This window comes from Bubalus kerabau, chromosome 7 (assembly GCF_029407905.1).
Source record: "Bubalus kerabau isolate K-KA32 ecotype Philippines breed swamp buffalo chromosome 7, PCC_UOA_SB_1v2, whole genome shotgun sequence".
In the NCBI taxonomy this organism is placed as follows: Eukaryota; Metazoa; Chordata; class Mammalia; order Artiodactyla; family Bovidae; genus Bubalus; species Bubalus kerabau.
This window is the reverse complement of record NC_073630.1, coordinates 13742592-13856120: the sequence shown is the minus strand read 5'-3', so window position 1 is coordinate 13856120 and position 113529 is coordinate 13742592. Positions and strand designations below refer to the sequence as shown.

Here is a 113529-nt window from a genome sequence, read left to right as displayed (position 1 = left end):
GGTGGGTTCTTTACCACTAGTGCCACCTGGTTTAGTGTTTAAAGGACTTTAAATTGTGGTACAGTTATTTTAGGGAGGCTGTTTCAGGTTACACAGATGGCGATGCCTCTTCCAATGAGGTGATATTCCTAAGATCAAATGTGATGGAGCCTGTGAAAATATGCTCTGAAGCAGCCACTGTAGATGGTCTTGCTCCCTACAACTGAAAATCTTTGTCCACTGGAACTTATACAACTTTATTTTGTTTCTGGGAGTAGGGGATTCAGAATGCAAAAAGGATCAGATCTATATCAGCCAGTATTTATTAATGACCTAATGTATCCAGGTGTTGGAGAAGACTCTTCAGAGTCCCATGGACGGCAATCCATTCTAAAGGAGATCAGTCCTGGGTATTCTTTGGAAGGAATGATGCTAAAGCTGAAACTCCAGTACTTTGACCACCTCATGAGAAGAGTTGACTCACTGGAAAAGACTCTGATGCTGGGAGGGATTGGGGGCAGGAGGAGAAGGGGACGACAGAGGATGAGATGGTTGGATGACATCACTGACTCAATGGACGTGAGTCTGAGTGAACTCCGGGAGTTGGTGATGGACAGGGAGGCCTGGCGTGCTGCAATTCATGGGGTCTCAAAGAGTCAGACACAACTGAGTGACTGAACTGAACTGAACTGAACTGAATATATCCAGGGCATAAGGGCTTCCCTGGTGGCTCAGATGGTAAAGAGTCCGCCTGCAATGTGGGAGACCTCGGTTCAATCCCTGGGTTGGGAAGATCCCCTGGATGAGGGTGTGGCAACCCACTCCAGTATTCTTGCCTGGAGAATTTCATGGACAGAGGAGGCTGGGAGGCTGCAGTCTATAGTGTTGCAAAGAGTCAGACACAACTAAGGGATTAACTTTCACTCTCATATGCAGGGCATGATGTTAGGCCCTGGGTGAAAAGTAGTAAATAATAAGTGTCTTTCCTCAATTACTCTGTGTACATTTTTTGAAAAGCAGTGATCATGGAAAAAATGGGAATGAGTAGGAAGAGTGATATAAAAAATGACTTCCAATGTTTATAAGGAAATAAAGAAATACAGGTTCCAATGAGTCATCACACTGAAGAGCTCCAAACATCTAGGGGGTGTTCTGATTCTCTGAATTTGAGAGGAAGTGCCCAGGGACACAGGGAGAATAGACAGAGGGGTAGTGCATTTAGAATTCACTTATTTATAATTATATCTATAGCTTGTTCTTATTAGCAATCTCTCTCTTCTCCTTCCTGTAGGAATGCTCATTTCAAAACATACTTTGCTAAAACATTTGACTTAATTTTCGCTTTTTAGCCCAATCTTCAGGACAGATTGTGAATGATCAGAAACCTAAAAAGGTAACAATGATACACAAACACTTGCATTCCACCTAGAACTGTAGCTAGGGAAATAGGAAGACATGTGCAACTGTAATCTCTTTTTATTGAATTCCATGAGAAACCTAGAGTCCCACAGTGGTTTTAATCCATCAGAATAAAAACCTACTGCTATATTATAAATAAGGCCTTTATTTAAAATAAAAAAAAACCCACAAACTTTTAAACAAGATAAAGTATTTTCAAGCAATAACTTGGGGAAGGAATGAAGAACTTAAGAAAGGAAGGAAACATATGGGAAAGAAATAATATTAAATATTCAGAATCATGCCTTCATTTGAGTAGCTGTGGCTGCAAGGAGAAAGATAAAAAACTATGGGAAGCAGACACTCTGTGGCTCTCTTCTTCTGATTTTAAGTGACCCCAGGTCCTGACATGGCTTTGTATGACTGCAAAGAGGGATCTGTGTGAGGTTTTGTGTAGAGAAGAACATGACCAGGATAAATCAGAATCTATTTTTTGTGGAAGAGAATTTTAAAACTTGTAAAAAACAAACATTAAAAAACAAAACCCTCCAGAATTCACTGGTGGTCCAGTGGGTAGGACTTGGTCCTTTCACTGCCAGGATCCCAGTTCAATCCCTGGTGTCAGAAAATTAAGATCCTGCAAGCCACACTGAATGGCCAAAAAATAAAGGTAAAACAGATCGCCAGTTTTTCTTCCGTATAAAGTCTATTTCTTTCTATAGCCGTTCTTGTTCTGCTCAATGTTCACTTTAAGAGGACTGAGCAGGTGAGGATGATGTTCTCATTCCTTGGATCAGTCTCCTTCTGCAGCAACTGAATTCCCAGGTGGTGCAGTGGTAAAGAAACTCCCTGCCAAGCAGGAGACATGGGTTCTATCCCTGGGTCAGAAAGATCCCTTGGAGGTGGAAATGGCAACCTGCTCCAGTATTTGTCCCTGGAAAATTCCTTGGACAGAGGAGCCTGGGGTACTATAGTCCAGGCGAGCTACAGTCCATAGGGATGCAAAGAGTGGGACACAACTGATATACACATGCCTACCGCAGCAGGTAACAGTGGGCAGGCAGGGAGAAGCGGAAGGAGGCTTAAGGATACTTGCATGTCATAGGTATACTTTTTTGAAAGCAATGTTTATAATTTAAAAATCACTCATAATTATTCCTAAAATCTGTGAAAAGTATTTTTAAAATATAGAAAATTATTTGTGCCTATATTTTTAAAATATATAAAGTATTAAAATATATAAACTTTTCAGAAGAGAAAAGATAAATGAATGCAATTTGCTTCATAGTCTTTAAAACCTGAAGTTGGGAGATTCTGATCCCTGGGAACTGACACACACTGAAAAAATTCATTAATAACAAAGCCCTCATCACCCACTCCACCCATTGTATCCTCAGCAGCTTGAAGGGAAGTGTGTTTATTCTTATACCCTAGGACTTAGCACAATGCCTGGAACAGAAGTCATATTCCCTATTTTATTTTTCTAGAATTAGAATTGAAATGAATTAAATTACTTGCAAGTTTTCTTGTTATGTTTACTACATTAGGATTCAGGAATCTAAACAATTTGTTTTCACTAAATGCTTAACTTTTATGTCAGATACTTGCTACCCACACATTTCTCCTCTTTGGGTCAGTGTTAGTCAGCTTTTGCTGCGTAGCAAGCCATCACAAAACCTAGTGATGTAAAATAGTAAATACTATGTTTCACCTGGTTCTGTGCATTGTCTGGGTAGTTCTTTTGGCTAGGATATTTCAAGAGGAAACTGCAGTGGGCAGGTGGCTTGATCTGGTGGCCTCAGCTGGGTCTCTTTGCTCTAAGTGATCCCTTAACTTTTAGTAGCCTAGCTGGACTTCTCCACATAGTGTCTCTGATTTCCAAAAATGGGAAGAGAAATTAAGCTCTGATGTGCAAGAACTTTTAAAGTCTTTGATTACATCACATTTACTTGGATAAAGTAAACTGTATGACCAAGATCAGATTCATTGTTAGCGAAAAATGCTTAAGAGTGTAGATACAAGAGGCTATGAACCAAGTAGTTGTAAATAACTTCCTCTCATACTTGAACATAGTCATGCTTCAAAAGGTTCTCACTTGGCACCTTGAAAAACAGACATCTGATCCACACACAATTCTTTAATTTTAGGCCTACTTTATATTGTAATTAATGACCCATCATTGAGAAATTAGAGTTTGCCTTCTATGGTATTTTATATTTTTAGAAAACACTTCTATAGTGTTTTATATTCTTAATCACATTTTAAGATTCATTTCCTAAGCTCATTCCTGTTGAAAGCTCTCCTTCTGCTCCTGGCTCTTTCTCATTTTTCACTATGGCATCTTTATTATATAATATCTTCATATTAATTGCTAAATATTTAGGAACATATGAGTACATATGCTTGAGTGCTGACTTTCATTTAAGTCACACAATGTACTTTCTGGTCACATTCCCAAGAATATTCTTCCCAATATTTTCCAGTACACATTGCTTCTCATGGTCCAGATTTCAGTTCAAGTGTCACCAACTGAGAGCCTCAAACTTAAAGTAGTTCTTGATCAGTCTCCCTTATGGCATTTTTGATGTTTTATTTTTGTTAAAGCAGCATGTTATTTATTCTGTATTCTGTATTACGTTTCTTCAACTGGTACACAATAGTAGGAGCAAATCAGTTCATAAAATAGTGAAATAATTTCATATAGTTTGGTAAATAGCCATTGCTCTGAAATCCTAAAGCCCCCCAGTTCACCCAGCTAATCCTCTGTGGCACCCACTGTGCATCCCCTCCATCCAGAATCAAAAGGGTTAATTCTGACTTAGCGGGGGACTCTAAGCCTGCTCCTGAACTATGGCCAATGCCTCCTCTGAATGACCTGAGCCTGTGTTGTAACAGCTGTTGAATATCTATAATGATTGCTGCTTATAGGATAGTTCCTAACTTGCCTCCAGCAATGAGCAGTGAACTTCCTTGATTTATTTTTAGAGGCAAATGATTTATTTTTCTAGAACTCTGTGAACCAGATCATTTGGGCTTGGGCTTTGGTAAGCTAAAAAAAATAGGGTGGTTACGCATTACTTTCTCAAGATAATATTCTATTTTGTGCTTTAAGATCTTACTTTCATATGCCAGAAGTAGAATATTACCTCATCTTTTTCTGTGTGTTAGTTCTGGTACAAATTCTAATCTCCCCTCTGACAGATGATTATGTCAGAGCACTTATAAAAAGGTCAAATCCTTAGCTGGAAAAAAAAAAGACAGAGGGAGGGAGGGAAGGTGGGTAGAGAGAATCACAGATTCCTCCCCCCCGCCAATATTGCGGCTTTAAAAATGTTGAATAAATTGGATCTTAACATTAAAATGGTATCAAAATCATACTTTTAGTTGTAGAATTACAACTAAATTGTGACTAAGACACCTAACTTATCACCGTAAAAACCTTTTATGAGCACAAGATGTATGATATGTATGCTACTATTGTATTAAGGCTTATTAAAATTTATAATGCGTTTTCATCAATAAAATAGATTTATGGAACTTGATGTCAGGCTAAATGGAAATGGTATCCACATCAGTGGATACCTATAAGCATCAAATGAGATATCACACTTAAAAATGATTTGCAAGTATCTGTGCAGGGTGCAAAAATAGTACTTATTATATCAAGGAAAGGAAGCCTTATCCATTCTGGTAGCCCTCATGCCTGGTGCATTTTAGGTACATAGTAAATTGGTTGTTCCTGAATTGAAGAAATGAAGATTGAAACTAATTTAATCTTCCCATAATCTTGGTTCCCTTTCTTTACTTAGATGATTCAAACATCCCCATATATGCTGTCCACTTAGTTTTTCATTTCTTCATAAGGGGATTTGCCTTCTATAATACCCAAAAGAGCAAATATCAATCTGGATAACTTTTAGTGAGTTGAAAAAATTATTGGACTTAAAGTATCAGGCATTAACTATTTTTATTAAAAATAAACATTGACCTTAAGTATTAGCTGAAATACTCACACATTCAAAAACATTATAAAGAAAAGAATAACTCTCAAAGCATTATGGAAAGGTTTTTGGATCATTGTACTTGTGAATAGCCCATGTGGGCAGTTCTTGATCAGGCTAGTCAGGACTACCTGCCTTTGGATCTCCTATTCCAGTTCTTAACTCAGATTTCCGTGAACTTTTTATTTAAGTAGTTACCTTCACCATAATTTAAGAGAAGAATCCAAAGTGTTAAAGTCTCCAAGATATTCAGATTATTATTGAACTACATAGTTCAATAGTAGTTCTCACAGTAAGAAGTTTACAAAGGCTGGTACACATTTTAAGTTCCCACACATTATTAAGGGTTTTCAAAAGAAATCTGATACTGATCTCCACTGTACTGAAGATTAACAACATGGCTATTTTGCTTTTAATAATTCTGTACTTATTGTATTTACCTCTAAAACTCAAGGGAATTACCAGATCTAGAAATAGCATATGTCTCTGTTGTTAATATAAGCTTCTTAACAATAATATTATACTTTACTTCTGTAAAAATTCTAGAGGAGTAAAAAGTTGTGTGGGAATTAAGCTTACAAAAAATCAGTTTTGAGGATATGGATGACATAAGAGACTAGGTTTATCTTTTGGGATTTAATCTAGGAGGAAAAGGGCAAGCAGGGCCACTTGATCCCTGAATTGTTTTGGGTTAGCATTAAATTAGATATTGCCTTTGTAATTATAGAGGAATAGAAATAGTGTACTCAAGATAATTTTGCTTACTGCATAATTTTGGATTTGCCAAAACATCAAGGATGGTGTTTTCAAAGAATATTACAGAATTCTCTTCAGTTCTGTACAATGTTTATCCTTTACCTTTGGTGCATCATATATCAATTCAGAAAAATGTAACCACCTCCACTCTAAAGTAGTTGCGTATTATGACAGTGAGAAAACAATTCACTGTGCATTTAGAAGATCTGTTTGACATTGCTGTGATCATTCTCCCCTTTCACCTTGTGTACTTCCGCTTCTCCCTTCAAACTAACAGCTGTGGCCACATACTTGGCAGCTGGTAGCCTAACCCCTCCAGAAGCCAAGCTCTTAAACAGACTTTCTAGGAGCAGGCTTGGGCTCTATAGTGTCTGTCTGCACACTCCCTCCTTGCTAGCTGGTTCCTTGGCAAGTTCTTTGATTCATTTGAATTTTGGCAGAGGAACTCCCCTGCTGACTATGAAGTCTCTGATTCTGTCAAATGCTTTAGTCAAGCTGATTGTTTATTTGACTGCCCCTTCCTATCACTACTAAAGATTTAAGTTTTCTAAGATCTATGTTTAATGTCATACAGCGCTAAATAAAAGAGGGTTCTGCATAGTTGAGTTGTATTGATATGAAGGATGAGAGCAATTCTTCACCCTGGGGCCAAACCCTCATTGATTCTAGCCTCTTTCCAACAAGAGGCTTATAACATAACACTGTGACCATTTCTTGGCAGAGATTACTTTTCCCACCTTATGGAGTGGCAAGTTACCAAGAGTCTTGAAGCAAATGCTTGGCCCAGATACAGGGCACTCTCTTTCTTCCTCTCAATGGTGAAAATCTGGTCCATTATTTCCCTTTGATTTCTCTCTTTTATGGGTAAGGTTGCTGAAAGGATTCTGGAAAAGTTTGCTCTAGGTACTAATTGGAATTGGCCTTCTATCATTCAAAGACCTGAGTTCTGATATGATTAAAATTTTTAGCAGCATCTAATCTGATTAATTCTCTGTTATTCCACATGCATTTGAAAAATAACACAGGCAGAGATCTGTATGTAGCAGGAATTTTACAGAAGAAATTGAGAAGATTTTTTATTTCTTTCATAAAGTGTCTTCTTTAAAATCAATGCTTATCAGCATGCTATGCATGATATAATTCACCAAGACCAAAAGAAGAGAATATACATCTCAGATAATAGCTATTAAATAATGACTTTATAAGTCAAGAGGATATGGACTTATTTCCTGCTTTGAGAGATGAATTGAAGCAAAGAGCTGCAACCCCTTTTCATCCTTGTATGAAATACATATACCAGTGCTACTCAAAATCTATTCTTTAAATACAGCTTGTTTTTATGGCATATTCAGCTAATTGTTTTAACCTTCCTATTTAGTTTTATTATTGAATGGTCTATTATGAAGAAAAACATAATTTTGTCATAAATACAGTCTGAGCTTGAAATATGTATTCACTGCTTATTATGTGTGATACATACCAATGGACACTTGAGGTGTTTTCATATCATGGCTATTGGAAATAATACTGCAATGAATATTTAGGTGCATACATCTTTCGGAGTTAGTGTTTTCATTTTCTTCAAATAAATACCTAGAAGTAGAACTGCTAGATCCTATGGCAGTTCTATTTTTAAATTTTTTTGTGGAAATTCATACTGTTTTCCACAGTGACTGCATTAAGTTGCATTCTCACCAATAGTGCACAAGGGTTTCCTTTTCTCTACATCCTCGCCAACACTTGTTATTTCTTGTCTTTTAATTGTATCCATTCTAACAGGTGAGAGGTGATATTTCATTGTGGGTTTGATTTACATTTCCCTGATGATTAGTGACATTACGTACCTTTTCATGAACCTGTTAGCTATGAGTATGTCTTCTTTGGAGAAGGGAATGGCAATCCACTCCAGTATTCTTGCCTGGAGAATCCCATGGATAGAGGAGCCTAGTGAGCCACAGTCCATGGGGTTGCAAAGAGTCGGACACGACTGGGTGACTAACGATGTCTTCTTTGGAAAAATGTCTATTCAGATCTGCCCATTTTTGAATTGGATTATTTTTTTCCCTTGATCTATATGAGTTTTGTATGTATCTTGCTTATCAACCCCTTATAAGATATATAATTTGCAAATATTTCTCCCTTCAGTAGGTTGCCTTTTCATTTTGTAGATCATTTCTTTTGTTTTGCAGAAGTTTTTAAGTTTGATGTAGTCCCACTTGTTTAGTTTTGCATTTTTTGCTTTTGGTGCCAGGTTCAAAAAATCATCACTAAGATGTATGTCTAGGAGCTAACTGCCTGTGTTTTCTTCTAGGAGTGTTATGGTTTCAGGTCTTATGTTCAAATATTTAATCCATTTTGGTTTGATTTTTGTGTGTGGTGTAAGATAGTCATCCAGTTTCATTCTTTTGCATGTGGCTGACCAGTTTTCCCAAAACCATTTCTTAAAGAAACTGTCCTTTTCCCATGATATATTCTTGGTTCCTTTGTTATAATTATTTGGCCATATGGGCCTTCTTTGGTGGTCCAGTAGTTAAGACTCTGTACTTCCACTGCAGGGGCATGGGTTTGATTTTTGGTTGGGGAACTCAGATACTGCATGTCCCATGGTACGGTCAAAAATGAGAGAAAAAAAAAAAAATCCCTCACTGGAGTGGTAACAGAGGTGGGTGAGTTGAAAGCTGAAATAAAAATTGACCATATATACACGAGCTTATCTCTGGGCTTCTAATCTGTTCCAAAAATCCGTGTGTCTGTTTTTCTGCCATTACCAAACTGTTTTAAATACTATAAATTGTAAAGTAGTTTGAAACTAGGTAGCATAGTTGTTCCAGCTTTGCTTTTCTTTCTCAAATTATTTTGACTATTCAAGATCTTTTGTGGTTCCACATAAATTTTAGTATTTTTTTCTATTTCTATCAAAAAAATTGGAATTTTGATAGAGACACATTAATTTAAATTGAATCCTCCACTATACTTACAATTTTTAACTCCCAGTATGAACTATATTGAACTCACACACTGAACTGTAGTTTTGCAATTTGAAGTTCTATAGTAGATTTTGGTCTAAAATGGTATACCTATTTGTATTTTTAAAAGGGAATTTCAAATTTGACAATAAAATATCCAGGTGCAAGTGTGTGTGTGATTGAACACACACACACTCATCACCCTTAAGTAGAAGACACTAGTTTTCTTATAGCAAATATACTTTTTCTTAACATTTATAGGTATTTAAACATAAGAGAGGTCAAACTTTTCACAAAGCACATTTTTAAAGAATAGTGATTTTCCCTTCTTTATAGGACATTACTTTATTAAATAATCTACTATTTAATAAGGTATAACATATAGTATTATCATCTCTTGTTGCTACATATAGGAAGGTATTACTGAATTCTGTCATTAGAATGATTAGGATAAGCTAACTATGAATAAACTGTCCATGTGTTTCCTACTCTTATATACACAGAGCTGTCATATGTAAGATCTAACTAATTAAAATCACACCTACAAATTGGCAGTACTTTAGTTTCTAAAAAGTATGTATATGCATAATTTGTAAAATAGGATATATCCAGGGACTGTGATTCAATATATGGCATTTTTAAGATACGTACAAATTGCTTTGGGGTAAATATAAAGCAATGATCCATTGTTAGGAGATGGTGGTAAAATGGACTGAAAAAATAACTCATCGATAGAAAAAGGAAAGGCTAAGTAATAAGGATAGAATTTTTAGATATTTTTGAGAAAATTAAAATAGTAGAAATTTATCAGTTATTGTGTACATTTTATAAAGTCTTGCAAAGCTTTTCATCTCAAGAGATCCAAAACTGCTAAATAAAAAGCTGGCTAGAATTAGATGAGAAGATGAGATAGAGTTTATTTTTTTAATATTTTAAATTTAAAAGAGACAGATGGAATGATAGACTGATAACTCTGAGCTTGCTGTATAAAGCATACATTGCTGCAATTGTAAGTAACTAGGATCTGATAGAGCAGATTTATAATTAGTTCATTTGAATCCAAAACAGAGTCTATATATTCTAAGCAAACATACCCGAGCCAAGTGATACCACTACGATGTCTAGTACATTAAAGTGCCCTCATGAAGAACATTGATTGCTTAAGGTCAGTAACTCAGAATCACTGTATATTTTTGCCAGAGTATTCATTTAAAAAATGAATTCAGCTTGAAGCCAAACTAAATAGAAGGATGTCAAACTATCATTATGTATGGAGATATTTATTACTAGACATTTAATAGAAAACTGAACATTTGGTGACTTTATTGGCCATGTTGCCATTACAGAAATGTAAATTTACATTTTCTTTTGGTGCAGTGAGGTCTCTTGATTAAGAGAACAAAAGCAGAGGGGGGATGGCATTTCTGAATCTTCTGTCCAACATTTAGCACTTACTGCTTCCAATTCAGCAGCCAAGTCAGTTAACAGCCAAAGTGATTCCTCCATTCACACTCCATAGCCCTAAGAAGCAGTGACCTTTGGGGAAATCTGCCATACTCTACTTCCTTTTCTATGCCCATCCATCAAGCAGATGAGCAGTTTATTTCTGCCATGGTACACTGCCACCTCAATGAATTCCTGAAAGACAACCACCAATGTCAATTTCAATATCAGCAGACAAAACCACAAACAGGTCCAATTTGTTCAATTTTATAAGAGATTTTAAAGTAGTGTCGGATATACTTGTTCAGTTGATTGTGGGAAAGGGACTGAGTTCTGGAAGAGCTTTAGAATAGTATTGGGTACTTAGGGTACCCTCAAAGGATTTATGAAATACTTTAGGACAATTCTAACTGGGCACACATAACCATACATTCTGGATTGTTGTAATTCAGTTAGGAAAAAATGATTGTTATAAGCAATGGGCAAGTAATTGCATTTAATATGAAGCTTAACTTATTTATGTAGTAGCCAATGGAAATGTCTCACAAATAAAAATGTATATCATAGAAGGAAAAACATGACCCTTAGCTTTATGAGGTATACTTATACATCATACTTTATAGAATAATTTGATATATTAGCTAGTACAAGCAATTCAAATAGATAAAAATTGAAAATAAGTAATTAAGTTTAAAAAATCACCTTATTTATCTTAACCTTGGAATTTTAAGGACATATTTAATAAAGTTATTCAATTGATTTTTAAATTTAAACAACAGGTAGCTCAGCTGGTAAAGAAGCCACCTGCAATGCAGGAGATCCCGGTTGGATTCCTGGGTCAGGAAGATCTGCTGGAGAAGAGATAGGCTACCCACTCCAGTATTCTTGGGCTTTCCTGGTGGCTCAGCTGGTAAAGAATATGCCTGTAATGCGGGAAACCTGGGTTCAATCCCTGGGTTGGGAAGATCCCCTGGAGAAGGGAAAAGCTAGCCATTCCAGTATTCTGGCCTGGAGAATTCCATGACTGCATAGTCCATGGGATTGCAAATAGTCAGACACGACTGAGCAACTTTCATTTCACTTCACTTCAAGTATATTTCAACAAATATGCCTAGTTTGAGCTTTGTTTATAAACATAAAATCATTTCTAAAAGGCAGAATTTCTTGGTGGAGAGGTAGCATTACAATAAAGGTACGCTCATATATGTAAGAAGAGGTTTCCAAAGCTCTATAATTTTAATATTTCACTATGATTCCTGCAATGACCAATGTAGTTACAATTATGCCATGATAGAAGCATGTTATATATAATATTTTAAATTTAAAATCTAAAGTATTATTTAATACAGAAGTACTAAAATAGCAGAATTTAAGCAAAAGCTATCTGTAGTCATAAAAGATTTTAATTTTTATTTTGTCAACTGCATCAAAGAAATTGCTCTATCATGATGTGATGTAGAGGAAATTTGTAGTGCATTTGAGAAAAAAAAAGATGAAAGAAAGTAAAAATGAATAAGCTCCACATCACAATGGAAACTTAGCTTGTACTTTTCTACCTGTGTAACAATTTCTACAGGCAATATCTTTGGTATTAAAAATTATTAGAGTACCTCCTGAGGCTAACTGTAGACAGCTTTTACAAAGAAAGTCTTTTCCATGATACAGAAAAAGGGGAGGAGTATACCTGGAATCATAAATATATTGAAACAAGAAAGCAATCATATCACCAATTCTAACCTTATATAAAAAAATTTTGTATGCTGTGCTTCTTTACAGCAGTTACCTGTTAAGTTGGGAACTGTCTGTCTATAAGCAAAAAGAATTTGATAAATACAATGTTAAAAAAAAATATGGTTCTCATCTATAGCACATGGGAAACAGTTGGAAGAATTCTGAAGAGTCAAAAGAGTCTGTGGTAAAATTTAGTTGAATTTGAATGAATTTACATCAGGTGGACTTATCATACAAAAAGGGGCCTATAAGAACTGTGAATACTAATGACCTATTCCTTCTTAGAGATGAGGACTAGACTTAGTGTTATAGAAAACCAATGTTTTACAGAAAATGTTATCTACTTATTACTTCCTTTTTTACTCCACTTGTAAGAGAAAAACTTCCACTTACATATTCTTAAAAATAAATAATGGAAGACATACTCTACTCAGTAAGGACACCCAAGTATAAACATATACTTCTTTCCCTTAGGATTTCAATTAAGGAAGAATAGAAGCAAATGAAGAAATGAAAGAAAAAGAATGTGAGTGAGAGTGAGAAAGTAGAGACATAAACAAAAAATAGAAAAATATATAGTGAGTTAGAAAAGATTATTTATAACAGAACAGTGAGGTTTATAATGCTAGTATCTCTTTAAAAGCACTTTTAACAGTTAGTCAATTAGCTACTATCCATAACTTTCCAATTACTCAAGATATTAAATCACAAAATCATAAAAATATTAAATCCAGTAATATTGAGTAATTTAAAGTGGTTTATTAAAACCACCAACAGGAAAACTGCTATTTAAGAAAAATAGAAGTATTTTTGAAGAATTGTTAAAATTAATCCAAAGGCTGAACTCTTCACTCTTGGATTTATAATTTTAGATTTATATGGATTTATAGTATTTAAAAAACCAAGGTGAAAAATAAATACTGAAATTAGTCAGCCCACAATATCAATATTGTTTTTTTCAGGGTAAGATTCTCTATTAAAATTTTCTAGTTCCACATTTGAAAAAGATAAAATATAAAATTAGCAGCTACTACATATTTTTGTCTTTTTTATGAGCCACAACTTTTATTGCTAGACTATGGATGATTATAAATATCGTATTTAAAAGCATGGAACTAGTGCACATGACTACTCATGATACTTAATTTTATTCCACTATACTACCTTTTGATATTAAATTATATTTTTATTACATGTACGATTATAGAATATGTTGTCAGACATGCCTGGGATAATATCTTATACTTTTTAATTACTAATTTCTATAAGTTGTGGTTACTCCCCTTGTGAAATAATGATTATATAATATGGGTTTCAGAGTGTTGTTAGGAAAAATATATGTACTGATTAGAAAAGTCTGTGATAAAATTTCAAGGCATAGAACCTACAGCTGTTTACTATTTTTATGTTTTTCGCTAATATGAAGAGCTCATAGGTTTATTTGCCATGTGATGGAGAGTAGTTCAGTTTGTAATGATCATTTCCTGCCACTTAAAGCAGGTAAGATTAGGTTAAAAATGGTGAAACTTCCTTCAGAGGAAGAAGACATAAAGATAAGGAAGTTTATTAGAATTGTCCTATTGTTCTAGTCTCAAATTCAAAGGATTCTCAGAAAGATGACAGATGAACTAGGTTTCAGAACACAATTTTAAATTTAATGTTATAGCTCAATACATTTTCAAAAATTGATGCTATAGGCAAAATCTGATAAGTAACCAATAAAATCTGACATGACAAGTGATTTTTTTAAATGATAAAATTAAAAAGTTATGATTCTATATATCTCTTTGTACAGAAAGAAAATTAAAATGGAAATTAAAAGTAAACCCTGAAATTCCAGTTTATTTATGATAATTCTATTGAGAATTCTTCATATCTAAACATATGAATTGCCCAAATAATTGTATTTTGAAAAATAAAAATCAGAGCTTTAAATGTGTAAAAAGTAATTATAATGATAAACTGGGGAAAAAATGATACACTGTAAACCCAAAGAAAATACTAAAATGGTATAAAAAATAAACATCTAAAAATAAGTGTATTATTCATATATTATAAATTTATATGTATATATGATCTTTACATGTAGCATGCATATATAATTATATATATAGCATTGGTGTTATTGTTCAGTCACTGAATCATGTCTGACTCTTTGTGACCCCATGGACTGCAACATGCCAGGCTCCACTATCCTTCACTATGTAATGGAGTTTGCTCCAATTCATATGCATTGAAAAGGTGATGCTGTCTAACCATTTTATCTTTGGCTGTCCCCTTCTCCTTTTGCCTTCAATCTTTCCCAACATCAGGGTTTTTTCCAATGAGTCGGCTTTTACATCAGGTGGCTTCAGCTTCATATCAGTCCCTCCAATGAATATCCAGGGTTGATTTCCTTTAGGATCAACTGGCTTGATCTCCTTGCTGTCCAATGGACTCTCAAAAGTCTTCACCACAGTTAGACGACATCAATTCTTTGGTGCTCAGCCTTCTTTATGGTCTAACTCTCACATCCATATATGACTACTGGAAAAACCATAGCTTTGACTATACAGACCTTTGTCAGCAAAGGGATGTCTATGCTTTTTAATATTCTTAAATATAAATATAAAATCATAGAGTTCCCTAAAGAGCACGTGTCTTTTATGGCTGCAGTCACCATCTATAGTGACTGTGGAGCCCAAGAAAATAAAATTTGTCACTGCTTCTACTTTTTGCCCTTCTTTTTGCCAAGAAGGGATGGGACCTGATGCCATAATTTTAGTTTTTCTGAATGTTCAGTTTTAAGCCAGCTTTTCCACTCTCCTCTTATGGCATATAGAATATATTTTATTTAAAAGCCAATAGAGTATGGCTATGATATCAGCCATTACGTTGATTTGTGATCTTTATCATCTGGACATATTGATGAGCATCTTACCAAAGCTGCCTCAAAATTTAGTTTCAGAGATGTTTAGTGTTGTTTGTGGTAGCAGATAGAAAAAAAAATATATATATTTAACAAGATTGTCTTAATTATATGACACATCTTACATATATAGCCATTAAGAACATTAGAGAAGAATATTTTACAGCCCTTACAAATCCTTAACATATTGTTCCATGAAAAAAAAAAAAATGTTTAAAACAGTAGCTACAACTTGAATCCTATAGAAGGGACTAGGAAAAAGACGAAATATGTTTCCAGTGTAGTCAGGGAAATCCGTAGAACATAAGAACAATGAAATGAGAGATGGACCAGGAAGCCTGGGTGTTAAATGACTCAAAACATTTGAGTAAATAAAGGATGAGCATCAAAAGAGTGCCCTATTCAGAGTGAATCCAGGACACAGACAAACACTGAATATGAGCAAAATTCATACTGCTGCTGCTGCTAAGTTGCTTCAAGTCGTGTCCGACTCTATGCGACCCCATAGACGGCAGCCCACCAGGCTCCCCCATCCCTGGGATTCTCCAGGCAAGAACACTGGAGTGGGTTGCCATTTCTTTCTCCAGTGCATGAAAGGGAAAAGTGAAAGTGAAGTTGCTCAGTCGTGTCCGACTCTTCGCAACCCCATGGGCTGCAGCCTACCAGGCTCCTCCTCCGCCCATGGGATTTTCCAGGCATGAGTACTGGAGTGGGATGCCATTGCCTTCTCCTACAAGGCAGCAAATGGAATGTGGAAAGTGCAAAAAATTTTTTTAAAAAGGAAATATATTGAATGTAGACCACAGAAGCACAGTAGCAGCAGTTCAGGAGAACATGTAGAAATGTCTTTGATAGTAAAGTTGAAATAGAATGAACATCCTCTGGCTCTTCTTGAGTTTTTATAAAAATATAATGAGTAGATAGTGAGAAAATCTATAAATCTCTGCAATGTAATCATAAAAGGAAAATAAGTGAATAAAATAGACAAGAGCAGAGTTCAGGAATGGACTGCAACTAATATTTGAGTGTTTACTCTTTGCATAGAATTTTAAGAATAACTTTTTTTTTATACCTCAGAAATTTCATTCCATATGGAATATTAAGTATTTAATAATTAAAGATGAGGGAACTAAGACTCAGAGAAAACAATCTCAGAAAATCTCAGTGACTTACTAGGAGTACACAACAGTAAAGGAAGGAGTTGAGTTTGAAATCCAAGTCTATCTGACTAAAAATTCTAGGTTCTTTCCTCCACACACCTGTGCACCCTGAACAGTGCCTTGGCCAGTGGTGCTTAATAAATATTAGCTGTGTCGCTGTTGTCATGATACCAATAAATAGCTTCCTAATCAGGGATGACAACACAATTTCCATACTAACTAAGGCTGCATTAAAATGGATGTCATTATTTGGCATCTATATTTATAGTTTTTTTAGGCAGAATATTTAAGAGAATGGTGGATTTAGGCAGGAATAGCTGGGATAGAGTTATATTTACTGTAATACCATAAAAACAAGATGAAATTTGTAACCATTTTTGCTCATGAGATCATGAGCGTCCAGAATTCAATCGTGATTTATACACTGAAAATCCAAAATAAGGTTTTGAAGGTGACACCTTTCCTCTTTTGAGGCTTATAAACAACTTTTTTACTCTTCACTTAATAATCTGTTTTATTTTAAAATATAAGTCATCTAAAATCCATTTTTAAGATGTTTGTCAAACGAATGTCAAACATTGCTTTATTTTCATGCTTCATTGGAACCCAAATCATACACGTTACTCATTTTGCGCATCTTAATTGATTCTATTTACACTCTTAAAAAAAATTGTACCTCACTGAGAGTTACTTATTAGGCTACTAAAAATGAGAAATTTATTTTCTAAAGTGCTCTTCCAAAGTATGTGCTTAGAAAATCTGGAGACTTTTACAGAATGAAGTGATTATTAAATAAGTGTTGCAAGTATTCATACCTAGATTGCAAATATCTCTATTAATATCAAATGCTAATTACCTATCTTAATGACTTAAGAACCCTTGAAAATTATATTACTGGAAGAAATGTTAATTGCTGTTACAGTAGTTTTAAAGCACATGTCAGCCAAACTGTTGATATAAATTCATTTTTTATGGTGAAATATTCTGGCTTTCTTCATAGTGCTAAGTGCCAAAGTATAAAAGGTAGTTTTACCATCAACTAATCATGTTCTCACTCTTTTTTCTTCCTTCCATCCTTCCTTCTTTTTTGATTAGGAATTTGTCTAAATGCTTTCTAAAGCAAGTATTTTGGCATGTATATTGAGCGTAATTTTATGGTCCAAATTTCTAGGTTATTGAATGAGGAACATATGTGTTGTTGTAATTGGAGAATTATTTTTGAGTTTGTTACATAGGAAACCACTGGTAATATTATTATTACCATGCAGAATATGAACTCTCTCTTCTTAGGTAGCTATTAAGGACAATCAACTATTTTGGATTTTCATGCAGTAGTAAAAGAATTGGAGTAAAAAATTTTTTCTCCCAGCATAATGCCACAGGAGACTTGTATAAAACTCAGGACATTCAGAAAATTTTGTTTGTGGTCAGTGAATACTGCAAAGCTTTTCAGCTGTGTTTCATTGTGAGCTGACAGATTTTGGCAAGACTATGGGATGCCTATAAATGTTCACATGTAACCCGTGAGAAAGAATATCATGATGAAATAAAATGCATTGACCTTAGTGAAATGTTTACTGGGAAATGTATTCTCAATCATGTCGTTCATGCATATGCTTGAATTCTTATGTGAACTACTTATAAAAGTCATGTGTATAGCCTTGATTACTTTAACAACTCTTCTATAAAGGCTAAGCTAAATCTTTTAGCCATTATAGGGATTTGAGCAGTGCCTCCCTGAATTCTCTACAGGAGAATTAAAGCAGAAATTCCAGAGTTTGTAAGTTCTTTTATACCAAGGGGTTGGCAACAGAGCTATGGAAGCACTCTATAGAGGTATAGCAAAAGATAAATGAGTTCTTTTGAGTTCAAGTTCTCTTTATATTTTGACTAATTTAAAAAATGAGAGGGTATTTTGTTTCTTAAATCTAGTACATGCAGTGAATGGAGCATTCCATTATAATGAGGGATTCCAAGAAATGTGAAGAAATCTCAAGGACAATCTTAAGAATATTTCAACACCTGCTTTTACAAGCAAAGTGAAGCTATATTCAATTCAGTTAGGCAGAATCATAGTGACTTAGAGGCTTAGTATAAGTTCTTTATTATGCAGCCTTTTTCTTAATTAATATTCATTATAATGATCACATCCATCAAAAACTTTCATTTAGAAAGTGCCTAAGGTATATTTATTTTTGAGTGCAGATAAGACTATTACACAGATGCCTTGAAATCTATTTTTCTCAGATCAGTTAGAAGTTATATTTTTAAAGGTTACATTTTCAGAAAGGTAGGCAATTATACTTTATTAAAATATATTAAACACCTTTTCAATCATTCTGGTTTAGAGACTGCTAAAGACATATGGTCCATAATCTTGCGAAGTATCATTCTTGTAGGATTGAAAACATATTACAAGAACCTTTTTTTCCTCTAGAAGCAAATTGAAATCTTGTTTTTAATTGGTACAGTTGATGCATTCTTTTATGAAAGGGGTGTGAGGATGGGGATTATCCCCTTTACATTCGTATCTTTGGAATTTTATCCTCATTGATAGGATGACCATATAAATTATTATCTAGTTCAGATTATTTTGAGAGGGAGAGAAAATGCAACTGATAATTTTTTTTATGAGACAATAGCATCAATTGATGTCGTTCTAGGGAGACCAGAAAGTATGTTTACCCAAATCGTGTCAGATAATAACCACAGTATCCTGTGCAATGCACCAGAGTACCATTGTATAAAGAATGGCAGAGATTCCTTTCTACTCAAAAGAATCTATATTATTCTTTTCTTCTTGTCTACACAACTAGACCATATTTTCCTTGTTTCTTTATCCTTCTAGCCAGTGGACTATGTGTGTGTGTGTGTGTGTGTGCTCACTTGCTTCAGTTGTGTCTGACTGTTTGTGACCCATGGACTGTAGCCTGCCAGGTTCCTCCATTCATCAAATTCTCCAGGCAAGAATACTACAGTGGGTAGCCATTCCCCTCTCCATGGGATTTTCCTGATACAGTGATCAAACCTGGGTCTCCTGCACTGCAGGTGGATTCTTTACCATCTGAGACATCAGGGAAGTGGATCTAAATCCAATATGACTTCTACCTTTAGAAAAGGTGGGACATTTTTAGGTGAAACTATCACAACATTGTTAATTGGCTATACCCCAATACAAAGTATTTTGGTGTTAAAAATTAAAAATAAAATAAAAAAATATTCACACATGAAAAAAGAAAAAGTGGGAAATTTGGACACAGACACACTCAGAGAGGACCTCATGTAAAGACACAGACAAACACAGAGGGGAGATGGTTATGTGAATATGGAAGCAGAGACTGAAATTAAGCTGCTACCAACTAAGGAGTACCTGTGGCTACTGGTAGCTGGAAGAGTCAAGGAAGGATCCCCCATCTAGAAACTATGGAAGAAGCATTGTCCAGTCAACATCTTGATTTTTAAATTTTATCCTTTAGGACTCTGTGGATCACAACAAACCGTGGAAAATTCTTAGAGATAGGAATACCAGACCACCATACCTGCCTCCTGAGAAACCTTTGTGCAGGCCAAAAAGCAACAGTTAGAACCAGACATAGAACAATGGACTGGTTCAAAATTGGGAAAGGAGTATGTTAATGTTGTACATTGTTACCCTGTTTATTTAATTTATATGCAGAGTACATCATGTGAAATGCCAGGCTGGATGAAGCACAAGCTGGAATCAAGATTGCTGGAGAAAATATCAATAGTCTCAGATATGTGGATGACACCACCCTTCTGGCAGGCAGAAAGCAAAGAGGAACTAAAGAGCCTCTTGATGAAAGTGAAATAAGAAATTGAAAAAGCTGGCTTAAAAATCAACATTCAGAAAACTAAGATTATGGCATCTAGTCCCATCACTTCATGGGAAATAGATAGGGAAACAATGAAAACATTGACAGACTTTATTTTATTGGGCTCCAAAATCACTGTGGATGGTGTCTGCAACCATGAAATTAAAAGACTCTTGCTTCTTGGGAAAAAAAGCTATGACAAACCTAGACAGTGTATTAAAAAGCAGAGATATTACTTTGCTGACAAAGGTCTGTGTAGTCAAAGCCATGGTTTTTCCAACAGTCATGTATGGATTTGAGAGTTGGCCCATAAAGAATGCTGAGCACTGAAGAATTGGTGCCTTCTAATTGGAAAAGGAAATGTCAGCCCACTCCAGTATTCTTGCCTAGAGAATCCCGTGGACAGAGGAGCCTGGTGGGCTGCTGTCCATGGGGTTGCACAGAGTCGGACACGACTGAAGCAAATGTGCAGTGGGTGTTGGAGAAGACTCTTGAGAGTACCTTGGACCGCAAGAATATCAAACCAGTCAATCCTAAAGGAAATCAGTCCTGAATATTCATTGAAAGGATGCTGAAGCTGAAGCTTCAATACTTTGGTCACCTGATGCAAAGAGCAGACTCACTGGAAAAGACATTGATGCTGGGAAAGATTGAAGGCCGTAGAAGGGGACAACAGAGCATGAGATGGTTGGATGGCATTACTGACTCAATGGACATTAGTCTGAGTAAGCTCTGAGAGATGGAGAAGGACAGGGAAGCCTGGCGTGTTGCAGTCCATGGGGTCATAAAGAGTCAGACATGACTAAGTAACTGAAAAACAGGATTTGAGAGAATAAATTTATTTGTGCAGTTCACTCAGTTTGTGGCCCTTTGCTACAGCAGCCCTAGGAAACAGATAAAATATTGAAGTCATTGTGGACTTTTATGGTTAGCATCACCTAATACAGAAAAAATGACCATGGTTCTGACACAGTAGGGTTTTTAAAATATGACAGGATGGGTAAGCCTTGAAATTGGAACAGGGGTCACAATAGGATTATATAAATTCCCCAATGTCAAAGTTGAAAAATTTTTACTTCCCTTTAGTTCAGTTCAGTCGCTCAGTCATGTCTGACTCTTTGCGACCCCATGGACTGCAAAACGCCAGGCCTCCCTGTCCATCACCAACTTCCGGAGTTTACTCAAACTCATGTCCATTGAGTCGGTGAAGCCATCCAGCCGTCTCATCCTCTGTCATCCCCTTCTTCTCCCACCTTCAATATTTCCCAGCATCAGGGTCTTTTCAAAGGAGTCAGTTCTTCTCATCAGGTGGCCAAAGTATTGGAGTTTCAGCTTCAACATAAGTCCTTCCTATGAATACTCAGGCCTGATTTCCTTTAGGATGGACTAATTTGATCTGTTTGCAGCCCAAGGGACTCTTAAGAGTTTTCTCCAACATCACAGTTCAAAAGCATCAATTCTTTGGCACTCAGCTTTCTTTATAGTCCAACTCTTGCATCCGTGCATGACTACCGGAAAAACCATAGCCTTGACTAAATGGACCTTTGTTGGCAGAGTAATGTCTCTGCATTTTTGTATGCTTCCTAGAGTTGTAGTTTTAGGTATTTCCAAGGAATAGATAATTTGTGACTAGGTATTTTATTTCAGAACCAAATAGCTTTGCCAGGAAAGAGTTTTATTTGTTAAATAATCCACACAAATGGATAGCAAATCTTCATCCATGTATGTAAATGGTCTGCTTAGCAACCATCTATGCTTAAATACAAAAATTAAATTTAGCTAATTTGAAATCTCTTTGCCTTCCCAAACATAAGAAATGTAAAATTTAAGCAAACTCCAAAATTGGTCAATAACTTTTCCCTGTGCAAACTTTTATGGCATGTATAAGCTTATTTCCCCTGCTGTTACTTATTGTTGTTTAGTCGCTAAGTCATGTCTGACTCTTTTTGTGACCACATGGACTGTAGCTGCCAGGCTCCAGTTTCCATGGAATTTCCCAGGCAAGAATACTGGAGTGGGTTGCCATTTGCTGCTCCAGGGAATCGTTCTGACCTAGGGATCGAACTCATGTCTCCTGTATTAGCAGGCAGGTTCTTTACCAGTGAGCCACCCGGGAAGCCCGAGGTGCCCATACCTTACATACATTGCCCATACCTTAACCTAATACATTAAGAAAGCAGTACCCATGCTTAAGAAGTATTAAAAAAAGGCACTAATTATAAAGTAGGTTTAAAAATTCAAAAGAAACCCCAAACACACTTAAGTATGAATCTATGAATGATAAACACATTTGTAAACAATATCTAAACCATCTAGGGCTTCTCTGGCGGCTCAGACATTAAGGAATCTCGGTGCAACACGGGAGACCTGGGTTCTATCCCTGGGTCAGGAAGATCCCTGAAGTAGGAAATGCTAACCCACTCCAGTATTCTTGCTTGGAGTATTCCATGGACTGGGGAGCCTGGAGGGCTACAGTCCATGGAGTTGGAAAGAATTGGACTCGACAGAGCAACTACCACACACACACACACACACACACACAGAACTGTGGAAAAAGCCTGTGGCTAGAATGGTTTTGCATTGTTATAGGAGAAAGGTATACACAGCAAATTTTAGAAAGAACAGAAAACAAAGCATTGTGATCATGTTTAGCATTTGAATAGGGGCAAAGTATTAATTGTAAGTAAATATCTGACATTGATCACCAAAATCAGTAAGATTTTATTTACCATCAGGAAATAACAACAAAAGCATGTGTTATATACTAAGCAAATCAACAACAGCAAAAACAAATCCTTGAGCTAAACAAATGGGGTCTAAGCTGGTTACTACGTAGGAAATGCATAAAAGCAGTAATATCTGATGCAGTAGATAGAGCACCCCTGAACTGCATTCAGGAATTGCTAACACATGGCAGCCAACAGCAAATGCTCAGCCAGCTCCCAGTCAGAGAAACATGCCTTATCCACAGGTTGTGGAATAAACACAGATGCAGCAAAATGAGTCACCAGAGGAAAACAAAAATCTAAATTGAAGGTAAATGAAGCTTTGTGCACATGCATGACAAGAAATCCATTGAGCAAAACTAATTTTATATCTGTGCCAGAATGGCTGTCTTATATGCTGGAAATAGGGAACAGGAGGGAAAGGAAATTGTCACATAAAAGCAGACCTTGAAGTGTACTAAAATACAGAAGGACTTCTGTATTGGAAAAAAAAAAAAGAAAAAAAAATATTCTAAGAGGTAAAATTCATTCAAAGTGTTATCAAGATGAAATGAAGAAATGTTGATACAAAATAGAGAGGGGAAAATGTCTAACAAAGGAAAATATTGGAAATAAAAAAGTGTTCAGTGAAAGATGCAACAAAAATAGATAAGATTCTAGAAAAATGCCTTCCTTTATATTAATAGTAGCCATAAAATGATGATATAAAAATCAATCATTACCAGAATATATATTCTTATAAATTTACTATGTAACTCTCTATTTTTTCAAAAGTTACCATAAAACTGTCTTACTTTATTTGAATCAGTTATTAGTGTGGGTAGACATTAATTTCTGAATTATTCTCTATACTAGCACAGGTTTTTCTATGCATTCAAAACAAAAATTCCATGTAACTTCCCTTCTTATTTTAACCTGATTCAGCCTCTGCAGTATTGTCTGTGCATTCTTGGTTTAGGATAACACTGGCAAGAATTTTTGAGGCAGAAGATTATAGGTTAGAGCCTTGGAAAAGTTTTCAAGGGTCTATAATATTTTTCACTTAATATTAATTTCAGATTCTTTTGTCTCAGCTTACTTATTAGAGAAAGGAAGTGGTATATTCATATTTTGTTATGAGTTAACTTTAGTTAGTATCCTTGATGTGAATTCACTTTCACTGCCTTATCTTTTTAATGGGCGAGTAGACTGAACAAATTTAAATATTGCAAATCTCTTTTCCAAGTGTGTCAATAGCATGAAATGACCTTGGAGAGGATCTCGGCTCACCCATGTCAGTGTCTTGGTAGAAAGCCATTTGGCCCCGAATAGGAGCAGTGGGTCAACTCATCCTGCTCAGTTGGCAGGGACCTGTTGTCTTGGGCACATGCTGCTCAGTGGAATCATGCACATTTATAACCCTAAATGTTGGCTGCTATAAGGTGAGAAAGAAAGAAGAAATTACTCTCTCTCAGAATGTTGATTCTCTCTGAGGAAATTTGTCCTTTTTGCCCATTTGTTTAGAAGTCTATACAGGGTCAAGAAATAAGTTCAATCAGTAAAGCAATCTAAACTAGAGGTTTGCTGAAATAGCAGACCTCAGTGGAGACCTTACTATAAATTGGGAAGAATGATAATGCATTTGATGAAAGAAGTTGGTCTCCTTAGGAATGGAGATAAATTTGGATCCTTGTAGGAAAAAAAGTATGATACAGTTAGACTAATAAATACTAGGTAGTAGAAAGATCCTGCAGTTTTTGATTTTCCTTTTTTTCTTTTACTTTTCCTTGTGGTAGGAAATGAAAAAAAAAATTAGGCATCAATAAGTAAACAAAAGAGGATAGTTGTCCTTAAGTCATATCCAAAGGAAAATTAAAAGACTATGTGTAACTTATTTGTCATATAATAAATGGGCTTCTCTGAATTTTAATTTATTTCTCATAAAAATACCAGCAAACCCATACATTTTAAACTTGATTCACTGATAAAAAAGACAGAAAACAAGAGATTTCTTTCAGTAAAGATAGCAGTTAATAGGTAAAGAAATGTTGAAGCTGCTCACTTCGTGATTCTGAACCTCCAAGTGCCAGTAAAAGTCTTTGAACTCAATTATAATCAAAGCTACTCATGACCATAAAGGTTATTCATCTCAGAATTGTGATATGAACTCCATAAGAGGTTTCAATTCTCTAAGAAAGGAATCAGGCAAGACAGGGCATATAGATTTTAAGGTGGAAGCTTATTTAGAGACGGACAGGGAGGCCTGGCGTGCTGCGATTCATAGGGTCGCAAAGAGTCGGACACAACTGAGCGACTGAACTGAACTGAACTGAACTGAACTCTTGTTGATACTTCTATTTCGTCAGTATGGTTGGCTTCTAATGTGTCATTTTGGCTAAGCTGAACTATGTTTCCTGGAATTCCTTTCCTAGAATGTTTCTGGTTAAGATTGGTCAGAAGGCAGTACATGTGAGATTTGGAAGCACTGGCCATGTTTATTCTCGGAAGGTTGAATTTAAATCATGTACTTCTTTCTGTATCTGCTTGCTCACCTTGTTTTCTTCAGCAGCAGTTGTGTGTACCTTACGGCCAACTCCCAAGAGATTTTTTATTTAACTTCTCCAAATCCTGGTGTGAGTGTGGCAAGAGCTCAATGGAGACCATCAAGGATTCTAATGAAAGATAGATGTTAATACAAGCCCCACTTGTTCCTTGGGATCTTCAAGTGTCACTCCTCTCTTCCACATTCCCTTCTGATTGTCCAGGGACTTCCTACTCAACACTAGAAAAGAAGAAACAGTGGGACTGAGAGTGTTCTACAAGTTCCTACAATCATGTAAGATTGATTCATGTATACATTTCTGATTCTACGTTATTTCTAGTGGCTCTGAATGAATGTAGACTGATAGGGACTTTTTCTCCTAAATGCTTTTATATATTTTAAGTCTGGTATATATTAAGATCCATTCTTTTAAACTATCATGCTATATTTTACAATTATACTGCTAAAGTTTCCTTATTAAGATTAATTTACTTAAGATTTTTAGATTCTTCATAAATATAATAAAAATCGTTCATATAGAAACTCAGAATTCAGTTGCCTTCACCATCTAGCAATTCTCTACACTTTTTTTGATTAAACTCAATTCTATTAAGACATTGTTCCATTGTCAAGACCAAATGAGACATCAGAATTATCTCACATACATTTTTTTCTATTCTTAAGGAAAGTAGACACTTGTTGCTACTGGTTCAATTGCCTATTTTAATTAGGGTGATAAATTTTATAATATGTGAAACTGTAATTAACAATATTTATTAGAAATGCCACACAAAATATAACAGAGTTCTGACATTTAAGAAATTTACAGCTAATAACAATATCTTTGGTTTAGTCTAAGGTGACTATTCCTTTTTTCCCCACCACATCTGTTCTTGTTTTAAACTGCTGTTTCAAATTAATTAATAACAGCACTCCTTTTTTATTTACCTAAGTTAAATAAAATACACTAGAACTCTGATAATTAACTTAAAAATTACCTCCTTGCTTCTATCTCAATATTTCCCGGTTTAGATTTGACTGGAATGAAATAAGATGGTGTGTTTGAAGAGTTGTAGATCCTTTACTTCAAATGTCATTCAGTGTCCCCATTCTAGTTTTACTTAGTTGTTTATTGAGATCCTAAAGGGTGCTCGAAAAAACTAAGTAGTTTCTCAAGGTGACAACTAACGCTGTTTCACAGGGAATTAGTTTGTCATATTTGAAATAAATTTCAAGTGGGAAAAAATGCAAATAAATAGTCTACCAAAACCACTGTGTAATTTATAGGCGACAGTCATAAATACAAAGTCACTGGCATTAAATTTCTTATCCTCATTTTGCAGTTAAGAGGATGTTAACAGCTGGCAATCTGTATTTGTTGGAAATTAAATATTACTGAATAAGTTTAAAGAAAAAACCCTGTCTCTGCGTGATTAGATTCTATTTTTAGCACACACTGTATAATTTGGAAGTCTCTGGACCTATAATAAGCCCAGCTGCTTTCTTATGTGATAGCTATGTTTAAAAATACATTAAAGGTTAAAATCTAATTTTCTAATTTCAATAGTACATGCATATGGCTTTTTTGGTTGCCAGAATGTTTAGGTGTTCAGTTGTGTTTTATATATATATATATATATAATTTCTGCATTAAAATGCTTATGGCAATAAAGATGCCACACCTGAGAATGGTGGAAGATGGTGATACAATTTTTTTTGTAAATGTATAATCAGATTATGTGATTTACTTAAATTCTATGTAATATTTTGTAAAATATTTAGTTTTTCTAATCACAGTATACTATAATTGTGTTCTAATTATAATTATATATATAATAATTTCTGCATTGAAATGCCAGAGAAGGCAATGGCAACCCACTCCAGTACGCTTGCCTGGAAGTTCCCAGGGATGGCGGAGCCTGGTGGGCTGCCGTCTATGGGGTCGCACAGAGTCGGACGTGACTGAAGCGACTTAGCATCAGCAGCATTAAAATGCTGTGGAAATAACATTATTTAAATTACTAGTAGAATTATTCACTCAGAAGAATATATCTCATGATGCAATTCAACAATGCTAGCAGTGGTTGTTGCTTTTCCAAGGTATAGCTGAAGAGTCTTTCCTCTCTACTGTATGCCATTATAGATTTTATAGAATATCTACTAAACTAAAGCCTAACTCTTTCAAAACTACAAATTTCACAGTGCACATTTGTACCTTTCAAAAGATTAATTTTAATGACCTTGAAATCTCTCTTAGATGAATTGAAATATATCCACAGGCTTGTGAGGCAAGAATGAAAAAAAAAGAGCCTAAGAAGTTGAGTAAAATAGAGCAAATGCCTGGTACTTTTAACAGAACCTAAGTCTTTTCTCTAGGAGGCAGGTTGATGCCAGCTAGCCACACGAGCATAACAGAGGGTACTGTGGGTAATTATATCAATGAGCTTGATTTTCCTCACCTTAGGGAAGCGAAGTAGGCTGCTCTACACCAAAAGAAATAGTCTCTTGGGAAGAAAGTAGTCTACTTTTACCCACTTTCTCCCACCCAGAGCACCAAATAAGCAAGGATTCGCTCACTCTCCCTGTGCAGATCTGGGACTTTATAGTTGGAAATTCTACCACCAATGGAGCCAAATGCTGTCATGCTCCCTGAGAAAATTTTTTGGCCAAGCAGAAAAAGCCCTTCCTTGACTCACCATAGCCCCAAGCGTGAATGGTGCTGTCAGTGCTGCTCCAGCTCTTGTGAGATAAGTCAAATCCAGTAGGCAGATCATAGGGATTCTTGGCCTCAACATAACCCCCACTATTTCTCCATGGTTTTTCATTTGCCCCTTTCAACAGCAGAATTATGCCTCCCTTAGCTAAATGGCCAGGTAAGCATTCCACCCAATACAGGAGTTCCACATTTTAGTTCCTGCACACAAGCAGCAGCAGCACACCTGTAAACCAGGAGTCCCAGAAATGGTAAAGTGAACCAGATAATGTGTACCTTTTGTGCTCCAGGAATATTTTTTCAATGTATAATCAAAGAGTCTTTCAGTTCAGTCACTCAGTCCTGTCTGGCTCTTTGTGACCCCATGGACTGCAGCACGCCAGGCCTCCATGTCCATCACCAACTCCCAGAGTTTACTCAAACTCATGTCTACTGAGTCGGTGATGCCATGCAACCATCTCATCCTCTGTCGGCCCCTCCTCCTCCTGCCCTCAATCTTTCCCAGCATCGGGGTCTTTTCCAATGAGTCAGTTCTTTGCATCAGGTGGCCAAAGTATTGGAGATTCAGCTTCAGCATCAGTCCTTCCAATGTGTATTCAGGACTGATTTCCTTTAGGATAGACTTGCTGTGTCTCCTTGCAGTCCAAGGAATTCTCAAGAATCTTCTCTAATACCACAGTTCAAAAGCATCAATTCTTTGGTGCTCAGCTTTCTTTGTAGTCCAACTCTCACATCCATACATGACTAGATGGACCATTGTTGTCAAACTAATGTCTCTGCTTTTTAATATGCTGTCTAGGTTGGTCATAGCCCTTCTTCCAAGGAGCAAGCACCTTTTAATTTCATGGCTGCAGTCACCATCTGCAGTGATTTTGGAGCCCCCCTAAATAAGAAAGAGTCTTCAGGACAATGTTAAAGGAGATGGAATATCGTGCCATTCAGAATTAACATGCTGGAGGTTAGTAAATGAAAGAACTTTAAAGGGTAAGAAAACTCCAGACACTGATGTTTGCTCTTCTCTGAAGTATTCTCTTTTTACTTCATTATTCATTGCAGGTTTCTGCTAAAAATATAGATGGATCTGTGTTCTATGAGTGTGATGGGATAGTGTAGGAAAAAGAGGGTTGAGTGTTCACATGGTTTTCAAAAGATAAATAATTTATTTATAGGATTAAAGCAAAATTGATATCTGGGCAAGAAGATCACTAATTTAAGTATCCCTTGTATTTCTTTGCACATGGCATTAAGTTTAGTCAAACAAACAAATCAAAACAAATAAAAGTCTTCTTGTGAATTACTATAGCGTTTGAAGATGGGATGAATTTCCTCTCCACAGAATAATGTATCCACTCATTCAATAAATATTTATTGAGCCCATATAGTGTACCAGGTTCTAATCTAGAATAATGCTATTTTGCCATGAACAAATCAAAGTCCCTGCCCTCAATGGAGTATATATTGCAGTGTGGGCAGTAGAGAGAGAAGACAGAAAATAAACATTTAAAAACGGTTTGTCAAATGGTGATGTACACTATGGGGCAAAATAAGGAGGAAGAAAGGATGACGAGAACAGCTATAGGGATATAGGTTGTGATTTTAAATATATATCTCAAGAAAGGCTTTGGTGAAAAGGTCACATTGGAACAAAGATTTAAAGGGTTTGAGAGGACAAAACATGCATGTATTTGAGTATTTGGGTGGAGAGAACAGTGAGTACGAAAGTATTGAACTGAATGTGTAGAGTGTGCTCAGAGTGGCTGAAGAACAGGAAAGGGGACCATCACAGAGATGAGCAATGGTAAGAGTGGGGAAGCTGTGTCAGAAATAACCACTGTGATTGCTCTGAAGATATCTAAGTGGAAGTTATAGGAGCAGAGGAAAAAATATGATCTAATATTTTAAATGGTTTGCTGTGTTATACTACTGAAAATTATAAGTAGCAGGAACAGAAATAGGTAGAAACATTAAGAAGCAAATGAATTTTTTATTCAGGTGAGAGATGATGCAGGGTGGTGGCAATGAAAGTGGTATGGAGTTATGGAATTTTTCTCATATTAGGAAAATGAAACCAAGTGGAGTTTTCTGATGAATTAGATGTGGAATATGAGAAGTGTCACTAAAGACAACCCCAATGTTTTTAGTTTGAAAACTTGAAGTGTTGCAGCTATTGACCCAGGGATGACCTCATTAAAATTGATTGGAGACAGATAACAGTTTTGTGAAATCTGAAATGGTAATTAGACATTAAGTAATAGATGCCGAGTTAGCAATAGGACATAAAAGTCAAAATTTTAAGGTTGTTTAGGTTGGAGGTACAGATTAGATATTTAACTTATAAATATGCTTTGCATTCTGGAGAAGGCAATGGCACCCCACTCCAATACTTTTGCGTAGAAAATCCCATGGATGTAAGAGCCTGGTAGGCTCAGTCCATGGGGTTGCTAGAATCGGACACGACTGAGCGACTTCACTTTCACTTTTCACTTTCATGCATTGGAGAAGGAAACGGCAACCCACTCCAGTGTTCTTGCCTGGAGAATCCCAGGGACAGGGAAGCCTGGTGGGCTGCCGTCTATGGGGTTGCACAGAGTCGGACATGACTGAAGTGACTTAGCAGCTGCAACAGCAGCATGCTTTGCATTCTGAAATTAAGCCAAAATGAAGATTGCCTTAATTATTTCTGGTCCTCAAAATATTAAAATCTTGAATATTGCTCATAAACCTGGATTTTATAACAAAAATAAACCATCCCTCAATTATAATATACTGATATCTGAAGAAATTGCATGACTTTTATAAAATATAATAATTTGAGACAGTTAATCTTCCTGCCATGAACAGACTAATGTAACCACATACTTTTGAAAAATTTGTGGTTTTGTTTTCCTCCATTCAAATGTGTTGTGTTTTCTATTTGGTGAATCAATACTCCTGATGTCTGACTCCTTTTCACACTTGAATAAAACAGTTTTTCTTTTTGCCAAATGCTATCACCTAGGAATGATTCAGGTGAAGAAGAGGTAAAAACTGAGGGTGGAAAGTGATTCTCAATTCACGGGAGATGAAAAAACTAACAATGTGCCAGTCCCATGCCAAAAAAATTTTATTAGATTACTTGGAGGTAAGTTTCAGGTATCTGTTTCAAATAATCTTTAGGTAATTCTGGTGGTGGTTTAGTCGCTAAGTCGTGTCCGACTCTTGTGACCCTATGGACTGTAGCCTGCCAGGCTCATCTGTCTGTGGGATTCTCCAGGCAAGAATACTGGAGTGGGTTGCCATTTCCTTCTCTAAAAAAACTTCGGTGGTGGTGGCTTAGTCCCTAAGTCATTAGGTAATTCTAGTGAGTACCCAATGTTGAGAATCATTGATTTGTAGATTGCAGAAGTGAGAAGGAACCTGAAAGAAAGACCAGGAAGAAATAGCTAGTGACAAGGAGAAAGAAAATAGAGTGTTGACCTGAAACAATAGACTGCCAGATATTTCTCCTGCAAAGATGCTTTATTGTGAATCAGGAGAGAATTGCAATTCAGGGTCTTCCACCTTGGTGGACACATGTGAGTCCCCAAACAACAGGGAAGGAGAACATTTTTATAGGGAGGAAAGGAAATTGGGAGGACTAGACTAAACAATGGAGAAGGCAATGGCACCCCACTCCAGTACTCTTGCCTGGAAAATCCCATGGATGGAGGAGCCTGGTAGGCTGCAGTTCATGGGATTGCTAGGAGTGGGACATGACTGGGTGACTTCACTTTCACTTTTCACTTTCATGCATTGGAGAAGGAAATGGCAACCCACTCCAGTGTTCTTGCCTGGAGAATCCCAGGGATGGGGAAGCCTGGTGGGCTGCCGTCTACGGGGTTGCACAGAGTCGGACACGACTGAAGTGACTTAGCAGCAGCAGCAGACTAAACAAAGGGTCCATGGCTTTTCACTGGATGAGTCTTTGTCATGAAAGAAAGTCTGTCGTCTTTCTGCTGGGCTTTGCTATTAATTATCTCAGAGCATGAGAGCTTTCCCTTCTGGTCTCCCAACCCTGTTTATTTGAGGCTTCTGTTTATTAGTTTTACATATTTTCCCCTGTTTATCAATATCTGTCTCAGAAAGCATTCCTGATCTAGACAGATTTTTCCAGTTTCAGGGGCTTTTTGTCCCTCAGGGTCAGGAAGGAACTTTCCTGGGTGTATTGTCTCACATTAAAGGTAAAGTGCACCACTGGAATTTTTAAGGTCACATTCAGGTAAGGAGGAGGAGTAGGAGGGAGAACTCTCACTCATTTTTATCTAAAGTTCATATGTTATCAAGATCATAGACATTAACGTTCATAATCTGAAGTGTTACATGGTTGTTTCATCAGATGTCACCTGCTTCCGTTTGGGGAAACCTCTATTTTCAGGTCACCAGATGATGTGCAGGCCCAGTCAGCATTGGCACTTGCTTTAGCTGTGTCACCTGAATCCAAGAGTCTATTCCTTGGAGTTTGGTGGCACTGTTTACTTAGCAGAACTTGATGGGGAGTTTGGAAAGAGTTCTTCTGGAGTGTCTTTTTGATAGATGAAATTTCCAAGTTGAAATGTGTGATGCTTAAGGTCTTCATCTCCTGAAGGTGTACTGTGAAAAGACTGCCCTGTCAAAAACACAATTATTTTTAGTAGACACAATATTGGAGTATCTCTCCTTTTATCAGTTGTGGGTCAAAGGATCTGGATTTAGAAGGACCAGAAGCAATGCTTTTGGACAAGGTAGTTGGGAGGCCTCTATACATTTTGCAAATTGAGTCTTAATAATACTGTTAATGTGTTCAATTAAACCAGAGGATTGAGAGTGGTATGCAAAGTGAACATGTGTAAAACTCACCAAACACAGACTTGTTTCAGTACCTGGTCAGTAAAATGGGTTCCTTGATCACCATGAAGTTTGAGAGGACTTCCCTAGGTAAGGGTTTTCTTATCCAAAAGGACCTTAGCTAGAGAAGAGATAGTACTCTGTCCGCAAGAGAAGGCTTCAGTTCAGAGTGAAAGCATGCAGATCATGACTAAAATATATTTATATCTACTAGTTGGAGGAATCTGTACAAAATCCACTTGTGTACACTTGAATTGTTCAATGTGTGTTTGTTCAGTTCTGTCTAACTCTTTGCGATCCCATGGACTGTAGCCCACCAGGCTCCTCTGTCCATGGGGTTCTCCAGGCAAGAATACTGGAGTGATTTACCATTACCTACTCCAGGGGATCTTCCTAACCAAGAGGGATCGACCCCACCTCTCTTGCATCTCCTGCACTGGCAGGTGGATTCTTTACCACTAGTGCCACCTGGAATACTCAGTCTAAATGTCTGGGAACAGTATGAACAGCTGTCAATAGGTTGTACTCATGTGACAAAGCTGCACTTTTTGCAGCCTTGTTAATGTTTCCCCACCAATATTGACTCATGAAGGCTATTATTTTGTCAATAGGCCAATGGTTTAATGCATATACAGTGGTGAGGAGTGGAAATTTTAGAGTATCCTGTAAGACTGGGTTGTTATTTGGTCAAACTAAGAACTTCCTCTTTTTATAAAACCAACAATTATTGAATTTTCAATCTTGCTCTTTTTCCTTTCTGAGGTCAATTACTAGGCTTATCTAGCCAGTTTTTGTAAATTATCTTTTGGGGAAATACTTCTTTGGGCCACGAAAGATATTTGGTTGCTATTGGTCTCTTTAAGGGCAGTATTCCTTGCAGAAATATCAGCAGGGTGATTTCTCTTAGCTTCCAAGTCAAAGTTGAGAATGCCCTAGAATCTTAATAATAGCTAAAGCAGTAGTTAATAGCACATGCATGAGTGCTCAGTCACTTCAATTGTGTCTGACTCTTTGTGACCATATGGACTGTAGCCTGCCGGACTCCTCTGTTCAAGGGATTCTTCAGGAAAGAATACTGTAGTGGGTTGCCATGCCCTCCTCCAGGGGATCTTCCAGATCCAGGGATTGAACTCACGTCTCCTGCATTGTAGGCTGAGCCACTTTACTGCTGAGCCACGGGGGAAGCTCTAGGTAATAGTACTGCATTCAATACATCCTGAATATAGGGCCATTTTAAATTTTATTTTTACTGGACTTAGGGAAGTCACATTACTCCCACAACATTCCAAAATCATGGGCTACTCTGAAAGCACATCTAGTATCAGTATAAAGTTTGGCACTTTTGACCTTGATTAAAGTACACACCCCTATAAGAATGTACAATTTAGTCTGTAGGGCTGAAGTGGCCATAGTAAAGATGCTACCGCAACAACATCAAAAGAAGTTGTAATAGCACACTATTTGCCATTGTCACCTTTTACATAAGAACCATCAGTGAACCGTGAATAGTCAGTGATACCCAGTGGAATTTCCTATAAATCTCACAAGGAGTCAGGAGGTGGTCTGTCAGCATTAAGCAGTCATCAGGGACTTCATTGATGATGGAAAGAAGAGCAGCAGGGTTAAGGTTATTACCTTGTGAAAGAGTCCTGTGAAGGCAGTTAACAAAAAGACCTCACGGGAGGTGAGGCAGCTGCCTGAGAAGTGCTGAGTTTAATGGGAATTCAGGAAAGCCTCTACAGTATGAGGTATAAAAATAGTCAAAGGGATCCCACAATGATTTATTTGGGTGACCTTAACTAAAAGAGGTGTGACTGTAACAACTAAGGAAGGAGGGGATCCCCATGCCACAGGGTCAGTTGCTGGCGGTAAGGCCTTATAGGTCAACTGAGATTCTTGTGTTTTGGGGTAAGAACCCCCAGTATTTCCATCCTGTTTCCTGTACAAAAAGAAAAAGGGGAATCTGATAATTGGGATACAGGTGGGTTTATCAAATAGCTCTTTAAGGTTTTGAGGGCTATGTTGTCGGGTCCTGCACGTAAACCACCTATAAATTCAGTTGCATTTGTTATCCTTGTGTAAAACATACAGTACAGGTTTGGACACAGAGAGAAATTTGGAGTTTAATTTCAGCAGTAACCAACTAGCCGAGGAAAACCTCACAGTTGGCACTTAGTTTGGGTTTGGGGAAACTTTAAGACTCGGTGAAATCTGTCTGGATCTAGTTGTAGCCCTTGTTCTGATATCAGATGCCCTAACTATTGAACCTATATTTGGGCAAACTGCAATATTTATTTGGGAAATTCATGTCCCTCTAAGGTGAATTGCTTTAGCAAGTGAATGCTGTCTTCCGGTGAGGAGGCTTGACAGGAGAGCAAAGAAGCAAATCATCCATAAGCGGCAACAAAGTAGAACCTCTGCTGCTGCTGCTGCTAAGTTGCTTCAGTCGTGTCCGACTCTGTGTGACCCCATAGACGGCAGCCCACCAGGCTCCCCTGTCCCTGGGGTTCTCCAGGCAAGAACACTGGAGTGGGTTGCCATTGCCTTCTCCAATGCATGAAAGTGAAAAGTGAAAGTGAAGTCGCTCAGTCGTGTTTGACTCTTAGCGACCCCATGGACTGCAGCCCACCAGGCTGCTCCATCCATGGGATTTTCCAGGCAAGAGTACTGGAGTGGGGTGCCATTGCCTTCTCCAAGTAGAACCTCTAGGGCACTTTATATCTTCCAGATCAGCCTTCAGAATTTGCAAGAAATAAGAAATCTCAGTATGACCCTGATGTGTTACTGTGTAGGTAAATTGTTTTTTTTTTTTCCCAAATGAAGGCTGAAAGATATTGAGCAGTTTCATCAACTAAAGAATGCACTGAATAAATCAATTACAGTAATGAATTTACTTCTGATGTATAGAACAGTCTTTTGGACTCTGTGGGAGAGGGAGAGGGTGGGATGATTTGGGAGAATGGCATTGAAATATGTATAATATCATATATGAAATGAGTCGCCAGTCCAGGTTCGATGCACGATACTGGATGCTTGGGGCTGGTGCACTGGGACGACCCAGAGGGATGGTACGGGGAGGGAGGAGGGAGGAGGGTTCAGGATGGGGAACACATGTATACCTGTGGTGGATTCATTTTGATATATGGCAAAACCAATACAATATTGTAAAGTTAAAAAATAAAATAAAGTTAAAAAATAAATATATAAATAAATACGAGGGAAAAAAAAAAGAATTTACTTTTGGTGGAATGGATATTGGTAGTGTATGAGGTTTAGAGATATCAGTGCTGTTTATTGCTTGTAGATCCTGGACAAAATTCTACCCTTACGTTTTATCACTGGTAAAATGGGAGTGTTACAGTTGCTATCAGCCTTCTTGATATGCCTCAGATGGTAAAGAATCTGCCTGCAATGCAAGAGACCCGGGTTCAATCTCTGGGTTGGGAAGATCCCCTGGAGAAGGGAATGGCTACCCACTCCAGTATTCTTGCCTCCTGGAGAATCCTATGGACAGAGGAGCCTGGTGGTCTATGCTCCATAGTGCTGCATCAAGTTGGATACAATTGCATGTACAGGTGCTAGTACAAGGAATAAAGAGGCCTTGAGCTTTGTAATCTTTTATTATAGACTTCGTGTCTGGAAGGGCTTCTTTATTTACAGAGTATTGATTAACTCTGCAGAGAAGGCAATGGCACCCCACTCTAGTACTCTTGCCTGGAAAATCCCATGGATGGAGGAGCCTGGTAGGCTGCAGTCCATGGGGTCGCTAAGAGTCGGACACGACTGAGCGACTTCACTTTCAGTTTTCACTTTCATGCATTGGAGAAGGAAATGGCAACCCACTCCAGTGTTCTTGCCTGGAGAATCCCAGGGACGGGGGAGCCTGGTGGGCTGCCATCTATGGGGTCACACAGAGTCAGACACAACTGAAGTGACTTAGCAGGACATTAACTCTGGGAAGAGTTTCTGAGGCATCTATTTGAATTTTGATGAGGGGTGCACTGTAAATTTCGCCAAGAGTTGGAGATTCTGTCAAAAGGAAAGTTGTAGCTAATTTAATAGTGGCAGATTGTCCATGTTTCCAGCATCAGCTCTCGTACTGTCAGACATGGAACAAATAATAGCTATCAAATAAATAAAAGGATCATTTAATTCATCTGATGTGTTACTTTGATGACTGTCAATTTCTAAAATTATTACCCTCTTTTGGGAGAAAGAAATTTTGGTGTGATACTTCTCTAAGAAGTCTCAGGCTAGTAAATGTATAAGGGTGGAGAAACTAATGAGAAAAAGATTTGTATTTCTCAAAGGGCCTAAACAAAGGGAATAGGTTCTGTATGGCCGGGTCACTGAAGATGGTTGCTATTTGCTCTGGACATCCCCAGCCCAGCCAGTACCTGGCTCACCCACACCTAACTCATATGACGAGCCATTTGACGAACCTGTCTGTGTACTTGCCCCAGAACCCAGCTAGTGATTGTTCTCATCAAGGGGCTGTGAGGAGCATGTCCCTATTGTCGTTTCCCTGGTAACTAATGAGCCCACCCGATGTCAATGTCTGTGACTGGTTAACCTTGTCCACAGCCCCCCCACCCCCACCTCCCTCCTTGGGAGTGAAGGCTGCCGCCATTTCCTGCTTGCCATTCACCTCACACAGTAGGATGTCGCTCCAGAAATTTGCTTCAGACATGTAAGCTCCCTGACCACCTACCTGTTAAACTACTGATATCTCTTTTGCTGACTGCAGGCTCTTTTCTGGGTCTTGAAGTTGGCTAGTCACAAACCTTGTGGACCTGCAGAGTGTGACCCAACAGTTCAGAGACAGGAACCTCTTGGGATTCATTAGAGAGCCCCACTATTTGAGCTGTTTTAATTCTCCAAGGCAGGGGTTGTACTATAGTAGCAGGGCTGAGTACCAAGAGTGTGGCTCCAGTATCATTAGGGATTGGAAGAGATTCATTTCCAATGTGGAGAAATGTTTCTCCGAGTCCATTAAGGGGGAGAATTGGGAAGGGCCCTGCAGCTCTTTGGAGCCCCATTATTGAGAACTGGGAGGAGTTTGGAAAGCCTGGTTAGAGGGCTTAAGGATCCTAAAGTGCTTACATTTTTAACAGTCTCTTTTCCAGTGTCCTGACTTTTTATAAAAATAGCAGAGAACTAGTATTATCAAAAGTTTGGCCTCTCTACGCACCAGTGCCAAATCAAATCCTGGTGATAGAGTTTTGGGTGAAACCGAAGAGGATAGCTTTATTACTTTACAAGGCAAAGGGAGGCACTCCAGTCTTCTGCCTGTGCGTCACAACCCCAGAGGATCTGATGAAGGGTTTTATAACAGTGGTTCAAAGGTGGGGTCTCTGACAAGATTAGGGTGTGAGCAGGGTTTGCATTCCTTTCATCTTGTCTCAGGTGGTTCCATGGCTGCTACTCTCTTGATTAGCAAGGGTTCAAATCTGCCCTTTGGAATCAGGGAAGGTCATGGAGGCTGGTGTCTTGCCTGTAAGAAATGGGGGACAAAAGGCCTCTACCTGGGAGCCCCACAGGGGTCTGCTCTGTTTCACTAGGAGGCTTTGGTTTCATTTAAGAGCCTTTCATTTAGGAGCTGAAGGTAAAAATTGAGAATTTTGCCCTGGAGGTGATTCATCTAGAGTACAAGAGAGGTGGTTTGTCAGATAAAAGGTAGTTGTGATGCGTTAACATCTGAAGAAAGATTAGAATTTTCTTTAAAAATAATGTGAAGTTGATTGTAATATTGACAGTTTCCTCAGATTTTTGTGGATAAGCCTCAATTTTGTTCAAATAAACTGGCATTGAAAAAGCACTAAAAATTGCCTGATAAAGTTGCCTAGTGATTGCCTGAACCAAATCTTACACATTTGACCCTTTACCAATGAGGGGATTAGGGGTACGACCCTCGAAAATCCATGTAAAATTCATATTCGGCCTTTGTATATGTGGTTTCATTCCCTCTGTATCACCTCCAAAATGGGTTTATTTCTTGGTGGGTATCAAGTGAAAGACACAACCCAGTCAAATTTCAGAAGGAAGGATTTATTACTTGCAGCAAGTAAGGTGAACACCAGGCATCTTCCCCAAAGCACCATCTCTCTGAACAGCAAAACTGGAAGTTTTACCTTTAAAAACTTCCAGGTTTAAGGTAAAGATACATGCATATTCATGAAGGGGCTTGGGTGGTTCACACAGTCTAAGCTTTATTAATTGAGGGGCAGAAAAGGTCAATATCATCAGCCTTTGGGTTTCAGTACATCTGGTGGTTGAATGTTTCAGGCTAATGTTTACCATTGAAACTTTACAACTGCTATTTGCTATTGTTACTTCTCTTGCCTGATAATAGGTAATGTTTCTGCATTCTTTTGTTCCCTTAGGATCTTTAATTACTAAGACCTGTTCAAGGACTGGCATCATGGCCAGGCTTAGATCACAATGCAGCTTAAGGCCAAAATTGTCTTTTATGTCGAGAAAGCCATCCCTAATTGCCTTTCTCTGGGGGACCCTATCTTATGTGCTCATATTTTGCAGTTCCACATTCTCAGATTCAACAGCCAAGGATTGTGTAGTAATGTTTAAAACTGTAATGTTTACTATCGTAAAAAATCTGCATATAAGTGGACCTGTGCAGTTTAAACAAGTGTTGTTCAAGGATCAGCTGTAATAAGCTAGTGGGCTGGTTGCCCATTTTTAATTCTAGAGACCTTTCAGGATTTCCTCATTTAGCAGTTTTCACCCAGCGCTAAGCCTGCCCTTCACTGACAAACATATGAAGCAGCTGATATAATTTAGAGAAACCAGGTTGATAAATTTTAATGCCTATATTAAATTCTTTAGCAACATTGTGAGGATTTTCAGTTACTTTGGAAAAAATCTTTGACTATGGCTTACAGTTCATTTTTATTTCAGGGAGTATAAGTTGCTAAGAGGTTAGCTTCTGGATCTTCAAAGCTTATTTTTTTTAATTTTTATTTGTCTGTGCCAGGTTTTAGTTGTGGCACCTGGAGTCTTCATTGCTACATGCCAAATCTTTAGTTGCTGCACCTGGTATCTGGTTCCCTGATCAGGGATCAAACAGGACCCTTGCATTGGGAGCACAGGTCCAGTAACCACTGGACCACCAGGAAGTTCCAGAAAACAATTTTAAAGGGACAGTTCTGACAAGTTGATAGGAAAAGAGAATAAGAGTTTCAGAGAAAAGGGGAAGTTTAGTGAGGAAATTTGAGGGTATAGCGTAGATGCAGTCAGTGTGGAAGGAAGGTCTGAAGATAGTACAGGAGGTGAAGTTGGGCCACGATGAGCAGAAGGAGAGGGTCAAGACCACCCAAAGGTGATGTCTGAGGCAAAGAAGTGAAGGAAGAAAAGGCTGGTAGCTTGGGGACCATTTTATATTGTTTTGTTTGTTTTCCTCAGTTCCTCTTAAAATCATGTTTTTTGGAGGGGCAAGTTTAGTTTTCTGATAAAGTTGGAAAGCCTCAAAATACGAAATGAAATAAGTACTCCATTCAGTTCTGGAAATTTTAGTTATTGTAATCCAATTTGGTTTTAAGAAAATTAGATATGTACATTTCAAAATTTCTCCATAATGGTCATTGATGTTCTAAATGCCTTTTGTCATTTGGTTAGAAAGTCACAAGAGGAAGGGCTATTTTTAAAAAGTATTGGATGGGCTGGAATCCTGGGGAAGGGAAAAGGATGCGGGGAGGTGGCCTCAAAATACTTAGAAAACTGGGACCCCATTTCCTAGAGGTTTTTGCGCTAGACTAAAGAACAATTTTCAAACAAGTTACAGCACAAATGACTCAGTCCAAACAACTGGCAAATCAATCCCTGTCGATTCAAAGGAAACTGCTTAGTCCCAGAGGAGCCAGGCCAAAGGCTTTTTCAGCCCATTTCTAGAGAACAGCCCTTCCAAAGAAATAGGCTGAAGAGGGAACAAGGCAGTTTTATTTGAAGCAACTCCTTCCTGAGGAATTGTGCTGAAGGCATTTTCAGCCAGCTTCAGATGAAATAGTATGATATCAATATCAGAACCAAGTGTCAAATGAGTACTTGTAAACAGAACAAGGCCTTAAGGAGAAAGAGGAAGACTTTAAATAGATCCTGAATAAGGTCTGGACAGGCTTTGCTTGTGGCTCAGCTGGTAAAGAATCCACCTGCAATGCGGGAGACCTGGGTTTGATCCCTGGGTTGGGAAGATCCCCTGGAGGAGGGCATGACAACCTACCCCAGTATTCTTGTCTGGAGAATCCCTTGGACAGAGGAACCTGGCGGGCTACAGTCCATAGGCTAGCAAAGAGTCAGACAAGACTGAAGTGACTTAGCACAGATGCAGCGAACAAGGGGCTCGATTGTGAACACTGCACCTGTTTTCTCACCAGCTTCAGAGCCTTCTGGAGTCTTCTCTGGTCCCAGCATGGGCCACCAAATGCTGACCTGAAACAAATAGACAGCCAGATATTTCTCTAGCAAGGATGAATTTATTCCAGACCAACAGCAAATTGAAATTCTGGATCTGCAGCATTGGTGAGTCATTTGAGCAAGTCCCTGTATGGTGAGGGAGGGAGAACACTTTTATAGAGGAGAAGGAAGCTGGAAGGGCTGCAGTAAACAGAGCCCATGACTTTTCATTGTCTGAGTCCTTGCCAGGAAAGAAGAGGGTCTTTCTTCTTCCTGCTGGGCTCTGCTACTGTCACACGGTGTGAGAACTTTCTCTTTAAGTCTCCCAGGTCTGTTTAAAAAGGTTGTTGTTAATTAATTTTGGGAGAGAGTTGGAGTGGGGGATGGGAGCAGGAGAGAAGTGTGATTCCCAAAGCTAGGTGAATAAATTGAAGGAGGAGGGTGTTATCAGTTATATCATGTGCTACTGACAGGCTAAGTAAGGTAAGTACTAAAACTTGGTCGCTGGCTCTAGCGATACAGCCATGCTTTGTAAACTTATAGAAGGTGGTTCTATGTGCTCAAGAGAAACAGAAAATGCGGGAGAATTAGAAAACAATTATATAGACAACCCTTTAAAGGAGTTTTTCTCTAAAGGAGGGAGCAGAGGAATGTGTAGTCAGTGGTAAACTTATGGAATTAGGAAAGGGGTTTTCCCCTAAATATTAAAAAGCATCTATAAATCTTGGTTTTAAATGATGAAATGGGGGTTAATTTAATTAAAACAAAACTGTCCAGAGAATGGTTTAAGTAGCTTGAAAGCCAGGCTGAGACAAATGTTATAAAGAAGACAAAAGTTATGCCAGGAAGAATTCATGGAGCAAAGACCAAAGTCCCTTTCAAATTCAAGCAGAAATGAAACTGTTTCCCAGTCTGTGACAAAATTAATGCCACTCCAATCTCACACTGTGCTTAACAGTTTTAATGATGCCATCTTAAAATGAAAACCTGGGAGTATGTTGGTATGAATCAAATTACCATAAATTTCTAAATGCTTGAAATCTGAAAATAGACAAAAATCTTCATTGGTAAATGAAAATGAATCAAACAATGAAATGCTAGTTGGAGATGAAAAACATGTACCAAAGCAGGAGCAAAGCACACAGTAATTAAATGTAGAGACATCTAGTTTATCTGATATTGTTAGAGAAATAGTTCTTCCACCTAAAGGTAATATTTAGATGATTGACATTTACCCTGTTAAGTGCTGCAATTATTTTTGGTTTTAACTATTTTGATGGATATCACTCTTAAATGAATTACATAGTTCTGTGCCTTATTAAACAAGAGATACTGAGCACAGTCTATTCTTTGATGACCTGGATTAATAATGGCAGATAGATGTAATGGAAAAAATACAGAGCTGATGTTGAGATAGGTTTAACCGGCTCCTCCAATTACTGACTTTGTGAACTTGGATAAGTTGTTCTCTGACCTTTCATTTATTTCTATAATTGGAGAAAAAATTATATACCTTGTAAGGTTATTGTTAGGATTAAAATATTAAGATATTTGTAGATAGCATTCAAAATGTAAGTAATCATTTTACTATGATATGATTTACAACTGATTTCCTTGAAAGTTATTGCAGTTACTGCAATGATGATCAAGAGAGGGTGAATAGAAAAAGATACAAAATAAAGGGCTCATGTTTGAAGGAACACATTATTTGCATACTAGGTAAATCTGGAACAAAAAATAGTGGGAAATTTACCTGAGGAAACCATGATAGATTAGGGAAAAGCAGAGAGGGAGTTTATAAAGACACATAAGGGATGTTCCATCTAAGAATATATTAAAAAATCATATAAAGACCTTCACATTTTGAAAAGTAAATCTCTTGTATGTATATATACCTCTGTAAAATTTGCCACAAACATAAAAATACTATGCATAAATGTTGTAGGGTATGTTCTGTTTGTGTGGTATGTGTTTAAAGCATCTAGAATGTTATCAGATGTTGATGTTGTCACTCTAAGCTCTTAAAAACTACAACACTTATGGGAAGAAAAAAGCATCCATTTGCTACAGCTGCTTAAAAAGATGGTGCATTTTCTCAGAAGGTTCCTTCCTATTGTCTATACTTAAATAATTTGGCAGATAATATCAGAGATTCCTGTTTGGTGTTAAAATCACAAAAAGATAGCTTCTTTTTTTTCCTCTTCATTTTCATTTTAGTTGTTGTTGTTTGGTGACTTTCAGAGAACAGAATCAAAATCAAATTGAAATCTAGCATTTTTAATTTCTACAAAGTAAAAAAGTAGTAGAAGAAAAACTTTCTTATTTTTTCCTTAAAATTGCCTGGAAGCGTTAAAGTGAAAGTGTCAGTTAGTCATGTCTGACTCTGCGAGCCCATGGACTGTAGCCTGCCCGGCTCCTCTGTCCAAGGGATTTCCCAAGCAGGAATCCTGGAGTAGGTTGCCATTTCCTTTCCAGGGGATCTTCCCAACCCAGGGATTGAATACTTGTATATTGCATCTCCTGCTTTGGCAGAGGGATTCTTTACTACTAGCACCACCTGGGAAGATAAAATTGCATAGTTAATGTTATTCAGGATTATCTTTCCTTTCTATAGCTGATACATAAGTTAAAATTAAAATTCAGAGAAAAAAGCAAGAAAGCCCAAAACTTGGATTCAGATCAAACAGTATTATCCATGAGGAATAAGCATATTCTTTAAGTTTTTATATCAGTGATTTAATTTTTCTGTCAATGGTCACAAGCATATATTCGCATCAGTACGATAATTCCACAGAAAATTATATAAATATAGTGACAAATACCTGTACATAGCAAACTTATACAAATGTAAAGAGAGACATTCAAGTTTTAAGTTTAGAGGCACCCTAAAAAATTTAAAAAAGGACAATGAAGATTAGAGAATGATGGCAAATTAATAAACAAGACACTTTTGAGGAAACAATTTTAAAAGAACAAATGCCACTGATTGTGTGTATAAGTTTTATCTTCTTTTATGTATTGTTTGACTTTTTAAATGGGGAGTTCCAAAATTTAGATGAGTCTTATTAGGCTTCCAAATCCATGGAGGATGAAGTTAATGACATTTTAAGTTTCCATAATTACTTCATAATTATGTTTTCAATAGGGTACAAATTAGTCAAGATGTATGCTAATTGGATAGTAAAGGTCTGCAACCATTTCTAAGTGATCAATATAATAATCAAACTATGTTTAAAATTTGTGTTGTGTGATGCCTTTTTTTATAATCTTATTTAACAAGGCTTTTAAAATATAAGTAAAATGCTCTATTCGTTTGGTTAGATGACTAAACTGCTCTTACTAAGCATTGTTTAGAAATTGAAGAAATTTCTTCTTTAGAAACTGTTTTTAATTAAAAGATTTATTTTACATTCAAGTATAGTTGATTTACAGCATTGTGTTAGTTTCAAATGGGTGGCAAAGTGATTTAGTTATACATATGTCTATCCTTTTTCAGATCCTTTTCTCATATAGGTTATTAAAGAGTATTGAGTAGAGTTCCCTGTGCCGTACAGTAGTTCCTTGTTGATTATCTATTTTATATATAGTCATGTGTACATGTTCTACCCAAACTCTTACTATATGCCATCCCCTCACCTTTCCCCTCTGGGAGCCATGGATTAATTTTCTAAGTCTGAGTTTGTTTTGTAAATAAGTTCATTTGTATCACTTTAGTTTCCACATATAACTGATACCAAATGATATTTATCTTTCTCTCTCTTATTCCACTTAGCATGAATTTCTAGGCTTATCCATGTGGCTGCAAGTGGTATTATTTCATTCTTTCTTGTGATTGAGGAATATTCCATTGTATAAATACATCTTCTTTATTCCTTCCTCTGTCAATGGAGATTTAGGTTTTGCCATGTCTTAGATACTGTGAATAATGCTGCTGCCGTGAACACAGGGGTGCGTGTATCTTTTTGAATTATGGTTTGGTCTGGATATATGCCAGGATCGGAATTTCTGGATCATATAATAGCTCTATATTTGTTTGTTTTTTTTTTTTTTAATTTTATTTTATTTTTAAACTTTACTATATTTGTTTTTTTAAGGAACCTCCATACTATTCTCCATAGTGGCTGTACCAATTTACATTCCTTTTTTGCCCCCACCACCCTCTCCAGTGTTTATTGTTTGTAGACGACTTTTGGGGGATGGCCATTCTGACAGGTGTGAGTTGATACCTCACTGAAGTTTTGATGTGCATTTCTCTGATAGTGATATTGAGCATCTTTTTATGTTATTTTTGGGCATCTGTATTAGATACCTTCTTTTAATTGTGCATGTCAAATAATGTTCACTGGATCCCAGAGTGAATGTGTTGTTTCAGGAGAGTTAGATTTGCAAAAGCACCTTGTGAAAGATCTCTTCGTAGGGGAACATGTTGTGGAAAGGAACTCACAGGATAAAACTTTCAAAATCAAAACAAGGCAAAGTATAAATTAACTGATGAAGTCAAGGAAATATGTCTTCATTGTTGGCATTTTAGGGATACTAGCAGGTAATCACAACACCAGAGTTTAGGTCATAGTTGGAAAGTCTTTCTGTAAATGACTTCAAAAAAAATATTTATTTTGGTTGCACTGGGTCTTCGTTGCTGCCCTGGCTTTTCTCTAGTTGAGGTGCATGGGCTTCTTATTATGGTGGCTTCTCTTGTTGCAGAGCACAGGCTTTAGGGCAAACAGGCTTCAGTAGTTGCAGCACATAGGCTCAGTAGTGGTGGCCCTCAGGCTCTAGAGCACAGGCTCAATATTTGTGGCATATCGGGTTAGCTGCTCTGAGGCATGTGGAATCTTCCTGCTTCAGGGATCAAACCCACGTTTCCTGTTGGCAGGAAGATTCTTTACCACTGAGCAACCAGGGAAGCCCCTCATGTTTTTATGTGTACTGCAAATATCAATGTATATAGTATATGTTATTGCCTTGAATAACTACCTTTTAGAGCAATTACACTAAGTAAAAAAAGTTATATTTATATTCATTCATTCAATTTTGATGCTTTTTATTTTTGGTGTATAACATATGTTTGATCTTATGATTACTTCTGCCTGAACTATTTCTCAATAACTGTGTTATAGGACAGGTCTGCTGGCAAGAAACTCTTTAACAGTTTTTTTTTTCCCCTGATAAAATCTTTATCTCTTCTTCATCTTTAAATTTATGGATATAGAATTCTAGGTTGAATTTTTTTGTTTCCAATTTTAAAGATCTCAATTTTCTACTATCCTGTGGGTTTCTAATGAGATGTCTGTGATAATTCTTGTCATTTCCATTGTATGAAACTTGTCCTTCCCAACCCCAGCCCACCTTTGATTGCCCTCAGATTTCCTTTTCTTTTTAGTTTGAGTGTGATACACTTAGTTTTTGTTGTGTTAGTATATTTTCTCCTTGGTGTACTCTGTGGTTTGGTGTCTGTCACCACTAATTTTGGAAGCTTTAAAGATGTTGTATAATTTCTATTTCTATATTTTCATGTTTACTCATACTTTTCTTGGCTGTTTGAATCTACTAAGGAGCCCATCAAAGACACATTCATTTCTGTTACTGTGTTTTTAATTTCTAGTTTTTATTTGATTATTTCTGATAGTTTCAACTCTGTATTGAAACTATCCACTCGATTTAGATCTAGCATGTTTGACCATCTTTCCATTAGAGCTGTCAACATGTTAGTTCTTTTACAATCTGTCTGAAAATACCAATATCTATATCATATCTGGATTTGGCAATTGTTTTTTATTTTCAGACTTTTTCCTCTTTGCCATCTGTCATCCTCTGTAAATTTTGTTGACAGCTGATCATGTTATGTAGGAAAATAGACTCTTAGGTGATAGGACTATAAAGTGAGGATTTGTATGAATCTAGTTATATTGTGTTTGCAGTATGCCCTTGCTGTGGGCATCAGAGAGCTCCTCTAGAGACCTTTTATTCTTCTCTGCTCTTGGCTTCAGGTCTTCCTTTTGTTCCTTTTGTAAATGTTCCTCAGAGAGAATCTGTCTCTTGCAGACCTCCCAGCTGTAATTCACTGGTATTTTTACTGGAGGCTGGTAGGGTGTAGGTCAGAGAAGCACATGCTAATGTACTAAGTGAATCTTAGTCTTTGGAGTGTACAGTGTGCCTGTGTCACTGAAGGTTGTTGACCTTGTCCAGGGTGCCTGTTCTTCCTCCACAGGCACAGTTTTTCTTCTCTTCTTCTTTTTTCCTTATTTGTTTTCGCAACGCCAGTGGTGTCCTCCAGTGTTCCCAGTCTATGTCCTTGAGTCCTTGTCTTCCTTACAAATTGAAACTTTTATTTATTTATTTTTATTTTTACCCTCACATGAGATAGTGTTACGGGCTAAATTGTGCTCGCCCCCACAAAATTCCTATGTTGAAGGCCTAAACTCTAGTACCTCAGAGTATGACTATATTAGGAAGTAAAGCCATTAAGGTAAAATAAGGTTCTTTAGGTGGTCTTTAATCCAGTCTCTCTAGTGCCTATGAAAAGGAAATTGAACATGCAAAGAGACACCAGTATACATATGTATGTTAAACATCACTGTTATAGACCGATAAAAAAAATCTTTTTCCACGTGGAGTGTAATACTGAAAATAAAAGTACACATTGTATGTGGTGAATATTTAAGATTTTTTTCAATGTCTAGAATTCACTTTTTACCACACCTACTCTTATATAGAGAAATTACCTTTTCCCCCTATATGTCCACTAATCTGCAGCATGTTATCTAGGCTAGATTAATATATACTTATTTCCTAAAAATTTGATCATGAACAGAAGGACAGTGGAACTGAAAATGGTTGCATTTCCGGTCATCCCAAGGCTAAAACTTTGACCATAATGATTCTGCTATTGGAATGTTATTTTGTTTCTGTTCTCAAAGACAGGTTAGTTTCTACAATTTAGGTCTGACCTTCTAGAATCCCTCAGATTCTGTTTCAAATATCTTCCAATAAATTCCATTTTGCTTGATTAGAGGAGTTTCTGCTGCTTGCAATGAAACAATCCCAACTGTTAATCATAATACAAGAGGCTGCTTTATGGCTAGTTTGTTTACAAATGAAACTTTAGTTTTTCAATGCATTTGTTCATATGTTGTAGTTACCTCATTATAGCATTAGAATATATGTTTTAAGTCTGCATTATTCTTAAAGCTTGTTTTTGGAAACAGACGTTAAAAAAATTGCAATGATCTGTGAAGCGATTCAAGCATGCGCACACTCAGCAGGGGTACCTGAAACTGGGACAGGTGTTGAACAGTTCAACCAAATGTGCAATTGGCTGGAACACGACAATCATCTGAATTGACTGAGAGAGTTAGGCACACATAAGCTGTTAAATTTCCCTGTAGGAGTTCCCTTACTTCCTTAGTATGCCCTAGATTATTTGACTCCATGAACCGCTGTTAACTCAAGGGTAGCACTGATGACACACAGTGGAAGTTGGTTGCAATCACTCAAGCATGCAGCTAGTGAACATGTACCAGGAGGAGAGATAATTCTATGCTAAGTAAAGAGTTCCTACTGGTTATACATATGGGCTTCCCCAGTGGCTCAGTGGTAAAGAATCTGCCTGCAATGCAGGAGACACAGGTTTGATCCCTGGAACTTGGGAAGATTCCCTGGAAGGAGGGCGTGGCAATCCACTTTCAGCACTCTTGATGGGAAATCCCTTGGATGGAGTGGCCTGGCAGGTGATGGTCCGCACTGAGTCTGACATACAAAAAATTAATGGTATAGTCTTGAGAAATGGATAATAGAATAATGCTACAGGCTAAAGAAAAAGTATTCAGTCTATTCCTGTATTTTTACTTCCTTTTTTTTTTTTTTTAATTTTATTTTATTTTTAAACTTTACATAACTGTATTAGATTTGCCAAATATCAAAATTAATCCGCCACAGGTATACATGTGTTCCCCATCCTGAACCCTCCTCCCTCCCCATTCCATCCCTCTGGGTCGTCCCAGTGCACCAGCCCCAAGCATCCAGTATCGTGCATCGAACCTGGACTGGCAACTCATTTCATACATGATAACAAGAATCAGGTGTTTGGTACAAATCTAACAATGAAGAAGAGTGGAAAACTGCGTCATTAAGCTTTCCCTTCACATCTGCTTTGGGTCTCTAGTTGTCAGCCTCTGAGAACAATAGAGATAGGAAGGTAAAAGAGTAGACAATTTGCCAATTAAACAAATTTTATAATACTTTCAAAATTGGCTGTAAATGTAGTTAAAAAAATTATGGTATGTTGAACAATGCCCTCTTCCCAAGATATCCACATTCTAATCCCAGCCTCTGATATGTACGCTTACATGACAGAAAGAACTTTGTAGGTGTGATTCAATGAAATATATTTTTAAAAATGTTTTTATTTATAAGTGAGTAAATCATGTTCCATGATTTGAAATTCAGATGGTGCAATATTCTTTAAATTAAATTATTTTTGGCTGCACGGGGTCTTTGTTGCTTTGTGCAAGCTTTTTCCAGTTGTGGTATGCAGGCTACTCATGGGGGTGGCCTCTCTGACTGCAAAGCACAGGCTGTAGCGCACAGGCTCAGTAATTGTGGCACACAGGCTTAGTTGCCCCATGGCATGTGGAACCTTCCTGGACCATGGATCAAACTCACGTCGCCTGCAATGGCAGGCTGATTCCTAACCACTGGGCCACCAGAGAAGTCCCTAAATGAAATCTCTTTAAGTGGAATGATTATCCTGAGTCATCCAGATAGGCCCAAATGAATCACAAAGGTCCTTGTAAAAGGGAGGCAGGAAGGTTGAAGAAGGTGGAAGAAAGAGTGATGAAGGAAGCAGAGTTTGGAACTATGCACTTTGCAGAGGAAGTAAGGGAACCATGAGCCCAGAAATTCTAGAATCCAGAAAAAAAGGCAAGGAGATGGATTTTACATTGTACTTCCAGAAGAATCTAGCTTTACTGACACTTTAAGTTTTAGCTTCATAAGGTTACCTTGGGATATCTGGGCTCTAGAACTGTAAGTAAATATTTTAAACCACTAAATCTGTGGTAATTTGTTATAGCATCAGTAGGAAACTGATATAAAAATAGTATTTTCATTTTTGGTTCTGAGTTGATAACCTACCTGTGCAAAACAGGACTATTATTTACTTTAGGATATTGAAATAATGTCAATATTTAATTGCAATTTTATAATGACTATTTTTTTAAATAGTAGACTTGCCAGTTTTTAAGGTAAAACTGTATTAAATAACTGTTTTGATCACTGCAATAAGGAAAGACCTTAGAAGTTTCTTTTAAAAATGGTGCTTATTGCTATTCAAATAAGTTAATATTAAACAACCTATGGAAAATTATATTGCTTGCATTTTTGATCGTTCATTCAATTCACTATTATGTGAGACAACTCAAAAATGTATATTTCAGAAACTTAAAAGTGATATGAGCAACTACAGAAAAATACTTTCATGAGGAATCCTACATTTATTCTTGTGTAGACAAATTATTACAACCTGTGATGTCTTCACTGATATGTAAATAATTTAAACAGGAGAAGAGAAAATTTTTATATCTTTTTAAAGAGGCTGAAAATTTTCTGAAGGAGGGGTATCATTGTCCCCATTCTAATAAGGCTTAGCTGGATGTTTCTAGTTCACATTTTTTCTTCTTTTTATGCAGTTTTAAACATGTGCACTTGGATGTTCCAAAGGGACTCAAATTCGCCTTGCCCAAACCTGAACTGATACTCTGTTAAAAGAAATCCTTTTCCTAATCATTGTTTTCTTTTTGTTAAAAAAAGATAACTATATTCACCTTTTCTCCCAGGCACTAGATCTGGGAATCACACTAGACTTCCAAGGCATAAATATGTTATGTCTTAGTCTCTTTAGGCTGCCATAACAAAAATACAATAGACTGGGAGGCTTGTAAACAAAACCAGAAATTATTTCTCACAGTTCTGGAGGTTGAGAAGTTGAAGATCAAGTCACTGACAGATTTAATGTATGGTGAGGCTCAGCTTCCTGGTTTATAGATAGTGGTTTTACTGTGTTCTCACATGGTATAAGGGACAAGTAAGCTTTCTGGGGTCTCTTTTATAAGGGCGTGGATTCCATTCATAAGGGCTCTACCTTCATTGGCTAGTCACCTCCCAAAGGCCTCACCTCCATATACCATCACCTGGGCCTTAGGATTTAACATATGAATTTTGGAGGGACACAAATACTCAGTTTATAGCAATGTACCGTCTATGTTTATGCCTCCAAAATCTGTATCCCAATTGAGAGTTTTTATCTCAGTTTCAGATGCATGTATCCTATTTCCTCTAAATAACACCATTAAATTGTCAGACCCCTTCCAAGTTCATCCTTCTTAGGCACTCTCCCTGTGGTACCATAGGCACATAGCCATGGTACCTATAGTGTTGTCTTATATCTTGTGTTTCCTCTTTCATGCAGTTACAAATTCTCTATATTAATTTATGCATAATTTTTATCTCCTGATTGGACTTAGATTGCTGTACCAGCTTAAACTAGCAATCAAGTGTGAGGGTAAAGTAAAGGCATATTCAGCTATTCAAAGTCTCAAAAATCTCTCAAATGCAATTCAACCTTTATTTTGGGAGTTTCTAGAATATGTAAATGAAGAAATAAACCATGAGAGAGGAACACTTGAGCTTCAGGAGATAATAGATCCAAAGCAGGAACAAGATGAAGAGAATTTCCAGGCTGATTATGAAAGAATGTCCTATAATCTATGCTGGCATGTCTAGAGAACAACAATCTAGAATGGAGAGGAGGATGAATGGTTCCAGGAGGGATATTTGAAGATCAGCAAAAACAAAGTTTGTTATATTGGCTTCTGTGTTGAACTGCAATAAAAAGAGTTGTTAGGATTTAGTCCTGGAGTTAAGGTAAGAATTAATGATAGGCACATATAATATTAACAGGAAAGTCAGTTATTAACTCTAGATGAAATTAATTAAACATACTAAATGACACATTCTGTGGCAGAGGTGTAAACAATATTTATGTACCATTTATAATAAAATTGCCAAATATTTATTTAATTAAAAATCATAGATTCACTGGGAAATGGGGATCTGTGTCTGAGTTAGACTTGTGGGAAGTTCAGGGAGAGAACTAAACACTCTGCTTCCACTGTAGATAGTGACTCACATTTAAAAATCGAAAGCAGTAAATACATGAATTTTAGAACTAAGGGAGAAAAAAGAGCTAATAAGTTTAAAATCAGCTACAGGACTTGGAGTTAAGTAAGGATAGATTGAAAATACCTGTTTTTTATTTCACACCTTATATTTTAAGATAGTTACATGAATTGTTCAGTTTGGAAAGAATATCAATCCAATTTTGGAAAGTCTTTGGGCTATTAGACATTAAAGTTAATGATACCCACATACAGATCTGTTCCACACCAATCCTCATCCTTATCCTTAATAGTCATTTAAATATCAGTAGTATATTGATTTTATGTGTAATATTTTAATATTTAATATTACACATGTAATTTTATGTGTAATATTTTACAAAGTATCTTCAAATGAGTTATCAAATTTCATTTTGCTAATAATCTTATGAAGTCCAGAGAGCAAAGGTCACTATGTCTGGATGAGGATTATGTATATGGTTAAATTATTTTATAAAATATATATATTTATATTTCTATATGTAATATGCACAGTTTACTATACTTGCTTGTGTATTTATATAAAGATCTAGAAAAAACTGTGCATTTTGAAATCACTTAGTTTTCAGGAAAAACTAGTGTCTTTCAAATAATTAAATGAGTAACAAACAGGATGTTGCATATGTTATGTGAATATACTGAACAAGGGTAGAAACAATATAATGTTTAAGTGGGAATTATAAAGAAATTGTGTGCTGTGACTCAAATGGGTCTAATTATTCTGATTTTTACAAAAAGTATTAAGCATACAGTAAGTTCAGGTTGGTATGTTATAAAAGGGATATAAAGAGGAATATAAATTATTCACTGACCTCAAAGAGTTTTCGGTGAAATTAGGGTTTAATAAGGTAATGCTATTGATAAAGGGCTTTATATGTTCCAAGCACTATAAAGAGTTCTTTGCATGCATTATCTCCCTCAGTATAGCATCTACTCCAGGTGAAGGGCCCTATTGTCATCCCCAATTTACATAGGGTGGAGCCAAGACTTAAGAGTGGCTAAGTAATATGCCCGAAGTCTTAGGGAGATAGAGTTGGAGCAGGTATTTGAAGTAAGGTAGTCAGTGCTGCACTCAATATGCCAGCAAATTTGGAAAACTCAGCAGTGGCCACAGGACTGGAAAAGGTCAGTTTTCATTCCCATGCCAAAGAAAGGCAATGCCAAAGAATGCTCAAACTACCGCACAATTGCACTCATCTCACACGCTAGTAAAGTAATGCTCAAAATTCTCTGAGCCAGGCTTCAGCAATATGTGAACTGTGAACTTCCTGACGTTCAAGCTGGTTTTAGAAAAGGCAGAGGAACCAGAGATCAAATTGCCAACATCCGCTGGATCATCGAAAAAGCAAGAGAGTTCCATAAAAGCATCTCTTTATGCTTTATTGACTATGCCAAAACCTTTGACTGTGTGTATCACAATAAACTGTGGAAAATTCTGAAAGAGATGGGAATACCAGACCACCTGACCTGCCTCTTGAGAAACCTATATGCAGGTCAGGAAGCAAAAATTAGAACTGGACATGGAATAACAGACTGGTTCCAAATAGGAAAAGGAGTACGTCAAGCCTGTATATTGTTACCCTGCTTTTTTAACTTATATGCAGAGTACATCATGAGAAACGCTGGGCTGGAAGGAGCACAAGCTGGAATCAAGATTGCTGGGAGAAATATCAATAACCTCAGATATGCAGATGACACCACCCTTATGGCAGAAAGTGAAGAGGAACTCAAAAGCCTCTTGATGAAAGTGAAAGAGGAGAGTGAAAAAGTTGGCTTAAAGCTCAACATTCAGAAAACGAAGGTCATGGCATCAGGTCCCATCACTTCATGGGAAATAGATGGGGAAACAGTGGAAACAGTGTCAGACTTTATTTTGGGGGGCTCCAAAATCACTGCAGATGGTGACTGCAGCCATGAAATTAAAAGACGCTTACTCCTTGGAAGGAAAGTTATGACCAACCTAGATAGCATATTGAAAAGCAGAGACAGTACTTTGCCAACAAAGGTCTGTGTAGTCAATGGTTTTTCCAGTGTTCATGTATGGATATGAGAGTTGGACTACGAAGAAAGCTAAGTGCTGAAGAATTGATGCTTTTGAACTGTGGTGTTGGAGAAAACTCTTGAGAGTCCCTTGGACTGCAAGGAGATTCAACCAGTCCATCTTAAAGGAGATTAGTCCTGGGTGTTCATTGGAAGGACTAATGCTAAAGCTGAAAGTCCAGTACTTTGGCCACCTCATGCGAACAGTTGACTCATTGGAAAAGACACTGATGCTGGGAGGGGTTGAGTGCAGGAGGAGAAGGGGACGACAGAGGATAAGATGGCTGGATGGCATCACCGACTCGATGGACATGAGTTTGAGTGAACTCCGGTAGTTGGTGACGGACAGGGAGGCCTGGTGTGCTGTGATTCATGGGATTGCAAAGAGTCGGACATGACTGAGCGACTGAACTGAACTGAGTCAGGCTCTAAAAAATATGTTCATAATAATTATAGTTTAAAAATATGTAAATATAAAGGCAATAAAAATAAATTCTGAAAGTAAAAGTTAAAACAATAGATAACATCGTATAGAGCTTTGGAGGATAAAATATTTATACGTATTATTTGTGCCCTTAGAGGCAACCATAAAGCAGAATACTTACGGCATCTGTTTGAAGCAGGGCAAGGTTAATAGAGTTCTGTAAGAGAACGCATTGATCATAGCTAACACCCTCTTCCAACAACACAAGAGAAGACTCTACACGGGGACATCACCAGATGGTCAATACCAAAATTAGATTGATTATATTCTTTGCAGCCAAAGATGGAGATGTTCTATACAGTCAGCAAAAAAAGACTGGGATTTGACTGTGCCTCAGGTCATGAACTCCTTATTGCCAAATTCAAACTTAAATTGAAAAAAGTTGGGAAAACCACTAGACCATTCATGTATGACCTGAAGCAAATCCCTTATGATTATACAGTGGAAGTGAGAAATAGATTTAATGGACTAGATCTGATAGACATAGTGCCTGATGAACTATGGATGGAGCTTTGTGACACTATACAGGAGACATGGAGCAAGACCATCCCCATGGAAAAGAATTGCAAAAACACAAATTGGCTGTCTGAGGAGGCCTTACAAATAGCTGTGAAAAGAAGAGAAGTAAAAGGCAAATAGAAAAGGAAAGATATACCCATTTGAATACAGAGTTCCAAAAAATAGCAAGGAGAGATAAGAAAGCTTTCCTCAGTGATCAGTGCAAAGAAATAGAGGAAAACAATAGAATGGGAAAGACTAGGCATCTCTTCAAGAAAATTAGAGATACCAAGGGAACATTTGATGCAAAAATATGCTCAACATAGGACAGAAATGGTACGGACATAACAGAAGCAGACAATATTAAAAAGAGGTGGCAAGAATACACAGATGAACTGTACAAAAAAGATCTTCATGACCCAGATAATCACAATGGTGTGATCACTTACCTAGACCCAGACATTCTGGAATATGAAGTTCAGTGAGCCTTAGGAAGCATTACTAGGAACAAAGCTAGTGGAGGTAATGAATTCCAGTTGAGCTATTTCAAATCCTGAAAGATGATGCTATGAAAGTGCTGCACTCAATATGTCAGCAAATTTGGAAAACTCAGCAGTGGCCACAGGACTGGAAAAGGTCAGTTTTCATTCCCATGCCAAAGAAAGGAAATGCCAAAGAATGCTCAAACTGCTGCACAATTGTACTCATCTCACATGCTAGTAAAGTAATGCTCAAAATTCTCCAAGCCAGGCTTCAGCAATGTGTGAACAGTGAAATTCAGATGTTCAGGCTGGTTTTAGAAAAGGCAGAGGCACCAGAAATCAAATTGCCAACATTCGCTGGATCATGGACAAAGCAAGAGAGTTCCAGAAAAACATATATTTCTGCTTTATTGACTATGCCAAAGCCTTTGACTGTGTGGATCACAACAAACTGTGGAAATTCTGAAAGAGATGGGAATACCAGACCACCTGACCTGCCTCTTGAGAAACCTGTATGCAGATCATGAAGCAACAGTTAGAACTGAACATGGAACAACAGACTGGTTCCAAATAGGAAAAGGAATATGTCAAGGCTGTATATTGTTACCCTGCTTTTTTAACTTATATACAGAGTACATCCTAAGAAATGCTGGGCTGGATGAAGCACAAGCTGGAATCAAGATTGCTGGGAGAAATATCAATAACCTCAGATATGCAGCTGACACCATCCTTATGGCAGAAAATGATGAAGCACTAAAGACCCTCCTGATGAAAGTGAAAGAGGAGAGTGAAAAAGTTGACTTAAAGCTCAACATTCAGAAAACGAAGATCATGGCATCTGGTCCCATCACTTCATAGCAAATAGATGGGGAAATAGTGGAAACTGGCTGACTTTATTTTTGGTCTCCAAAATCACTGCAGATGATGATTGCAGCCATGAAATTAAAAAAAAGCTTATTCCTTGGAAGGAAAGTTATGACCAGCCTAGACAGCATATTAAAAAGCTACATTACTTTGCCAACAAAGATATGTGTAGTCAAGGCTATGGTTTTTCCAGTAGCCATGTATGGATGTGAGAGTTGGACTGTAAAGAAAGCTGAGTGTGAAAGAATTGATGCTTTTGAACTGTGGTGTTGGAGAAGACTCTTGAGAGTCCCTTGGACTGCAAGGAGATCCAGCCAGTCCATCCTAAAAGAAATCAATCCTGGGTGTTCACTGGAAGGACTGATGCTGAAGGTGAAACTCTAATACTTTTGCTACCTGATGTGAAGAGCTGACTCATTTGAAAAGAGCCTGATTCTGGGGAAGATTGAGGGCAGGAGGAGAAGGGGATGGCAGAGGATGAGATGGTTGTATGGCATCACTAACTCAATAGACATGAGTTTGGATAAATTCCGGGAGTTGGTGATGGGCAGAGAGGCCTGGCGTGCTGCAGTTTATGGGGTCACAGAGTTGGACAGGACTGAGCGACTGGACTGAACCGAACTAAGGCATCTGTATGAAAGTGAAAGTTGCTCAGTTGTGTCCGACTCTTTGTGACCCCATGGACTATACAGTCTGTGGAATTCTTCAGGCCAGATTACTGGAGTGGGCAGCCCCAGGTCTCCTGCATTGTAGGTGGATTCTTTACCAGCTAAACCACAGGGGAAGCCCAACAATACTGGAGTGGTAGCCTATCCCATTTCCATTGGATCTTCCTGACCCAGGAATTGAACCAGGGTCTCCTGTACCAACTCTGCTATCAGGGAAGGCATCTGTATAGCTCCACTATAAAAAAGTAGAGGCGATCACAGCAGGGATTCAAAGAGACAGAACCATTTGGGGGAGTCTTCTAGATGAAAAAAAAAAAAAAAAGAAGTTATCTTTAGAAGCTTAACAGTAAGATGGTTGATATAAGTGTTAAGAGCACAGACCTTACAACCAATAGCCTGTGTTTGAAACCTGGCTTTACAATTTACTAACTCGGTGACTTTAGGCTAGTTGTTTAACATCTTTTCTTGGGTTTCCTCATTAATTAAAGAGAGATACTAATATTATCTACTCCTTGGACTTGTGATGAAGAACAAATCTTTGCTATATGTATTATGCGGAGAATAGTGTCTGGAACACAAGAAGCACAATTATAGGCGTTAGGTACTGTCATCATCATCGTTTTCATTGTAAATATCACTTTTATCATAACATAATAATGAATGCATTGGTATAAAAGTGTACTTTAAAGAGCTGTGATTGTGAAAGACAAGAAAAACAAAGATTAGATAATAACGCATTATGAGGACAATGCAACTGAAAGGGAATTTGATTGTTTCTATGCTACAGAAAACAAAAGTTCAATCTCCAAAAGTTTTTGGACAAATGCATATAAAGATAATAATTTACATCTATTTTCAAAACTGGTGCATTTTAAACTTAATATACACAAATGAAAAAAACATTTACAAAGAAAACTTCAGATATAAAAAAATTGACATGGACCGTGAATATACCATTCAAATCACTAAAATATATTAAGAGTATATGAAGACTATAAAGACATCTGAAGAAGTCCTAAATATCTGTATATTAAGACAAACTTAATATAAATTTGTAAACCTTCAGTTGAAGGCCAATAGTTGAGAAGATGCTGTTTTAAATTAAAGGAGTAAAGTTACAGCCAAGTTAACACCTTAAAATGAAACAAATTTATTAATTGAAAACACTATGTCTAAGATATGAGGCAAAGCAGCCACAAGATACTAACAGGGGAACATGTAATGAGCAACAAGGAGAATGACCTCCCATACAGCATACATTTTCTGTAATAAATATATCAATACAAATTTAACAGAAGGAAATCTGCCTATTCTGACTTGACACTTTTTTCCATGCAACTCATCATTAGTAAAACATGTCAAATAATCCTAGTGATTCCCAGTACCCCTATTTTTACAAAATGAAAGAACAAATCCTTTGTGATTTTGCAGGAGTCCTTTGGGAAATTACAAAGATAGTCATCTTTAAGTGGAAAGGTCGTTTATGATTTAATTTTTTAAAGAAATAGACTATTTTTTTAGAGGAGTTACAGAAAACTTGAGCAGAATGTACAGAGTTCTCTCCCCAACTCTGTTTTTCCTATAATAAACATTTTCATTGGTGTGGTATATTTGTTGATGAACCAACTGGACAATAAACATTGTTCAGTTTTTTTCAACATTGAACAAATAATTGATGCACCAATATCAGTAAATTATTATTGCCTAACATCCATAGTTCACTCTTTATGTCATAAAATTCCAAAGGTTTTGCTAAATGCATGCAATGTCATGTCTCAACCATTATAGTATCATACAGTATAGTTTCTGGAGAAGGAAATGAATCCACTCCAGTTTTCTTGCCTGGAGAATCCCCATGGACAGCAGAGCTGGCAGGCCAGTCCATGGAGTCACAAAGAGTCAGACAGGACTGAGTGACTAAGCACAGTATAGTTTCACCGCCTTAAAATGCCCCCTTTCATACCTATTCATTGTTCTTCTCTACTCCCTGCCAACCCCAACCCATGATAACTACCTCTTTTTTTTTCTTTACTATCTCTATAGTTTTGCCTTTTCTAGAATATCATATAGTTGGAATTAAACAGTATATAGTCATTTAGACTGGCTTCCTTCACTAAACAATGTGCAGTCAATGTCCTCCATTTCTTTTTGTGGCTTGACTGCACCTCATTTCTTCTTGTTGCTGAATAACAATATTCCATTCACTTATTGAAAGACATCTTGGGTACTTCCAATCTTTATCAGTTTTTCTTGTGCATATGTTTTGTGTGTGTGTGTGTGAATATGTTTTAAACTTCTCTGGGTAAGTACCAAGAAATGGGATTGCAAATAATGTGGTGAGAGTATGTTTAGTTTTGAAGAACAGCTTAGAAACTATTTCCAAAGAAACTGCACCATTTTGCATTCCCATTGGCAGTTATTTCCAGTTGCTCCTCACATCTTCACCAACATTTCATCTTGTCCATGTTTTAGATTTTAACGATTCTAATAGGTATATATGGTGGATATTCAGTTCAGTTCAGTCGCTCAGTCGTGTCCGACACTTTGGGACCCCATGAATCACAGCACGCCAGGCCTCCCTGTCCATCACCAACTCTCAGAGTTCAATCAGACTCACGTCCATCGAGTCAGTGATGCCATCCAGACATCTCATCCTCTGTCTCCCCTTCTCCTCCTGCCCCCAATCCCTCCCAGCATCAGAGTCTTTTCCAATGAGTCAACTTTTCGCATGAGGTGGCCAAAGTACTGGAGTTTCAGCTTTAGCATCATTCCTTCCAAAGACATCCCAGGGCTGATCTTCAGAATGGACTGGCTGGATCTCCTTGCAGTCCATGGGACTCTCAAGAGTCTTCTCCAACACCACAAAGTGGTGGTTCAAGAGCATCAATTATTAGGTGCTGAGCTTTCTTCACAGTCCAACTCTCACATCCATACATGACCACAGGAAAAACCATAGCCTTGACTAGACAGACCTTTGTTGGCAAAGTAATGTCTCTGCTTTTTAATATGCTATTTAGGTTGGTCATAACTTTCCTTCCAAGGAGTAAGCGTCTTTTAATTTCATGGCTGCAGTCACCATCTGCAGTGATTTTGGAGCCCAGAAAAATAAAGTTAGACACTGTTTCCACTATTTCCCCATCTATTTCCCATGAAGTGATTGGACCAGATGCCATGATCTTCGTTTTCTGAATGTTGAGCTTTAAGCCAACTTTTTCACTCTCCTCTTTCACTTTCATCAAGAGGCTTTTGAGTTCCTCTTCACTTTCTGCCATAAGGGTGGTGTCATCTGCATATCTGAGGTTATTGATATTTCTTCAAGCAATCTTGATTCCAGCTTGTGCTTCTTCCAGCCCAGCACTTCTCTTGATGTACTCTGCGTATAAGTTAAATAAGCAGGGTAACAATATACAGCCTTGACGTACTCCTTTTCCTATTTGGAACCAGTCTGTTGTTCCATGTCCAGTTCTAACTGTTGCTTCCTGACCTGCATACAGATTTCTCAAGAGGCAGGTCAGGTGCTCTGGTATTCCCATCTCTTTCAGAATTTTCCACAGTTTATTGTATTGTGATCCACACAGTCAAAGGCTTTGGCATAGTCAATAAAGCAGAAATATATGTTTTTCTGGAACTCTCTTGCTTTTTCGATGATCCAGCGGATGTTGGCAATCTGATCTCTGGTTCCTCTGCCTTTTCTAAAACCAGCTTGAACATCAGGAAGTTCATGGTTCACGTATTGCTGAAGCCTGGCTTGGAGAATTTTGAGCATTAGTTTACTAGCGTGTGAGATGAGTGCAATTGTGCGGTACTTTGAGCATTCTTTGGCATTGCCTTTCTTTGGCGTGGGAATGAAAACTGACCTTTTATTTTAAATCTTTTAATGATATATAATGATGAGCATATTTTTCTATGCATATTTTCTATTCATATATCTTTTCTGATGAGGTGTCTGTTAGGGTCTTCTGCCCCCCCTCCCTTAACATTGAGTTGTTTGATTTCTTAATGTTGAGTTTTAGGAGTTCATTGTGAACTAAAGAATACAAGTCTTTTATCAAATATTTGTTATACAAATGTTTTCTCCAGGACTATGGCTTGTCTTTCCATTTTTTTGAACAGTACTTTCATAAGAGAATAAGTTTTTAATTTCCTAAGAGAAGAAATTTTTAATTTTGATTAAGTCCAGTTTTGGTACCTGGGTCTGGAAGATCCCCTGGAGAAGGAAAAGGCAACCCACTCCAGTATTCTTGCTGGAAGAATCCCATGGACACAGAAGCCTGGAAGGCTACAGTTCATGGGGTCACAAAGAACCAGATATGACTTAGTGACTGAATACCACCACCGTTATCCATTTTTGAGTTGTTTTGTGGAAGTAGCAGGTCAATGTTTAGATTTATGTTCTTGTACCAAATATCCAGTTGTCTTAACTAAATGTCAATTATTCCATTTGTTAAAAAGACTTTGTTTCTGCATTTGATTGTTTTTGCTATTTTTTTTTTTAAATAAAAAATTGGTGGTGGTTTAATCGCTAAGTCACGTCCAACTCTTGCAACCTCATGGACTGTAGCCTACTAGACTCCTTTGTCCCTGGGATTTCCCAGGTGAGAATACTGGAGTGGGTTGCCATTTCCTTCTCCAGGAGATCTTCCTGACCCAGGGATCAAATCCAGGTCTCCTGCATTTCAGGTGAATTCTTTACCAACTGAGCCACCAGGGGAGCCCCAAATGTAGTTGAGTATATTTGCTTGGGTCTATTTCTTTTTCTATTTTCTGTTCTATTGATCTATTAATACTTGTCTATTCTTTCACCAATTTTATGCTAGTTTGACTACTGTAGTTATTTTTCTTGACTGATTTGTGTTTACATACTGAATGTCTCTTTTTTAAGCAACTAAAAAAGGAATGCCCAGAGAACTAAGAGCATGTACATGACAGAATATATTTGTGTAAACTTGATTGGCACTTGTGAAGTATGGAAAGAGAACAAATGGACTTTGTAAAAATGGAGAAACTGACCAAGCAAAAAGTCAGCATATCTATTTCATTCAAAATTAACTTCAGTATCAGATAATTCTTGAATTTACATAGTGAATTTTCATAGAACCTGTATATATGAATCTCTTAGGCCCTATGAAGTTCTAAGTCATCTACTGTAAACAATGTGAAGAGCCAAGCACTAAATGTCCAACATTAATTAATTGGTTAGGAAAATTACAAAATGTTTAATTCTTGGAATATTAAGCAGATACATTATATTAACAAACTTTCCTCAGGTGGAAAACACTTACTGTATAGTCTGTAATGTGAAATTAGAATACAAAATACAGAATGAATGTAAACAAAATGTGATTAAAAGAAAAAATATAAACACGAGTGCTATATTTGTATAAGGAAATATGCAATGGACCCCGTCTACAACTTTATATTTTTCATTTTCTATAAGAAGCACATTTACTTTTAAAAGAGTTTGAGAAATAAATACTTCACATACCATAAAATTTACCTATTTAAGGTCTACAATTCAATGGGTTTTAGCATATTCATAAAGTTGTACAACCATCATTACAATCTAATTTTAGAATATGTTCATCACACACCAAACAAACCCTGTACCCATTAGTGGTCAGTTGCTGTGTTCTCTCTACAACACAGACCTAGCCATGTACTCATTGACTGTCTTTATAGATTTGCCTGTTTTGCATATTTCAAATAAATGGATTAATGTAGTATGTGGTCTTTTTGTGACAATTTTTTCTACTTAGAATGATTTCCTCAAGGTTACTCATGTTTGTGTATCACTGCTTCCATTTTATGGTCTGGTAATATTTTACATTTTATTCATCCATTCATCAGGTGGTGGACATTGACTCTGCCATTCCAGAAGTGATTCTTCTCCATATTTTCCTTTAAAAAGAGAAGCAAATTATCTTTAAAACTTTATATTTTGATAGGAAATCAAATGTTATATGCACATTTGCACACATGTCTACCTTTGTTTGTGAATGAAGGTGGGAGCTTTGAAGAGGGTTCCCTGGGTTTAGTATTAAAATAAGGAGAGAAGAAAAGTAGCATTTATAATAGTGGTCATGTGGTTTATAGTCATTGTAGGGTCTCTAGATCCTATCTATAGAGTCGTTATTGTTTTAGTCACTAAGTCACATCTGACTCTTTTGTAACCCCGTGGAGTATAGCCTGCTGGGCTACTATGTCCATGGGATTTCCCAGGTAATACTGCAGTGGGTTGCCAGCTTGTCCTTCAGGAGATCTTCCTGACCCAGGAAGTTCCCTTCCTGAGTCAGGAAGACATTCCTGACCGCATGTCTTGTGTCTCCTGCACAAGGTAAGGCAAATTCTTACCGGTGAGCCACTGGAGAAGCCCATATTATAATTATATATTGTTGTTGCTCAGTCGCTGAGCTGTGTCTGACTCTGTGATCCCATTGACTGTAGCACGCCAGGCTTCTCTGTCCTTCACTGTCTCCTGGAGTTTGCTCAAACTCATGTCCATTGAGTCAATGATGCCATCCAACCATCTCATCATCTGTCTCCCCTTTCTCCTCTTGCCCTCAACTTTCCCAGCGTCAGGGTCTTTTCCCGTGAGCTGGCTCGTCACATCAGGTGGCCAAAGTATTGGAGCTTCAGTTTCAGTCCCAGTCCTTCCAATGAATATTCAGTGTTGATTTCCTTTAAGATTGACTGGTGATCTCCTTGTGGTCCAAGGGACTCAAAAGAGTCTTATCCAACAACACAGTTCAAAAGCATCAATTCCTCAGTGCCCAGCCTTTTTTATTATCCAACTCTCATATCCATACATGAAAACTGGCAAAACCATAGCTTTGACTATACAGACCTTTGTTGGCATAGTAATGTCTCTGCTTTTTAATATGCTGTCTGGGTTTGTCATAGCTTTTCATCCAAGAAGCAAGACCTCTTTTAATTTCATGATTGCAGTCACCATCTGCTGTGATTTTGGAGCCCCCCAAAATAAAGTCTCTCACTGTTTCCATTGTTTCCCCATCTATTTGCTATGAAGTGATGGGACCAGATGTTATGCTCTTAGTTTTTTGAATGTTGTGTTGTGTGTGTGTGTGTGTGTGTGTGTTTTAAGCCAGCTTTTTCACTCTCCTCTTTCACATTCATCAAGAGGCTCTTCTGTTCCTTTTTGCTTTCTGCCATTAGGGTAGTGTCATTTGCATATCTGAGGTTATTGATATTAATCCTGGCAATCTTGATTCCAGTTTGAGCTTCATCCAGCCTGGCATTTCGCATGATGTACTCTGCATATAAATTAAATAAGCAGGATGACAATATACAGCCTTGACATATTTCTTTCCCAGTTTTGAACAAGTCTGTTGTTCCATGTCCAGTTCTAATTGTTGCTTCTTGACCTTAATACAGGTTTCTTAGGAGGCATTTTAGGTGGTTTGGTAATCCCATCTCTTTAGATTTCCACAGTTTGTTGTGGTCCACACAGTCAAAGGCTTTATTTAGCATAGCCAATGAAGTAGAAGTAGATGTTTTTCTGGAACTCTCTTGTTCTCTCCATGAGTCAATGAGTATTTTCAATTTGATTTCTGTTTCCTCTGCTTTTTCTAAATCCAGCTTGTACATCTGGAAGCTCTTGGTTCATGTGCTGTTGAAACATAGCTTGAAGAATATTGAGCATTATCTTGCTAGCGTGTTAAATGAATGCAATTGTGCAATAGTTTGCACTTTCTTTGGCATTGCCTTTGTTTGCAAGTGGAATGAAAACTGACCTTTTCCAGTCTTGTGGCCACTGCTGAGTTTTCCAAATTTGCTGGCATATTGAGTGCAGCACTTTAACAGCATCTTTTAGGATTTGAAATAGCTAAGCTAGAATTCTGTCACCTCTATGAGCTTTGTTCATAGTAATGCTTTCTAAGACCCACTTGATATGTACTCATTTTTCTGTAATTGCCCTGCCATGTGCACATTGTGTGATTGAGGGCAATCATGGAGCCTCCTAAACCTTTAACCTTCCTCCTGTCTGAATTCCAATTTTAATAGTTCATGAGTGTGGGTGTACATGTGTGCTAAGTCCCTTCAGGCTTGTTGACTCTTTGTGAACCTATGGATTATAGCCTACCAGGCTCCTCTGTCCATCAAATTCCCCAGGCAAAAATACTGGAGAGGGTTGCCATACCCTCCTCTAGGGGGTCTTTCTGACCCACGGATTGAAACGGCATCTATCTTTCCTGCATCGGCAGGAGGATTCTTTACCACTAGTGCCACTTGGGAAGTCTCTATAGAGTCATAATTTCTGATAATAAAGATGAACATATATTTAAGTGATAAATTGCTTTCAGTAAAATAAACTCACCTATTTGATGATGTTCACTGCAGCACTGTTTATAATAGCCAGGACATGGAAGCAACCTAGATGTCCTTCAGCAGATGAATGGATAAGAAAGCTGTGGTACATATACACAATGGAGTATTACTCAGCCATTAAAAAGAATACACTTGAATCAGTTCTAATGAAGTGGATGAAACTGGAGCTTATTATATAGAGTGAAGTAAACCAGAAAGAAAAACATCAATACAGTATACTAATGCATATATATGGAATTTAGAAAGAAGGTAACAATAACCCTGTATGCGAGACAGCAAAAGACACAGATGTATTGAGAAGTCTTTTGGACTCTGTGGGAGAGGGTGAGGGTGGGATGATATGGGGGAATGGCATTGAAACATGTAAAATATCATATGTGAAACAAATCGCCAGTCCAGGTTTGATACATGATACAGGGTGCTTGGGGCTGGTGCAGTGGGATGACCCAGAGGGATGGGATGGGGAGGGAAGTGGGAGGGGGGTTCAGGATGGGGAACACATGCACACTCATGGCAGATTCAAGTCAATGTATGGCAAAACCAATACAATATTGTAAAGTAAAATAAATTAATTAAATTAAAAAAAGTATTGCATCTGTCTGGATGGTCAGTTTAGGGACCAATCATGCTTAAATGTATAAAAAAAAATCTGTAATTAATAAATGATTATGTATTTAAAAAAAACTTTATTCATAAGAAAAATCAATGTTTTTGTGGTGTTTATGTGCAAAGTATACATGGCCAAATATTAGGTATGGGTATATTTTATAGTAATCCAATATAAAAAATTACCTAGACTATAATTAAATTGGTATACATTAAGACAAACCATGAAATTATACAGAATCATCAAAACCTAAATACCAAGGTAGTATATAAATAAAATATTTTTTTAAAACTTCTAATATGTGAAAGTCAACTGAAATTTTCAGGAGGATCAGCAGAAATATGTTGAGACATAGCTCAAGAAAAAAGTGAAAGAGATAAAATTAGAGTGCTCATCTGGGAAGTCCTATAAAAATAGCTCTACAAAGATGTGAAAAAATAGTTAAAAACTTATCAATGAATAATAAAATATGTTTTCAGAATTAAAGGTCTCATGTAATGATTAGTTAATGAAAAAAAACTTATAAATTTATGTTCATCATGAAATTTCAGAAGAGATAAACATGATTCTTAAAATCACTGAGGAATAAAAGCACATCAAAAAAAGGTTTGGAATTACTTCTCTGTAAGACTAGACACTGGTACTTAGTCTTCAAAATTTCTGGCCCCAAATTTCTAGCATAGAATTCTAAGGTCAGTAAAAATGAGTATGGGGAAAGAATAATGATCTTTTCATGCATGAAGTATCTTTAAAATTCATCCAACATGCCATTTCTCTAGAAACTACTAGAAGATAATCTCACAAAATGAAGACTAAACCAAGAAATAGGATCATATTGAATTCAGAAAGGAGAAGATTAAAAAACATCTCAGAGGTAACAGTGATGCACTGGATAAACAACAGAGAAATACTGGGATAACTAAGCAACACACCTCGGGAATAACAAACCAGGTTGAAATATTGGAACAGGAGGAAAATTACACAAGTTTCTATTGATGATAATGGGGAATTGGAAATCAGACCCCCACTCCCATTCATTGTTCCAATAAAACTAAAATTTGTACAGCATTTGATATTTATCAATTGAACATTTAATTCTCAGTGGTGACAAGTTACAATAGTATATGCCTGAGTACCAATCCTTGAAATTCCAATGCTTCTGTATTAGAAGGGAATGAGGAGGAAGGGAAGTGTGAGTTGAGAATACAATATCCTGTGGATTCAGTATGCCTGCAATGCAGGAGACCTGGGTTCAATCCCTGGTTGGGAAGATCCCCTGGAGAAGGAAATGGCAACCCACTTCAGTGTTCTTGCTTGGAGAATTCCATGGACAGAGGAGCCTGGTGGGCTACAGTTCACACAATGTTGCAGTCAGACATGACTGAGTGACTTTCACGTTACTTTATCACTTTACACTATGAGAGATTTAAATCCTTATCCTCCAGTTGTGGAGTGTTTATTCAAAACTCAAACATCAGGAAATTGCATCAAATGCAGAAGCAAAAGGAGAATGAGTTTAAAGAATTGCAAATGGTTATTTCCTGAAATTGCTAACCTCAGAAACCGAAGAAGAAATAGGGCATATAACTACTGTGCTTTGTAATTATTATGAAACTACTTGAATTTGAGACTGACATGGATTTATTCAGCTTAAAATGAATGTTTAAAAATAACCATAGCAAAATATATAATTCATTTAGTTCTATCACCTAAAAGAAAGTGGTGAAAGGAGAAGAGAAGAAAAAACAGCAAGTACTTCTGCCAATACTCTTTTGTACTCCATGAGGAAGCCCAAAGGAAGAAGAAGACCAAAACTGAGGGCAGTTTGGTTATGGCACTCTCACTGGAACAATTTCATTAAATTATTCTTCCTTTTTATTTTTCCAAAATCAAGCGATCATGCACTTTTTATGATGAAATGACTGAAGAGCCCCTTTAAAGTATATACAATACAAGGATAACTTTCCTGACTGTTGACATTCTGTTTCCAATGCAACCAACATCCTTAATACAACCCTATCTATCTGCTTCTTATAAATTTATTCCATTAATATGTTTCTATTTAGTATGTTGTAAAAATTAATTTCTGTATGACTAATAGGGGTATGCATAGGAGTGTACTCAGCATGCATGAAGCTATCTCCATCATCGTTATGCTACTGGCAGTTGTCTGCTTGCAGTGAAAAGAAGTACATTTTGCAGCATCTTTCCTTGACAAATTTAAATGTTTTAGCTAATATATTTTCCACAGGGACAGTTATAGGATGCAGAGAGAGGTACAAATTACCGTCATGTCAATTATAGGAATGCTTTTACACAACAGGTATAAGTAGTGGGTCATGAGAACCACTAGTCTCCTTCTTGATACTAATAACCTAGTGCCAATCAAATTCTATATATGTGGGTAGTGGCTTTTGAGGGAGGTGATAAAAATGAACAAACCAATTATTCCTTTTAAATGCATACCTTGAGCACACAAGACAATTATATTAGGCCACGTTCCAAGCAAAGTGAGAACAGGAACCCAGCACTGATAGTCTCTCTTCCCAGACCTTTTCAAAGATATCATAAACAGAACCTGGCATTAATGTTTACAGAGAAGAGACAGCTTGTTAGAAATATTTGGATATTACTTTGCAGGGTAATACCAGATAATGCTCAAATCACTGTTAGCATTCCTGAAAGAAGAATATGCAAAAGAGTTCTTTAAGGTGACAGTTTATGCTTCTTTTATAAGAGAGATTCTTAACCTGAGGCCCGTGGGCTCCCAAGGGTCTGTGGAAGGATTCAGGGTTTCAACACAAAAATCCATGCGTTATGAGAGGCAAAAGCTTGTGTCTATATCACTGTATTACCAGAAGTACATGTAACTTTGTTACTAATAAAAATGAGAGATTTTATATATCATGAAACAGTTATTGCAGATATTTTGATCAGTAGTTCATGCTCGTTAACACTTCATTATTGTAATTATTGAGTATACTATTAGAACTTATTACTTTAGTCATTAATAAGGAAATAATGTAAGTTTTTAAAAACTATATTTCAATATATTTTTATGTTTAATTTAATGCATTATATTCATTTTAAAACATTATTATGAAAAGGAGGCCAGGCTTTACAAGACTACCAAAGTGACCTATAGATCAAAAAGTGGTTGCAAATATTTGGTTAAATTCAGAGATAAAAATATTCTGCTTTTGAATCTGAGGTTGAGTGGTGCTAGTGGTAAAGAGCCCACCTGCCAGTGCAGGAAACAGAAGACACACAGGTTTGATTCCTGGGCCAGAAAGATCCCCTGGAGGAGGGCATGGCAACCCACTCCAGTATTCTTACCTGGAGGAGAGGAGGAGCCTGGTGGGCTAGAGTCCATAGGGTCCCAAAGAGTGACATGACTGAAGTGACATAGCACACACGCACAGAATTGAGTACTCAGCTTAATGTTAGGAAGTCAGGTGTTATTTGGGAATGGCTTTGAAATTTTGTTTTTCTTTTTTTTTTCTTTTTGAAAGAAGGGAAGAGTGCTTGATTGTTTAGAAGTCTTCTAGAGCGTATACAGATCTAATGTAGAAACATGAACCATAAAACTTTAAACACTTTGAAATACTGTATTATAGCACCAAGTCAACAGGGAGGAAGAGAGAGATTTCCTGGGAGATAGAGATAATGGATAGAAATTCCAAGTGTTGATGGAGACATTCTGAAATGGCCAGAGCATGATTTAGCAGTCCATTTTCATGTCATTGATTTTTCACTGTGATTGAACTGAACTTGTTTGTTCATCAGAAATTGCCTCTGGTACCTGCTTTTTGCTCCTTTTTCTTTCTTTTTTTCCTCTTCATCTAAATCATGTCATATTATTCCTTATTGTTATCAAGCAGCAGAATATGACATTCCAGAGAGAAGAAAGGATTTGGACATTCAAGATCTTTGTCAGTAGCTGATCACACTACTGACAGTCATAAGAAATCAGTGCTTTCTATTGTCTTAGTTGATGTGATTTTTTATTACAAATTTTATTTTTATCAGTGTAAGAAATGAAAGTTAAAAACACCAGATATATGTTGGGAAGCATTATTTTTTTTTTTCATTCTTAATTTGGTACCTGGTCAAACATATTCAGTGATGATTGTTGTTTTCAAATTATATATGATGGCTAGGATAAAGAAATCTAGAAGGTGTATCTCCAGAACTATCAATTATAATTGATAGTTGATATTATAATTGATATAATTATTCTTCAGAAATCCCTTTTGAGTGTATCTCAGTGATGTGATGCTCTGACTCACTTGAAACATATGTGACATTTGTAAGTTTGATCTTTCTTCACACAGTAAATGGTAAACTAATACAGAGACCAAATATCATGTGCTTTATGTAAACCCTTGCATAGAATATGTATAGCAAAATGCACTATCACTGGTCAACAAATATTAAAGAGATGGTAGCATATGATAGAGATTTGGTTTTTACAAGTATTATATTTGTGATATTTTGCATGATTCTGCAACACAGTGATCTTATTTTACATCTTGTTTAGAGTCATCATGCATATTTGATAAAGATTTTCAAGCCATAATTATAAAATCAAGTTATTTTATAATAATGTGCCTCTAAAAATATTTGCTTTAAGAATCATATTCAGGATAAAATTCTCTGGCTGGAATAACTTCTCTGAGTGTAAATCTTTTTTTCTTATTATTCTTAATCTTTGTATTTACCATACTTTCACTGAAAAACAACCCAAAAACTCTGCTTCATTTTTCTACAGTTATTACATTATCCTTCCCCTGTTATCATTGCTTCAGGTCTTATATATTAAATTTCTTCCAGTGGTTTCTTAGTAGTACTTAGATGACTTCCAATCCATTTGATTATCTTGTGCTAATTCTTCATTTTTATCAATTTGGTTATCAGTATTGGAGTCCGTTTGTACAGTCCACAATTTCTTACCATAGAGAATAATAACAGACCAATGATAAAAGCTTTTGAAAATCTCATCCTCACATGATGGTGGTGATAATATTTTAACAACTTTTTTTAAAATTTAAATTTATTTATTTTAATTAGAGGCTAATTACTTTACAATATTGTATAGGTTTTGCCATACATCAACATGAATCTGCCATGGGTGTGCACGTGTTCCCAATCCTGAAACTCCCTCCCACCTCCCTCCCCATACCATCCCTCTGGGTCATTCCAGTGCACCAGCCCCAAGCATCCTGTATCCTGCATCAAACCTGGACTGGCAATTCGTTTCATATATGATATTATACATGTTTCAATGCCATTCTCCCAAATCATCCCCACCCTCTCCCTCTCCCATAGAGTCCAAAAGACTGTTTTATAATCTGTGTCTCTTTTGCTGTCTCGCATACAGGGTTATTGTTACCATCTTTCTAAATTCCATATATATGCATTAGTATACTGTACTGGTGTTTTTCTTTCTGGCTTACTTCACTCTGTATAATTGGCTCCAGTTTCATCCACTTCATTAGAACTGATTCAAATGTATTCTTTTTAATGGCTGAGTAATACTCCATTGTGTATATGTACCACAGCTTTCTTATCCATTCATCTGCTGATGGACATCTAGGCTGCTTTGAATTAGACTTGAAAAATGGGACTTGTTTTTCTTTTGGTATATCTTCTTTTTCTTTTTTTCTTATGGGAAGCTTATATCATCTAGTTCGGATGATTTATATAATGATTCACTATGTTAACATATAACATATGTTGTAAGATACAACATATTACTACATAACAATATAATATGCTTATTTAGAGCATGAACTTTGGATCTAGATTGCCAGGGCTTAAATGCTTCCTTGCTATGTGACCTTGGACAAAATACTTAACTTCCTTTGCTTCCTAATCTCTAAAATGGGCACATTCTATTGTTAATTAAATCAAATGAGGAAGGCAGCCTGTACCGAAGATGTTGGAGAAATAGACTTCACCTTCTGATGAGAAGAGTAATGACATCACATTGCAAAGGAATCTTGATATTAGGGGCTATAATTCATTGGAGGACATTTTCACAGGATAAACCACTTGTTGACAAATTAAACACAGAATTTGTGTTCTTACAGGGTAACTGATCTGGGTTAAAGGAGAGATTATCCTTTAGATAATTACATTGTTGTGCTGAGCACATTTAACATTTACTTTCCTGGAAACTTTCAATTATTCAATATAGTATTGTTAGCTAAAGTCATCATGCTATACTATAGAGCCCCAGAGCTCATAACTAGAAGTTTGTGCACTTTGATCAACATCTCCCCAACTCCCCTTTCCCCTCCATCCCTGGAAACTACGAATCTACTCTTTGTTTCTGACTTCAGCTTTTTTAAGATTGCACATATAAGTGAGGTCATTCAGTATTTGTCTTTCTCTGTCTGACCTGTTTCACTAAGCATAATGCCTCAAGGTGGATCATGCTGTCACAAATGACAGAATCCTTCTTTTCATGGGTAAGCAACATTCCATTTATATATATATATATATTTCTTTCATTCATTCATGAATGGGCACTTCAGTTATTTCCATGTCTCAGCTATTGTGAATACTGCTGCAGTGAACATGGAGGCTGCAGGTATTTCTTTGGTGTCTTAGTTGCTCAGTAGCGTCCAACTCTTTGTGACCCCATGGACTGTAGCCAGCCAGGCTCCTCGATCCATGGAATTCTCCAGGCAAGAATACTGGAGTGGGTTGCCATGCCCTACTTCAGGGGGTCTTCCTGACACAGGGACTGAACCTGGGTCTCCCATATTGCAGGCAGATTCAGGGTTTCATTTATTCGCATTGGTATCTGCACATTTGATAGTAATGCTGAAGAAGCTGAAGTTGAATGGTTCTATGACGACCTACAAGACCTTCTAGAACGAACACCCAAAAAAGAAGTCCTTTTCATTATAGACGACTGGAATGCAAAAGTAGGAAGTCAAGAAACACCTGGCTGCTGCTGCTAATTCACTTCAGTCGTGTCCAATTCTGTGTGACCCCATAGACGCCAGCCCATCAGGCTCCTCCGTCCCTGGGATTCTCTAGGTAAGAATGCTGGAGTGGGTTGCCATTTCCTTCTCCAATGCATGAAAGTGAAAAGTGAAAGTGAAGTCGCTCAGTCGTGTCCAACTCTTAGCGACCCCATGGACTGCAGCCTACCAGGCTCCTCCATCCATGGGATTTTCCAGGCAAGAGTACTGAGGTGGGGTGCCCCTGCCCTCTCCGAAGAAACACCTGGAGTAACAAGCAAATTTGGCTTTGGAGTACAGAATGAAGCAGGGAAAAGGCTAATAAAGTTTTGCCAAGAGAATGCACTGGTCATAGCAAACACCTTCTTTCCACAACACAAGAGAAGACTCTACACATGGACATCACCAGATGGTCAATACTGAAATCAGAATGAATATATTCTTTGCAGCCAAAGATCGAGAAGCTCTACACAGTAAGCAAAAAAAAAAAAAAAAGACCAGGAGCTGACTATGGCTCATATCATGGTCTCCATATTGCCAAATCCAGACTTAAAGAAAAGTAGGGAAAACCACTAGACCATTCAGGTATGACCTAAATCAAATCCCTTACGATGATACAGTGGAAGAAACTATGGATGGAGGTTCATGAAATTGACAAGGAGACAGGGAGCAGACCATCCCCAAGAAAAAGAAATGCAAAAAAGCAAAATGGCCATCTGAGGAGGCCTTACAAATATATGTGAAAAGAAGAGAAGCGAAAAGCAAAAGAGAAAAGGAAAGATATACCCATTTGAATGCAGAGTTCCAAATAATAGCAAGGAGAGATAAGAAAGCCTTCCTCAGTGATCAGTGCAAAGAAATAGAGGAAAACAACAGAATGGAAAAAAAAACTAGAGATCTCTTCAAGAATATTAGAGATACCAAGGGAACATTTCATACAAAGATGGACTCAATAGGATGGGGAGGGAGGGGGGAGGAGGGTTCAGGATGGGGAGCACATGTATACCTGTGGCGGATTCATTTTGATGTTTGGCAAAACTAATACAATTATGTAAAGTTTAAAAATAAAATAAAATTTAAAAAACAAACAAACAAACAAACAAAAAAAACAAAGATGGACTCAATAAAGGAGAGAAATGGTATGGACCTAACAGAAGCAGAAGATATTAAGAAATGGCAAGATTACACAGAATAACTATACAAAAAAGATCTTCACGACCACGGTGATGTGATCACCAACCTAGAGACAGACATTCTGGAATGTGAAGTCAAGTGGTCCCTAGGAAGCATCACTATGAACAAAGCAAGTGGAGGTGATGGAATTCCAGTTGAGCTATTTCAAATCCTAAAAGATGATGCTGTGAAAGTGCTTCACTCTATATGGCAGGAAATTTGGAAAACTCAGCTGTGGCCACAGGACCAGAAAAGGTCAGCTTTCATTTCAATCCAAAAGAAAGGCAATGCCAAAGAATACTCAAACTACCACACAATTGCACTCATCTCACACACTAGTAAAATAATGCTCAAAATTCTCCAAGTCAGGCTTCAACAGTACATGAAACATGAACTTCCAGATGTTCAAGCTGGTTTTAGAAAAGGCAGAGGAGCCAGAGATCAAATTGCCAACATCTGTTGGATCATTGAAAAAGTAAGGGAGTTCCAGAAAAACACCTACTTCTGCTTTATCAGCTATGCCAACGACTGTGTGTGGATCACCACAAACTGTGAAAAATTCTGAAAGAGCACCTGACCATCCTCTTGAGAAATCGGTAAGCAGGTCAGGAAAAAACCATTAGAACTGAACACGGAACAACAGACTGGTTCCAAATAGGGAAAGGAGTACATCAGGGCTGCATATTGTCACTCTGCTTATTTAACTTATATGCAGAGTATATCATGTGAAATGCTGGGCTGGATGAAACACAAGCTGGAATCAAGATTGCTGGGAGAAATATCAATAACCTCAGATATGCAGATGATACCACTTTTATGGCAGAAAGTGAAGAAGAACTAAAGAGCCTCTTGATGAAAGTGAAAAAGGAGAGTGAAAAAGTTGGTTTAAAGCTCAACATTCAGAAAACTAAGAACATGGCATCTGGTCCCATCACTTCATAGCAAATAGATGGTGAAAGAGTGACAGACTTTATTTTTGGGGGCTCCCAAATCACTGCAGATGGTGACTGCAGCCATGAAATTAAAAGACGCTTATTTCTTGGAAGAAAAGTTATGACCATCCTAGTCAGCATATTAAAAAGCAGAGACATTACTTTGCCAACAAAGGCCTCTCTAGTCAAGGCTATGGTTTTTCCAGTAGTCTAGTATGGATGTGAGATTTGGAATATAAAGAAAGCTGAGTGCCAAAGAATTGATGCTTTTGAATTGTGGTGTTTGAGAAGACTCTTGAGAGTCCCTTGGACTGCAAGGAGATCCAACCAGTCCATCCTAAAGGAAATTAGTCCTGAATATTCATTGGAAGGACTGATGCTGAAGCTGAAGCTCTAATACTTTGGCCACCTGGATGTGAAGAGGTGACTCATTTGAAAAGACCCTGATGCTGGGAAAGATTGAATTCAGGAGAAGGGGACGACGGAGGATGAGAAGTTTGGATTCCATCACTCAATGGACATGAGTTTGTGTAAACTACGGGCGTTGGTGATAGACAGGGAGCCTCATGCGCTGCATTCCGTGGGGTTACAAGGAGTCGGATACGACTGAGTGACTGAACTAAACTGCACAGTTGAGGATGGAATCTCTTCTTCATCCTTTCACAGCAGTTGGGATGGCCTGCTGACTTGCTTACTTGTTCTGGCAGGCTGTAGGGTATACTTCATAGCTGCCTAGCATCTCTGGCCAGGCCTCCTAACCCTAAACATATGGGCTGGTTACTTGCTTCCTTGCCCAAGCAGGGCCCTAGAATGAGCTCTGAGGCTGGGATGGCCTACCTTCTGATAAGTAAAACTCAGAAGAACTGCTGACTAAGCTTAGTGGCCATGTGGGGTCACCAGCTTGGCTCTGTAGATAAAGATAGCCACCGGTCCTCTGCTCAGGTACTACTGCCAGCAGGAAAGAAGTTCGCCAAGACCTGCATGCATGTTGCTGTGAAACCTGTCACCCTTTTATGTCTCTAGCTGATTCCCTGGAGGCAATAACTAAGGCCTATTCGAAGCTGTAATGCTGGAGAAGTTGGATGTCTGCCTTGGGCTTTCCTTTTTCCGCTGGAGAAACTATAGGTCCTTAGTGTGGTTCTGTACCAGCCTAGGGGAAGAGTGAGGCAGTCTAAAGGAATATCTTCTCACCCTTATAATGTGGTTTTTCACAATTCTTGTCATCCAGGAGGTTGCTTTAACCTCACTCCCAAGTGCTGGGATTTTCACAAAGGTGTCTCATCTGTGGATAGTTGCCAGTAACTCTTTCTTTGAGGGAAATTTAAATCAGGAACCATCTGTTTCTCCATGGAGCTCTGTCATTCTATCTTTATTTCTAATACAAATTTTGGGTGATTCTTATGCCTAGTAATATTAGAAAACCACTGGTTTGTTAGAGTTGGGATTCCACACTGACTGTATTAAAGAAATGTATATCTTCTCCTGTAACACTCAGAAGCCCCCATCTTTTTCTGTAGTTTGAAAAAAAGATATAATAGTCTAGTTAAATTTCATTTTACCATCATTTATATCATTGCAACCAAGATAATAAATATTTTGTATTCCAACTCAAAAGAGCAGGTACATAGACTCCTACCTCGGTAGAGAATTTTTAAAGAGAATTCTAATAATAAATATTAGAGAGAATTCTCTGATATGGTGACAAGAACATCTTTTGTGACCGAGAATACAGTTTCTTATCAGCAGGGGCAGGAGTACTCTTGGGATAGAGTATATTAAGTTCCAGAGGGACGCCCATAAGTAAAGGCAAAAGATTTCATGTGGAGATAAAATTTTACATACATTTAGGTATAGGTTAAATGTCAGCAGGACTTATCACTAGGACTTAGGCATGTAGTTAACCTTCATTTTATTCACAGGCTATATATGTCAAAGTCTTCCCAGGAAGATATTTCAGACAAAGAGTTTAACTGAGTGCTTTCAATAGCCTTTGAAGGGTGGGGGAAAGAAATGTCAGAGAAAGCTCATAGTAATGTCAGGAAATTTTTAAGCTGCAGAAATTACAGGAAACCAGCACTGCTAATTCCAGAAACCTGTAGTACCTAATTAATCAATTCATAGGTGAATATCTGGAAGACAAAGCATAATCTTGCTTCCAGCCAAAGTCAGTGTGCTTCCTTATTATTGTTATCATGGAATAAAAAGGAATTCTAGTTTTCGTCTACCTCTAAAATCTTTTGAAAGTGACTTTCTTTGGCAGAATCTAAACTGGAACTCAGCTAGGGATTTAATCTTAAAATGTAGTTTTCTATGCTTCTTTTCTCAGAGATACAGGAGAGAGATTCGAGAGTCTGATATATTGCCCAATACATGTAGACATTATCTATGTAACCTAAACTATAATCATATATGACATTCTTCCCTCTTCTGAGATTAAGAGAGACTGGGGAGCTCATTAGAATATAGATTCCTAGTATATCCCCAATTGAACCAAGCATCTATACTGTTAAGAAGCACGAAAAATATCCTCATTGATAGTAGATTTTAAGAATCACTACCCAAGGGCTTTCTTGGTGGCTCAGTCGGTAAGGAATCTGCCTGGAATGCAGGAGATCCAGGCTTGATCCCTGGGTCAGGAAGATCCTCTGGAGAAGGGAATGCCAACCCACTCCAGTATTCTTGCCTGGAGAATTCAATGGACAGAGGAGCCTGGTGGGCTCCAGTCCATGTGATCACAAAGAGTTGGACATGACTGAGTGACTAACAGGCATGTTAGTCAGGCATGCCCTAGGAGAACCAAGTTATTATCTGTTTCAATAAGCTGTATGTCATACATTTTGAATGAAAAACTAAATGTGGAATGGATTCTGGAAGCAAAAGCTTATTCATGTATTTACCAACACACACACATCAATATACACTTGCCTATTTAATATTATTAAGTTTAACAAAATTGCTACAGCTGATTTGGACACAGTATATTGAGCTTAAAAATACATTTAAAAGTGTGAAAGATAGAAGTTTTGGTATAAACTGAAAATAATTTTATAAGAATAATTTTTAGATTATTCTTAAGTTATGATTCTCTTCATGGTTAAGGGAACAATTAAAGATCTTCCCACAGTAATTGTAATGATTCTAAATGTGAATGGCTATGCAATTTTAAAGAAGCTTACTTTTTATTTCTAAGGTAGGTTAAATTACATTTTAACTATTTATATTATGTAAATTCATCATATAGTTGTCTTTATAAAATATATTTCTTAGTGGAAATAATGTCTAAAATGTGGAAGCAGGGTTCATTATTCTCAAAAGCCCCTTTCTCATCTAAAATTTGTTAATCTATAGTATTTTTGGTTCATTTAGGAAAAAGAGCCAGATGATATTCAGTTAAATTTTCCTAATGTTCAAGTACTTTCAACCAAGTTAGATCTGGCCTGAAAGAACTATGTCTCCAAGGAAACTTTATTCTTTTTATAAACCCATAAATACTTTCAGGAGGTTGCCTCTCTTACTCTCAGAGGCGTCTCGTGACTTGATAGCAACTGGTGGAAAATTTAACAAAAACATCTTAAGTTCATTTCTTTTTAGTCCAAATTTTTCTGCACAGGATGAACATTTTAAGTTACTGTTCTCCTTTTAATCCCTTTCCAAACCCCATCAACACCATTTACTTGATCATTTCTTACTCTGCCTGCACTAGCCTGAATCAGGATTCTTCCTTGATCTGTTCAGTATTCCAGCCTCCCTTGTGTCTGTGCCACCTTAGCTGACATGCACTTGTTCTTCCACAGTTCTCTATACCTGCAAGCAGCAGGACAAACTTTCTCTCTTTCGGGTAGAGCATAACCCTAAAGATTGATAACCCGACAAAGCAATTACAGTAAAACTCTATTACAAAGCACTTCACTATTTCACAGATTCAATTATACCTTGGGTCAAGCTATGACCACTGTGTACATTGTGCATTTCTCTTAATATAACACAGAAGGAGCCTACCAGGTGGGTGTTATCTTATCCTCTGACATCAGCATTATTACAGTGGTCTCTTTTATTGCATTGATTCATGCTCCTTGATAGAAAAAAAAAATTACTTTCTATGCAATTTTCAAGGACTAGCAGATAAACAATGTCAGAAAATAATATCAGGCATCGTTTTGTCTTGTAATATAACCTTATCCCATTACATATTATCCCAGTTATAAATATAGGTGGTGATTTACAGTCATAAGCCAAATATTTAAAAAATGATTTTCTATGAAAGGTGTTCTAAGAAGATATGATATTTGACTTAAGTGAAAATATTTATTCACATGATGGATGATAGCAGATGCCTCTGATGCCTGCAGTCACATCCCTTCATCCCACAGTTCTGCACACTTTGTGCTAAGGCTCCCATTCCATGCTTTGATCGTCTGTCTTCACGACAGACCCAATAGGCATGGTGCCAAGGCTCACACTACTTTTAGGAGCCCACAAGAATCTTTTAAATTTATTTTAAAATTAAAAGAAACAAACTTTTAACTCTATAAAAATATTTTAATATATAATAGTAATGTATTTTTCTTTATACAAATGCAGTCATAAAGTGAAAATTTAAATCCTTTTTATGGTGAAAGGGGCCAATCACAGTCATAATGTGATCTTGCATGTCTTTCCACTTTTCCTATGGTTCTTGGCTTGGCCTTGTAGAAGTACAGCTAGAATGTACAGTGGAGTGAACATACCTGGGGCCAACAAGGTGGAAGGAAGAGTCGGGTAAACAATTTTTAGAGACATTTTTATAATTTTCCTGGAAGAATCAAGTCCCTTTTGTCCCTTTATCACAGTTTCACATGCTCTATAAAGCACATCTGTATCCATTTTTCTTCATGTTTTTCTTACAGTTTCTTACTTTATAGATATAGAGAACACAGATTAAGACTTAATTCTGTACTTCACCACCAATTTTAGTCTTAAAATTCTTGTTCCCAATTATATTTTCTTTTATACAAACAGATTTATCAAGATTTAATTCACATAGCATAAAATTCTCCATTGTGAAGTGGATCATTTGATGGTCTTCAATATATTTACAGACTTGTACAATCATCACCATTAACTAATTTTTAGGTGTTAGTTCTTTTTTTTTTTTAATTTTATTTTATTTTTAAACTTTACATAACTGTATTAGTTTTGCCAAATATCAAAATGAATCCGCCACAGGTATACATGTGTTCCCCATCCTGAACCCTCCTCCCTCCTCCCTCCCCATTCCATCCCTCTGGGTCGTCCCAGTGCACCAGCCCCAAGCATCCGGTATCGTGCATTGAACCTGGACTGGCAACTCGTTTCATACATGATATTTTACATGTTTCAATGCCATTCTCCCAAATCTTCCCACCCTCTCCCTCTCTCGCAGAGTCCATAAGACTGTTCTATACATCAGTGTCTCTTTTGCTGTCTCGTACACAGGGTTATTGTTACCATCTTTCTAAATTCCATATATATGCGTTAGTATACTGTATTGGTGTTTTTCTTTCTGGCTTACTTCACTCTGTATAATAGGCTCCAGTTTCATCCACCTCATTAGGACTGATTCAAATGTATTCTTTTTAATGGCTGAGTAATACTCCATTGTGTATATGTACCACTGCTTTCTTATCCATTCATCTGCTGATGGACATCTAGGTTGCTTCCATGTCCTGGCTATTATAAACAGTGCTGCGATGAACATTGGGGTACACGTGTCTCTTTCCCTTCTGGTTTCCTCAGTGTGTATGCCCAGCAGTGGGATTGCTGGATCATAAGGCAGGTCTATTTCCAGTTTTTTAAGGAATCTCCACACTGTTCTCCATAGTGGCTGTACTAGTTTGCATTCCCACCAACAGTGTAAGAGGGTTCCCTTTTCTCCACACCCTCTCCAGCATTTATTGCTTGTAGACTTTTGGATCTCAGCCATTCTGACTGGTGTGAAATGGAACCTCATAGTGATTTTGATTTGCATTTCTCTGATAATGAGTGATGTTGAGCATCTTTTCATGTGTTTGTTAGCCATCTGTATGTCTTCTTTGGAGAAATGTCTGTTTAGTTCTTTGGCCCATTTTTTGATTGGGTCATTTATTTTTCTGGAGTTGAGCTGTAGGAGTTGCTTGTATAGTCTCGAGATTAGTTGTTTGTCAGTTGCTTCATTTGCTATTATCTTCTCCCATTCTGAAGGCTGTCTTTTCACCTTGCTAATAGTTTCCTTTGATGTGCAGAAGCTTTTAAGGTTAATTAGGTCCCATTTGTTTATTTTTGCTTTTATTTCCAATATTCTGGGAGGTGGGTCATAGAGGATCCTGCTGTGATGTATGTCAGAGAGTGTTTTGCCTATGTTCTCCTTGAGGAGTTTTATAGTTTCTGGTCTTACGTTTAGATCTTTAATCCATTTTGAGTTTATTTTTGTGTATGGTGTTAGAAAGTGTTCTAGTTTCATTCTTTTACAAGTGGTTGACCAGATTTCCCAGCACCACTTGTTAAAGAGATTGTCTTTAATCCATTGTAAATTCTTGCTTCCTTTGTCAAAGATAAGGTGTCCATATGTGCGTGGATTTATCTCTGGGCTTTCTATTTTGTTCCATTGATCTATATTTCTGTCTTTGTGCCAGTACCATACTGTCTTGATAACTGTGGCTTTGTAGTAGAGCCTGAAGTCAGGTAGGTTGATTCCTCCAGTTCCATTCTTCTTTCTCAAGATCGCTTTGGCTATTCGAGGTTTTTTGTATTTCCATACAAATTGTGAAATTATTTGTTCTAGCTCTGTGAAGAATGCTGTTGGTAGCTTGATAGGGATTGCATTGAATCTATAGATTGCTTTGGGTAGTATACTCATTTTCACTATATTGATTCTAATTTTTAATATTTGTATCACCCCCAAAAGAAATCTCATACCAATTTGTGATCATTTCCTCTTTCTTCTTTCCCCCAGGTCCTGAAAATCACTAATCTGCTTTTTGTCTACATAGATTTGTATATTCTGGATGCTTTGAAGTTATATAATGTGAAGTCTTTTGTGATTGGCTTCTTTCATTTAGCATAGTATTGTTAAGGGATATTCATGTTGTAGCATGGATGGTACTTTGTTCATTTTTATGGCTAAATAATGTTCCATTGTGTGAATACATTACTTTTGTTTATTCATTCATTAGTTGATAGACATTTGTATGGTTTCTGCTTTTTGGCTATCAAGTATAATGATGTTATGGACATTTGTGTAAAAGCTTTTGTGTAGACATATATTTCAAGTCTCTTGGGCTTTTACCTAGGATTGATACTGCTGAGTGAAATTGTGACTCTGTGTTTAACATTTTTAAGAACTCCCAAATTGCTTTCAAAAGTGCTTCACATTTTTGCATTCCCACTGGCAGTTTCTGAGTGTTCTAATTCATCACATCCTCACCAACACTTGTTGCTTGTTTTTATTTTTATTTTTTTATTTTAGTCATTCTTATATAAAGGGACATCATATTATAGTTTTGATTAGCATTTTCCTTATGACTACTTATATCAAGCATGTTTTCATGTGCTGTTGGACATTTGTATATTTTCTTTGGAGAAGTGTCTATGCAAATATTTTGCACATTTTTAATTGGGCTGCCTTTTCAAATGAGTTCTAAGAGTTCTTTATATGTTGTGCATACAGTATCATTGTCAGATAATTTATTGTAAACATCTTCTCCCATTCTGTATCATTTCATTTTCTTTGAATTGAATGTTTTTGGTATTAATAAAGTTTATTTTTTTCTTTAATTGTACTTTTACCATAATACCAAAGAAACCATTGCCTAACCCCAGGTCACAAAGATTCATACCTATATTTTTCTTAGTTTTATATTTTAAGCTTTTATATTTGTCTGTGATTAATTTGGAATTAAATTTTGTACATGATGTGAAGCGTGGATTCAATTTAATTCATTCTTTGTGTGTGGATATCTAGATGACCCAACATCTTTTGTTGAAACAGCTGTTACTTTCCCACTAAATATTATTGATAACTTGTCAAGAACCAGTTGACCATACTGTAAGAACTTATTTTTGTATTCTCAGTTTTATTTCATTGATCTACATATCTATCTACATGCCAGTACCTCATGTCTTGATTAATGGAGTTTTTAAATAATTTTTGAAATCAGGAAATGTGAATCCAACAACCTTACTCTCTTTTCAAAGACTGTTTGGGTTATTCTGCATCATTTGTATTTTCATATGAATTTTAGGAGCAGCTTCTCAGTATCTACTAAAGAAAGGCAGCTGAGCTAAATGAGAAAAGTTGTGCTGAGTTTGCAGGTTAATTGGAGAGTGGATTGTCATTTCCTCCTCCATGGACAAATTTTCAGTCCAAGAATATGAGATGCTTTTCTTTGTACTTAGGACCACTTTAATTTCTTTTGACCATATTTTATAGTTTTAAGTTTACAGTTTGTTGAATTTATTCCTATTTAGTTCTTGTTGATGCTATTATAAATTGAATTGTTTCTTTAATTTCATTTTCAGATTGTTCATTTCTAGGGAGGTTCAAGAGGGAGGGGATATATATATATATATATATATATATATATATATATATATACACACACACACTATGGCTGATTCATGTTTAAGATTGATAGAAAGCCTCAAAATTCTGTAAAGCAATTATCCTTCAGTTAAAAAAGAAATTAATTAAAAAAAGAAATACAATTGATTTTTGTTTATTGAATTTGTAACCAAAAACTTTGCTGAACTAATTTATTCACTCTGTAATTTTTCTTAATGGATTCTTTATGATTTTTCTATAAGAAAAACTAACAGGCTTCTCAGGTGGCTCAGTGGTAAAGAATTAGCCTGCCAATGCAGGAGATGCTGGTTGGATCCCTGGGTTGGGAAGATCCCTGGAGGAGGAAATGACAATCCACTCCTGTATTCTTGCCTGAAAAATATCCCATGGACAGAGGAGTCTGGCGGGCTACAGTCTGTGGTGCCACAATGTGTCAGACACGACTGAGGAGGCATGAATAGAAAAAAATATGTCATTTATAAATAGAGGTGGTTTTACTTAAACTTTTCCAATCTTGGTGCTTTCTTTTTAATGTCTAGCTTAGGACCCTCATTACAAGATTGAAATTAAGTGGGGTGAGTGTATGTGTTGTCACTAAGTCATATCTGACTCTTTGTGACCCCATGGACTATGTAGCCTTCCAGGTCCCTCTGTCCATGGGATTCTCCAGGCAAGAATACTGGAGTGGGCTGCCATTCCCTTCTCCAGGGGTGAGTGTATGTGTGCATGCTAAGTCACTTTTGTTGTGCCCGACTCTTTGCAACTCTATGGACTGTAGCCCCCCAGGCTCTTCTTTCCATGAAATTCTCCAGGCAAGAATACTGGAACGGGTTGCCATGTGCTCTTCTAGTGGACCTTCCAGACTCAGGATTCAAACCCACATCTCTTATGTCTCCTACATTAGCAGGTGGGTTCTTCCCACTAGAGCCACTTGGGAAGCCCAGGGGTGAGTGTATATCCCTGTCTTTTCCCTGATTTTAGGTAAAGTTTTAACCATAATGTCTGATATCACCTGAAGATTTTTCATAGATTTGCATTATTGTTTGAGAAAGTTGTTTTCTGCTTCTACTCTGTTAGGTGTGTTTACAATGAAAGGATGCTTTTTTTCCCAAATAATTTTCTATTAATACATCTGTTAAGGTACTTACATGATTTTGGTCTTCTAAGTAATATGGTGTTATTAATGGATTGTTTTTGTATTTTGAATCAGTCTCTTCTTACTGATTTAAATTTAACCTTGGCATAATGTACAGCTATTTGTTTATTTTTGTTGTTGCTGGACTCAATTTGTTAGTATTTAGCTGAGTAGTTTGCATCCATATTCATAAGGGATATATGATTATTTTTCTCTTGTGCTGTCTTTGCCTGGTTTGGTTGTAGGTTGATGCTGGACTCATTAAATGATTTGTGAAATAATAACTCCTTTATACTTTAGAATTTCTGAAGATTTGGTGTTATTTCTTCCTTAAATATGTGTTAGAATAAACCAGTATATTGATCTTGGGTGGGATTTCCTTTGTTTTTTGATTATCAATTAACTCTCTTTACTTTTATACATCTTTTCAGATTTTTAAATTTATTTTTTGAGTTAATTTCAGTAGGTTTTTTCTTCCTGGAAATGTGTCCATTTTATCCAAGTTATTGCATTTTTTGACATATAGACATGGTAACTTGTATTTTCTCGTGGTGTTATCTTATATCCTTTTATTTATCCTGTAAAGAAGATAGTGGTCTCTCTTTTTTTCTTTCTGACCAGACTTTGAGTCTGGTCTCTACTTTCCTGATTATTCTAGCTAAAAAGTTTTGTTAATTTTGTTTGAATCTTTCCAAAGAAACAACTTTTGATTTTGTTGGTTTTCTCTATTTGTTTTTCTAGTTCTATGTCCTTTTCTTCTGCTCTATTTATTATATTTTTCTTTCTGCTTCTTTCAGTTTTGATCTTCATTTTATTTCTTAAGGTGAAAATTTAGGTTTTCATTTGAGATCTTTCTTTTTCAATACAGGTGATATTGTTCAGTTGCTGAGTCATGTCTGACTCTTTGCAACCCCAAGAACCGCAGCATACCAGGCTTCCTTTTCCTTTACTGCCTCTAGGAGTTTGCTCAAATTCATGTCCATTGAGTTGGTAATACAGGGGATAACATCTATAAATTACTCTCTATACACTACTTTAACTGAATCTCAAGTTTTTTTTTTTTATTTTGTGCTGTTTATTCATCACAAAATATTTTCAAATTTCTCTTATAATTTGAGCCATTTGTTTTTTTAAGAGCATATTGTTTCTTTTCAACATATTGTGTAATATGCAAATTTCTTTCCTTTATTGATAGCTCATTTAATTCTAATGTGCCTGACCATTATACTTTATATAATTGAAATTATATAGAATTGATTGAGGCTTATTTTAAAGCCCATCAAATGGTCTATCCTGGTGCATATTTCACATACACTTAAGAATAATTTTCTGATGTATTTTGAAGACTAATACTTGTCGACCACATTATTTGCAAATATTTTCTCCCAATCTGTGTGTTGTCTTTTTGTTTTGTTCATTGTTTCCTTTGCTGTGCAAAAGCTTTTAAGTTGGTTTCATTTTAAATTTTTTGTTTTTATTTCCATTCGTCAGGGAGATGGATCAAAAAGATATTGCTGTGATTTATGTCAGAGAGTGTTCTGCCTATGATTTCCTCTAAGAGTTTTATAGTGTCTGGTCTCACATTTAGGTCTATAATCCATTTTGAGCTTATTTTTGCATATGGTGTTAAAAAATGGGTCTTCTCGGCTGGCTCAGCTGGTAAAGCATCTGCCTACAATGTGGGAGACCTGGGATCAATCTCAGGGTTAAAGAGTGATCTAAATTTATTTTTTTTTAATGTGGCTGTCCAGTTATCCCAGTACTATTTTTTGAAGAGACTGTCTTTCCAACATTGTGTAATCTTGCCTCCTCTGTCATAGATTAATTGATAATAGGTGAATGGGTTTATTTTTGGGTTTTCCATCCTGTTCTGTTGATCTATATTACTATTGCCATACTGTCTCGATTACTGTAGCTTTGTAGTATAGTCTGAAGTCAAGGAGCCTGATTCCTCCAGCTCTGTTTTTCTTTCACAAGATTGTTTTGGCTATTTACGGTCTTTTGTGCTTCCATACAAATTCTAAGAATTTTTTTTGTTTTAGTTTTGTGAAAAAAGCCATTAGTAATTTGATATTTATTGTTCAGAATCTGTATATTGTCTTGGGTAGTATAGTCATTTTGACAATTTTGTAAATCTACTTATATTTAGTGCAGTTGCTGATAAGGTGAAAGTTGAGCCTGACATTTTCACTATTTGTTGTCTATATATCTTGTCTTTTTGCTGCAGTTATTCCTTTAAAAAAAAAAAACTACTTTCTTTTGCTAAATAGATATTTTCTAGGATATTTAACTCTTATTTGTTAGTTTTCATCTTGGTAGGTCTCCTACGGATTGCAACTAACATCTTAACTAAAGCAATCTAGTTTATATTAAAGCTTGAATTTATACAATATACAGAAAATTTGCCCCAATTTAGTGCCATTCCTCAGCTTTATGTCCTATTTTCATATAAATAAACAGTTTTATATGAGTTCATCCTCATAGTTTTAAAATTATTTTTTGTACAGAAATGAAGCATTACCAAGAAAAATATATTTATATTGTCTTTTATATTTACCTGTGCAGTTATTTTCACCAGTGTTCTTATTTTTTGCCCATTGATTTGAGTTATTGCATAGTGCTTTTCCTGAAGGGCTCATTTAATATTTCTTATAGGAAAGTCTTTTAGCAATGAAATCTCTGTTTTTATTTATTAGGGTGTGTGTTAATTTCTCCTTCGATTTTGAAAGATAGTTTTGCTGAATACAGGATTCTTGGTTGACATTCATTTTCTTTCAGCACGTTGAATATGTCATCCTCCTGCCATCTGGCATCCATTATCCTGTGAAGAGTCAGCTGTTAACTTTATTGAGAATTCCTCAGATGTGATGAGTTGCTTTTCTCTTCCCACTTTCATCATCCTTTTTGTCTTTGGCTTTTATCAGTTGCACTATGATGTGTCTAGAAGTGGATTTCTCTAGTTCATCCATTTTAGAATTAATTGAGCATTTGGATGGGCAGATAAATGTTTTTCATCAAATTTGGAGGGTTTTTTTTAAATGCTGTTATTTATTAAAATATTCTTTCTACTCCTTTGTCTTCTCTTGAGACTCTAATTAAGCATATGTTTATATGCTAAATGGTGTGTCACAAGATTCTGAGAGTCTATTTTTCTTTATTTTTTCTTTGTTTTCTCATATTGGATAACCTTAATTGACCTATCTTCAGGTTCACTATTTTCTTTTTCTATCCAATCCAGCCTGTTGCTTATCCTCTCTAATGAGTATTTCATATATATACTTTTCAATTAAAGATTTATTTCTCTTTTCTTTTTTAATGGTTTCTATCTTGATTAATATCTATTTCATGAGACATTGTTCCCACAGTCTCTTTAATAGACTAATACCTATTTGGTGAGACATTGTTTCCACAAAACTGCAGAGATGGTTTATTTTAGCTCTTTGAACATATTTATATCAGCTTTGAATATTAAGCCCAATGTCTGATCTTTCTCAGGAATATTTTTCTGTTGACTGATTCCCCCACTCCCCCCCAACCCCGTGCAAGGGTCATGCTTTTTTGTTTGTTTGTTTTCTGTGTCTCATATTGCTTTATTAAAACTTACACATTTTAGATAATATAATAGGGGATCCTCTGATGCAGATCACCTCCTCCCCTAAAGTTTGTGTTATTGCTGATTGTTGTTTTTTGTTATTCTTCTTGCTATTTGTTTTATGTCTTTCCTGGACTAATTCTATAAGGTCTGTATTCTTTGTGTTGTGTGGCCACTGAATGCCCTGCTTGGTTACTTTCATTTTCAGCTAATAATTTGAAGGAGATTTTCATAAATGCTTTGAGCCAATAAGTTTCCCAGTCTTAGCAGAAGGGCACTGTGTTTGTTTTGATATTTGCTTTCAGTGCTTAGGCAGGCAGTTTATAACTCTGTCTTAGCTTTCTTTCACTTCCTTCTTGTCAGGGATTCAAGGTCAGATAGAGCTGAGAGATTAAGTCTTTTGTTTTTATTTGGCATGAATACAAGCCTTTATATGGGCATTATCTTCTTGGTTTCTAGGAATACATTAAGGTTTTAAAAGTCCCCTATTGATCTCATTCTCCGTTTCTAATTTTTAAGTTTTGGTCACCCCCTTTTTAGTCCCCAACTGTTGCCACCCCAGGAAAATAGATGGGGAAAAAATGGAAACAGTGTCAGGTTTTATATTCTTGGGCTCCAAAATTACTGCAGACAATGACTGCAGTCACAAAATTAAAAGACACCTGCTCTTTGGAAGAAAAACCATGACAAAACTAGGCAGCATATTAAAAAGCAGAGACATTGCCAGCAAAGATGTGTGTTTTTCCACATCTGTAGTCACATACAGATGTGAGAGTTGGACAATAAAGAAGGCTGAGTGCTGAAAAATTGATGCTTTCAAACTGTGGTATTGAAGATGACTCTTGAGGGTCCCCTGGACTGTAAGGACACCAAGCCAGTCAATCCTAAAGGAAATCAGTCTTGAATACTCATTGGAAGGACTGATGGTGATGCTCCAATACTTTGGCCACCTGATGGGAAGGGTTCATTGGAAAAGACCCTGATGCTGGGAAAGATTGAAGGCAGGCTGAGAAGAGGATGACAGAGGATGAGATATTTGAATGGCATCACCGACTCAATGGGCATAAGTTTGAGCGAACTCTGGGAGATCATAAAGGACAGGGAGGCCTGGTGCACTGCAGTCCATGGGATAGCAAAGAGTTAGACACCATTTACGGATTGAAGAACAACAGGCAGAAGAAATTTAAACAATTGCCACTGATTGTTTTAGGTAAAGACCCTGATATAGCTGTTTGTTGTTGTTTAGTTGCTAATTTGTGTCCAACTCCTTTGTGACCCCATGAACTGTAGCCTACCAGGCTCCTCTGTCCATGGGATTTCCCAGGCAAGAATACTGGAGTGGGTTGCCATTTCCTTCTCCAGAGGATCTTCCTGACCTATGGATTGAACCTGCTGAATGGCAACCTATCCAGTATTCTTGCCTGGGAAATCCCATGGACAGAGGAGCCTGATGGGCTACAGTCCTTGGGATCACAAACAGTTGGACATGACTGAGCAATTGAGCACACATCCTATCTTACTAAATTCAATGGTGAATTCACTGTGGCTGTGAGTCTAACAGGATTCCCTATTTTTTTTCCATTCCTGAAAAAAAAATATATCACATAATGTAAAAACAAAATGAACAGCATGTTCTTTAGTTTGCATCTTACTGTAAATTGCTTTCTAGTTCTGAAACGTGTTCAGAACATTTTTTAACAAATTAAATTTTGCCTTCTTCAATAAAAGAATAATATGTCCTCTATGGTGGACAAATATAGTTCAATTCTATATTTAAACTTATGCTCTAACATTGTGGATTATATATTTTCTTTATATAACTACTAAATTACAGAACTTCCAGATGCTCTTACTTATAAACAAGTCTGTATATAAGCATTTTCTACTTAACCTACATCCAGAATAAAAAGAACCTATATATCCCCCATAAAGAAAATTGTTGCAATGCATCATAACCAAAATGTATGGTTATATAACTCTTTGCCACCATAAAAAAATAATCTTGTACAGAATTAAGAGAAAAATCCCTATATGTTTTACCAGGGAAAATACAAAAATCTACTCTCTGAAATAATGTGATCCTAATTATAAGGTGAGAAATAATATGCTTAAGGTATTATTATCACTATTTTTATTTACAAAGCGAATTCTCAGTAACTTACAGGTATTAAATGGCTGTTTTACCCACTTCCTATGATTACCTTTTCATTTTCAGTGTTTTATTTACTCTTCTATATGCCTAGTATCTGCTAATTGTGTTCTATGTATATCCACTGATTCATAACTTCATTTATTTACTTCATTCCTATTAGGTATCTGCTATAAGCTCTTTAAGGGAAGGGACTAGATCTTATTCATTTTTGTCTATTTTCTACCACAGTGGCTATAATGAAAAACATGAAACTAAAAAGATATAAAACAATGCAATATTTTAGTATTACATGGTTATCTTTGAGATTACAAATTGGTTGTTTTGCACAAAATTGTTAATATTTGATTATTTTTGACTTTCCAAAATGTAACTTCATGTGATCCGCCTTAGTATAGTTATGTGTAGAAGAACCAAATGATCAGACACCAACTCATAAAACAGGTCAAATCTGACCTCACTTGAGGATTCAGTTTGGAAGCAGGGAATTGGTGATTATCACCTTAGAGTATATGTACCCCCATGTTCATCATAGCATAATCACAATAGTGAACAGTGATATGTAAGAAGTCTACATGTCCAATAATGGGTGAAACAATAAAGAAAATGTGACACACACCCATAAACATACACACTGGTATATTATTCAGCCATAAGAAAGAATAGAATCAGCCTTTTGTCTTATAGCAATAGAGCTTGAGGACCTTATACTGAGTGAAATGTCAGACAGATAAAAATAAATACTGTATGATGTCATCCTTATGTGGAATCTGAAAACACTGACCTTATAAATAAGAGAGTAGAAGAATGGTTGCCAGGAGTCTGGGGTGGGGAAAATGGGGTGATGTTGATTGAAGAGTATAAACCTTCAATTATAAATTGAGTAAGTCCCAAATATCTAGTTTAAAGCATGGTAAATATCATTAATAGAACTATAATATTTACTTGAAACTTGCTAGGAGAAGGCAATGGCAACCCACTCCAGTGTTCTTGCCTGGAGAATCCCAGGGATGGTGGAGCCTGGTGGGCTGCTGTCTATGGGGTAGTACAGAGTCGGACATGACTGAAGCGACTTAGCAGCAAGAGAGCAAATCTTGAAAGATTTCAGTAGGCTACAAAAAGAAGGTAATTATGTGAGGTGATAGAAGTTATAACTAACCCTATTGTGGTAGTTATAACTACCTATTGTGGTAGTCATTTCACAATATATATGTGAATCAAGTTGTCATGTTCTATGCCTTACAAAATATATAAATTATATCTCAGTTATCTGGAAAATATGTAAAGAATAAGAATTACTGTTTAATCTTACATACATTTTTAGTCTTTTTCCTCCTTTAACTTACTTACTATAGAAAAAAATCTGTTCATTTTTAGACAGATAACACTGGCATACCACATATATCAGTTAAGATAATCTCCACTGGAAGAAACTGAAAACCTGACTTAAACTGGCCTAATGAGTGAGGATATTTTAAGCTTCCAACTAGGAACCCAGAGGAATATGTGTCCCCGTATCAGCCTAGGTATATGGTTCCGTTTTATTCTAATTCCTTTATTTATATTCTTTAGTTGCTGGCTTTGTGTCTTGTACCCTGATGTACAAAACCAATGGAGGCCATCTTCCATATTTGCTTTCTCTTGAGTGTGATTCCTTTCCAGAAAATCCAGGCTCTTTATATCTGTTTCCATGGCTGGGACTTTAGATTAGCCCTCATTTCTGAACCTTTCTATGCCAAGGTGTTAAAATTTAGCCGAGACTCTTCAGACTACTCTAGGAAACACTGGTTTATGCCATTGTATGAGAGATACAATGGTATTGATTATTAAAATGAATGTGAATGTGGGTATTTTCTATTCAGTGCAGAGAAAGAGGAAATACTATGAAAGAAGAAAATGACAGGTACATTTCAGCTAACTGCCAACTCATGATACACAGTGAAATTCAGAAAGATTCTATGGGAGAACTAAAGAAACTCTCATCTCCTATGGCTACGGGGGAAATTTTTGTTAAAAACTATTCCCAAAACCTGAATGGAAAAACACTGTAATGACTAGGTAAATGCTCACCTAATGTGCAAAACTGGATATGCATCTGGTGAAGCTGGCCTACTATATTTCAAGATAAAATATATAATTTGAATCAATGGCCATTTTGTGGGACTATATCCCTGACAGGTAGAATATGTTGGCTTGCAAACCACTGCATAGAAATACCACTGCTCCTCTCATTGTAACTTCCCATGACCCATTTGGGAATTTGTGTTTCTATGTGCACAACTTGAGGTACCATTGGAATAAAGAAACTGATTCTTAAAGAGTGGTGAGTTGGAGGAAAAGGGAGAGAGGGAGTGTGTGTCTATCAGGAAACACAAGAAAGGGTCCACTAGTCCCTACTCTTAGGATTATGTCTCCTGCCTTGTCACCTTGGACTCCTCTTGATAGAGAAACAGGCAGGAAAAAAGAGTTTAAGATTTTAATGTCTACATTCATTAATATTATCTTGAATGCCAACATGAAGATTCAGAAACAAGGTAGATTATTACTATTTATATAGAGTATTAACTTCTTAGGGTTCACTTTGCCTTTATTCTTACCCTTGGGATGATGTAAGAGGAAACAGATACAGTCTGGCATGTAACAGGATCTACTGTAGGCAGGTATCAGAAAAAATAAATCTGGCATTTATAGGGAAGAAAGAGACAGCTTTCCTTCCTTTCCTTCTAAGAGTCTCTTTGGAAATATAATGGGAAGAATCTTGAGTCTTCATACTTTGGAATCGAGGTAAATGTTTGCAGAGAAAGACAAGATGTTTGTATATGGCTTTACAACTCAAGGGATATCTTCATATGTCAGAGAGTAAGAGTGAAAGGTTATTGTTGAGTCATGCAAAGACGCCAGAATTCTTGGCCCCCGGAGGAGAAGAATTCAATCCGGGGCTAGAGACGAGGCTTGATCGCTCAGAGCTTTTGTGTAATAAAGTTTTACTAAAGTATAAAGGAGATAGAGAAAGCTTCTGACATAGGCATCGGAAGGGGACAGAAAGAGTACCCCCCTACTAGTCTTCAGCTGGATGTTATATAGTCACTAGCAGTCTGTTAATGAAAGAAAGGAATGTCTTAAAACTCAGAATGGCACCAGGCCCCTCACCCATAAGATGCATTTTGGGATAATCTTGGCACCTAATGGTTCATCCTGGGCCATAAAATGATTAACTTGAGTTTTGAAGAAGGGCAGATCACCATACAAATAATTTCATTTACATAGATTAGGGGAACAATATCTGAGTATAACATACTGGTTTGTCAAGTAGGTTCTGAGCCAAGAAGCGGAACCACTTGAAGACAGAGTTTGGGGTAAATGCATAGTATATTAGCATAGCTTAAGGCAAACTTTTCCATAAGAAAAAGGCATTGGTTATCTCTAGGTTTGAGAATAGTTAACTTCAGGTGAAACCAGTTGTCATTATGGCAACACAGTATTTACGAGAAACTTCTTTTTAAATTTGTATAGAGAAGGAAAAAAAATATCGCTAGTTTGTTTCCTTCTGCCTCTTAAGCAAGATAAAAATATCTGACACTTGGAGGCTATTTCCTTGGTTTGGAGACCCTGGCCTTCCTGCCTGTTACCCTCTCAAGAGGATCTGAATAGTACAATGGGTGCAGTGTAGCGAATACTGGTGCCACATATACATCTTATTGGTGTGCTCCAGACCATTTACACCTGACAGCACTTGTATTTCTTTGCCTAAAAAATTGTTTTTACTGAAGACTTGGAAGTTACTTTTCAAAGTTAACAGGTTTGAATATGAGGATAATCAATACTCCGTAAAAGTATGTCTATTTCATGACTGAAGAAATCTGAATAAAAAACCCAGCTTTTTGCTTGTGCTGAGAGAGGCCTATCTTTTCATTTCTCAAAGATTTGTGTGTGTGTGTGTGCATGTGTGTGTGTGTGTGTGTGTGGAATTATATTTGAAAAACGCTTACTCCTTGGAAGGAAAGTTATGACCAACCTAGATAGCATATTAAAAAGCAGAGACATTACTTTACCAACAAATGTCCTTTTAGTCAAGGCTATTGTTTTTCCAGTGGTCATGTATGGATGTGAGAGTTGAACTGTGAAGAAAGCTGAGCACTGAAGAATTGATGCTTTTGAGCCAGAGCCAGAAGGGGGCAATTGCAGCCCCAGAGAGACATTATCTAAAAAACTGTAAGCAGGCTTCTTTGCTAGCTAAGACTTCTTGGGGGTCTGGATGGTCAACATCCACCTGAGAAGGTGCGCCAGTTGTACACCTAGATAACCGAGCAGCGGGGAGGTGATAAGTCGCAGCAATCGCACTCGCCAAACACCTCATCACCTGAGCTGCTTGGACCTGGGAAGGCCACAAAACGCAGGCCCAACCGAGTCTGCGCCTCTGAGGACTACCCGAGTGCCAGAACCTGAGTGGCTTAGACCTGGGAGGTGCAGGCAGCCCAGGGCTGGCCTTGGATGGTTCCTGGTGGAGCAACCTAGAGCCTGAGCAGTGTGGGCAGGGAGGCTACACAAGCCGTGAGCCGGGGCAGGCCCAGTGTGGCTAAGGCACTGCAAACACACACCAGTGTTATTTGTTTGCAGCGTCCCTCCCTCCCCACAGCACAACTGAACAAGTGAGCCTGAAAAAAAAAAAAGTGTCCACCACTGCTCCCTTTGTATCAGGGCGGAAATCAGACAGAGAAGAGACCAGCAAACAGAAGAAGCTATAACAGAGGGAACTGCCTTGGAAGCGACAGGCAGTAGATGAAAACCCTGTTGTTAGTACCGACTACATAGGAAGGGGCCTATAGATCTTGAGAAATATAAGCCGGACCAAGGAACTAGCGGAAAATGAACTGACCCCACAATGCCCTTAACAACACCAGAGAAAGTCCTAGATATATTTTAACTATTTTTACGATCATTCTTTCTTTCTTTCTTTTTTAAGTTTTTTAAAAAAATTTTAAGTCCTCTATTACTCCTTTAACTTTGACTTTTATAACCTACTATTACTTTGAAAAAAAAAAAAAAAAGACCCTATTTTCTTTTAAAAGCAAACTTCATATATATATTTTTTATAATTTTTGTGACCTTGTTTTTTTTTTTTTCTTTCTTTTTCTCTTTCTTTTTTTTCCTTCTTTTCTTTAACATTGTATTTTTGAAATTCCAAACTCTACCCTAGATTTTTAATTTTAGCTTTTTGGTATTTGTTATCAATTTTGTACCTATATATTTTTTTTATAATTTTTGTGACTTTTTTTTGTCTCTCTTTCTTTCTCTTCTTCTTTTCTTTAACATTGTATTTCTGAAATTCCAAACTTTACTCTAGATTTTTAATTTATGCTTTTTGGTACTTGTTATCAATTTTGTACCTATATTTTCTTTATAATATTGGTGACTTTGTTTTTGTTTGTTTGTTTATTTGTTTTCCTTTCTTTTTCTTCTTCTTTTCTTTAACATTGTATTTTTGAAATTCCAAACTCTACTCTAGATTTTTAACTTTTGTTTTTGGTATTTGTTATCAATTTTGTACCTATATTTTCTTTATAATTTTTGTGACTTTTTTTTTTCACTCTCTTTCTTTTCCTTCTTCTTTTCTTTAACATTGTATTTTTGAAATTCCAAACTCTACTCTAGATTTTTAATTTTTGCTTTTAGGTATTTGTTGCCAATTTTGTACCTTTAAGAACACAATCTTCAGTACCCATTTTTTACTTGGGAGCGAGATTACTGGCTTGACTGCTCTCTTACCCTTAAGACTCTCCTTTTTCCTCCACCAGGTAACCTGTGTCTCCTCCCTAACCCTTCTCTACTCTACCCAACTCTGTGAATTTCTGTGTGTTCCAGATGGTGGAGAACACTTAGGGAACTAATTACTGGCTGGATCTGTCTCTCTCCTTTTCATTCCCCCCTTTTATCCTCCTGGCCACCTCTGTCTCCTTCCTCCTTCTTCTCTTCTCTGTATAACTCTGTGAACATCTCTGAGTGGTCCAGTTGTGGAGTGCACATAAGGAAGTGATTACTGGCTAGCCTGCTCTCTCCTCTATTGATTCCACCTCATCTCATTCGGGTCACCTCTAACTCCCTTCTCCCTCTTCTCTTCTCCATGTAACGCTGTGAACCTCTCTGGGTGACCCTCATGGTGGAGAAACTTCATCTTTATCCTAGATGTTTTATCAATGGTGCTGTATAGAAGGAGAAGTTTTGAGACTACTGTAAAAATAAGACCGATAACTGGAAGCAGGAGGCTTAAGTCCAAACCCTGACTCCAGGGAACTCCTGACTCCAGGGAACATTAATTGACAGGAGCTCATCAAACGCCTCCATACCTACACTGAAACCAAGCACCACACAAGGGCCAACAAGTTCTAGGGCAAGACATACCAAGCAAATTCTCCAGCAACACAGGAACATAGCCCTGAGCTCCAATATACAGGCTGCCCAAAGTTACTCCAAATCCATAGACATCTCATAACTCATTACTGGATACTTTATTGCACTCCAGAGAGAAGAAATCCAGCTCCACCCACCAGAACACCAACACAAGCTTCCCTAACCAGAAAACCTTGACAAGCCACCTGTACAAACCCACACACAGCGAGGAAACGCCACAATAAAGAGAACTCCACAAACTGCCAGAATACAGAAAGGATACCCCAAACTCAGCAATATAAACAAGATGAAGAGACAGAGGAATACCCAGCAGATAAAGGAACAGGATAAATGCCCACCAAACCAAACAAAAGAGGAAGAGATAGGGGATCTACCTGATAAAGAATTCTGAATACAGTTATGTAAAGTTTAAAAATAAAATAAAATTAATAAAAAAAAAAAAAAAAAAAGCTGCCCTTTGAGACAAATGAGATAAGAATATCACTATCACCCCCCAATCATCATTTTTTTCTGGAGATCTTTGCCAGTGCAATGGGTTAATAAATGCAAAAGAATTAGAAGAGAAGAAAAAAATTGCCACTGTTTGCATATGATAAAATTAAAAAAAATGAATAAAAATAATTGGTAAATTCAAAAAAAAAAAAAAAAAAAAAAAAAGAATTCTGAATAATGATAGTGAAATTGACCCAAAATCTTGAAATCAAAATGGAATCACAGATAAATAGTCTGGAGACAAGGATTGAGAAGATGCAAGAAAGGTTTAACAAGGACCTAGAAGAAATAAAAAAGTCAATATATAATGAATAATGCAATAAATGAGATCAAAAACACTCTGGAGGCAACAAATAGTAGAATAACAGAGGCAGAAGATAGGATTAGTGAAGTAGAAGATAGAATGGTAGAAATAAATGAATCAGAGAGGAAAAAAGAAAAACGAATTAAAAGAAATGAGGAAAATCTCAGAGACCTCCAGGACAATATTAAACAATACAACATTCAAATCATAGGAGTCCCAGAAGAAGAAGACAAAAAGAAAGACCATGAGAAAATACTTGAGGAGATAATAGTTGAAAACTTCCCTAAAATGGGGAAGGAAATAATCACCCAAGTCCAAGAAACCCAGAGAGTCCCTAACAGGATAAACCCAAGGTGAAACACCCCAAGACACATATTAATCAAATTAACAAAGATCAAACACAAAGAGCAAATATTAAAAGCGGCAAGGGAAAAACAACAAATAACACACAAAGGAATTCCCATAAGGATAACAGCTGATCTTTCAATAGAAACTCTTCAAGTCAGGAGGGAATGGCAAGACATACTTAAAGTTGATGAAAGAAAATAACCTATAGCCCAGATGATTGTACCCAGCAAGGATCTCATTCAAATATGAAGGAGAAATCAAAAGCTTTACAGACAAGCAAAAGCTGAGAGAATTCTGCACCACCAAACCAGCTCTCCAACAAATACTAAAGGATATTCTCTAGACAAGAAACACAAAAAGGGTGTATAAATTCGAACCCAAAACAATAAAGTAAATGGCAACGGGATCATACTTATCAATAATTACCTTAAATATAAATGGGTTGAATGCCCCAACCAAAAGACAAAGACAAAGAATGGATACAAAAACAAGATCCCTACATATGTTGTCTAAAAGAGACCCACCTCAAAACAGGGCACACATACAGACTGAAAGTGAAGGGCAGGAAAAAGATTTTCCATGCAAATAGGGACCAAAAGAAAGCAGGAGTAGCAATACTCATATCAGATAAAATAGACTTTAAAACAAAGGCTGTGAAAAGAGACAAAGAAGGTCACTACATAATGATCAAAGGATCAATCCAAGAAGAAGATATAACAATTATAAATATATATGCACCCAACATAGGAGCACTGCAATATGTAAGACAAATGCTAACAAGTATGAAAGGAGAAATTAACAATAACCCAATAATAGTGGGAGATTTTAATACCCCACTCACACCTATGGATAGATCAACTAAACAGAAAATTAACAAGGAAACACAAACTTTAAACGATACAATAGACCAGTTAGACCTAATTGATATCTATAGGACATTTCATCCCCAAACAACGAATTTCCCCTTTTTCTCAAGCGCACACGGAACCTTTTCCAGGATAGATCATATCCTGGGCCTAAAATCTAGCCTTGGTAAATTCAAAAAAATAGAAATCATTCCAAGCATCCTTTCCGACCACAATGCAGTAAGATTAGATCTCAATTACAGGAGAAAAACTATTAACAATTCCAACATATGGAGGCTGAACAACACGCTGCTGAATAACCAACAAATCACAGAAGAAATCAAAAAAGAAATCAAAATTTGCATAGAAACGAATGAAAATGAAAACACAACAACCCAAAACCTATGGGACACTGTAAAAGCAGTCCTAAGGGGAAAGTTCATAGCAATACAGGCATACCTCAAGAAACAAGAAAAAAGTCAAATAAATAACCTAACTCTACACCTAAAGCAACTAGAAAAGGAAGAAATGAAGAACCCTAGGGTTAGTAGAAGGAAAGAAATCTTAAAAATTAGGGCAGAAATAAATGCAAAAGAAACAAAAGAGACCATAGCAAAAATCAACAAAGCCAAAAGCTGGTTCTTTGAAAGGATAAGTAAAATTTACAAACCATTAGCCAGACTCATCAAGAAACAAAGGGAGAAAAATCAAATCAATAAAGAAATGAAAATGGAGAGATCACAACAGACAACACAGAAATACAAAGGATCATAAGAGACTACTCTCAGCAATTATATGCCAATAAAATGGATAACGTGGAAGAAATGGACAAATTCTTAGAAAAGTACAACTTTCCAAAACTCGATCAGGAAGAAATAGAAAATCTTAACAGACCCATCACAAGCATGGAAATTGAAACTGTAATCATAAATCTTCCAGCAAACAAAAGCCCAGGTCAAGACGTCTTCACAGCTGAATTCTACCAAAAATTTAGAGAAGAGCTAACACCTATCCTGCTCAAACTCTTCCAGAAAATTGCAGAGGATGGTAAACTTCCAAACTCATTCTATGAGGCCACCATCACCCTAATACCAAAACCTGACAAAGATCCCACAAAAAAAGAAAACTACAGGCCAATATCACTGATGAACATAGATGCAAAAATCCTTAACAAAATTCTAGCAATCAGAATCCAACAACACATTAAAAAGATCATACACCATGACCAAGGGGGCTTTATCCCAGGGATGCAAGGATTCTTCAATATCCGCAAATCAATCAGTGTAATACACCACATTAACAAATTGAAAAATAAAAACCATATGATTATCTCAATAGATGCAGAGAAAGTCTTTGACAAAATTCAACATCCATTTATGATAAAAACTCTCCAGAAAGCAGGAATAAGGAACATACCTCAACATAATAAAAGGATATATGACAAACCCACAGCAAACATTATCCTCAATGGTGAAAAATTGAAAGCATTTCCTCTAAAGTCAGGAAAAAGGCAAGAGTGCCCATTTTCACCATTACTATTCAACATAGTTTTGGAAGTTTTGGCCACAGCAATCAGAGCAGAAAAAGAAATAAAAGGAATCCAAATTGGAAAAGAAGAAGTAAAACTCTCACTAATTGCAGATGACATGATCCTCTACATCAGATCAGATCAGATCAGATCAGTCACTCAGTCATGTCTGACTCTTTGCGACCCCATGAATCGCAGCACACCAGGCCTCCCTGTCCATCACCAACTCCCAGAGTTCACTCAGACTCACATCCATCTAGTCAGTGATACCATCCAGCCATCTCATCCTCTGTCGTCCCCTTCTCCTCTTGCCCCCAATCCCTCCCAGCATCAGAGTCTTTTCCAATGAGTCAACTCTTCGCATGAGGTGGCCAAAGTACTGGAGTTTCAGCTTTAGCTCCATTCCTTCCAAAGAAATCCCAGGGCTGATCTCCTTCAGAATGGACTGGTTGGATCTCCTTGCAGTCCAAGGGTCTCTCAAGAGTCTTCTCCAACACCACAGTTGAAAACCATCAATTCTTCGGCGCTCAGCCTTCTTCACAGGCCAACTCTCACATCCATACATGACCACAGGAAAAACCATAGACTTGACTAGATGAACCTTTGTTGGCAAAGTAATGTCTCTGCTTTTCAATATGCTATTTAGGTTGGTTATCACTTTCCTTCCAAGGAGTAAGAGTCTTTTAAATTCATGGCTGCACTCACCATCTGTAGTGATTTTGGATCCCAGAAAAATAAAGTCTGACACTGTTTCCACTGTTTCCCCATCTATTTCCCATGAAGTGATGGGACCAGATGCCATGATCTTCATTTTCTGAATGTTGAGCTTTAAGCCAACTTTTTGACTCTCCACTTTCACTTTGATCAAGAGGCTTTTGAGTTCCTCTTCATTTTCTGCCATAAGGATGGTGTCATCTGCATATCTGAGGTTATTGATATTTCTCCCGGCAATCTTGATTCCAGTTTGTGTTTCTTCCAGTCCAGCGTTTCTCATGATGTACTCTGCATATAAGTTAAATAAGCAGGGTGACAATACACAGCCTTGACGTACTCAATTCTTTTTTTTTTTTAATTTTAATTTATTTTTTTAATTTACAATATTGTATTGGTTTTGCCATATATCAAAATGAATCTGCCACAGGTATACATGTGTTCCCCATCCCAAACCCACCTCCCTCGTCCCTCCCCATACCATCCCTCTGGGTCGTCCCAGTGCACCAGCCCCAAGCATCTGGTATCATGCATCGAACCTGGACTGGCGACTCATTTCATACATGATATTATACATGTTTCAATGCCATTCTCCCAAATCATCCCACCCTCTCCCTCTCCCACAGAGTCCAAAAGGCTGTTCTATACATTAGTGTCTCTTTTACTGTCTCATGGAGAGTGAAAAAGTTGGCTTAAAGCTCAACATTCAGAAAACAAAGATCATGGCATCCGGCCCAATCACTTCATGGGAAATAGATGGGGAAACAGTGGAAACAGTGTCAGACTTTATTTTTCTGGGATCCAAAATCACTACAGATGGTGACTGCAGCCATGAAATTAAAAGATGCTTACTCCTTGGAAGGAAAGCTATGACCAACCTAGACAGCATATTCAAAAGCAGAGACATTACTTTGCCAACAAAGGTTCGTCTAGTCAAGTCTATGGTTTTTCCTGTGGTCATGTATGGATGTGAGAGTTGGCCTGTGAAGAAGGCTGAGCGCTGAAGAATTGATGGTTTTCAACTGTGGTGTTGGAGAAGACTCTTGAGAGACCCTTGGACTGCAAGGAGATCCAACCAGTCCATTCTGAAGGAGATCAGCCCTGGGATTTCTTTGGAAGGAATGGAGCTAAAGCTGAAACTCCAGTACTTTGGCCACCTCATGCGAAGAGTTGACTCATTGGAAAAGACTCTGATGCTGGGAGCGATTGGGGGCAAGAGAAGAAGGGGGCAACAGAGGATGAGATGGCTAGATGGCATCACTGACTCGATGGACATGAGTCTGAGTGAACTCCGGGAGTTGGTGATGCACAGGGAGGCCTGGTGTGCTGCGATTCATGGGGTCGCAAAGAGTCGGAACGACTGAGTGACTGATCTGATCTGATCTGATCTGATACACGGTTATTGTTACCATCTTTCTAAATTCCATATATATGCGTTAGTATACTGGCACATTTTCTTTCTGTTTTTCTTTTTTTTTTTTTTTTATTTTATTTTTAAACTTTACATAATTGTATTAGTTTTGCCAAATACTGTTTTTCTTTCTGGCTTCTTCTTCACTCTGTATAATAGGCTCCAGTTTCATCCACCTCATTAGAACTGATTCAAATGTATTCTTTCTAATGGCTGAGTAATACTCCATTGTGTATATGTACCACTGCTTTCTTATCCATTCATCTGCTGATGGACATCTAGGTTGCTTCCATGTCCTGGCTATTATAAACAGTGCTGCGATGAACATTGGGGTACACGTGTCTCTTTCCCTTCTGGTTTCCTCAGTGTGTATGCCCAGCAGTGGGATTGCTGGATCATAAGGCAGGTCTATTTCCAGTTTTTTAAGGAATCTCCACACTGTTCTCCATCGTGGCTGTACTAATTTGCATTCTCACCAACAGTGTAAGAGGGTTCCCTTTTCTCCACACCCTCTCCAGCATTTATTGCTTGTAGACTTTTGGATCGCAGCCATTCTGACTGGCATGAAATGGTACCTCATAGTGGTTTTGATTTGCATTTCTCTGATAATGAGTGATGTAGAGCATCTTTTCATGTGTTTGTTAGCCATCTGTATGTCTTCTTTGGAGAAATGTCTATTTAGTTCTTTGGCCCATTTTTTGATTGGGTCATTTATTTTTCTGGAATTGAGCTGTAGGAGTTGCTTGTATATTTTTGAGATTAGTTGTTTGTCAGTTGCTTCATCTGCTATTATCTTCTCCCATTCTGAAGGCTGTCTTTTCACCTTGCTAATAGTTTCCTTTGTTGTGCAGAAGCTTTTACGTTTAATTAGATCCCATTTGTTTATTTTTGCTTTATTTCCAATATTCTGGGAGGTGGGTCATAGAGGATCCTGCTGTGATGTATGTCAGAGAGTGTTTTGCCTATGTTCTCCTCTAGGAGTTTTGTAGTTTCTGGTCTTACGTTTAGATCTTTAATCCATTTTGAGTTTATTTTTGTGTATGGCGTTAGAAAGTGTTCTAGTTTCATTCTTTTACAAGTGGTTGACCAGTTTTCCCAGCACCACTTGTTAAAGAGATTGTCTTTAATCTTTTGTATATTCTTGCCTCTTTGTCAAAGATAAGGTGTCCATAGGTGCGTGGATTTATTCTCTGGGCTTTCTATTTTGTTCCATAGATCTATATTTCTGTCTTTGTGCCAGTACCATACTGTCTTGATGACTGTAGCTTTGTAGTAGAGCCTGAAGTCAGGTAGGTTGATTCCCCCAGTTCCATTCTTCTTTCTCAAGATAGCTTTGGCTATTCGAGGTTTTTTGTATTTCCATACAAATTGTGAAATTATTTGTTCTAGCTCTGTGAAGAATACCATTGGTAGCTTGATGGGGATTGCATTGAATCTATAGATTGCTTTGGGTAGTATACTCATTTTCACTATATTGATTCTTCCAATCCATGAACATGGTATATTTCTCCATCTATTAGTGTCCTCTTTGATTTCTTTCACCAGTGTTTTATAGTTTTCTATATATAGGTCTTTAGTTTCTTTATGTAGATATATTCCTAAGTATTTTATTCTTCTCATTGCAATGGTGAATGGAATTGTTTCCTTAATTTCTCTTTCTGTTTTCTCATTATTAGTGTATAGGAATGCAAGGGATGTCTGTGTGTTGATTTTATATCCTGCAACTTTACTATAGTCATTGATTAGTTCTAGTAATTTTCTGGTGGAGTCTTTAGGATTTTCCATGTAGAGGTTCATGTCATCAGCAAATAGTGAGAGTTTTACTTCTTCTTTTCCAATTTGGATTCCTTTTATTTCTGTTTTTGCTCTGATTGGTGTGGCCAAAACTATGTTGAATAGTAATGGTGAAAGTGGGCACCCTTGTCTTGTTCCTGACTTTGGAGGAAATGCTTTCAATTTTTCACCATTGAGGATAATGTTTGCTGTGGGTTTGTCATATATAGCTTTTATTGTGTTGAGGTATGTTCCTTCTATTCCTGCTTTCTGGAGAGTTTTTATCATAAATGGATGTTGAATTTTGTCAAAGGCTTTCTCTGTATCTATTGAGATAATCATATGGTTTTTATTTTTCAATTTGTTAATGTGGTGTATTACATTGATTGATTTGCAGATATTGAAGAATCCTTGCAAATGCATTCTTTTTAATGGCTGATAAATATTCCATTTTGTATACGTACCACAACTTTCTTATCCATTTGTCTGTAGATGGACATCTAGGTTGCTTCCATGTCCTGGCTATTGTAAACAGTGCTGTGTTGAACATTGGGGTACATGTGTCTCTTTCAATTCTGGTTTCCTTGGTGTGTATGCTCAGCAGTAGGATTGCTGGGTCATACTGCAGATGGTGATTGCAGCCATGAAATTAAAAGACGCTTACTCCTTGGAAGGAAAGTTATGACCAACATAGATAGCATATTAAAAAGCAGAGACATTACTTTGCCAATAAAGGTCCATCTAGTCAAGACTATGGTTTTTCCAGTGGTCATGTATGGATGTGAGAGTTGAACTGTGAAGAAAGCTGAGCACCGAAGAATTGATGCTTTTGAACTGTGGTGTTGGAGAAGACTCTTGAGAGTCCCTTGGACTGCAAGGAGATCTATCCAGTCCATTTTAAAGTAGATCAGTCCTGGGTGTTTATTGGAAGGACTGATGCTAAAGCTGAAACCCCAGTACTTTGGCCACCTCATGCGAAGAGTTGACTCATTGGAAAAGACTCTGATGCTGGAAGGGATTGGGGGCAGGAGAAGAAGGGGATGACAGAGGAAGAGATGGCTGGATGGTATCACTGACTCGATGGACATGAGTTTGTGTGAACTCTGGGAGTTGGTGATGGATAGGGAGGCCTGGCATGTTGCGATTCATGGGGTTGCAGAGTTGGACACGACTGAACAACTGAACTGAACTGAATGGTAATTCAATTTCCAGTTTTTCAAGAAATCTACACACTGTTCTCCATAGTGGCTGTACCATTTTGCATTCCCACCAACAGTGTAAGAGGGTTCCATTTTATCTGCACCTTCCCCAGCATTTATTGTTTGTAGACTTTTTGATAGCAGCCATTCTGACTGTCACGAGATGGTACCTCATTGTGGTTTTGATTTGCATTTCTCTGATAGACAATGTGTGATGGTGAGCATCTTTTCATGTGTCTGTTAGCCATCTGTATGTCTTATTTAGAGAAATGTCTGTTTAGGTCTTTGGCCCATTTTTTGATTGGGTCACTTGTTTTTCTGGAATAGAGCTGCAGGGGTTGCTTATATATTTTTGAGATTAATTATTTGTCAATTGCGTCATTTGCTATTATTTTCTCCCATTCTGAAGGCTGTCTTTTCACATTGCTTATGGTTTCTTTCATTGTGTAAAAGCTTTTAAGTTTAATTAGGTCCCATTTGTTTATTTTTGCTTTTATTTTCATTACTCAGGGAGATGGGTCATAGAGGATCCTGCTATAATTTACGTCAGAGAATGTTTTGCCTATGTTTTCCTCTAGGGGTTTTATAGTTTTTATAGTTTCTGGTCTTACATTTAGATCTTTAATCCATTTTGAGTTTATTTTTGTGTATGGTGTTAGAAAGTGTGCTGCTGTTGCTGCTAAGTTGCTTCAGTTGTGTCCGACTCTGTGTGATCCCATAGACACCAGCCTACCAGGCTCCTCTGTCCCTGGGATTCTACAGGCTAAAATCCTGGAGTGGGTTGCCATTTCCTTCTCCAGAAAGTGTTCTAGTTTCATTCTTTTACAAGTGGTTGACCAGTTTCCCCAGGACCACTTGTTAAAGAGATTGTCTTTCCTCCATTGTATATTCTTGCCTCCCTTGTCAAAGATAAGGTGTACATAGGTTCATGGATTTATCTCTGGGCTTTCTATTTTGTTCCATTAATCTATATTTCTGTAATTGTGCCAGTACCATACTGTCTTGAGACTGTAGCTTTGTAGTATAGCCTGAAGTCAGTCAGGTTGATTCCTCCAGTTCCATTCTTCTTTCTCAAGATTACTTTGGCTATTTGAGATTTTTTGTATTTCCATACAAATTGTGAAATTATTTGTTCTAGTTCTCTGAAAAATACCATTGGTAGCTTGATAGGGATTCCATTGAATCTATAGATTCCTTCAGGTAGTATACTCATTTTCACTATATTGATGCTTTCGGTCCAGGAACATGGTATATTTCTCCATCTATTTGTGTCATCTTTGATTTCTTTCATAAGTGGTTTATAGTTTTCTATATATAGGTTGTTTGTTTCTTTAGGTAGATTTATTCCTAAGTATATTATTCTTTTTATTGCGATGGTGAATGGAATTTTCCCCTTAATTTCTCTTTCTGTTTTCTCATTGTTAGTGTATAGGAATGCAAAGGATTTCTGTGTGTTAATTTTATATCCTGCAACTTTACTATATTCATTGATTAGCTCTAGTAATTTTCTGGTGGAGTCTTTAGGATTTTCTATGTAGAGGATCATGTCATCTACAAACAGTGAGAGTTTTACTTCTTTTCCAACCTGGATTCCTTTTATTTCTTTTTCTTTTCTGATTGCTGTGGCTAAAACTTCCAAAACTACATTGAATAGTAGTTGTGAGAGTGGGCATCCTTGTCTTGTTCCTGACTTTAGGGGAAATGCTTTCAATTTTTCACAATTGAGGATAATGTTTGTGGTGGGTTTATCATATATGGCTTTTATTATGTTGAGGTATGTTCCTTCTGTGCCTGCTTTCTGGAGGGTTTTTTTTTTTTTTTTTAATCATAAATGGATATTGGAGTTTGTCAGAGGCTTTCTCTGCATCTATTGAGATAATCATATGGTTTTTATCTTTCAATTTTTTAATGTGGTATATCACATTAAGTGATTTGTGAATATTGAAGAATCTTTGCATCTCTGGGATAAAGCCCACCTGGTCGTGATGTATGATCTTTTTAATGTGTTGTTGGATTCTGTTTGCTAGAATTTTGTTAAGGATTTTTGCATATATGTTCATCAGTGATATTAGCCTATAGTTTTCTTTTTTTGTGGCTTCTTTGACTGGTTTTGGATTTAGGGTGATGGTCGCCTCACAGAATGAGTTTGGAAGTCTACCTTCCTCGGCAATTTTCTGGAAGAGTTTGAGTAGGATAGGTGTTAGCACTTCTCTAAATTTTTGGTAGAATTCACCTGTGAAGCCATCTGGTCCAAGGCTTTTGTTTGTTGGAAGATTTCTGATTACAGTTTTGATTTCTGTGCTTGTTATGAGTCTGTTAAGATTTTTCTATTTCTTCCTGGTTCAGTTTTGGAAAGTTATACTTTTCTAAGAATTTGTCCATTTCTTCCAAGTTGTCCGTTTTATTGGCATATAATTGCTGATAGTAGTCTCTTATGATCCTTTGTATTTCTGTGTTGTCTGTTGTGATTTCTCCATTTTCATTTCTAATTTTGTTGATTTGATTCTTCTCCTTTTTTCTTGATTAGTCTGGCTAATGGATTGTCTATTTTATTTATCTTCTCAGAGAACCAGCTTTTAGTTTTGTTGATTTTTGCTATGGTCTCCTTTGTTTCTTTTTCATTTATTTCTGCCCTAATTTTTATTATTTCTTTAATTCCACTAAGCCTGGGGTTCTTTATTTCTCCTTTTTCTAGTTGCTTTAGGTACGAGGTTAGGTTATTTGATTTTTCTCCTGTTTCTTGAGGTAGGCCTGCATTGCTATGAACCTTCCCCTTAGCACTGCTTTTACTGAATCCCATAGGTTTGGGGTTGTTGAGTTTTCATTTTCATTCCTTTATATGCATATTTTTATTTCATTTTTTATTTATTCTGTGATTTGTTGGTTATTTAGAAGGGTTTTGTTCAGTCTCCATATTTGTACTTTTAATAGTTTTTTTTCCCCTGTAGTCGACATCTAATCTTATCACATTGTGATCAGAAAAGATGCTTGAGATGATTTCAATTTTTTTGAATTTACCAAAGCTAGATTGATGGCCCAGCATGTGATTTATCCTGGAGAAGGTTCTGTGTGCACTTGAGAAAAAGGTGAAATTCATTGTTTTGGGGTGAAATGTCCTATAGATATCAAGTAGGTCTAACTGGTCCATTATATCATATAAAGTTTGTGTTTCCTTGCTAATTTTCTGTTTAGTTGATCTATCCATCATTGTGAGTGGGGTATTAAAATCTCCCACTATTATTGTGTTACTGTTAATTTCCCCTTTCATATTTGTTAGCATTTGCCTTACATATTGCAGTGTTCCTATGTTGGGTGCATATATATTTATAATTGTTTTATCTTCTTCTTGGATTGATCCTTTGATCATTATGTAGTGTCTTTCTTCGTCTCTTTTCATGGCCTTTGTTTTAAAGTCCATTTTATCTGATATGAGTATTGCTACTCCTGCTTTCTTTTGGTCTCTATTTGCATGAAATATCTTTTCCCACCCTTTCACTTTCAGTCTGTATGTGTCCCTTGTTTTGAGGTGGGTCTCTTTTAGGCAGCATATATAGGGGTCTTATTTTTGTATCCATTCAGCCAGCCTTGGTCTTTTTGTTGGGGCTTTCAACCCATTTGCATTTAAGGTAATTATTGATAAGTATGATCCCATTGCCATTTACTTTGTTGTTTGGGGTTCGATTTTATAAACCTTTCCTGTGTTTCTTGTCTAGAGAAGATCCTTTAGCATTTGTTGAAGAGCTGGTTTGGTGGTGTTGAATTCTCTCAGCTTTTGCTTGTCTGTAGAGCTTTTGATTTCTCCTTCATATTTGAATGAGATCCTTGCTGGATACAGTAATCTGGGTTGTAGGTTTTTCTTGTTCATCACTTTAAGTATGTTGTACCATTCCCTTCTGGCTTGAAGCATTTCTATTGAAAGATCAGCTGTTATCCTTATGGGAATCCCCTTGTGTGTTATTTGTTGTTTTTCCCTTGCTGTTTTTAGTATTTGTTCTTTGTGTTTGATCTTCATTAACTTGATTAATATATGTCTTGGGGTGTTTCACCTTGGGTTTATCCTGTTTGGGACTCTCTGGGTTTCTTGGATTTGGGTGGCTATTTTCCTTCCCCATTTTAGGGAAGTTTTCAACTATTATCTCTTCAAGTTTTTCATGGCCTTTCCTTTTGTCTTCTTCTTCTGGGACACCTATGATTTGAATGTTGGGGCATTTAACATTGTCCCAGAGGTCTCTGAGGTTGTACTCATTTCTTTTAATTCTTTTTCCTCTCTTCTTCATTTATTTACACAATTTTATCTTCTACTTCACTTATCCTATCTTCTGCCTCAGTTATTCTACTGTTGGTTGCCTCCAGAGTGCTTTTGATCTCATTTATTGCATTATCCATTATTGATTGACTCTTTTTTATTTCTTCTAGGTCCTTGTTAAACTTTTCTTGCATCTTCTCAATCCTTGTCTCCAGACTATTTATCTGTAACTCCATTTTGTTTTCAAGATTTTGAATCATTTTTACTATCATTATTCTGAATTCTTTTTCAGGTAGACTCCCTATCTCCTCCCCGTTGGTTTGGTGGGCTTTTATCATGTTCCTTTACCTGCTGAATATTTCTCTGCCTTTTCATCTTGTTTAGATTGCTGTGTTTGGGGTGGCCTTTCTGTATACTGGAAGTTTGTGGTTCCTCTTTATTGTGGAGGTTCCTCCCTGTGGGTGGGGTTGGACAAGTGGCTTGTCAAAGTTTCCTGGTGAGGGAAGCTTGCATCGGTGTTCTGGTGGGTGGAACTGAATCTCTTCTCTCTGGAGTGCAATGAAGTGTCCAGTAGTGAGTTTTGAGGTGTCTATACGTTTGGTGTGACTTTTGGCTGCCTGTGTTTTAATGATTGGTTATGTTCCTGCATTGTTGGAGAATTAGCTTGGTATGTCTTGCTCAGAAACTTGTTGGCTCTTGGGTTGAGCTTGGTTTCAGTGTAGGTATGGAGGCTTTTGAATGAGCTCTTGTCTATTAACGTTTCCTGGAATCATGAGTTCTCCAATGTTCTCAAGTTTTGGATTTAAGCCTCCTGCCTCTGGCTTTCAGTCTTATTCTCACAGTAGCCTCAAGACTTCTCCATCTATACAGCACTGATGATAAAACATCCAGGTTAATGGTGAAAAGATTCTCCACAGTGAGGGACACCCAGAGAGGATCACAGAGTTACATGAAGAACAGAGAGAAAAGGGAGATAGAGGTGACCAAGAGGAGAAGAGGGGGAATCAAAAGGGGGAGAGAACAGTCTAACCAGTAATCAATTCCCTATTTTCTTTCCACAGTCTGGAACACTCAGAGAGGTTCATGGAGTTACACTGAGAAGAGAAGAGGGAGGAAGGAGATAGGTGACCAGGAGAAGAGAAGGGTGAGTCAAAAGGAGAGAGACCAATCTAGCCAGTAATCAGTTCCCTAAGTGTTCTCCACAGCCTGGAACACCCAAAGAGATTCACAGAGTTAAGTAGAGAAGATAAGGGGGAGGGAAGAGATAGAGGTGACCTGGGGGAGAAAAAGGAGAGTCAAAAGGAGAGAGAGCAATCAAGCTGGTAATCACACCCCTAAGTAAAAATGGGTACTGAGAATTGGATTCTTAAAGGTACAAAATTGATAACAAATACCAAAAAGCAAAGATTAAAAATCTAGAGTAGAGGTTAGACTCTCAAAAATGCAATATTAAAAAAAATCACACACACACACACACAATATATATATATATATATATATATATATATATATATATATGAAATTTGCTTTAAAAATAGGGTCTTTTTTGTCAAGGTAATAGTAGGTTTTAAAAATTAAAATTAAAGAAGTAATAAAGAACTTAAAAGTAAAATAAATTAAAAAAATTAAGAAATGATAATAGTAAAATATCTCTAGGAATTTCTCTGGAGCTGCTGAGGGCAGTGTGGGGTCAGTTCAGTTTCAGATAGCCCCTTGTTCCAGCTTATACTTCTTCTCAAGGTCTATAGGCCCTTTTCAATGTAGTCAATGCTAACCACAGGGTTTTAATCTGTTGCACCTGTCTCTTCCCAAGCAGTTCCCTCTTTTTTGTTTCTTTTGGCTTCCTCTATTTGCAAGTCTCTTCAGTGTCTAATTTCTGCCCTGACACAAGGGGGCAAAGGTGGTCGTTTATGTAGGCTCACTTGTTCAATTGTGTTGCATGGAGGGAGGAACACTGCAAACAAATATCACTGGCGTGTGTGTGGAGTGCTCACAGTGTCTGGGCCACACTGGGTTTGCTCCCGCTCACAGTAAGTGTGCTTTCCCGGTCTACACTGCTCAGGCTCTAGGTTGCTCTGCAGGGGAACTGTCTAATGCAGGTCCTGGGTTGCGTGCACTTCCCAGGTCTAAGCTGTTCAGGTTCAGGTTCTTGGGTACTCCACAAAGCCACAGACTCGGTTGGGCCTGCGTTTTGTGCCCTTCCCATATCTGGGCAGTTCAGGTGACCAAGTGCTTGGCGAGTGCACACTCCCCAGTTGGGGCAGTGCATCTTACCACCTCCCCCGTCCCAGCCTCTGAGTTTCCTTGGTTGTGCAGCGGGAACACCATCTCAGGTGTGGCATGTGTCTCCTCTGGGGAACTGATCTCTGGCTGTGACTCTCCTTGCAGATGTTGATAGTCCAGGATCCCAGGAAGACTTGGTTAGCAACTGTGAGCCTGGTCAGAGTTTGGTAGAGGATGCTGTCTCTGGGGCCAAGTTTACCCATCACCTTCCTACTCTGGCTGTTGCCTGCCTGCCTCTCTGCCGCCAGCAGGGGATGGGCCAGTCCAAGCTGGCTAGCTGTCCTTATACTTGCTCAGTCCTTTGTTCTGTGAGTGGGCCAGCAGTTCCTTAGGTTAGAGCTTTTCACAGGAAAGTTCTCTCTCTCTCTCTCTTTTTTTCCCCCTCTCTTTCTAGCTATCCCAAAGTTTAGGTTGCTATCCCATGTTATCTCCCTCAGATTGTCCTCAGGGCATTCAGGCCCAATTCCTTACCCTAAGCAATGCAGCCCATGCCTCCCTGTTCAGCCCCCGCTTGCTGGTGGCGGATGCAAGTGTCTGGGCTACTTCTTCGTTGGGTGTTGTGGTTAGGCACATAATTTGTGGGTTTTATTTATTTTTTCCTTCTGGTTATGTTGCCCTCTGAGATTCCAAAACTCCCCACAGACCCGCTGGTGAGAGGGTTCCATGGTGTTTGGAAACTTTTCTTTTATGACTCCCTCCCTGTGATGGGTCTCCATCTGTAACTCTTTTGCCTCTCTTTTTATCTTTTCTATTTTGTCCTACCTCCTTTTGAAGACAATGGGCTGCCTTTTGGGGTGCCTGGTGTCCTCTGCCAGTGTTCAGAAGTTGTTTTGTGGTATTTGCTCAGAGTTCAAATGATCTTTTGATGAATTTGTGGGGAG

At 37.2% G+C, this 113529-nt stretch overlaps 2 long non-coding RNA genes across 2 annotated transcripts; one reads left to right on the top strand and one right to left on the bottom strand.

Annotated features, from left to right (window-relative positions):
- Positions 1-31511: 31511 nt before the first annotated feature.
- Positions 31512-38375, bottom strand: LOC129657465 (uncharacterized). The gene is made up of 3 exons (XR_008716745.1): positions 38237-38375; positions 37689-37770; positions 31512-32759 (listed from the first exon to the last, which is right to left on the bottom strand). It is a non-coding gene; the product is annotated as an uncharacterized LOC129657465 (long non-coding RNA).
- A 75-nt stretch (positions 38376-38450) lies between these two features.
- LOC129657464 (uncharacterized) lies at positions 38451-83902 on the top strand. The gene is made up of 3 exons (XR_008716744.1): positions 38451-38582; positions 41365-41509; positions 82617-83902. It is a non-coding gene; the product is annotated as an uncharacterized LOC129657464 (long non-coding RNA).
- Positions 83903-113529: the final 29627 nt, after the last annotated feature.